Below are 144,179 nucleotides of genomic sequence, written 5' to 3'. Positions count from 1 at the left end.
TTCCTTTTTCGGAAAGGATAATAGGAAAATTTTTACCTTCTACACCAAAAAGACTTCAAAATCGTTCATTTTAAAGTTTACCGAGGAGGATACGAGTAACACCATTGCACCCACGTCCAATTTTTTGACCAAAACTATTTCAACGTCTTTTCATATAAATATTGGCCAACGTCATATCTAAATCCTATAGACCAACACTGACTCTAATTTCAAATTTCAGGATTCAAGCTCTATCCATTCACTAAACGGGAAATTTACTACAATTTGGTACTTTTCGAATAATCATAGTACGCATTCCCGAATCCACCTCCTTTTCTGTAAATTATATACAACAGTGTCCTCTATATTAAATTACAGAATTCTAGCCCAATTCTAAGACCAAATCCCACATTTATTACCATACTTGTCCAGTCCACCTTCTTCTCTCCACTCTAGACACCAATAGTGACCGCAATACCAAATTTCAGAATACCATCTCTGTCCCAACTCCTAACGGCACATTTTGCGGCATTTTCACTTTTCGTACGTTCATAGTACGTATTCCCAAAATCAACTCCTTCTATATTAAATTTCGTGATTTCATCTCCATCCTTTCACCCAGTATCCATTTAGTTATTTTCGTACAGTTAAATAACGAATTTTCAAAACAATCTCAGGATTTCAGCTATGTAAATTCTATCATGACCAAATTTAGTACTATATAGTAAAATTATGGTACACATATCCAATACCAGATCCTCCTCTCAGCCACTGACATCCATATTAAATTTCAAGGTTGCAGCTCTATCTCATCACCTAATGCCAAATATAGTACTCTTTTCATACAATTATGGTACACATATCCAAACCACCTTCTTACCGGAATTTCAGATACCAACAGAGACCTCAATATTAAATTTGAAAATTCCAGCCCTATCACTTCGGCCAATAATAAATTAAGTACCATTTGGTACTTTTGTCCAAATATAGGACGCATTTCCAAATCACCGCCAAATCTCAAACAAAGATAACATCAGTAATCTAAATATCAAATTTTAGAATTTTATCTCGATCTCTTCACCCAATACCAAATATAGTACCAATCAGCACTTTCCGTACAATTTTAGTACACATTTGCGAAACCATTTGCGAAATATCAAATTTCAGATTTCCAGCACTATCTGCTCATCTAATGCCAAATTGTATCAAATATGGTACTATTTAGTACCTTTCGTGCACTTTTAGTACACAGTTTTAAAACCATCTCGTTGTCACGAAACTACCTCCATTGGGGATCCTAATAAAAATTTGCCCTAAACCAAACTGTTCCAAAACCACCTTCATAACCTTGATTCTCCTACCAAACTTTTTAGTCTATATCTTTATTTGTCTATGATATTGCAATGACCGGGTAGCATAGCCGTGTGTAGATTTCCCAGAGCCAGGACTGTATTGGAATGGATTTGAGATGATTCAGTTATTTATATACTTTCCATAGTTTTAATTAATTTTGCCGCTTTCGTGATCGCAAAAAATCTGCCTTAAAAACATTGCACTTTTCATTCAACTTGTAGGATTACGCCATTCCTAGTTTCTCACAAAAGATTCCAGTTTCAGTGCCTTCTTCCATATTTGATCCGTATGTATGCATCAGCAGACCGATTGGAGGTAGATTGGCTCCGTTCCATTCATCCCTGCTTGGAATCAATATATCTACTCTATGAGAGTAAACTGTGGGCTTCTACTAAGTTCAACTGGGTTAGACTATTTTCCTATGACATAACAAATAAGTCAGTAAGGAAAAGTCAAAAGTTGGACGGGGTCGAGTATATACTCACCCACCACTATGCAGATCATAACACCTATCAACCTTTGGCTTTAGATTTGGTTTCAAACTAATATATTGGGCTGATATTAGCCATTATTTGCACAATAAACCTGAAATCGGATTAACGATATATATGGGAGCAATATACAAATCTGAGTCGATCTAGATAAAATTTGACAAAGGTATTTCCAAGCTCTATAAGATATCTGGTACCAAATATCATTCTTGTGGAGTGAATATTACTAATTTGATGGACTTCAATACCAAATCGGATGAAACATATATATGGGAGCTATAGCTATATCTGAACCGATTTTATGTACTTGCTTCTAGTCTGAATTCGGTCATATGTGCCAAAATTCAGCACATTTGGACTGATATTAACCATTTGGTGCACAATTCACCGAAATCGGACGGAGATATATATGGGAGCTATGTCTAAATTTAAACCGATTCTCATGAATTTCAATAGGGTTCGTCCTTGCGATAATAAATCGGATAATTAATGTGACCTGTTTACAAAAACAAATGGACAGACGGACTGACATGTATAAATCGACTCAGAAAGTGATTCTATGAAGATCCTCAAGAGTAACTATGGGTCTATCTCGCTTTCTTCTTCATGTTACAAACAAATACACAAAGACATAATTCCCTTACCACTATGTAGTGCAGGGTATAAAAAACAGTTATGGGAACACATGCTGCCAATTTTACAGCAAATTCGGGATAAAACCCCAAAAAAAAAAACCCTAAATCTGTCGGTAAAGTTATATTTTCAATATGAAAAGTCCTGCAAACCTATCACACATCTAAGATGAATTTTATCAACCTACTTCTTTTCGTTCGGAAGCTAGAGTGATTTCCACAGATGGACAGATAGACGGACGGACATCGCTAAATCTTAATATTATGGTGGAGGGTATAAAAAATGGACAAGTCGATAAGTTAAATTATAAAAGTACCTCTTTGGGTCCTACCATTTCAAGACATTTTCTTTGAGCTCACAATAGGCTAACTCTGGCATAACGGTACGTCCGCTATTAATTTTTAACACCGGTAGTATTGTAAAAATCCTTGTAACGCTATTTGCTGCTGTCTCCGGTACATTTTTCGGACTCTATGGAATTCCTACATTCTTTTCTATACATTTTCTTTTAGAAAAAATATTCTCTAACTTTTCCCTTTGATATCTTTGTTTTTGCAATTTGTTGGGCTTGTGCTCTAAGGAACTAGTAGCATCTCCACACATAAAATAATTGTATTGCGGAATATTAAATTAGAGCTGTATTTAGAGTAAAACTTCTTTCAAAGTCGAACCGTATATGGGTTCAATTGATGCGAAAGCAAGTTGGTGATGTTGGAGGCTATAATCATCATGTAATGGTCGAGGTGACTTGTACTGCAAGGAATTAGTAGCATGCCTTAATGGAACGATTGTTTTTTTTAAAAAAAAAAAAAAAAACAGCTCATGAAACTAAATAAATAACACAGCCATGAAAATGTGTTTAAAACAACATGCATTCCCTTAAGACATCACTCCCACTATATAACGGCACCCAACTGAACAGTCCTGGTGTGGGGATGCTACTAGTTCCTTAAGGTACAAGTCAATCTCGACCATTGCTTGCGGACTATAGCCCCCAACAACATCAACTTGGTTTCGCATCAGTCGAACACCTAAGCGGCTTTGCTTTGAAAGAAAGCATGGCTCACACTGGTATACCTCTAAATACCGATCTACCACAATATACCGCAATACAATTATTTTTCATTTGATTCAATTTTTTGGACATTCGATCTCTTTTAATATTCCAAATCGAATGTGTCACACCCATATCCAATGGAATTTCACACACAACGCAACCAAAATCCACCTGATATGCCGCTCTAAATGTTATATATTTTGCATTTATACGGATTGCGGGATGATTGATTTTTTGTTTGTATTTCTATTTTTTTTTTGTTATTACACCACAACACCGCGCACAGGTGAATAATGACAATTTGATCGGCAAAGATCCGCGTGGAATTGAAAATGATGCAGATCGCGTGCAACAAAAGTGAAGCGCCGGCATATAAAATGCATTCATTGTTCTGTGCTGGGCTGTCCGTCTGTCCAGCTATTGAACGAAACAAATGGAATGCGAAACAAAAGTTCATCTGTTTATTCGTTCACAACGAAATGAACGACATCATTATCTGACAAAACCCCAATATCGTTGTGAGCCTAGCGCGATGATGCTCCGAACACCATTAACGCTTACCAGATAATGTTATTAAACGACGATGATCTATTGTTGATTTTGACAAGAACAATCATAAATAACTATTTTGTCAGTGGAGTGAAGATGAAGACGATGGTGGCTGGTGAGGCATCGAAGAAGAAGATGATGATGATGTTGATGCTTGTGGTTGATGCTGATGTGAATTGTTTGTTGTTCAATTCGAAAGGTAGCCAAAAAAAAAAAAAACGAAAAGAAAGAAAAGAGAGAAAAAACAATACAAAACGATTAAAAAATCACAAAAACAAATGAAAAGGGCAATTTCGGTTGGAACAAAAGTCAAAGGGAAACCCACCAATGGACACACCAACGATCCAAGACATTATTAATAATAATGAGCCCAACAACAGGTTGTTTACCGATGATGTGAAAATAACAGATCTCTGTCCACAAAGGCCCAACAGCGAATGCCCGCTCACAGCCACATACGTGTAAAGACAAGTTAGGAAAACAAATTAATCTTCTGCCCTGTGTGTGCGCTCCATGCTGAGGCGCAATACTTTCTTTCATTCGTAGACTTGAAGGAGGCGGACTGAGTTTTTCTTTCCAATATATTCTTCCAGATGTTAGTTGGTTGGGGTAATGGTAAGCTCAGCTCGGTGAAATAAAATGAAGCAGAAACACTGACACTCAGAACTTATTTGAAGAGGAACCGCCACAAGTCGCGATGGCTGTTGTTGCTTGATGAAATACATTTCGCTTTGGGGTTTCCCCAACCCAAACATCTAATATTGACTTGCCTTCTGTTTAATGGCCAATTTGTTACATTCTCTGATCGTACCGCCGTAGGTTATATAATGTCCACACGTTTACTTAGTTGCATTGGCTGTTTGTTTACCTCGGTCTCTTATATCGGAACAGTGCTTAAAAATGAAAACTATTGGGGGAGTAATAAGTTACAAAGGCACCAATTTGGCAATCAATGTGCTTTTGAAGTTCAAATGGTAGCAAAATAGTTCGGACGTCCGGAACTTTAGTTGTTGTAAATTTGCATATACACTCAAGACCTGGAACTAGTTCCATTAGAGAAAAGGGAACTCACCAACAAGGGATATTTATGTAAACTGCTATACACGAGGTTTAACACCACATTGAGAGTACTTTACGGGAAGGATCTCTTCGCACTTGTTGTGACCATAGATATTGAAGGTACCTTTAATAACATCAGAGTCGATTCGCTTATCCAATCCTTAGATAACCTCAAAGTTAACCGATTCCTTCGGAACTGGATCAGGCACTTGGTAAGAAATAATTGGATAAGCTACGGGCTTCAAGAGGACGTAATTATTAGGGACAACGTTTTTCAGGGAACGTCGCAAGGGGGAATCTGCACACCATTCCAGTTTGCTACCATTATAAACAGTCTTTAGGTGAGATTTGAACCTGCCTGTTACACAGACGATCTTATGATACTTCTGAGGGGAAAGAATCCAAACCAACGGTGCAAAACGGCCAAATCGGTCCTGAATACAACTGGGCTAGGTCAAGTAGTCTAAATGTAAACTCGGATAAAAATTGATCTATGTTTTTCCACCAGGAAAACTAAAATGGGGCACCTAGACGAAACAATATTCCGGAAGAAGACATTTAGTATATCCACTAAAGTCAAATATCTAGAAGTACCTAAAATAGCTCAAGGGAAAGACCACATTTGCGAAAGAGCTCACAAATGCTGGTCAATCTGTAGATTTCCGAAAATGACTCACTGGCTGTACAGTAGTCTGGCGGAGAGCAATGGACAAAAAGTGCAAAATCAGAATCTTGCAGAATTTAGAGTCTAATATTTATATTAACCCCATATGAAAATAAGTAAAGAATTAGCTAAGTTCGATCAGACCGAACTTTTAAAACGCTCCACAATTTAAGAGGTACTTGACAAATTAAAAAAAATCGCCGAAAAATACCTCTATACGAAGACGTGGACCTGCATAAGTAATTTTCTGCCATTTTGTTGATATCATCAAAATTCTGAAAAATGGGAGATACAGATATAGGATCCAGAATATATATACTTTGTAGGGCCTTACATGAGTATTTCGAGAAGTTACAAACGGAATGACAAAGTTAAGATACCCTTCAAAAATGTGTGGGGTATAAAAAAGACTTGATATGGGTCTGCCGTCGCAGCCATGAATCTGAAATCGAAGGAAGAGTAGATCAATAATGGGCACACAACATATCATCAAAAAGTTTTACAGGTCAATATGAGAGACTCAATAGTGACTGTGTCATCCGGAAACTGCTACTTCACGAACAGCTCAAAGTTAGGGGAGAGAACGACGCCAGACCTCTATATACAGGGTGAGATGAAAAATTTGAAACCAACTTCAGACTGCTGTCATATCTGAGCCACTCGTCCGAAAGCTGTTAAAATTATTCCAGTGACAGCTCATTATCTTCTTTACAAGCGAACAAAAGCATTTTGGTGAGAAATTTTCCAGAAAAAAACGTTATTCGTGATGGAATTCAAGCGTGATAGTGTGATTTCTTTATATTTGGCTGGAAAGCCACAAGTGGCTATCGTTAGAGCACTCCATTTAAATGTGAATAAATCTTTTGTGTCTCGTACCATCGCTCGTTACCGTGATACTGGTAGCGTACCCCGACGTCAAGGAAGTGGACGGAAGAAAACAGCAACATCAGCAGAAATGGTTCGAAAAGAAAAATGGCTCTGAGCTGAACATATCGTTATATTCCATTTGACAAACATTGAAAAATGAGCTCGGGGTAAAGCTATTTAAATTTCCAAAAAGTGCAAGAACTTACACCGCAATAGAAAGAAAATAGACTCAAAAGAGCTAAAGAGTTGCTTCTCTTGGCTAACTGCCGAATTTGGGTTTCTCTCTCTCCGCTGAGAAAACATTCGTTGTCCAGCAGTTTGCAAACAAACAAAATGTTCGTGTTTACTTGCCAAAGAGGTCAGCTGAAAATGTGCACCTTCGGTTGGCCACCAGAACTCAAGCGCCGACCATGGTGATGGTGTGGGCCACCAAAATATTCTGGAGGGTGTATTCAAGCCTTGGGCACGCAAACATTTTGGCCGGAGGACTTGGACATTCCAACAGAAATCAGCACCATCGCACTCAGCACGCGCAACCCAAGAATGGTTACAAAATGAGGTTCCTCGTTTCATTTCCAGGACACAATGGCCACCAAAATCTCCGGATACCAATCCATTGGACTATTGTGTCTGGAGTATTTTGGAAAGCAAGGTCGGCACTAAAAAATACCAAAGTGTCAATGACCTTAAGCATGCGCTTCGCCGCGAATGGGCCAAAATACCGCAGAGCAACATTCGGGCAGCGAGTGACGGTTTCATTGGCCGTTTGAAGGCCATAATTCGTGCCAAAGGTGACCAATTCGAATAAATCTAAACTGATTCTAAAATTTGATGGTATTTCCGACATTTTTGCTTTCATTTATTTAAAAAAAATGTAAAAATGATGGCTTTTGACTTTGTTGCAGTTTTTTTATGTCACCGTGTATTTGTTACTGAAAGCTCTTTTAAATATGCATAGTTGTGTAGGATATCAAAAAGTCGGTCCCGGACGACTTTTGCTCTCTTCTCATTCATGCCGAAAAAAATTTTAAAACACTGTTCTCGACCCAAATTACTTTAAAAGTCCCAAAGTGCAAATGACGTCTCCGAAGAAACACAAATATTTGGGTGAACTTGTGCATCTAAAGAAGGACGAATCGTAATCTTTTTTTTTTTTTTGTTATTATGGACGAGTTAAATGTGAGGGAGTCAACTTGCACCGCAACAACGTTTACAACAACGAACGATTAAATGTGTTCTCATCTGGTGTAAAATAATTGATGATTGTTTTTTTTTTTTTTTTTTTTTTTTTTTTTGCAGACAGTTCGTCGTCTTGACTTGTTGGCTGAAGTAAGTTAGTGAGGCTAAAACTGTGGAGTCATTAAGTCTCGTGTATGGATGAAATGATTTTGTAATTTTGAAAATGGGAACACCCAGATTATCATAAGAATGGGGAGAAAAAGGAATATCGGGGGCAATATTAACGAGATGCTACTGAATGGCTGTTAACAAAAAATAAGAAAGAAAATAGGTTGCATTCTAAAAACTTGAAGTGTTTACAGCTCTCTGAAACATTCAGGTTGCCGAAAATCAGGAGGCACCGTTTCATGGTAGTTTTACATAAACGTGTATCCTGATTACAATACCCAGTCGATAGAAATTGTTTAGTCAAATTTCAAAACTCCATTTAAAACAAGTTGAATAGTATCAGTCGGTTTTGCCGACAGATTTATACTCCCAGCTTTGAGTTATGGTTATTCAAACTGCTGACCCTTCGGAAGTAATTGGTCAATTTTGACCAATTCGTATCTGATCTAAGACTGATATATATATATATATATATATTACAACGTGTCTGATTTGGACTATAACATACTTCCCCGTAATAATCGTATCCTCAATTTGATTGGGTGGGTCAATGCTTCTTAATAAAATCGTATCCCAGTCTGAACCGATTTCAATTTAATTCGACAAAATTTATATTTCATTGAAATTAGTGCGTCAATTACGTGAAATTGACCGAAAATATGTATTTGGATATATATATCCAAATCTTAACCGATTTCCAATTAATTTGTCAAATTTATTATTGTAACCAAATTCCGCCACACATTCTGAATTTCATTGGAATCGGTTATATATATCGTATTTGATGCATAACATATATGAAATCGGCCGAAGTATATATATGGTAGCTATTCTGAAACCTCAACCGATTTCAATATAATTTGGCACTTTTTTTTGGTACCAGATTTTGTCCTCCTGTCCGAATTTCTTTGGAATTGGACGTGCACATCGCGTTGGGTGCATCAAATATGTAAAATCGGCCGAAAATATATATGGGAGCTATATCCAAATCTGAATCGATTTTAATATAATTTGACAAATTTATTTTTGTACCAAATTTAGTCACTCATACCGAATTTCATAGGACTCGGACATACGTATCGTGTTTTGTGCATTAAATACATGAAATCGGCCGAAAATATATATGGGAGCTATATCCAAATCTGAATCGATCTCAATAAAATTTGACAAATTTATTTTTGTACCAAATTTAGTCACCCATACCGAATTTCATTGGAATCGGACATAGGTATTGTGTTTGGTGTATCAAATATATGAAATCGTCCGAAAATATGTATGGGAGCTATATCCAAATCTGAACCGATTTCAATATAATTTCAAAAATTCATTTGTGATCCAAATTTAGGCACTCAATCCGAATTTCATTGGACTCGGACATACGTATCGTGTTTTGTGCACCAAATACATGAAATCGGCAGAAAAAAATGGGAGCTATATCCAATTCTGAACCGATTTAAAAAAAAAAAATGGGAGCTATATCAAATTCTCAACCGATTTTAAAATAATTTGGCAAATTTAATTTTGTTTCAAATTCCGTTACGCATCCAAATTTGAAGACTGTATCTGTAACCTATCAATTGATATGTGCATATAAAATCTAAATTTTTGGGAGATACCTCCGATTCTGATGCTATATCTCCAGATGCAAGTGGAATTTCATAATTTTATATAGCCTATGTTACTTTCAGGCACTGTTGCAGTATACTTGGAAATTTTCAGGAAAATCTGTTCTGTTGTCGAGTCCATAAATTACAAACAAACATACAAACATTTTCCTCTTTTATAGATATAGATAGGAAGTACTTTATATGAGATATGTGCAAATTTCTAGAAAAATTGGAAATATGCGTGAAGTAACAGATATAGCGGACCCAAGTATTCCCCTTTCATATTTCATCTAATACAGATAAAACTATTGGTACGTGCAAAGTTTGAAGGAAATCGAACATTTATATCCAATTTTATGCGAAATCATAAATTTCGATGAATTATATATTCCTATCAGATTTCTGGCTAAGAGAAACATTTAGATATAGCTGAAACCCCTCAGAAAAATTAATAATAATTTTTCTGAGGGGTTTCAGTTTCACGATTTTGGCAATTTTCAAAAAAAACAAAAAATTAATAAATAAATAAATAAAATCCGTTAAAAAGTCTTAAAATCTTAAAAATACCGAAAGTAGCCGTTATATTAGGTCTACGCAACGACGTGAACCTGCATAGGCAACTTTTGTCATAAACCATTACAATTCTCAAATGCAAAACTTGAATAAAAAACCAGTAAAGAAAGTCTTAAAGTCGGGCGGGGCCGACTTTATGATACCCTACACCACTTTGCTAATTTAGTAGAGCTCCACATAACAATTAAAAGTTTTTATGGGAGAATTTAATCATACACGCTATGATTATTATTATAATTAAAAGTTCAAAGGACTAAATATGCCGAAGCATTTGTATATTTTAAATTCGGAATTGTATTGCCCATTTGGTGCACAATAAATTTGAAATCGGATAAAGATATATATGGGAGCTTTATGCAAATCTGAACCGATCTCGATAAAATTTGGCAAAGATATTTCTGAGCTGTAATTGATATATTTCCCTGAATATCGTTGTTACGGAGTGCATATTACGGTTGTGGGTAACAAATATAAAAAATCGGATGAAGTATATATATGGAAGCTATAGCTATATCTTAACCGATCTTCACCAAATTTGACATACTAGCTTCTGGACTCTATTCGGTCGTAAGCGCCAAATTTCATCCCATTTGAACAAATATTAGACGTTTGGTGCACAAGAAAAGGTAAATCGGACGAAGTTATATATGGGAGCTATATCCAAATCTGAACCGATCTCGAGAAAATTTAGCAAATGTATTTCTGAGCTGTATTTGATACATTTCCCCAAATATTGTTGTTGCAGAGTGCATATTACGGCGGCGGTGGACAAAAATAACAAATCGGATGAACAATATATATGGGAGCTATAGCTATATCTGAACCGATTTCGATCAAATGTGTCACACATATTTTCAGGCCTAATATGGGTGTATATGCAAAATTCCATACAATTCGGGCTGATATTACACGTTTGGTGCACAATAAAAGGCAAATCGGACGAAAATATATATGGGAGCTATATCTAAATTTTGACCGATTATCTCCAATTTCAATAGGGTTCGTCCTTGGGCCAAACAAATGATCTGTGCAAAATGGATCGGGCAATAAATGCGACCTGTACTTTGTTTACAAAAATACATGGACAGACGGACGGACAGACGGACGGACGGACAGACGGACGGACGGACAGACGGACGGACGGACATGCATAAATCGACTCAGAATGTGATTCTATGCAGATCATCAAAAGGAACTATGGGTCTATCTCGTTTCCTTCTGCCTGTTACAAACAAATGCACAAAGACATAATACCCTGACCACCTTGTGGTGTAGGGTATAATTAGGTGAATAAGGCAGCTAAAATCATTAAAATAACGAATATAGGGAGGTTCCGTTATATTGGGGCTATACGAAGACGTGGTCCTGCACAGACAATTTTCTGTCATAGGCTGTAGTATCCATTACGAACTTGAAACGCCGAATTTGAAACAATTCCGGTGAATAATGTCGTTTAAATCACCAAAATACCGAAAAAGGGAGGTACCATTATATGGGACTATACCAAAACGTGGACCTACAAGACCCATGCAGACATAATATACATTTGAGTAAAATTTTATCAACTCGCTTCATTTCGTTCGGAAGCTAGAGTGATTTCCACAGACGGACGGACAACGCTAAATCGACATAGAATTTAATCAAGAATATATATACTTTGTGGGGTCTAAAATGTATATTTCGAGGTGTTACAAACGAAATGACAAACCTCCATACTATGGTGGAGGGTATAAAAATTCGATGAATAATGTAGCTAAAATTATCAAAGTACCGAATATAGGGGGGTACCATTATTTTTTTAACATAAAGTCGGGCTAAAGGCTAATCCTTTGAAATCTTTACATATGTATATATATGTAAATATATCAGTTGAAAACGGCTGCACCGATTAAACTCAAATTCTCTGTCGTTTTTTTATATCGTCATTTTGTCATTTAAATTCATTTCCAAACATATTTTTTTAATATTCCAGGGAAATGGTGACTAACCGACTGTTTTAACGGTGAAGCTAGAATCTTGAAATTTTTCATTTTTCGGTGAATGTTGGAGTAAAAGGATGAGATAAGGCTGTGTTTTTGTGAAATTTTAATTAAATTAATTTAGTTCAGAAATTTTAAAAATGGTCGATTGTTGTCTTTTTTGAAATTCCATCTGTAGGTGGACTAAACGTATTATTATTTGAATGGATTGAGCCAAAATATTGGCATTTGGTATAAGAATTAAATTGGGAAACCAGGAAGGCATATGTACAAAGTGTAAGTATTTTACTAAATGGTACTAAATTTGATACAATTTGGTTTTAGTAGAATGTATGAACTGGAAATGTTGGTAATAGGGCGATTACGATTAAGATAAAGAGGTAAAGAGGTTTGGAAATGTGTATAGTATACTTAGTATAAGTAAGTATAGAAAAAGTATTAAATTATACTAAATTTGGTATCGGGTGAACAGATTGTGATGAAATCTAAATTTTGGCATTATAGTCACTTTTAGTGTTTAGGGTGGAGATTTGGCAGTGGTTTTGGGAATATGTACAAAAAAAGTCTACGAAATAAGAATCGCTGTATTACAATCATTTTTATATACCAGTTACCGCTATGTCAAAATCGTGGGGTTAATTTCAAAAGAGCATAATCGACATAGAATTTCACTCTGATAAAAAATATACTATTTGAGTAAGAATGTTTTAGGGTCTTACGAAATGAAAACCAAATTTTTTAAATTCCTATTGTATGGAGGGTATAGAAGAGCGTCAAGTTTGCACTACCACGGACAATGATCTTGTAATTAATACGTATAAGGAATTTAAAATTAGTTGGAAAACTTCGATCCATATAATTGAGATCCTAATAATTGAGTGGTGCCTTATTCATTAGAACTCTCCGGATCATGAACCTGGTTGACATTTCTATTCTATTAAATTACCTTGAATTGGAGACCGAAACCACTCAAAAACTCGAAAATAAAAATTTAAAAGCGAAAGATGGAGTGCTATCATTATACAGAAGCGTCTACCAATTGAAATCTCTAAATATATCAACACCTCGAAATATACATTTTAGACCCCACAAAGTATATATATTCTTGATCAGGATAAAACTCTATGTCGATTTAGCGATGTCCGTCCGTCTGTGGAAATAACTCTAGCTTCCGAACGAAATGAAGTAGGTTTATAAAATTTTACTCAAGTGTATATTATGTCTGCAGGGCTATTGAAAATGGGCCATGTAGGTCCACGTTTTGGTATAGCCCCCATATAATATAAGTGACATTATTTACTTGGTATTTGCAGTTCGTAACGGATACTACAGCCTATGACAGAAAATTGTCTGTGCAGGTCCACATCTAAGCATAGCCCCCACATAACGGTACCTCCCAATATTCGGTACTTTGATGATTTTAGCAACATTATTCACCAGAATTGTTTTAAATTTTATATTTACAGTTTGTAATGGATACTAAAGCCTATGACAGAAAATTGTCGGTGGAGTTCCACGTTTTGGTATAGTCCCCTTATAATAGTACCTCCCTATTTTGATAATTTTAGCTATATAACTCGCCGAATTTATTTCAAGTTTCACATTTGAATATTGTAATGGCTTATGATAAAAGTTGCCTATGCAGGTCCACGCCGTCGTATATAACGCTACATTCGGTATTTTTAAGCTTTTAATAGAATCTTTGACGGATTTTATTTATTTATTTTTTTTTTTTGAAAATTGCTAAATTACTTCCAAATGGTGGAGGGTATTCCAAGTTCGGTCCGGCCGAATTTACAGCTGTTTTACTTGTTGTTACAAAATATAGGTCTTTCAAACTGAAATGTTGCATTTTTTAAAATAAATTTAAGTAATCATTACAAACTAAAACGACGGGTCAGCGACGCGTAGTGGGTCAGTTAGTTTTATATGAAACTCAATATTAGCTATTCTATTCATTCTAAATAGGAACTTAATTGGAGTTGAGCGCGTCGTGTTCAGCTAGAAACATATAAAACCTGATTTTCTGGATATTTAAAGAAACTTGGAATGTTTGCTGAGCAAGGCTGTTTCTTTCTTATCCCCTCTGTTAAATATAGTTTTGCATTCCTATCACCTTTCGTACATACAAGAGTACATAAATTATGAATATGATATATTATTCTTCGCCCTCAACTCTAATCATGATGTAATCTACGACCACTTCTTTTCATTCATTCATTGTTTGATAGCGGTACGGTAAAAACGCGAAGGACATTAACAACAACTGCTAATTGGCATAATAATGGACACTTTTTTTGAGTAACAATAAACCAAAGAAAAAATTGCTAATACCAAAGAAAAGCCATAATAAAATACGATGATGAGGCGATGACGAACGACAACGCCAAAAAAACCAAAACTATGCAACAACAACAACATGGCAACGCACATAACAACAACACTAACAACTCGACTTGTTACAAAACTAACAATTCACGCCCTCAAGAAATCATTTGCATAAACTACCCGACGAACAGTTAATAACAAGTGAGAGCGAGATGGCATGAACAGAGTGGCTGTATGATTGGTGAATGGTGTAAAGAGAAACAAGCAATAACAACACAACTAGTTGTCTTCAGAGATGGCTGTGGTGTAGTTGTTGTAACTGAGTGTACCTGCAATATAGAATGGCCCACATCATTGTTGTTGGTGACTTCTCTTGTAATGCATTGTTGTTGTTTGTATTGTTATTTTCATTGTGTGCCGTTGAGTTCTCTCACAGAGCTGTTGCTTCTATTGCTGCTGCTGCGCTGCCTTCACAGAAAAGCAACGATCCTCTACCGAGATCAGCGAATACATCAGTTAGGTTTACAACACGAAACAAGCAACATCACAAGCCAACCAAACACACGAAAAGAAAAGTAAATTTAAGAAACACAATTTTACTTAAAGAAGAATTAAAAAACAAGAGAAAATATTTAAAGAAATTTAAAAAAAAAATAATATTTTAAATAAATTTCATTAACAACAAATTGTGAAAAACAAACATTATTTGGATTACAAAGTGAACAACAACATCAATTTATTGCCATTCGATTGGATTTTTAACAACAACAAAAAACATAAACCATGACCGTTACTGCCTTTGCCGCCGCCATGCACCGACCATTCTTTAACGGATATCCATCTATGCAAGGTAAGTTGAAATCCTTATCCAGGTTTCAAACCAACTCGCTCATTCTCTCTCCCTCTCTTCGAAGAGAAATATGACTCTCTTTAAGATCACTCTTAAAGTCAGAGCCACTAAAGTCAGAAATTTTTTCGAGTGTAATGTGTCATAAATCAAGTCATCTGCCAAAAAGCAAAATTGTTACAGGCAACTCACACCCCGGCGGGAAGCACGCGAACGTGCTAAACATTCGACGGCTTACCTGCCCCGGTGTCTGTCTGTCTTTTCGAGTGATGAGCGAGAGACACAGCATGATTGCGAAATTTCTAAGGAAATGACACGCGCATATGAAAAACATTTTGCTTGCATTTTTCCAAAAAAATCATTTTCCCATTTTCTGCTATTTCCAGACATGAATGCCGGCCAAGGTCGCGTAAATCAGCTGGGCGGTGTTTTCATCAACGGCCGTCCCTTGCCAAACAGCATTCGTCTAAAGATTGTCGAAATGGCTGCTGAGGGCATCCGTCCCTGTGTCATTTCGCGACAGCTCCGCGTCTCCCACGGCTGCGTTTCAAAGATCTTGAATCGTTACCAAGAGACTGGATCCATTCGTCCCGGTGTCATTGGAGGCTCCAAGCCACGCATTACCACTCCCGAAATTGAAAATCGCATTGAAGAATACAAACGTGCCAACCCTGGCATCTTCTCGTGGGAAATTCGCGATAAACTTATTCGTGATGGCATTTGCGATCGCACCACTGCTCCATCGGTCTCGGCCATATCGCGCTTGGTTCGTGGCCGTGATGCTGCCCCCGAACACTCCGATGATCAACAACATCAAAAGAGTTCATCCGGTTCCGATGCTGCCACCAATTCCCATGAAGACCTCTCGGATTGTGAAAGTGAACCTGGTATTGCCCTGAAACGCAAACAACGTCGCAGCCGCACCACATTTTCCGCCATGCAACTGGAAGAGTTGGAGAAGGCCTTTGAACGCACCCAATACCCTGACATCTATACCCGTGAGGAATTGGCTCAACGCACCAACCTGTCGGAAGCTCGCATCCAAGTTTGGTTCAGCAACCGTCGTGCCCGTTTGCGCAAGCAAAACACCTCGGGTGGTAACAGCGGTGTTGCCGGCGGTCAAGTCCCTCTAATGGCTGGCATGGGTTCCTCATACCCCACCATGTCTCATCATGTTCCATATGCTGCCATGATGCCCTCTGAAGCTTCGGTGGCTGCTGCTGCCTATCAACAACAAATGTACGATTTCTATGCTGGCCACCCCTCGACAGCTGCTGTCGCCGCTGCCGCCGCCGCACCAGTCGTCAACACCAATGCTTCGGCTGCCTTGACTCCACCCCATCATCAGCTATACAACAATGGCGCCCAATATGCTACCGCCTCCGCTACCACTGCCAGTACCAACATGAACATGAATGCCACTTCCACCGCCACCTATGTTCCAACACAACATGCCAGCTATGCTGCAGAAAATGAAACCACCGCTCCAATTGTTCCACGCAATGACAGTCCCAGTGAATCGATTAACTCAGCCTATGGTTCCTCCAACATTCAATTGCCACCCACTCCCAATAGCCTTTCTGCTGTTATGGGTGCTGGTCCTCATTCCGTCAATGGCAATAGCCATGAAGATTTGCAAGCTGCCTTGAAATCGGAAACTTCCAACAATGTTGTTCAACAACATCATTACAACAGCTGGCAGCAAACCCAAAATACCTCAGCCACAGCTGTTAGACCCTCGGCTCCATTATCCCCTGAGGATTCCCTGAATTCTTCAGGACTCGAATCGAATGTTCAGACCAATGCCACAACAACCAATTCGGCTCATCACATGTATCCTCATTCGGCCGCCGCCGCTGCTGCTGCCTCTCAATACTCTTCCTACTCTCATCACAATGCTCATCACTCGCAATACGCTCACCAATATTCCAGCCAACAATTGCCTTTCGCTCCTCATGCCAGCACAACAGCCGCCGCTGGAGCCACTGCTTCTGGCCACTTCATGCAACAAAACTTCCCCAGCTTCAGTTCACCATCGAAAATGAACTATGCCGGTGTTCCTCAACATTTCTACCCCACCTGGTATTGAAAAGTGTTTCCAGTTCAGTACACCATTAAGTGCGAGCTGGGCTTACACTTTTCACTTGGCGATACCAAAGATTTGGCGGATGTTTGTTAATCTATTTTTTGTACAAATTTTATACATTTTTTCGATTTTTTATTTTGTTTTATGAGGCTTTTATTAATAGTTTTTTTTTATTGTAAATATTTAGAAATTGTATATTTAGTTGTAGTTAAATATTTTTTTTTAGGTTTTAAGATTAATTTTAAGTTTTATTTTTATTCTCAAAATATATAATTCATTTGAAAAATTAAATTATATTCAAGTTTTTCATTTCTGTATGGGATTGTCAGCAAGGATTTTAGTATGATTAAGTGACCCAATTTGGGTTTTACAGAAAGCGAGGAAAAGTAAATGCAAACCAAGTTTTTAGAGAGCAGCGATAAATTTCGAAAAAAGTACAAATTACTACTAAGTTGTAGGTTGTGGATCATACACCATTTTATAATGACTACATTGTTGTCAGCAGAAGAAATTCACAAATAGGGCCTTTCGAAAAAGCAATGCATATTTTAAAAATATCAACAAAAATATGTTTGGAATGTTATACGAAGCAATTTTAACATCTAATTTTTCTTCTAATTTATACCAATTTTTGGCTGATTCTAAATTATACCTTATGTAATATGGGGTTGTACTTGAATACGATTTTGTTGTATGCGATAGTTTAAGACGATACTTTGGCAATGCTTTCAAACACTTTCCAACAAATTACCCCATACAAGTCAATAATGTTGTAACTAGTGTATCCAACATGTTGTATGCTGTATCGTGATTTCAACAGACAGACAGACGAACATCGTTAAATCGACTTAGAATTTTATGCCGCCTATGAAAATTTATATACGATGAATATTAAGGGATGTTACCAACAGAATGACAAGGTTAATATACTCTCCTCCTTTCCAAGGTGGAGGGTGTAAAAAGTGGTTTGGACAATATAACGAAAAAGCCAACTGGCACAGCCATGGAACATCTAACGATTATTTTTAATAATTGTTTATATAACTGTTATTTTTGTAATAAATGAAAAGTGTCTAAAATCCTACAAGTTGTAAAAACCGAATATTTTTGAAATTATTGATCTAAGACACCTTTCGCTGATTTCAAATTTAGGTAAACTACTCGAACGGCCATAGTTAAATGAATCATAGGATGATTGCTTTGTACATTCCTGACCTACAGTTTGACTTTAAAAAGAGAATTTTACCAAAGATGTCCTTCTAAAATTCCAAAATAATATTGTGTGTAATATTACATTATTATGATCACGGATCCGCCATCGGATAAATTCGCCAAATTATATTTAAATCGGTTCATGGTGATGGTGTGGGCCACCATAACAGCCGATGGTCGCTCTCCGCTCGTGTTAATCGACCGTGGCATCAGCATAAATGTCGAATATTATCTCGAAAATATTTTGGAGGGTGTATTAAAGGCTTGGACCTTGGACATTCCAACAGGACTCAGCACCATCGCACTCAGCACGCGCCACCAAAGAATGGCAACAAAATGAGGTTCCTCGCTTCATTTCCAGCGCACAATGGCCACAAAAATCTCAAGATACCAATCCGTTGGACTATTGTGTCTGGAGTATTTTGGAAAGCAAGGTTGGCACAAAAAAAAAAAAATACCAAAGTGTCGATCATCTCAAGCAAGCGATTCGACTGGAATGGATCAAAATACCGCAGATCAATATTCGGGCAGCGTATAACGGTTTCATTGGCCGTCTGAAGCCCGTAATTCATGCCAAAGGTGATAAATTCGAACAAATCTAAACTTATTCTAAAATTTGATGCTATTTCCGATATTTTTTGCTTTCATTCAATAAAATTTAAAAAAAGTGAAAATTATGGCGTTTGTCTTTGTTGCAGTTTTTTATCTCACCCTGTATATATCTTTAATCGATTTCATGCTTATTATTCACCAAGTGGTTAATATAAGCCCGAATTGAATTAGGTTTTGGCAAATGGACTGTATTCAGCCTGGAAGAACGTGTATCGAATTTGGTGAAAATATTACACCCGTAAAACAGGTACAGGGTAGAAATACCTCTGCTAAATTTTATAGAAATCGGTTGAAATACAGATATAGCTTCCATATATATATCTTCTTCCGACTTTACGTTTATTGTGCGTTAAAAATGGAATATCGGCTCAAATGGAATGGATTTTAATGATTATCGGTTCAGACACAAATGCCTTCGTCAAATTTAGTAGAAATCGATTCGGAGGAGCATATACCCCACAATATTACTTCCTTTCGGTTTTAAATAATAACTCCTTTAAAGGCATAATACACGTTCATAGACGATCATCGGTGGTATTATTTAATTCTCATAAATATGAACAAGTGGTGTAGGGCCCGTCCCAACTTTTTGTTTTTCTTTACTGGTCTTTTTATATGACATTTCTTTTCATTTTTGCCTAGGACAAGAATTCAGCCCCAGATCTTCCAAAGTATGATTAGACGCATATAAGAAAAATAATACAGGGATATTTCTATAATTATTTGGAAATTTATCATAATTTAGAGTTTATATCCTGTTAACACACCTCGGACGTAATATAATGATAGCTTACTTCAAAGAAAAGAACAGTTGTTGTAACTTTACTGTAATGAACATTTTCTATACATTACAACTGGAAAATTGTAACAAACAATAACCGAATGGAATTTCGAATGATAAATAAGACATTTGGGCTCGCGAAACAGTTTGATGTCTTTCGAATCATTTGAAAAATGTTCAGATGATTTCCAAGAATAGAACTTCAATATCCAAAATTTCAGCGAAATGACCTTCAAATTTATTACTTTCAGTAAAACGGCAGCGGCGTGTTCTCAAAGATGTTTCATTCAAAATATATGGACAAATGCGTTGTTGAGCCTCCCATGGATATATCTAATGGTCTATTAGTCCTTGACACGCTTCCGTAAACAGCAGGATCCATTCCACCCATTCCATCCCATCCATCCCACTATCGAACTGAAAAAATTGGCAACAACATTCCTATGCCCGTTCGAAGATTCTGAAAACAAAGACTCCAGACATCTCTATTAAGATGGCAATATTTATACCCAATAAATACCTTTAAGTAGCAATCTGTTGGATTCCCGACAGGGAATCTCAACAAACACCGCAGGATGTATGAGGAGAGACACGCGCATCTCTGGCACAAAAGACAAAAGCAAGGAGGATATTTAAAGCATACTGTGCGGGTTGTGTGCACAAAAGAAAAATTCGTACCGTACAAACTAAACGTCTAAACGTATCGTTGTCAAAGAGTACTACTCTCTTTTGCAATAAAAGAGAATGAATTCAACAGAAAAGAGAAGTTGTGAATTTTACAGAAGTTGGCGGCAAATGTTAGATCTCTTTTAATGACCTTTGATGGGGATGTGGAGGGGAGTTTTTCAATTGAAGTGATGCAAATTAATGGAAAAGGGGTTTAATGGATCTCTCTCTCTCTTGGTATGACAATTAACCACCTAATGAGGTGTTACATTAAATGAGAACAGAAGTAATAATGTGCATAATTTACATTGAAATTTGTAAAAATTTGAAGAAAAAATGGCAAGGACTAATTAACACATTCGAATTTCGAAAAAAGAATAAGAAACGAACTCATGATAATAATTTGACTGGTTTACCAGGATTTCACACCTCTTTTTCTCTTCTCCATCTCTTCCTCTGTCTCTCACCATTTCAGTAATTTTCAGTTGATGATTAAAATCTCAGAATTCTAATGGCATTTCAAGAAACAATTAAACGTCATCCTTCGTTCTTTCTTTTCTCTAAAAAATAACATTAACTTAGACAGGATAATCCTTTAAATCGTTGTCCTACACGATCCTGTCTATGGTCCACATTCTACTGCTTTGTTATTGTTTTTCTAATCTACTTCTGGTGTTAACTCAAACACAAAAAGCAGAGCAAAATAGATCCTAACAAGTGTAAGTGTGTGTCTGGGTGCACCATTTTGCTGCCTCATTCATGTCAAGTTGAGGGAGAGATCATCCCGGTCTTCGATGACACATTGGCACCTCATTAGGCCATTTATTTATCCAAGCAAATCCCCTTAATGCCCGGTTTTCAGTTCACACCTTAAATAAATATTGACTTTGAAGTCAACTTGCGATAATGTATTGCATTATTCCTAAACTGGCTGGCGCCATTCGCCTTGTCTGCATTCCAGATTATCCGATGACTAAGAGTTTGCAATTTTTCTATTTTCTTTTGCAAAAAATAGGGAATTGTTAAATAAATCCTACGAGCTGATTTTAAAAAGGATCGTCGATATAGAAATTCTGTGAAATATGAATTGAATTTTTATTTTGAGTAGGAACCCATTAGCTACTGTTGGTGTATTCCGAATCGAGTAAGTGTAACATACACACACAACCAGAAGCAGTCTGACATTAAAGAACCTAAATTTCCTCAAAAATGGATCTTGCTAATGTTAAAAACAAAAGGCAATTGCTAATATTTTGCGTAGTTTAATAACTTTAATGCTAAATGGATGGTATATGTCGTACTATGACAGAATTATGGTACGTTTACAGTTGACCCTATTTAGTTAGCCAAGTGGACTGCCAGTTCCATTGCATATACGTCAAATAAATCATCATCACATCACTCAATCAAGAAAATGTAGTCAATGTTTTTTACTTTTCGTTCACTTTTTCCAAAATTCCATAACTAATCCCTTTATTCCGGAGTTAGTTCAAATACGTATGATAAGACTTTGAAACATTTTAGTACTTGTAGAATATTCTCTTGTTAATCCCTCGAAAATTCAAAAACCACCTAAATTTTCCACTTACCACATATCAATGGTACCAAGTCTCAGAACCAGGTGGTACATTTTTAGAGACGTCGTTCCAAAAATGGCACAAAACTAGTTAAAAAGTATCAATCGGTTTAGCCGACAGATGTATATCCTCAGCCAATGTTCGATTATTCAAATATATTTTGACTTGTGTTATAATTATTCAAATTGTTGACCCTCTATGGAGTAGGTCCCAAAGGAATGGGCCCATATTATCCATTTTGTGTTGGACCGAAATCATAAATTCCATATCTTAGGTTTCTGGTTGAGAGAAATATTTAGACATAGCAAATTGCAAAGAATCGCTGAATTGTTTCACAAGTTATGACAGATTAAAGTATTGAAAATTGTGACCCTTTGTGGGTGAGGTACCAGAAGGGGTTCACAGATATATATTATATTCACAACAGATCTTTCGTTAACAAAAATATTTGGATGTGTGAAATTTGAAGAGAGGTAGATGCTTATTTAGCTTTCTTTGAGCGTTTTGTTTTTCAAATCTTGAATCCTATGTGGGGGAGGTACCAAAAGAAATGGTCCGATCTCCACCATTTTTATAAGAGATCTTATGGTCATAGAAATATTGAGATGTGCCAAGTCTGAATGGAATCGGATATTAATTTCGCGTTTTATGATCTTCATGAATATATACGATTTTGACCCTTTGTGGGGGAGATACCAGAAGAAGTGGAGTGATATATTCCATCTTCACGCCAGACATTGGGTTAATAAAAATATTGTGATGTGAGTAATTTGAAGACAATCCGACTCTTCCATCACATTTTACAAGAGTCATAATTTTGATCCTTTGTGGGGTAGGTACTTGATGGAGGGGATCTATATTGTCCATTTTCGCACTTAACCTAGCACTGATGCAAATATTAAGATTTGCAAGTTTGAGCAAATCTTTCTGTGCAGCAAATTATTTTCTTTGAAAATTTTGACATTTTGTAGGGGAGATACCAGAAGGAATGGACCGTTATTGCCCAACTCCGAACTCAATCTAAGTTTGACAACAATATTACGATGTACTAAGTTCGGATCAAATCGAGAGTTATCGCGCGCACCAGCCAGACAGACAGACGGACGGACGGACATCGCTAGATCGACTCTATATGTCCTGAAACGTTTTGGTGCGATTTATGATCTAGTGGCATCATTAGATCATACTACTTCAAATGTGCTCCGAATTGTAACGAAGCTGTGAATGGTGAGCGCTATTGTGAGATGAACTGGACTTGCATCACAACAAAATAGAGCCACATGCCACAAGTTCGGGAACGATCGATGGGCCACCTAGATCGTGCGATTCAACGCCTTTAGACGATTTTTTGTGGGGCTCTGTTAAAACTTATGTCCATACAGTCTAGGCCGTTTCAAATGAAGCATCGTGAGATACCAGCTGAAATATTGCAAAGAGTTTGCAAAAATTGGACTAAGCGGATATACCATTAGAGGCGCAGTCGCCGTCAATATTTGCATTAAATACTCTTCAAACACCTTTTACACAAAAACGACTTCAAAATCATTCAATTTGAAGATTACCGAGGAAGATATTAGTAAGACCATTGCGCAATGGTCCCACACCCAATTTGTCTGTCCAAAACTATTTCAAGGTCTCCATATGTAAACCCAAAGAACAAAGAGTGATCTTAATATCAAATTTGAGGATGCCAAACCTATCTCTTCAACCAATACCAAATTTATACCACATAGGTCACATTTTCCAAGAACCGCCAAATCTCACACAGATACCATCAGTAATCTAAATATCAAATTTATTGAATTTTATCTTGATTCCTTCGCCCAATTCCAAATATAGCACTTTTCGTACAAATATAGAACAAATTTCCAAACCAGCTCCATAAGTCCAGGCTATACATGAATGCAAAATTTCAAAATTCCAGTTTCATCCGTTCACCGTAAACAATTTTAGAACTTTTCATAACCAAAAACCCTTTGGCAAATTTATCTCACACTCCATCAGTGACTCTCATTCCAATTCTCATTGCGTTTTTTTTTTTCAAATATAAAGTATATTTTAGTCAAACGCTAAATAAAATACGAATTTTTACCAGAAAAATAACAAATATACGCCCCCATAGTTTGAGGAATGTTATGGCCTGGTTTTGTATGGCGATTCGATAGTGAAATCGAAGGAAAACACAAATTCTTTGTATGTCTCTCATATTATTAACTTTTATTCATTTTAAAATATACTCATTGAATTTGTGTTTTTCGAGTTCAGGTACAGTAACAGGTCCTTCATCTGTTGGAACAAGTTATTCCAAATTTAATATTTTATGTCTACAAAAAAAAAAACTGCCCTTCCAAATCGTCTTCATAGCTAGCCCTTTTCAACATGCTACAATTTCCATTTTTGTAACCTTGTTACTCAATTTCCTTATCAATCCCCAAACTCCGATTCATGGGAACAGTTAAATAAATTATCCTGCGAAATTTCTCACATATCAAACGCCGCAGGTGATTTCCTACAACTCACGCCAATGAAAGCCATACCAAATATTTGTAGAAACCCTCCACACAATAAATATTTATTGAGGCCGATTACCCAAAAAGACGGAGGAGCGAAGTGAGTGAGAAAAAGAAGAGGACGAAGAAGAGAAATTTCAACACATTATCACATATTTAAAGGAATTTGTGTTAAAAATGTATCATTATCCTTGACTTAAGGACTTAACAATGCCCGAATGTGAGCATTGATGTCCTCCTTGGCTTCTTCGTCTTCGTGCAGGACATTAAATGTGGATGGATTATGCAGATCTCGAGCTTACGGCGAAAAAATTCCAAAACCTTTCTCTATTGATCAACATTTGTAAACCAAAAACAAACAACTGACTACCTGCTTCAGTTACTCAGTTCCTCTTAAGCCTTTCTCAGCAACAACAACACTGCTGCACTTAACTCTCTCGTTTGGCAAACAAAGAGCAGCAACACTTTCCCAAAGGGGTTTGTTGTTTGTTCGCACTCGCTCGCGAAGAAAGTCAAACAATGACAGCAAATATGGGTTAAGTTGTCGTTCGGTCGCAGTCGAACAGAAACGAACGGTCGAGGCCAAAATCGTTTTATGATTGGCTCATAAACGTCTTAGCTGGGAAAGAGTAAATTTATGACTCTCTCTCTTCCTGATTGTCTGTCCGTCTGCTTGTCTCTATTATCCGTGCAAAAGAGTAAAGGATTATTGCGGAAATTCTCTAGTCCAGTCAACATGTTCTTTAATCCTTTTCAGAGTCCATCTATTTGTGTGTGTGTGTATTTATGTCTGTGTATGTGTGTTGTGGGATTTGTGTATGAACGAAAGGATTTGTGTGTTTGCACCAGAAACGCTATTGACCTGTACAACGGCGAATTGATTTGACTTTGGCTAATCTTTAGATTAACCGCGATGTTGTCGCGGTCATCAGGTATGGTCATTTATTTGCCATGGTGAAATTGGGAATTTTTCGTGGATTTCTTAATATTTCACGGCTTGGTTTTATGGTTTGACTTGCGAATAAATATTTTGAGGTTTATGCCGCTGATGCGGGGGTTACGCCTGATTTAAATGGATGTGGATATGGTTTTGGATCACAATATGGATCAGTCAATTCATTGATTGAGTGAAGGTTTGAATAAAAAGACATTTTGAGGACTTTTCACAAATGTTGATGTGATGTTGTTACTTTTGGTCATAATGCGGCCTTACGATGGGGATTTTGACTAGCTCGTTGGGGAGCGATATTCAAGGGGCTCCCAACACAGTCACAATCAACCCCAGGTAATACACACAGAAGACATTGTATCGAATCAGACACACAACTACGAGAATATACCCACATACGTTTTCAACATACATTTATTGCTTCTAAACTGTGCCAGCCCATACTTGACCCCTTAGTCCAAACAAAAAGAATTGATATTTTAAAGGCCCTCCAATACCACATACAATTACGCCATAAACACCTACTCCTAGTTCCTTCTCTTCTTTAGTTTTCCCACAATTTTTCAATTTTTTTTTGTTGTTTTTTTTTTTATTTTGATAAGAGACCCATAGTTTCTTTGATGATCTTCACAGGATCACATTCTGAGTCTACAGGGTGAGATAAAAAAACTGCAACAAAGTCAAACGCCATAATTTTTATATTATTTTTAAATTTTATTGAATGAAAGCAAAAAATGTCGGAAATAGCATAACATTTTAAAATAAGTCTAGATTTGTTCGAATTGGTCGCCTTTGGCATTATGGCCTTCAAACGGCCAATGGAACCGTCAAACGCTGCCCGAATGTTGCTCTGCCGTATTTTGGCCCATTCCCGGTGAAGCGCTTGCTTAAGGTCATTGACACTTTGGTATTTTTTAGTGCCAACCTTGCTTTCCAAAATACTCCAGACACAATAGTCCAACGGATTGGTATCCGGAGATTTTGGTGGCCATTGTGCACTGGAAATGAAGCGAGGAACCTCATTTAGAATGTCCAAGGTCTGCGGCCAAAATGATTGCGGGCCCAAGGCTTTAATACACCCTCCAGAGTATTTTCACTATAATATAGGGCATTTATTCTGATGCCACCGTCGATTAATAAGAGCGGAGGGCGACCATCGGCTGTTATGGCGGTCCAACCATCACCATGGTCGGCACTTGAGTTCTGGCGACCAACCGAAGGTGCACATTTTCAGCTGACGTCTTCGGCAAGTAAACACGATCATTTTGTTTGTTTACAAACTGTTGGACAACTGTGGTGGATGTTTTCTCATCGGAGAAAACCAAATTTGGAAGTTCACCACTTTGTCTATTTTTTCTGTTGCGGTGTAAGTTCTTGCACGTTTTTGGAATTTCAATGGCATTACCCCGAGCTCATTTTTCAATATTTGCCGGATGGAATATTGCGATATGTTCAGATCACGAGTCACTTTTCGGCCACTGCTACGCGGGTTTCGATCAAGTCACTTGTTTACTTTTCGAACCATTTCTGTTGATGTTGCTGTTTTCTTCCGTCCACATCCTTGACGTAGGGCCACGACGCTACCAGTATCACGGTAACGAGCGATGTTACGAGACACAAAAGATTTATTCACATTTAAATGCTGGAGTGTTCTATCGATAGCCACTTGCGGTTTTCAGCCAAATATAAGTAAATCACACTATCACGCTTGAATTCCATCACGAATAACGTTTGTTCTGGAAAATTCTCACCAAAATGCTTGTGTACCCTTGTAAATATAATAAATAATATATAAATAAATATTGTAAATATATAAATAAAAAAATAAATAAATATAATAAGCTGTCACTGGAATAATTTTAACGGCTGTCGGGCGAGTGGCTTAGAAATGACAGCAGTCTGAATTTGGTTGCAGTTTTTTCATCTCACCCTGTGTAGTTTTATTTTTATTTTTGGTTGAAAATTATTGGGAATTCACGATGAGCCAGATTGGGACTATATGGCTAATTTCACTACCTTATATGAGAGATGTGTGCGTATTTTTTTTTTAAATATTGGACTTTTGCTAGGGATGCAATTTTATGCGAATAAATTCTTATATTTTGAGGGGGAGGTATCAGATGGAGTGAGTCGAAAAATCCCATATTTACATCAGATCTCGGGTTGAGTGTTAAACAGCATTTAGAGTGTTGAGTGTTGTTGGATCTGTTCTTTTCATTGGATCGTGCAGTTGCCTTAGGTCGTGCGTGAACTACACACCACTAGATGAAACCCGTTAAAGGAACAGGGGGAAAATGAAGAAGCAGAGACTGGTGTCAGGATAAATTCCCAAATTGGAAGTATCCTTAGGCATATGTCTGGGCTTTATTATTTTTCCATATATTGGGCGCCATTTGTTATGCATCATATTTGAATTAGATTTAGTATCGATAAACTAGCTGACACTAAAATTTAAATACAGTCTTACGTCAAATAATCATGCACTGCTTAACATTTTTGAAACGTGTGTAAAAACTTGATTCAAACCCCTGGGAAAATCTAAATTTTTGCCATCATCAGAATGGATTACTCTACCGATTGTCACAACTCTTTTACTCTTGACATTATAAATTATTATTGGTAAGCGATTATTATTAGACGAACTACTAAATATAGCTGTCAATCAGTGTGTTGTAGAAACATGGTTTGCTATGTTTCTAGCCCCCGACTATCCTTCTCCACGAGATGTGATAATAAATTACATTCCCGAATAATTTCGGATGCCGAACTCATGGTGAGAAGTTATTTGATGATGAACAGCGGCTTTGAAGTGATGTGGGGCGTAACGCTGACGTTGTTGTCTGTGGACTTTATATAATTAATCAAATTGTTGCATTTTTTGTTGCTGTTGTTCCTTTGTCTTTTGTCTGTCTTTTTTCAGACACTTTGATTAACTTCTTTTTGGGTTTTAAGCTTTACTTTATTGCCATGGATTTGGTTTCGTTCAGCTTCCAGTTTAATTTTCTATTTAAATTTGAATTTTGTAGCGTAATTTTTTAACGCTACCGAAAATTAGCGGCAGTTGCTAGTGTTTTTTGCGCTGCCGAGGCAACAAAAAATAATAACTTTGAAATTCGTATGTCTTCTTTATTATATTCTTTATTTTTTGGGGAAAATCCTAAAGCTACTGTGCCCATACATACATTTCGGCTTTCGGGGAGGCACAGAAGGTGGTCACATGAAATTTCGATAAACAATTTTAATTTCCTATTTGAAGTCGCATCGGCTCGGACATTCCTCTACGACATTTAACCACATTGAAAGGAATTTTGGAAAAATACGATTTTAGAGACTCGGCTTAACGAAATTGGTGGAAGTCATTAACAAATCATCATCATCACCATCATCACAACACGGCCGAAAGCGAAGGTCGAAGTAATTTTGGTTATTGACGATTCAAAGTTCGAACGAAATAAAATAACGGATGTTTTGTTCGTATCTATAATTAAATTTGTTAATTATGACAGATGCAGGCTGAGAAATCATTTGTGTAAATAAAGACAACATCGTGATGGCAATGCAGCCACAGCTAATGAAAAATATTGTCAAGGGGAGTTGGATGTTGAAATGAATAATTTTTGGAAAGTAAAATAAATTTAACAAGTGAATGTCAGTTAGTGCATGAATGCATTCAAATTTTATGGTATATTTCGGAAAAAATTGATACGGAAAAATTTAAAATGGCTCATAATAAATGGGTTAGAAAAATGAAGTCTTTTTTTCATCAACGGGAAGTGTGTAAGGGTAAAATAACTGACTGACTGAGCGGCTGACTGAAAATTAAAGCCCAGAAACCAGAATCTTAAATTTTGTGCAAGGGTCAGTCTTGGTGCGTAGGCGTGTGATAAGGCTGGGTTTTTGAAAATTCGTATTAAGAGGATACGAAAAATACTAAAATATACTAACAATTTAATACTTTGCATTGGGTAAACGGAATGAGTTAGAATTCTGAAAAACGGAATGAGAGTCATTGATGGATTGCAGATGGATATATAGATGTACCAGAGTTGTTTTGAAAATTCGAACTTTAAGGTTAAAAAAAGTTCTAGAATAATCTTTTAATAAGGTACCATTTGTTATTATATGAACGGATGGAGCAAAGAACTTGAATTTTGGGTTAGGAGGTTGGAAAGAAGGCTTGATATATGAAGGTGGTTTCAGAAACGTGCACTATGTGAGTGGACTGTATTAAATGATACTAACTTTGGAAAAGTTTGGTTTAGGGTAAACGGATGAAGCTGGGATTTTGGAGTTTTGTATAGGGGTCCCAGTTGGTGATACGTTTGTGGGTTTGCAAATGTACACAACAAATACACGAAAAGTACTAAACAGTATTATATTTGGTACAATTTGGTATTGGGTGAACAGATAGTGCTTGAAATCTAAAATATGGCGGTAGTATCGCTGTTTATATGTAGCCTGGACATATGGAGGTGGTTTGTAAAATGTGTACCATATTTGTACGAAAGGCACTATTTGGTGTTGGGAGAAGGGATAGGGAAAAATATCTGAAATTTCATATTTATATTATTGATGGTATCTGGTTTAGAGATTAGGCGGTGGTTTGGAAATGCGTCCTATATTTGTACAAAAATTATACTGAATTTTTTATTGGGGTAAGGGAAGCGGCTGGAATCCTCAAATTTCATATTGTGGTTGTTTTGGAAATGTCTACTACAATTTTACAAAATGTACTAAATGGTACTACATTTGGTATTGGGTGAAGAATTAAGGTGAGGGTACATAGAAAGCTTGACATCATTGTTAGGCATATTAATGTTACGACGGCAAAATTCGAATGCGGCTCTGGCATCCCTTTATGGTATGTCACAAAATCTGCCATGCGAAGACTTCAAGACTTCATTTATGTACTTACAACTGAAATTTGTATGGATGTCACTGTTGGTGTCTGTGGTTGATTTAATTGTACTAAATGGTACTTAATATGGAAATGTAGGTAATTATAGAGCTGTTGGTGTCGGTGTATGAGCTTTGGCGTTGGTTTAGAAATACGTCCTATATTTTTACGAAAATTGTAAATGGTACTAATTTTGCTATTGGATAAAGGGATAGAGCTGAAACCTTGAAATTTAAAATTGAAGCTTTGCAAATGAATACTATAATTGTACAAAAAGTACTTAATAGTACTAATTTTGGATCACGGTTGGTGTCTGGGAAAGAGATATGTATATTCTTTTGGATATGCGTACTAAATGTTACTAATTTTGGTATGAAGTGAAGTGATGGAGCTGAAATATGAAATATTGAGGTCACTGTTGGTTTCTAACATTTAAATATTGAGATTTACATATAGTTTTGGACAGAAAAAATTGTTGTGGGCCCATTGTGCAATGGTTTTACTAATATCCTCCTCGGAAATTTGAAAATGAAATATTTTGAAGATTTTTGGTGCAAAAGGTAAACATTTTCCCATTATTCTTTCCAAAAGTTCTATTATTCTTTCCAGAAAAAAATTCCGAAAATGAAAATGAACACCTTTATATGGAAGCTATACGAAGATGTGGACCTGCATACGAAATATTTTGTCATAAGCTGTAGTGCCCATTACGAACTTCAAATATGAAATTTGTTACAATTACGCTGAATAATACGGAGCATCGGGGGGTACCGTCATATGGAGGCTATACGAAGATGTGGACCTGCATACGATTTTTTTGCCATAAGTTGTAGTACCCATTAAGATCTTTCAATCTTTCAATTTGAAACGTTTCCGGTGAATAATGTTGCTGAAATCGTCAAAATACCGACTATCGGGAGGTACCGTTACATGGGGGCTATACGAAGACGTGGACCTGCTGTAGTACCCATTACGAAGTTCAAATACGAAAAAATTCCTGTAAATAATGTCGCTAAAATCATAAAAACAATCAATAAAAATACGAAAATCTGAACCTGCATACAAACATTTTTGCCATAGGTTGTAGTACCCATTGGGATCTTCCAGTACCAAATTTGAAACGATGCCGGTGAATAGTGTTGCTGAAATCATCAAAATACCGAATATCGGGAGGTACCGTTATATTGGGGCTATATGAAGACTTGGATCTGCATACAAACATTTTTGTCATAGGCTGTAGTATCTATTTCGAACTTCAAATAATGAATATTTCGAGGAGTTACAAACGGAATGACAAAGTTAATATACCCTCCATAGAATGGTGGAGTGGCCTTTTCGTTGGCGATGTAGCGAGCGCTTTATTATTTTGACCTGCGTTGTGGTTATTCAAAATTTTGAACCTTAATGGGTCCATTTCGCATCTAGTATTGAGATTTACGATGTTGGAAATTTGAAGACAATGTGACTCTTGTTTCTCATTTTATAAGAGTTATGATTATTCAAAACTTAATTAATTACTTAATCACAACTTAATATTTCAGAACTTAATTATTTGAGGGGGAGATACCGGAAGGAGTGTGACGATATTGTTCATTTTCGCACCTGACCTAAGGCTGATACAAACATTAGGATTTGCAATGTTTGAAGAAAATCAAATGATCTTCCTCTTACTATGAGGTAAAATATTCCTAGAATTTTGATCTTTTGTTGTGGAGGTACCAGAAGGATGGAACCGATATTTCTCATACATCTTAGAACGAAATCGGAATTGAAGAGATTACATATTCGAGAGTTATCATGCGCAACAACTAGCCAGACAAATGTCTTGAAAGTGATTTCGTCCAAAGAAAGCTGGGTGAAAAATCTTTATTTCGATGAGGCATACTTTGGACGAATCAAATGACATATACCCTGATATTCCATAATTTTGAGGTAACGTACACAATTGACCCTCTAAGAAAGATTTTGATTTAAAATTAAAAAGACGATACTTTTTCTATTATAAGCTCCCCTTTTGCCATTCTGTCTTCAATCATTGAAAAGGTAAATATTCTGGAGTCTAAGAAGTCAATTATTTAGTTCTATTTTCTTAAAACTAAATATTTCTTTTCAGAATATGCTCTAAATTACCAATTTTTATTGAATTTAAAATCAGGACTATATATGTCAACACTTTTCGCCCCAAAACTTGTGTATTCTGAATTTTCTTATTATTTCGCATTCATTGGACATATCACTTCTCTTACATTCTTTGAGTTAGTAATTTAAGAGATTTTTCTCCTCCCCTCTCTTCATTTAATCACTCTTTCAATTATCGACTCTCTGTTCTCTTATTTCAGAAACAAAATCACACTCAAGGCTAAGTGATGATGACTCTATTGAAGATTTTGTCAAGCTGTGCCCTTAATGGCCAAATGAACGTGTAAACAGCGGGACACACAAGTTCATAAATTTTAGCTCCTTTTGTAGACGGGCGGGACTGGATTCTGTATATTTTCAAAACATTTCGGTTTGTGTACGCAACTCTTGACGAAAACCAAAAACAACAATAACAGAGGCTATGATTGCCGAAGCAAGCACCATCTTGGCGAAGACAAGAACAACTCGTGTTTACTTCGCGTTGGGACACTTGGCACATTGAGGACCTCGTATGTCAGTTGGCAATGATGTTTGTGCTGTGTGTCCGTTGTTGCGTTCTAAATTGACATGTCAAATGCTCGTGATCATAATTTTGAAAGCGACTTGCTGACTGATTGTCTTTTGAGCATTGATGATGACTGCCAAGGCCATCGCGATCATTAACAGATGATTGTTTCCGAGGATTGAAGGTCATCAGAGGGAGAAAAAAAGAAAAATAAAAGGATATGAAAATGAGATATGGAAAAATTTGAAAATACCTTCAAACAAACATGCATATGCATGTATCAACGTATATTCACGTACCCAGACACCACCCATTGAAAAAATATGACAGCCGTTACTCTATAAACGTCTTGTTGTTGCCACATATCCTTGCTCCTTGTTTTTATCCAGACCGTTATTGTTGCTGCCAGCCAAATCAGATGTTTTGTTATCTGTCATTGTTGATTTGGTGACATGACATTTCTTTCTTTTTGTCCATACACACATTCGATTGTAATCGATTTGAGATGCCTGGCAGGTCCTCTTAATTTGTTTCATTGACAGATTTTTACAGTAGTGGTCCCACTGTTTGGCAGCGATACAGCTTCCAAATGGATTCGCTTGCAATTAATTAAATCGGAGCGTATAAAGAAAGACAATACAATTGTGTTATTAGTTTTAAGCAGAACATTCAATAGCAATTAAGTCAAGGTTAATCAGCAAGCTGAAATGAAGATAAACAATGACAGTGGAAATGAGACGATTTTTCTTTATTTAAATTTAAATATATGATCAAGAAGTACAACAGGAGCAAAATTGCATTGCTGGTAGCCGAAAAATTAGGGAATTTCAAATGCAAAATTTTCATGTAAAAATCAAATAAATTTTGTCAACTTCGATAGAACTCACCTGTTACATTGATTTCGTCCCAAACTTAACTTCAAATTTCCGTTATTACCTAAAATGTAATCAATTGAAAAATCGACGTTCGTTGTACAAAATACACTATTGGTTGTAGTAGCATCTTTTCCGGACAATAGCAAGTAAGATCCTAGCGAAATCCTTGAATTTCAGATCCTAGGGAAATCCTTGAAATAACAACGTACACACCACTATTTATACTTGGGAAAAAATTAACAACATTTGAATTGATCAATATAAAATCTAAGCAAATTTTTAACAGAGATCTTATTATCAAATCTAAGAATTCCAGCCCTATCCCTCCACCCAATACGAAATGTAGTACCATTTTTTGTACTTATCCTTCAAAAATATTTGCGCATTTTCAAACACCATTTCCATTCCAAATCTCAAACACAGATACCAACAGTGACAAAATTCAGGATTTCAGCTGTGTAATTTCCCCCCTTTACCAAATTTAGTACATATTTATATATGCAAAAAGCAGCGCCTTATCTCAACCACAGACACCAATAGTGACATCCATAACAAATTTAAGGATTCTAATTGTATCCCTTCACTCAATACCAAAATTAGTACAATTAAGTACTTTTCGTACAATTATAATACCTATTTCCAGAAACACCTTCATATCCCAATTCCAGATACCAACAGAGACCTCAATTTCAATTTTGAGGATTCCAGCCCTGTTCCTCCAACCAATACGAAATTTAGTACTCTTAGGACGGTTTTCAAATCAACCGCCAAATCTTAAACGCAGTGACCTTATTATTATTCCCCCATTACCAAATTTAATACCATTCTTTTTTCAATCACAAACACCAACAGAGACATCCACATCAAATTTCAAGATTTCAACTCTATTCCTTCACCCAATACCAAATTTAGTACCTTTCGTACAATTACAGTACACATTTTCAAAAAGACCTCCATAGCTCAATTATAGATACCAACAAAACCTAAGTATTAAACTTAAGGATTCCAGCCCTATCCCTTCTCCTAATACGAAATTAAGTACAATTTAGTACTATTCGTCCATATACAGTACACATTTCCAAAAACGCCTCCATATTTCAATTCCAGATTTCAACAGAGACTTTAATATAAAATTTGAATATTCTAATACCAAATTTAGTACCATTTAGTACTTTTCATACAAATGTATATTTGCATTTCTAAACCACCGCATTTTAAACCACCATTAAACCCAGATACCGTCAGTAATTTAAATATCATATTTCAGTATTTTAATCCTGACCCTTCTCCAAATACCAAATATAGTACCATTTAATACATTTCGAACAATTATTATTATTATTTCCGAAACCACCTCTATATGCCCAGGCTACAAATGAACAGCTAGCCTAATAAAAATTTTTGAGTATGCTAACACTATCTGTTCTCCCAATACCAAATTTGCGTAAAATTGTAGTACACATTTCCAGAAACACCTCTTTATCACAAACCTATCACCAACATGGACTCCGACACAAACTTTCAAAATGCAGCATCATCCACTCAACCTAAAGTAAACTGTTCCAAATTTAGTAGCATTTAGTTCAGTTCGCACACTTAGTGTACATCTACGAAACCACCTTTATATATTAAACATACTTTCCGACATTGATTCGCATACAAATTTTCCAAAATTTTAGCTCTTTCCGTGCATGTAATACCAATTTGTACTATTTTAGAAGTTTAGTACCATTTTAGAACTTTTCATAACCTTAAAGTTCAAATTTCCAAAAAAATGCCCAAATAATTTCAAAATTGTTTTAGTACTTTTCGTACCCTTTTAGTACGAATTTCCAAAAGCCCAGCTTTATCACACGTCTACGCGCCAAAACTGACCATCGTGCAAAATTTCATGCTGTTTCGTCCGGGCGTTCATTATCGGTCACTTATTTCACTACTAGATTTTCAAATCCACCTCCTTATCTAACTAAACACTCGCAAGTAATACAAAAATTCATAATCCCGACTTTATTCTATATTTTAATCCGAATTTGGTACATTTCGTACATCATATAGCACGCATTTCCAAAAATAGTCCATTGTCTAACCCACAGTGGCCCTTGTGAGAAAAGTCATAAGTTCAACTCTGTTCCTACACTTTCTATCCATTTTAGTACTCTTTTATTCAGCCCTGCCCACCAGCTGTGCTCCAATAATACGATTTTAAATTTCCAGTCAAAAAAAAAAATTCTACCAAATATAGTTCCATTTAAAGAGTGATTTTTTAGTTATAACGTTTTTGGCAACACTGGTTTGAAAAGCTCACGCACGTTTCGTTTTTTGTTTGCATGCGAAACACATTTCTGGAATATTTTGACTTGTTTGCAATCCCATTTTAAAGGAGTTTATAACCATATTTTGAGAAACGAATTCAAACAAGTAAAAAACAACTAAGTTCGGCCGGTCCGGACTTTTTATACCTTCCACCATTCGGAAGGAGCTTGAAAAATTAAAAAAAAATGTGTCAATAATTCCGTTCAAATTAAAGCCTTCATATTGGTCCTTCGAGGGATAAACACACGTACAGTACGGCTTTAACCCTTAAAGGTGTTTTCATATTTGTGAATTCCTGGCATTTAGGAAATATCTAGGCTTTTGTTGTTCTCTGAGACCCATATTAGAATCTTATGAGGAGTTAAATGGAGTTTTTAATCATGTTTTGAAAAAAGAATCAAAAAGGTCCTTTTGGTGACTCATTTAAGGATTAAAGCTTTCTACCAAAAACAAATTCTCGTATTGTCTTCCGTAATATTGCAAAAGACACTACATAGCTATAATAAAAAGATTCATAGGAATTGTAATACGGATCCCATTTAAAAGTAGCTTTTAGTCATATTTTCCTAAAGGACCTAAAAGAGCCTGACCAAAATAATCCTCCTCCATTGTTATCAGTAATACGGCCAAAGACACTACATACCTAAAATCTTATGTTTGGTCTATGATCGAATCTTGAATCGTTTTGCGTGCTCTTTAAAAAAGTTCATCTACTTCCATTTTATGATGACAGCCTAGATTATGAGATTCAACGCCTTTAGGTTTTTTTGTGGGGCTATGTTAAAGTTTATGTCTCTACATGCGTACCCGCTGCAATGGACGTATTTGAAGACAACATTAAAGCATTTATTCATGAGATCGAAATGTTGGAAGGAGTATGTCAAAATTGGACTAAGCGAATGGACCATTTCAGGTGCAGCCTGTTGTATAAAATAATCTTCAAACATTAAATTATATGGATTGTACTATCATCATTAATCATTAATTTTTAGGCTTAAGTACAGTTTATCTATATCTATAAAAGAGGAAAATGTTTGTATGTTTGTAATTTATGGACTCGAAAACTGCGGCGCAGATTTTCCTGAAAATTTCCTAGTATACTACAACATTGCCTGAAAGTAACATAGCTATATAAATATTTGAAATTCCACTTGGAACTGGAGATATAGCATAAGAATCGGAAGTACCTCCCAAAAATTAGGAATTGATATGAACATATCTATTGATCGATTACACATACAGTCTCCAAATTGGGAATGAGTGAGGGGAATTGATCCGAAAATATATTTGCCAAATTATATGAAAATCGGTTCAGATTTTGATATAGTTCCGATATATATTTTCGACCGATTTCGTTTATTTGATGCACCAAACACGATATGTATGTACGATTCCAATGAAATTTGAAATGTGTGATGGATTTTATCTAAAAAAAATTGTTATTGAAATATTGAGATCGGTTCAGATTTGGATATAGCTCCCATATACAGTTTCGACTGATTTCATGTATTTTGTGCACCAAACACGATATGTAGCTCATATCTCCAACATTTCAATTAAATTTGAAACGTGTGATGGAATTTGTCTAAAACATGTGGTTGCTTAATTTTATTGAGATCGGTTCAGATTTGGATATAGCTCTCATATATATTTTCGGCCGATTTAACATCATATGTTTGATTCACCAAACACCATACATATGTCCGATTCCAATGAAATTCGGACACAGAGAAGAAATTTGGTACCACAAAAAATTGCCCAATTATATTGAAATCGGTTGAGGTTTGGGTATAGCTCGCATATATATATTTTGGCCGATTTCATATATGTTATACAACAAACGCGATATGTATGTCCGATTCCAATTTAATTTAGAATGTGTGGCAGCATTTGGTTACAATAATAAATTTGGTAAATTAATTATAAATCGGTTAAAATTTGGATATAGCTCCCATATATATTTTCTCGGCCGATTTCACATATTTGATGCACTAAACACGGTATGTACCTCCAATTTCAATGAAATATGGAAGGTGTGACTAAATTTGGTGTAACAGTAAATTTTGTCAAATTATATTGAAATTGGTTCAATTGGGATAAGATTTTATTAAGAACCATCGACCCACAACGTCTTTGCAATGGCATTAAGTTAACAGTAAAAAATTACACAAAAATTTAATTGAGGATACGATTATTACGGGGAAGTAGTTTGCTACCTCGAATTCACTAATTGCAACAGAAATGCCACTCAACTTCTAAAGATTGCAGTTTCCTGCACGCTTGGCATTTGCTATGAAAAAAAGAAGGACAAGCCCTATGCAGACTATATTTGGCATGTTCCTGCTTTTCTCATGGTCAGTTGTTCCTGGCATGTTCACGCGTTGGTAGACCGAGCTATTTTTGTGTTTACACATTAAAGTGTTGCAATAATTACGTTTTTTTTTTAATTTTTGAATTTGTTTTACTTATTTTTTCAACCAACAAATATTCATATATAAAATTGTGAATGCATATAAAAGCGAAAGGAGTAGCGAAGCGAGCCATGTTCAGCTAGTACTTAGTATACATTTCCAAAACTATCTCGTTATATCAACTTAGCTTTCCAAACTTAATTCTTATACCAATTCAAAGGTTTTAGCTTCATCCGTTCAAATAATATCGAATGGTACCAAATTTAGTACTTTTTAGTACACTTATAGATCGAATTTCCAACAATCCATATAAAACTTTGTTCGAGTTCGAAGATGGGAGATTGCCGTCCAATTTATCTAGAATATCCATAACCTCTTTAGTGTCTCCAGCTCATCTTCGAAGTAAGGCTATTTCGTCAGTGGACAAAACTACATACGCATTTACGAATACGAATTAATTAATAAGTGTTGTTCATTTGCTACTTAATTATATTTTTGATTAAATTTAATTTTGTTATCATTATTCTTTCTCCGCTTTGTAGGCAGGGAGTCCATCTGGCCCTTTCGCAGTATTTGAAATACTATTGGAATACTTCAGCTGAACTGTTTACAGCTCAGCATGAAGTCCACACTTTTTGGTAATAAATGAAGTTTTTCGGCTTGATGAGAAACTGCCGCAGATGCATTGCCGGCCGTTGAAACTAAAAAAAATCCATTAAATGAATGGACGGCCTCCACTTGGCTCAATGCAGGTTCATATCATTACTAAATATTTACCCCCTTACTTGGTGGAAAATGGCGGCCAACTACCTTATGGTAGGACGATACACATTCCTCTATTTGACCATTCATAGAAAAGCGTGACTGTTTCGAATTGGTTTTTACGATGGCGCTCCCCACACTATCGCCTCGTGTGTAATACTTGCCCACTAACCTGTTCGGTGTTCACAATGGTGTGATACCAGGGTTACCGTTGTGCGACTAAAGTTGCAATTTGCAACCTTTTTGATGATCTGTGACTATATGTGCAACTTTTTTATTATCTTCTAATTTTGCCACTTTTTAAACTTTGTGCGACCTTTTTGCGACTTTTTTATTGCTCAACAATATAAGTTCTATTCTTTTTTATTTGGTATAGTGCATTTATATTGTACTGGATTTAGTGTACAGTATTTCACATATATGTCAAATAAATCATCATAGATGAGGTAAACCCTGTAAAAGTTCAAATGTACATGCCGTTCAAATTCAAACTAATTTCACGTCGCTATTGCTAACGCCGTACGCTGCAATTATGCGACACAGTAGTTTGATCAGTTGTTTGTGTTACCTTTTGATCATTATTCTTTGAAAAACGAAAACAACGACATTGGCGAAAGAGGAGTGCAATTAAATATATAATTAAAAATAAAGAGTACAGCATTAAATTGAATTCAGTGAAGTAAATAATTAGTATTTTGTGTTATTTTGAAAACAATATTCAGTTTTTAGACGCTTGTGCTCATTTTATATTAAAAACAAGTGTTTGTAAAAATCTTCTATGGACAGGTAAATATTTGTTTTTTTTTTTTAATTTTTCAAATATTAATGTTTAAACTTAATAGATTTATTGTTAGATCAAAAAGAAAGGCTGACGATGAATCTCCCAACAAAGCAAGGCTGACCCTGGGCAAAGGAGCTGACACGATAATTGAAACAAGTTCAGAATCTGAAAAGAACACCGAGTCCGAATCGGAAAATGATGAAGAACCTTCATGTTCCTCCAAAAAACGCAATATTTCCCGGTATTATTCCAAGGAATGGGAGATGCAATACAGGTGGCTTAAGCAAGATGGTGAGACAAAGCGGCCCCTGTGCATTGTTTGTAAACAACTTTTGTCAAACCAAAAAAACCATCTTCGACGACATGCTGAAACAAAGAAACATCTTAGTAACATAACCAAAACATCTGAAAATGCGAAAATACAACTGACTGATTATTTGCCACATCGAAATACAGACTTACGAAAACATGTCGCTATTGCTGAAATTAAGTTGGTGTTACGTGCAATTACAAAAAACCAATCTTTCAATTCTATGGACGGACTTGGTAAATTCAATTCCATGATTTTTCCTGATTCAAATATAGCTAAATTGGTATGTAAACATATTTTGGTACCAAAAAGCAATAGGTATATATATTGTTTAATTATTAAGGTATCATGTGGTCGTACAAAATCAACTGCAATTGCACAGTTTCTCGGTAAAGAAGGTCAACTCGCTATAGTCTCTAAAATGCAAAAACAACAATTTAGCCTCATTATAGACGAGACAACCGACATTTCCATCAATAAATGTCTAGTAATGGTAGTGAGGCAATTCAACAAGGACCGAGGAAAGACTGAAGATAATTTTTTTCAATTAGTACAACCAGAAAATGGAAAAGGCGAAACAATTTGTAATGCCGTTATTGAATCACTAGAAAATAATAAGATTCCCTTAGAAAATTTTATCGGGTTTGCAACTGACAACGCTTCCAGTATGGTTGGGAAAAACATTGGGGTGTCTAGTTTATTAAAAAAGAAAATCCCCCACCTGTTCCATCTTGGTTGCGTTTGTCATTCTGTAAATCTTATGAATATTTCAGCTTTGAAATGTATACCAGAAGAAGTTGAAAAGTTACCCAAGAACATTTATAATTTTTTCAAAAGTTCAAACAGGCGAGTAGATTTTTCAGAATTGCAGGATATGTTCAATGTCCCAGAACACAAGCTTTTAAGTCTTTCGGATACTAGATGGCTTTCGTTCGAGTCGGTGGCAAAACGAATTGTAGAACAATGGACGATATTACAACATTATTTCCTTCGGGCTCAATGTGAAGAAAAATGTCCAAGGACAATGGATAAAATACGTGCAATTCAAGATGGATTGTCGTCTGAAAACCTCATTTATTTAAAATTCTTGGTATATATTTTGGGTCTTATGAATAAATTTAACAAATGCTTTCAAAGCGAGTCATCACAAATAGTATACCTGATTACATATACAAAGGAAATTTTACTCCAAATTTTACAAAATTTCCTTAAAAAGGAATATATATCGGTCACAAAGCTAGAAAGTATAAATTTTAAAGATACACATAATATAAAAGATGTTTTAAATATATATATAGGTCATGAAGCTGAAACAGAAATGCAAGCTAAAAATATACTTGATGTTGAATGCATAACTATAAAAAACAATATTTTAAAATTTTACCAAAAACTTTGTGACGAGATACTGTCAAGGATAAATATAAACGATAAACAATTAAATGTTTTAAGAGTTTTGCAACCAACATTTTTTACCTCAAACGAAGACTTTAATTATATTGATCTCATATATGAATTTAATTATATTATAAGTGAACCTGAAGCTTTTATTAGCGAATTCAAACTATTAGAAAGTAAAGTTAATGATAAGTCATACAAACACATTTTTAACATTAAAAATGTTGAGATTTTTTGGCATACTATAGGTAGTTTAAAAAATGCTTTAAACGAACCTTTATATTTACACCTATACGATTTTGCCGCACATGTATTAACCCTGCCCCATAGCAGCGCTTCTGCGGAAAGAATTTTTTCTAAATTAGGACTAATGAAAACAAAATTAACTAATAGATTAAATGTAACAACTTGTGGATCCATGCTATCAGCTCTAAATTTGCTAGATGCAGGAATAGAGGAATGGAATCCCAGTGATGATCTCGTACAAAAATACAGAAACGAAGTTTCAAAAAAATGAAATTATAATTTAATTTTGTATTATTTTTTATTGAATTGTTATTTAGTTTTATGTTTTTTATGTTTTATGTTCTTTGTTTGAATAAAAATCTTCAAAATTAATCTGTGCGACTTTTTATTGAAATTCTGACTTTTCTGTGCGACTTTTTTGTATGAAAATGACTTTTTGTGCAACTTTTTCAAAATTCCCAGCGGTAACACTGTGTGATACGACTGTACGACTCGTTGCAATGAAACTCTGAAACAATTAATTGTTCGGTGGGGGAAAATTATGATAATTAGATGTGTAGCTGGCGATGTGAAGTTTAATTTGAAATGAGTTTTGTGGTTCACTCGGTTCTACCGAGTGGTAGGGTTAACATAAAATAAATTATTTTAACACCGAAAGATCGTTTGAAGTGTTTTAATATCGGTTTGTAAGTAATATAGGTTTTATGATAAGCTCAGTAGTTATTTTCAACTTTTGACAATTATATGTTGAAATAAATTGTGCAATTATAATTATTTATTTCATACAATAATAAGGTTTGCATCACTTGAGCCAAATAGGTCGAATACATTTTTTTTGAACAGTGCACAAATCTTCTTTTCTTTTAAAGTTGTGGATACAACAGAAATGCCTGTATCCGTGCCTATATCAAACCATCCTCATTCGACAATTGAATATTCTATCTAAAAGTATTACCTTTTAGTTTTTTTCGCCCACTAAGGGTACAAATTTTGAAAACATTTCTCCCATTTCAACTCCAAGCTTATCGTGGAGTTCATTTTCAAAATTTTGATAAGCTTCATAATACCATTTCGTACACTTGGAATTATGTTTTTATCTTCGAAATTCTAGCTATACCCTACACCACAAGGTGGTCAGGTTATTATGTCTTTGTGCATTTGTTTGTAATAGGGGAAAAGGAAACGAGATAGACCCATAGTTCCTCTTGATGATCAGTATAGAATCACATTCTGAGTCGATTTATGCATGTCCGTCCGACCATCTGTCCGTGTAAGCAAAATACAGGTCGCATTTTTGTACGATCCACATCAAATTTAGCACAAGCCATTTGTTGGACCCAGGAACGGACCCCATTGAAATTGGAGATAATCGGTCAAAATTTAAATATAGCTTCCATATATATCTTCGTCCGATTTGCTTTGAATTATGCACCAAACGTGTAATATTAGCTCAAAAAACTGCAACAAAGTCAAACGCATCAAATTTTAGAATAAGTTTCGATTTGTTCGAATTGGTCACCTTTTGCACAAATTATGGCCTTCAAAAGGCCAATGAAACCGTCACACGCTGCCCGAATGTTGCTCTGCGGTATTTTGGCCCATTCCTGGCCAAGCGCTTGATCGACACTTTGGTATTTTTAAGTGTCAATCTTGCTTTCCAAAATGTTCCAGCCCCTTTATATACCCTACCGAATATTTTCGCGATAATATTCGACATTTATTCTGATGCCACGGTCTATTAATACGAGCAGAGAGCGACCATCGGCTGTTATGGCGGCCTACGCCATCACCATGGTGGCGCACATTTTCAGCTGACCTCTTTGGCAAGTAAACACGATCATTTTATCTGTTTACAAACTGCTGGACAACGAATGTTTTCTCTTCGAAGAAAACCAAATTCAGCTCACGAGCCATTTTTCGGCCACTGCGACGGGGGTTTCGATCAAGTCGCTTTTTTACTTTTAGAACCATTTCTGCTGATGTTGCTGTTTTCTTCCGTCCACTTCCTTGACGTCGGGCTACGCTACCAGTATCACGGTAACGAGCGATGGTACGAGACACAAACGTTTTATTCACATTTATTATTTTCTGGAAAATTCTCACTAAAAATGCTTTTGTACGCTTGTAAACAATATAATGAGCTGTCACTGGGATAATTTAAACAGCTGTCGGACGAGTGGCTTAGAAATGACAGCAGTCTGAAGTTGGTTGCGGTTTTTTCATCTCACCCTGTAGTGGTAAGGGTATTACGTCTTTGTGCATTTGTTTGTAACAGGGAGAAGGAAACGAGATAGATACATATTTACTTTTAAGAATCGTCGTAGAATCACTTTCGGAGTCGTTTTCTGCATGTCAGTCCATCTGGTCGTCTATGTAAACCCTAGAGACCAACAGTGACCTCAATATCAAATTACAGAATTTCAGATCTAAACCCTAGAAACCAACAGTGACCTCAATATCAAATTACAGAATTTCAGATCTAACCCCTAGAAACCAACAGTGACCTCAATATCAAATTACAGAATTTCAGCTCTATACATAAGCTCAATACCAAAAGTTATCTTAATATAAAATTACACGGTCTCAGCTCTATCCCTTCACTCAACACCAAATTTAGTTCAATGAAGTACTTTTCGAACAACAAAAGTAACCATTTTCCAACACGCCTCCAATTCTCAACTTCAAATAACAACAGTTTTATAAGTATCATATTTTAGAATTTAATCACCATCCCTTCATCTAATACCAAAATTTTTACCACTTAGTATTTTTCGTACAATTATACCACACATTTCCAAAAGCACCTCAATATCTCAATTCCAGAGACCTCAATATTAAATTTAAGGATTCTGCATTTATTACCCGATTGAGATGAAATTTCCCAAGTAATATTTGTTTGGCCCAAGGATGAACCCTATTGAAATTGGTGATAATCGGATTAGGTTTGCATGTAGCTTCCATATATATCTTGAACCGATTTCGGGTTAATTGTGCACCAAATGGCCAGTGTCCATTCAAATGACCTGAAGTTTGGCACATCCAATCGAATTCGGTCTACAAACAAGTACATCAAATTTGGTGAAAATCGATGTCTCACCCGATTTGGTGTTCAAGTCCCCCTCATTCGTAATATGAAATTGACAACAATGATATTTGGTACCAGATATCTTAAAGAGCTCGGAAATACATTTGCCAAATTTTATCGGGATCGGCTAAGCTTTGGATATAGCTTCCATATATATCCTTAATCCGATTTCAGGTTTATTGTGCAAATAATGGCTAATATCGGCCCAAATGGAGTGAGTTTTGTGGAACTCGGCTCCGATATATATATTTTCTAATAAAATCCTTCTCGAAGTGATAACATGCACTCTATAGCAATGTTATTTGGTATAATAGATTAAAATGTTTCTGTCAAATTTAATGAAAATCGATTCAGAATTGGATATGCCTCCCAAATAATTGTTCCCTCTGAAACCAAACTATAACTGTTCTAAAGCCAAATGTTGATAGGTGATCTACTTCAAATAAATTCTTTTATTGCGGGAGCTCTACTAAATATGCATAGTGGTATAAGGTATCATATAGTCGGCCCCGCCCGTCTTTGACTTTTCCTTATTGGATTTGTCTGTATTAGATGAAGTATGAAAATGACATACTTCGGTCGACTATATCTGGTAACTCACGCACATTTTAGCATTTTCTATCAATTATCTCTTATCCCATATAAAATGAAGGAAGTAGTCGATATAGACCAAACCTGTAGTCGATATAGTCCAAACCGGGCCAAACCTGTCGGCAAAACCAACTGATATTTTTCAACTTGTTTATATATATTTATACCCTCCACCTTGGAAGGGAGGGTCTTGATCAGCATAAAATTCTATGTCGATTTAACGATGTCCGTCTGTCCGAAATTAGGATACAGCCCACATTATTTGACGTAGACCTTCAAAATTTGGCAGAACAATTTGTATTGGATGGTTGGTATTGAAAATGAGATATATCGGTCCACGTTTTGGTATAGCCGCCATATAGCAGTACCTCCTAATAGTCAGTATTTTGATGATTTTCGCCACATTTTCTCCACGGATTTGTCTAAAATTGGTATATGTAGGTAATAATGAGTTCTAGTTTCACAGGCGGAAAGTTCTATGTATAGGTTCACGTTTTGGTGTAGTCCACATATAACGGTACCTCCCGATATTCGGTATTTTGATGATTTTTGTCACATTTTTTCCACGGACTTGTCTAAAATTGGTATATGTAGGTCATAATAGGTTCTAGCTCGTGTGGCGAGAAATTGTATGTATAGGTCCATGTTTTGGCATGCACCCCATACAACGGTGCCTCCCGATATCCGATATTTTGCCACATTTTTTGGCGGATTTCTTTAAAAAATTGGACTTTGTAGGTCATAATGGATTCTAGCTCCGATGGCGAAACATTGTATTATGTAACACCTCGAAATATTGGTTTTCAACATAGGAAAGTATATATGGAAATTCCTATCTCGCCGAGTTCAGTCGATCTATGTGTGTCCATGTTAATGTGTAATCAAAGAACAGGTCGCAATTATGGTCCGATCCTCGGGAAATTGAAAATGGAGGTGGGGTTAGGGTCAGAATAGAAACCTATTGTTTTTGGAGATGATTGCAAAAAAAATTCTAATTTTGTAGTCGCTCTACCACAATTGAAAACTAAACGACACGGAATTTCGAATCAGAAGATTGTTAAGGACATGGGCATTATTTTTGACATTATACCCAAAACGAAATCTTCCAAAATGGATTTGGACATAAGCGGACTTCGAATTAAGTGGCACATGCTTTGGCATAAAATTTTGGTCAAAATACCGAAAATCGGGAAGTAACGCTATATCGGGGGCCATACCGAAACGTGGGACGATATGTCTCATTTTTATTAATACATAAACATACTAGTGGTAATATGGCAAAATGTCAAAGCGATAGAATGCTTGCCAGAATTAATCTCCGTTTTTTGAGGATCTCAACACCACTGTGCGTCGGTGCCTTGCCGGTTATTCAAGTGTTAAATTTGATGGTGATTCCATTTGGAATGTAATTTTTAATTAATTTCAGTCTTTTTTATTTTGGTATCCATTCACAATGGTCGCTTTACACGACGATAAATCATCGACATAAACCAAAAATAAATTGCTTACGCATTGCCAACTCATTGTTGGTCGTTCTATTTACTACACTCCTCTAGATGGCGCCAATTCATTTGTATTCTAAACTAATAAACTCTACCCATATAATGTTTGGAATATCTACATTTTCGTAACAAATTGATATTTATGATTTCAGTAGATGGGAAATGTCTGTACAAAATTCTCAATAAAGTTTCAAATTTGGTGGTGGCCCCCATATTTTCCTACTTCACATATTTACACGTCTGGCAATACGCATGGTGGTGGAGGGTATGCTTCCCGCTTTTGCCTTCACTGGGTCTAGAATCCACAATGCGCACAATTCTATTTTGCGTAGAGTCTTAGTCACTGGAAGATATCAATTATTTGATTGATAAGCTATTGAATCTTTATACATACCAGTCATACCATATCTGTTAATTGAATATATTGCAAATTATTTGAGATTATTTCATTATTTGAAAGTTTATTATGAACTTGGCCAACAGCAAATGTTGGCATAGAAATACGCCGAGCGTCATTGCTAATAGATAGAATGATATTTATATTGATACGGTAGACATTGAAAGATAAAGAGCTTAAAAGCGTAAAAGCACATCTAATAGCGTAATAGCATATTTTAAATAAAGTCTGGAGATGCATTCTGCATAATATATTTTCCTTGATTGTGTGTTGTTGAGAATGTAAGAGAAAAATTAAAGTGACACATATTACGAATGTGAGGGACCTTGACACCAAATCGGATAAAACATATATATGGGAGCTATAGCTATATCTGAATCGGTTTTCCCCAAAATGTTTGTACTTGGTTCCATGCTGAATTCCGCCGGAAGTGCCAAAATTCAGGTCATTTGGACCGATTTTGGCCATTTGATGCACAATTAACCCGAAATATATATATGGGAGCTATGTCCAAATCTGAACCGATCTTGATACAGTTTGGCAGAGGTATTTCTGGGTTGTATCTGATATCTGGTACCAAATATCATTCTTGTGGAGTGCATATATACGAATGTGAGGGATTTAAAACACCAAATCGGATAAAACATGTATAAGGAAGTTATAGCTATATCTGAACCGATTTTCACTAAATTTGATGTTCTTGCTTCTATGCTGAATTCCGTCGGAAGTGCCAAAATTCAGGTCAGATGAACTGATATTGGCCATTTAGTGCACAATTAACCCGAAATCGGTTGAAGATATATATGGGAGCCATATCTAAGTTTGAACCGATTCTCACCAATTTCAATAGGGTTCGCCCTTAGGCCAAACAAAAATTGTTTGGAAAATTTCATCTCAATTGGATAATAAATGCGACCTGCAGTTTGTTCACAAGAATACATGGACAGACTGACTGACATGCATACATCGACTCAGAAAGTGATTCTATGAAGACCCTCAAAAGTAACTATGGATTTACCTCACTTCCTTCTTCCTGTTAAAAACAAATGCACAAAGACATAATACCCTTACCACTATGTGGTGTAGGGTATAAAACGGCTATATGGATGTTATTCTTGCTCATACATGACCCGCGGTAGAATCAAGAAGGTAAAGTCATGCAATCATATGTTTACATTTTTTTTCAAAATTATTCATTTGACAACATCTCATTGTCAAAATATATATATTTCTAAATTCATTGTACATACACAAATCGAAGATGGGAACCTGTTTTATATACAGTGAAATTTGACAGGGTAAATTGCAGAAAATGCAGAGATGGGTACGATTATTTGAAATGACATTACCTTCTTAATTTTACCATGACATGACGACAATTCGTTATATTGGCGGCTAAGTACAACAACTAATCATTTATTTCCCAATTAATTTTCAAATTCTTTTTTTTTTTTCAATTTTACAGCTAACTTCTTACATACACTATTAACCATGGTAGAAGAATACAGGTAGATGTATCAACGCTTGGTAAGATTGATATGTCAAAAAATTGTAAATGTTATTTCAAATATAAGTATACGTTTTTTTATACGATGTCATTCGGAGGTTAATATAATTCGAGTTTTTCAACAATTTTTACAAATTTAAATAATTTTTCATTCAACATATTCAATACAAAAATTGCTTTGACAGTTCATTGTCCCAGCAGCTGTGTTGATGCGCCTACTTATATTCTTCTACCATGCTATTAACACTAACTAAAACATCTATGTAATTCATTGTATACTTATATTACGTTGAAACAAAAATAACTGAATCTGATTCCAAAATAATAAAATTAATCGGACCCAGCTACAACAACACCTATATAACATACTGTAGAATCCTGATATTTTTGTTCAAACAATATGGAGTTTGTTTTTTAACCTTCATAAATGCGGGAAGTAATTTTACGATTAGTTAATACTGATTAACCTATTTAGATTGGATTGAGAGAAATGCAAGGTTACCCTTGAATTTAATCGAATTGTTTCATTTGTTTATGATCATATTACCGATAACTCTCATATGCGTTCTTCAATTTGTAAACAATATTCTTCCCATATAATTAATAAAAAAAAATATTTATTTTTCCGTAGAACAATAGGAAAGCCATACAGATTTATGAGTAATACATTTGTACTTAAGCTCCTGATTCCACAATGTCAACACTATCAACCTAAAAATCATTCAAACTATTGACAATAAAAGACACCTTCAGAGTGCTGACACCTCCATAAATTATTGAAACCTTGAATGAATTGAATGAAAATTGTACGAACAATGATATGCTTCAGCTACATAAACCTGAAAAAAACGATCCTATATATTTTCTGGTTGATGTTTCGGATTATGGTAAAAGCTTTTGAACCTATCATCAATCATTCACTCATCTAAATGCAGTTATATATTTTCCAGGGACTAAAAGTACGTTTACGTACAAAATCTCCACCAGTGTTTATCGTGATATTTGATCAATCACCAATAAATTTGATTATAGAAAACATACATTAAAATGATTGTGATTGGTCAATTATCAGAGTTGACCGGTGTAGGGATCTGATATGTAAACGTGCTATAATAGCGCAATTATACCATGGTAGAAGAATATAGGTAGATGCAACAACGCTTTGGAACATTAATATGTCAAAAATGTTAATTTTTCAACAGTTTTTACAAATTTCAATAATTTTTTTTTCAAGATTTTCAATTCCAAAATTTTCGGACAGTTCATTGTCATAGCAGCAGTGTCCAAGCTTATTCTACCATGAGTTTTAAAGACTAACCCACTCGGTTTGATAAATCAAGTGGATTACGATACATATACAACCAATAAAAATAAAATAAAAACAAGTAAGCAAAGGCTAAAGTCGTGCGGGCCGACCATGTGATACCCTACAACACTACAATGTGTTAGAAGCACCCTTATGTCCAAGTCCATTTTGGAAGATTTCGTTTTTGAAATTTTGTCATGGAACACTGCCCAGATATTGCCCTTTCCATTTTGACCAGGGACATTTGAGCCCCTATTGCGACCTTATAACGGCTGCAAAATCAGGAACATTTTTAGTGGTTGGTCCATTTCAACCCCTAAATATTATGCGATCATCTCCAAAAGAAATAGGGTTCTATTCTGGCCCAAACCCCACCTCCATTCTAAATTTCATGAAGATTGGACCATAATTGCGACCTATAGAGTGATTACAAATTAACATTGACAGACGGACAGACGGACGGACGGACATACATAGCTAGATCGACTCAGCTCGGCGAGATAGGAAGATCCATATATACTTTCCTATGTGGGAAACTAATATTTCGAGGTGTTACATAATTTTTGGCCCAATCAAACTTATAATACCCCAACACATAGTGTTGTAGGGTATAAATAATGTTGTTGTACTGCATTGTTGACCTCTTATATTTATTTTACTTATTTGGCTGATTGTTTGACTTAAGATCATTAACTTTACTATACTCGCGAACGGTCTGTGAAACCGACTAATAGTGTTTTAAGTTTTTTTCATATGGCCGAAGAGCGAAATGATATATTACTCAAAACATACGTTCCTAATAATACATGGGGTTTTAATATTTTTTTTAAACAAATATAAGTTTAGAAGGCTCTGAAAATATCGGTCTGGCAGACCGGGGGGTAGTATATGTACGTGTTAAATTTTTTGACGCGCATATAGGAAGGTTAAAAACTATTTTTTAATTTTTGACTTTTTCCTTTTTTATTTATTCAATATTTCGATTGTCTCCGGAAATCATCTGGGTTGTGTTTTACAAAAAACACAAATTACAAACTGATTTTAACCAAATGTAACACAATAAATAACATACATTTTAAAGTAAAAGCTCGTCTATTCAGGTTTAATGGCACTATCAAACTAATGCCATGTTTACGTTAGAACTTTTTGTAGGGTTAACCTTCTTTGAGAGGATTTATTTGAAGTAAAAGTAATGGATGTGACAATTTAAATCAAAATCCAGTGGGTTAACCCTCATATATATAAACGTACTATAAGTTTTCTTTCGTCGATGTTTATGAACTAGGCTCCTGTGAATGTGAGCACAGTGGTCTGTATCGGTTTTTTATAATTAATTCGTTTGTCATTTGATAAACTTATGATATGTAACATTTCTAATGTAAATCGTCTTTTGTAATTATTTTCTTGTGCTAATATGTTGATGCAATGGGCAGCTAGAGCTTGCCACTTTTTTGATCTGACTTATGTCCGGAAAGTTTAGTTCTTAATTTTGCCTTTGTCGTGCCCACATATGTCTTTTGGTATACGTCAGGGTCGTCCCCATTACATGTTATCCTATAAAAGACATTGCACTTATCCTCTTTCTTAATTTAAGATGTTATTTTACTTAAAATACTGTGTGCATTATTACATGATTTGACGCGTTCTTTCATGATATTAATTTGAAGAGGTCCAGGTTGGAAAAGACTTTCTCTGAATTCGAAATGATCTCTCTGGTAAAGAATTATTTAAGAAAGAATCTCTTAATTTCTTCTTTACGAGGGAGATCATTTCGAATTCAGAGACAGAGGTGTGTGTGTGGAATGAGGGGCCCTTGAAACAAATGAGAAAGGGTGCAAAGGGTCAAAGTTGGGTAGGCAAAGTGGAGGAGTCATAACCACCAAGCTCCTTTGCCATGAGTGCGTGTCGTGTTTTTTTCCTTACATTTTGATTGTTAGTCCCCTAGGCCTGAAGGTGGAAGAGTTGAGAACCCCCTGAGAGTTGCATTCCTCAGCTAGATGGAACCCCACCTGAAGCACCTCTGCAGGTGTCCTTATTATAGATAGGTGTTTGATCTACAAAGTCTTTTTGAGAATCCCGGGATGTAGGTATAAGCTTTATACATCTTTTCGTGTCTTGCCTCATTTCTATGGTCAGTTCTTTCGCATATAATTAGGTCATCAATGGTGCTTTTTTAGAGAATCATTTAGGCTTAATATGTAGGGTATTTTTCTTTCGTTCTCTGAGTGGGATTGTTCGTCACTTATGTATATTGAAAATTTTAATTGATAAGATTAGTCGCTGTATTTATCCTTTTTCGTCGGTGGTGTTCAGAATAAAAGTATATCAAACGTCCTGACGCCGTTGGTTTTTGATACCAATCTAATTTAAGTTTGCTTCCTTGTCTGATTATTATTGATTAAGCCAAACAATCAACCAAATAAGTAAAATAAATATATCAGGTTAACAATACACAACAACAACAACATTAAATCTTATATATTAAAATAAATGCATGTTTTCGGAGATATGGCAATAAATTGTAACTGATCGTCACTGCATTTTTTCACAGAGACATCTTCATTTAATTAAGAAAATAGACAAAACGAATTTGTAATTAATTCCTGAAATAAATCTTCAATTCAGTTTTTCAATATAAACTTAACAATTTGCGTCATCAATTTTTTATAAACTTTGTTGTTATTGCCATATTATCTGAACTCAAGTTGCGTTCAGTAAACTTTACGTTAAAAAACAAGTAAGCAAAGGCTACAGTCGAGCGGGGCCGACCGTTGAATACCCTACAACACTATAATAAACGATACAGTTTATATAGACGAGATACTCGATAGAATTCCACAAGATATTGTGACAAATAATAAACGAAAACCATCAGGTTTCGTTCTCTAATTTTCGAATAATAGCAACTTAAACTAATTTGCTCATTTCTAATTTATTGGTAGATGTTGCACTTAAATGGTCTTCCTAGATCTGGAACCAATATTTCCCAAGCACCTATAATCTCTCAGAAGTGGCAAAAGATTAACATTTATTATTGGTTTTTGACTTAAACGCCTCTATATGGGATACAGACATATGACTATATTCTTCAAAGAAATCAGCGTTGACGACATAGTCAGAAGTGCGTCTTTCCTATATTTGTGAATTCCCCAAAAAGTCACTGGAATGGACATTTTCGTATTTTGTCTACAAAAGTTGGCAAACTCCTTCACACATTGAATATTTCTGGATGGCCATCCAAAACTGCTTGGCTTTTGCAATGTCCGGTAACCCCCACTCAAATATGCGTGAGGATCGGGCGATAATTACGACCTGCTGACAATTTTGCAGTTTTTGGTCCATTTCAACCCCTAAAAATATATTGCGATCATCTCCAAAAAGAGTAGGCTTCTTTTCTGACCCTCATCTTATCCCCATGCAAAATTTCGTAAGGATCGGGCCATAAATGCGATCTGTATATGATATCCTGATATCCTAACTACTTAGTTTTGTTAGCTGTAGAAATATTACCAAATGTTTAATTCAAAATGAAAATATGCCAAAAATATGACAAAATTGAAAAAATATGAGAAAATTTTACAAAATCAATGTTTTCCTCTTTAGAGAGATATTTTTATGCGATTTTTTAGACGTTTTTTCTTTCCTGCCAAGAGGCCATTCTGAATTAATGAGAACTGTCGAAATCAGTTCAGCCGTTCTCGACATATAAGAGATCTTTCAAGCATATCTTCTTTGATAAACATATATATCGCACATATTTTGCTATATATCCGATTTGATGGATGTTAACATCAATGTAAAGGTCAGAAGTAACCTTGTGATGGCTTTATGATTTCGCCGGAATTTAAAATATTCGAGGTTTAATGAAAAATTTTGAATTTTTTTCAACACAAAAGATATGGTCTATTTTACCCGCTAAATATTATCCGATGACCACCCAAATTAGTAGGCTTCTTCCCCGCCCTAAACTCTATCTACATGCGGAATTTCGCGTCGATTGGTCTATAATTGCGACCTGTATAGCTGCTGCAAAATCCGACATTTTTTCAGTTTTTGGTCCATTTCGACCCCTAAATATTATGCGATCATCTCCAAAAGAAATAGGGTTCTATTCTGACCCTAGCCCCACCTCCATTCTAAATTTCGTGGAGATCGGGCCATAATTGCGACCTGTAGAGTGATTACAAATTAACATGGACAGACGGACAGACGGACAGACGGACAGACGGACGGACGGACATACATAGCTAGATCGACTCAACTCGGCGAGCTAGGAAGATCCATATATACTTTCCTATGTGGGAAATCAATATTTCGAGGTGTTACATAATTTTTGGCCCAATCAAACTTATAATACCCCCAACACATAGTGTTGTAGGGTATAATAAAAGGAAGATGGTTTAACCTTTGGCTTATCGGACAGTTCATATTAAAAAACGATTTACTTGTCGGACAACATCAATTTTTTATCTATCGGAGAGGTGTAATAAACGGCCTAAGTGGTTTTGTTTTGTTATTGTTCGAGTGCATAGTATAAGCAACGCCTTTGCGACTTTGGAGTATATACTGTACCAATGTAGGCCACCAGTGATGCCTTCTGTTAGTATGTAGATTCAGCACCGGATTTAAAATAAATCCAGTCTTCAGAATATTTTTTTCATGTATGGTAAATCTGGTTGATTAAGAATGAAATTACGATAATGGGTGCTAATCCGGAGAAAAAGTTTGTATCTAAACGAGCTGTAAGATGCAAAACAAAAGATTTACCGGATGTCGGAGCGGTGTTTCGTTCTATGTGATGAAAGATGTTGAATGTTGTACCACGGAATCAAACAGTTATTATAAACTTTTAATGCCTTTCTACATTTTGAAAGTCACAGGTCTTTAAGTGCCGATGTCCAATATCCGAGCGATGTCTTGAATTTTGGTTATGGAGAACTTGGGATACCAACTTTCAAAAACTTCCGTTGAAATATGTGGTTTAGATCATTAAAATGCCAAATATCGGGAGTTTCCGTTTTATATAGCGTCTTGAGTAGACATTACCAAGTATCGGGAAAACGTGGACGTATATACAAATTGTTCTGCCATGGAACATAGAACCGATTACCAACTCTAATTTAGCAAATGAATCCTTTGAATGAAACATTAGTATGACATACGGCAAATATTTTCTTAGCTCTTACTATAGTTTATGTTGGAGCTTTCTAAGATGCCACTTCTGCGACGCTTCTAATCCTAATAAATGCGATTGTATGTGAATTTACAATAACAACATTACTGTTGTCAACTTTCTATCGCCACGGAGTTACTACTTATTGACGCCAATGAAGATAAAAAGGAGTCGCGTGTGCAGACACTATTTCGTGACCTCCATCGGATAAAACATCGATAGTTTACAATTATTTACGAATAAGTAAAATAAGACATTATTCTATTTGAGGATAATGTGACTCTGTGGTGCGGTAGTAAGCATGCTCGCTTTGCTCTCTGAACACCCAAGCCGTAAATCACAATTGAAAAACGAAAATTTGCGTGTGCGTTCTACAGGTAATAAGTATAAGTTCTGAGCCAGCGTACCTTGGAAAAAGTACCGATAACAATACAAAAAAATATTTTTTTCACTCCCATTAACTGTTGAAGAAATGACTTCGCGGTTATTAGAAAAAACTCCGTATACGCTATTTAGTTACGCTTGAAACTATCGCGAGCGTGGCTCATTTCTTTCCGAAGAATGTAACTTCCGCGATGATTTCCATCGCTTAGGTGCGACTTCTAAGTCACTTCTGGGAAACGTTTTGCTACTTAAAGAGGACTTATTTGAATTATAAGTAATGGATATTACTATTTCTATCCAAATCCAGTGGGTTAACCTCTTAATATGTAAACGTACTGTTAATGTCGTTTGAATTTTTTTTCTATCTAGACAACAATATCAAGACCAATCAATATCGTTGTTCCCACAATTTTTGGCATTCAATCAAAGGTTCCAATAATTTGCAAAGGTATTGAGCACTCTGAAGTTGTTTTTTGTTGTCAATAGGTGAAATTATATTTTGACTGATACGGCAACCATGAGGAATTAAGAGCCTAAATACAGACGCGTGTATGTTTCATAAATGTTTATGACCTTTAATTTGTTCTGCGAAAAAATGAAGTAGTTATTATATTTTTTTTATCAATTTCATAGGAACTTTGTATAGTATTTTCAAATAAGGCGTATGAAAGTTAACGTAAAATGACCATAAACAAATTAAATAATTCGATTAAATTCATTTGAAAATCTTGTATTTCTGGCCACCCAATCTAAATAGGTTAATAAGTCATAACTAAACATAAAAAAATTGTTATTAATGCAATAGCTGAGCTGATACCCTTCTAACGGATTTAAGAGCTAAAAGCTGAAGGGTTTTCTATATGAGCAACAGATGGCTCGGTAATAGATAATAGCACAGGATGCGTTGTCTGTAACGTATCCTCAATTCATTACTTGTTATTTAAAATCCAAGAAGCTGAAGAACTACAAGCTATATGTATAGCATGGCAGCGATCTTCACAGACAGTAAAAATGTGTGTCTTCTTTTACAAGACAAGTCCTTCAACCTAGACTATAAACTATTTCCTTGTCACATATCATAAAACAATGTGTGTTTATTACCTCACCTCATTATTTATGCCGGTGTGTTGCATAAGTATATATACTTTCGACATCTCTCTCTTTTACGCTTAATGCTAAGATGACGTTGTATGTATATAAAACACACCCCAGTTTAACACTGGTCCTTCGAGTCGGATAGGAGACCGTAAGCAAAATTTACGGAAGATGTTAAAGTCATGTTGAAGAAGAACAAATGTAGGGACCAAAATGTAGGGATTAAAAAGAAAGTCCGTGGTTTGATGAAACAAGTGGTTAATATAACTTCCGAATTAGGAAACGAGTGGACAGAGCGCGAATCAGTGGTAGCGGACATGAGAAAAAAGGCAATTGAAGTTGCTTTGACATCAAACAAAAAAGGAAAAGAAGAAGCCTTTCAACTTATTACGAATCTAAAGGAGAAACTCAAGAATGCTCTGCTTGTAGCCGAGAAAACTAAAAACAAATTACCGGCGACTAAGCAGAACGCAGGGGCAAGGCTTTGAAGGCAGTAGGAAGACAATTTATTAATGATTTGTCTAGCTCGGAAAGGTCACAACTTGCGGCTGAAACTGAAGAAAAATACCAGCAAAGACGAATAAGTTGGAGTAGAAGACCCCATTATGAAGTGATTGGGAAAGAATTAGAATTAAGTCCTAAAGACTTGAAAGGAGAGCTAAAGAAGCTATGAAGATATGTATTAAGGTAATGCTTGAAGTCGCTCAAAATGTAGATTTAAAAAAAAAATAAGTTCGTGGTTTGAAGAAACAACTGGTCGACATAATTACCGAATTGGGTTCGCTAGAAAAATACCAACAAAGACGAAAGAGTTGCAGTAGAAGACCCCATTATTGAAGTTGAAGTACTTGGGGAAGAAACATAATCAAGACCTGAAGACAGGGCTGCTCTAAAGCCCTGAAGTATCGAAAAGGTAAAGATATGTCTATGGACATCGACAGAATTGTCAGGAATACGACAGAATTAAGGGATGATACACCAAAGAGACAAGAAAAAGGATGGCCATCTACGGTTATCAAGGAAGCACAATTTGTCAAGAAGATAAAGATAATGTATGTAAATAAATCAGGAGTTTTATAACTCCAAATTCTCTTAAGCTTAATCGGATCAGATTGACTTAACATGTGCCACTGATTACTATCGGATTACATTTTTGTTCTCAAACACTTGGTTTGATTCGTTCGTAAATGAGAAAAGCAAATGCAAAACAACTTAGTGGTTGTCCACTCTCTTTGCGCCTCTCGGCATCCTATTGTCGTTTAAGTCAATGTGCTTTTCGTTTTTCGTTGTGTCCGTTTCCGTTTCTGTTCTCTTTTGAAAACAATTTAAATAAATCATAGAATGCAAATAATAACAGAATATTATCTTATATGTTCTCTTTTGCGGACTCAGGTGCTAGCACACGGTTTTGAGCAACTACTATTTGTGGCACTACTATTTGTTCTCCACAAAAATTGTGCTCTCAATTAAGTGCTGATTACATATGGTAAAGTCAGTGATAGAAATGCCTACTGGAAGTGGTGCAGCTAGAAAAAAACAGGCTGGACTGATAGGAAATTATGAGCGCTTGCAATGCTGGAACGATAGGCTGTTCATGGTCTGTAAGATGACAGTGCTGGAGAAATAGAAGGTGTAAAATGTTTGGCCTGGCCGATCTTAACTGCTTTTTCGCTCGTTGATATTTTGATTGATCATTTATTAAGCCTTTGAATAAATACGGCACATAAGTCAATTGAATGCATTGTAAATTATTTTAGAATTTTTAATATTTTGAATGTTTATTTTTAAATTTATAAAACACAATACAGTTCGTTACGCCGCATTTGTTGACGTTAAAATAATTTGTGGAGAAATTTCGGCTGTGGTTTTGTTTCCAATATTTTGAACGATATTTAGATTGATATCTTTGGCGTTGTGCGATAAATGGCTTAAAAACATATTGGAAAGAAACCCATTAAGGAAATAAAAACAGCAGGTCGGAGTTGAATATATTATTTTTAGTTAGCAAAGCTCTCAGTAAAACGGATGGAAGTGATATGTGGGAGCTATACAAGGTGAGATGAAAAAAACTGCAACAATCTTCAGACTGCTGTCTTTTCTAAGCCACTCGTCCGACAGCTGTTAAAATTATTCCAGTGACAGTTCATTATATTGTTTACAAGCGTACAAAGGCCTTTTGGTGAGAATTTTCCACAAAAAAAGTTATTCGTGATGGAATTCAAAAGTAATAGTGTGATTTCTTTATATTTGGCTGGAAAACCAAAAGTGGCTATCGTTAGAGCACTCCAGCATTTAAATGTGAATAAATCTTTTGTGTCTCGTATCATCGCTCGTTACCGTGAGACTGGTAGCCTAGCCGACGTCAAGGAAGTGGACGGAATAAAATAGCAACATCAGCAGAAATGGTTCGAAAAGTAAAGAAGCTACTTGATCGAAACCCACGTCGCAGTGGCCGAAAAATGACTCGTGAGCTGAATATATCGCAATATTCCATTCGGCAAATATTGAAATTCGGGTAAAGCCATTGAAATTCCAAAAAGTGCAAGAACTTACACCGCAACTGAAAGAAAATAGACTGAAAAGAGCTAAAGAGTTACTTCGCTTGACTGAAAGTGGTGAACTGCCGAATTTTGTTTTCTCCGATGAGAAATCATTCGTTGTCCGTTTTCATTCTATAAAATTTAAAAAAAATATATAAAAACAAGTAAGCAAAGGCTACAGTCGAGCGGGGCCGACCGTTGAATACCCTACAACACTAAAATAAATGATACAGTTTATATAGGCGAGATAGTCGAAAGAATTCCACAAGATATTGTGACAGATAATAAAAGAAAACCATCAGGTTTCGTTCTCTAATTTTCGAATAATAGCAACTTAAACTAATTTGCTCATTTCCAATTTATTGGTAGATGTTGCACTTAAATGGTCTTCCTAGATCTGGAACCAATATTTCCCAAAGACCTATAATATCTCAGAAGTGGCAAAAGATTAACATTTATTATTGATTTTTGACTAAAACGCATCTATATGAGATACATACATTTGACTATATTCTTCAACGAAATCAGCGTTAACGAAATAGTCAGAGGTGCGTCTTTCCTGTATTTGTGAATTCTCCAAAAAGTCGCTGGAATGGACATTTTCGTATTTTGTCTACAAATTTGGCAAACTATTTCGCACATTGAATATTTTTGGATGGCCATCCAAAACTGCTTGGCTTATGCAATGTCCGGTAACCCCCATTCAAATGTGCGTGAGGATCGGGCGATAATTACGACCTGCTGACAATTTTGCAGTTTTTTGGTCCATTTCAACCCCTAAATATATTGCGATCATCTCCAAAAAGAGTAGGCTTCTATTCTGACCCTCATCTAATACCCATGCAAAATTTCGTAAGGATCGGGCCATAAATGCGATCTGTATATGATATCCTGATATCCTAACTACTTAGTTTTGTTAGCTGTAGAAATATTGCCAAATGTTTAATTCAAAATGAAAATATGCCAAAAATATGACAAAATTGAAAAAATATGAGAAAATTTTACAAAATCAATATTTTCATCTTTAGAGAGATATTTTTATGCGATTTTTTTAGACGTTTTTTCTTTCCTGCCAAGAGGCCATTCTTAATTAATGAGAACTGTCGAAATCAGTTCAGCCGTTCTCGACATATAAGAGATTTTTCAAGCATATCTTCTTTGATAAACATATATATCGCACATATTTTGCTATATATCCGTTTTGTTGGATGTTAACATCAATGTAAAGATCAGAAGTAACCTTGTCATGGCTTTGTGTTTTCGCCGGGATTAAAAATATTCGCGGTTTAATGAAAAATTTTGAATTTTTTCAACAAAAAAGATATGGTCTATTTTAGCCGCTAAATATTATCCGATGACCACCCAAATTGGTAGGCTTCTTCCCCGCCCTAAACTCTAGCTACATGCGAAATTCCGCGTCGATTGGTCTATAATTGCGACCTGTATAGCTACTGCAAAATCCGACATTTTTTCAGTATTTGGTCCATTTTAACCCCTAAACATTTGGCGATCATCTCCAAAAGAAATAGGGTTCTATTCTGACCCTAGCCCCACCTCCATTCTAAATTTCGTGAAGATTGGGCCATAATTGCGACCTGTAGAGTGATTACAAATTAACATGGACAGACGGACAGACGGACAGACGGACAGACGGACGGACGGACATACATAGCTAGATCGACTCAGCTCGGCGAGCTAGGAAGATCCATATATACTTTCCTATATGGGAAACCAATATTTCGAGGTGTTACATAATTTTTGGCCCAATCAAACTTATAATACCCCCAACACATAGTGTTGTAGGGTATAATTATGGCGTTTGACTTTGTTGCAGTTTTTTTTTTATCTCACCCTGTATGGCTTTAACTGTGAGAAATTTGTAGTGTTCCTTTGTCATGTAGTGATCAAATAACGCTTTGACCTAATTTTGACCGATGGGTAACTGTGGATAAATATTGTTGTTTTTTTTTTTCGCAACAAATTAGTATTGTCTAAAAATGGGGTTTACCAAAAACTGAACATTTAGATCGGAAACTTTTTTCAAGGCAATTACATTTCACGGAAATCTGTTATAAAATTTTTACGACAGTGACAAATGTTTTCGAAAATAATTAAAAAGTGCTACGTTTGAACGGCAAACAATGATATACACATTGACCATATTGCCTTGGGAGATTTCTGGAGGATTTGAAAAAAAACAACAAAAACTACTGAATGTCAACGTTGTAATGCTCGTTGTTATCTTTGCTCTTATCTAATGTCTGAATTTCACTTGGGGATTTTTTTCCATTGCAATTTTCTGCAATTTATGAATTTAGCCTAAAAAACGAAGAAAAGCTAACGAAATAACTTATTTGGATTTAGTTGCAATTGACAATTCAACGTTGTATAGTGTGGGAAAAGAAAAAAATACAATAATCGAAGGAGTGGATAATAAGATGCAGTTTCGAATTTTGTTTTTGGTAATTTGTGTCGCATTAATGACAAACCAAGGTGAATATGTCAACTTTAATTAGGATTGTGACATCCTCGGATACGTAGCTTTTAAGAAACCCCTACGAAAATGGTTATAGATTGGAGTTTTAATTTAACAATAACAATTATATTATATATAAAAAAAGATATAACAAAAGTGTTCTAATATAATTTAAAGTAACTCAAGCAGGACACATCGGTAAGAGAAAATTAAAAACAGTTTAAAACAATTAAAAACGTTAAGTTCGGCCGGGCCGATACTTCATCTTGAGGTGACGAAAACCTAGCTTTAAACAAGTAGAAAAGCAGCGGCCAGGCCAAATGTTTAATACTTTCCACCATTTTGGATGAACTTGAATAATGTCCAAATACTGACCCATTACGAAATTTTAAACAATTCCTCTGAATATCATCAAACTACCGAATATCGGGAGGTATCGTTATATGGGGGCAATATGAAGACGTGGGCTTGCAATGCAATTTTTGTTATAGGCTGTAGTACTCATTACAAATTTTAACTATCAATTCAATTCCGGTTAACAATGTTACTACAATCATGAAATACCGAATATTGGTATTTGAAATTTGAAACAATTCCGGTTAATAATGTCGCTAATATCATTAAAATACCGAATATCGAAAGGTATCGTTATATGGAAGCTATCCAAAGACGTGGATCTGCGTATGCGATTTTCTGTTTTAGACCGTAGTACTCATAACAAATTTCAACTATCAATTCAATTCCGGTTTATAATATCGCTATAATCATGAACTACCGAATTTCGTGAGATACCATTATATGGGGGCTACACGAAAACGTGGACCGATATGATCCATTTACGAACTTAATCTCCCTACAAAATACACATGTGTTTAAAATTTTAGCCTTCTTTCTTAATTTGTTCGAAGGATAAAGTGATTACAACAAAGAGACATACGGACATTGCTAAATCAACTTAGAATTTCAGCTGATCCAGTATATATATATGTTATAGGGTAGTATTTCCTCCATAGAATGGTGGAGAGAATAAAAAAGAAATCTCGGGGAAAATTCTAAAGTCGGAGTTCTCGGAAAAATTTGTTAGCTAGGTGCACCTGAGTGGGATGGCGACCTCAGTCATAGACAAAATATTTGCCTTCTTTTAATTTATCCATAAGAGACAAATTGTTGGGTTTTCTTTCGACTGGCATGACCTTTCGTTTTACCTGTCGTCTATTACAAACATACATATTTAAATAAGCGTTTGACTGACATATGTATCAGACTGATAAGCAGTTGACTGACATTCAACATCCAGAGCGAACGGCTGAAAGCACAATCTTGAAATTTTATGTGAGGGTCACCATTTATGTGTGGGTGGTTGATAAGGCGATTTTCTTTTTTTTTTTTTGAAAGTTATTGTAAAATTGTTATCGGATAGCAAATATCATAGATATCGGCTGCCTTTTGTGTCACATAAACCTTAAATGGAATTAATCAGAAGCTATGGGGGATTTAAAACAAACTTCACAGCCGTTCACTAAATCAGGTTGTGTTAATGATTTAATAAAACAGATTTAAATAAATTTATCAATTTAAATAAAATAGAAGTTAAATCGATTTTGCCGTTTGTAATTTTTATGAAAATTAAATTAATGTTATTATTCAAACGAAACGGACAGTAAAATGATATGATTATCCACCCTCCACCATACATAGTTTGGAGGGTATATTAAGTTCGTCATTCCGTTTGTAACTCATCGAAATAATAATTTAAGACCCAACAAAGTATATATATTCTTGATCAGCGTCAACTTGATCAGAGTCAAAACGAGAAAATATAGGAAGCTAAAATTTTGCACCGATCTGTATTTTGTCTGCAGACAGGTAAACTTCGAAGATGGGCTATATCGGTTCATGATATCGTATAGCCCCCATATAAGTGTACCTCTCGTTATTTGGTATTTTGATGAATTTAGCCACATTTTTAATGGAATTGTCTGAAATTCTACACAAGGAGTTCTCTGTGAGTACTTTACCCCCAGAAAGAGAATTGTCTATATAGGACCACGATATGGTATAGCCCCCATACAATAGTGCCCCGCGATATTGGGTATTTTGATGATTTTAGCCACATTTTTCAATCGAATAGTCCACGCAAGGAGTTCCCTCTGAGCACTTTACCCCCTGAAAGATAATTTTCTACATAGTTCTACGTTTTAGTATAGTACCCATATAACACTACCCCGAGATATTCGGTATTTCCAGGATTTTCGCAACATTATTCAGAGAAAATTTTAAGTTCGGAATCGTTACTATAGCCTATCACAAAAATTACTTATCCAGCACCACGTCTTCGTATAACCACCATATAAAAGTTTTTCATTTGAACGTATTTTTCGACGGAATTTTTTTTTGGCATTTTTCAAGTTCCTTCCGAATGGTGGAGGGTATAAATAGTTCGGCTCGGTCGAACTTAGCTTCATCTTTACTTGTTTATACTATAATCATATTTTTTAATAGCAAGTAATATTGTGAGTTGACAACAATTAACAATAATATAATAAAAGCAAATTTGGAGAATATTAAAGAGCAACAGGTTTAGTGATATATGAGAGTGAGGAAGAGAAAATGAGTGAGAGAGAGTTTAATTTGATGAGAGATATTAAAATAAGATAGTGAGATTAAAGAAGTAAAAAGATGTTGGATGTGATGTGTAAATGGAGAAAAGAGTTCGATAACGTGTATTGGGTTAACAAATGTGACTATATGACCACAATTTGAAGGACCAGAAGGAATTATAAAATAAATAAATACCTTATTTTCATTTGCAAATTTATCTCGATTTTTCTTAGATGTGATGAGAAAACATCTACTTGTCATCAACAAATTAATTTGCACCCATTGTCAAATGATTTATTTTACTATACCTTAAATAAGTGCACGATGAAGTTCCCCGGGTCCAATAGTATTTAATAAAATTTTCGAAATTCCAGGAAATATATAAACAATCTTTATGATTGCACTCTTGTTCGATGGAGGGAGGTTCGTCTTATCAGAACTGAAAAATATTTCTATTGAAAATAATTATCAGATATCAAAAGAATTGCCTAACTCTGGCCAAAATTATTAGGAAGCATTGCCTTGCAACAGCCAACAAGTGCGTATATACCTTCGATTGGTCTTGGGGATTTATGGGTGACTTGGGTTCGTTCGAATATGCCTTTGTTTTTGTGCTCGCGGTTATCTTTGCCCCTTATCGTCGATATTTTCCCCAATATTTTACATTGGGGTTTTAATTGCAGTTCTCTAAATGTATCAACGGCATTCAATGATTGTGGCCCAAATGCTTTGGAATCGAAATATTTGAATTTAGTTGCAATCGAAAATTCATTGTCGAAATATCGTCGAAGAAAAGACGAATAACACTGATTATAATAATAAAAGTTAATAAATAATACAAATCGGTGGAAATAAAATGCTGTTTCGAGTTGTGTGGTTAATTTCTGTCATTCTAATGGCAAATCAAGGTGCATTTCATTTTTAAATGCCGTTATTGGTGAACAGTAAATTAGATTGAAAGATTTAAAAAAATAGAAATTGAACTGAGAATATAATAAATTGAATTCAATAAAATAATCATAAAGAGAAAACACGTTTTAGTCGTATTTAAAGCACATAATTAACCCGATATATCAAACGGTTTAGCCGTCGTAGTTTAATCTCCGTTAATTTCAACAAAATTGCTTTAATTCGATATTGCTTGTTGTCAATAAAAAGCAATCGAAAAAGTAGCTATGTTCGGCCGGGCCGAACTTTAAATAACTTCCACCACTTGAACTTGGAAATTAAAAAAAAAAAAAACAATCCGAAAACTACCACTTAATTGAAAATCTTTATATGGGGACTATACGGAGACGTGAACCTGCTTACGAAAATTTTTGTCATACGTTGTAGTACCCATTACGAACTGCAAATACGAAATTTGAAGCAGTTTCAGTGTATAATATCGCTCAAGTCATTAAAATATCGAATATCGCGGTGTACCGTTATGTGGGGCATATACGAAAATGTAAACCTGCATACGAATTTTTTGGGCATTGGCTGTAGTATCCAATGCAAACTTTAAATACGTAGTTTGTTACAATTCCGGTTAATAATGTCGCAAAAATCATGAAAATACCGTGTATCTGGAGGTACCGTCATATGGGGGCTGTACGAAGACGTGGACCTGCATACGAAATAGTTTGCCATAGGTTGAAGTACCCATTAAGATACGATTTAAGGGTTTAAGTCACAATTTTAAACCTCATCTACTGTAAGCGGACAACTTGTGTTCCCAGTATGTAGGAAACATTCTTGAAGAGAACTGTCCATATAGATCCAAGTTTTGGTACAGTCCCCATTTAACTGTTTCTTAAAATATTCGGTATTTTTATGATTTGAGCTACAAATTCGGTACTTGGGATTGTTTCCATTTTCATACTTCATCTAATACAGATACCAATATTGGTATGGGTAAAATTAAAAGACAAGCGAGAATTTATAACCAATTTTATGCGAAATCATATATTACATATACATCTCAGGTCTCTGGTTGAGAGAAATACTTAGATATAGCAAGTTGTAAAGAATCGTCGACTTGTGTCGAGAGTTATGATAGATATAAGTATTGGAAATTTTGACACTTTGTGAGTAAAGTACCAAAATGGGTTCGCAGATATATACCGTCTTCAGAACAGATTTTGTGTCAGCAAAAATGTTTTTATTTGTGAAATTTGAAGAGACTTGGATGCTTATTTCGCTTTTTTGAGCGTTTTGTTTTTCAAAACCTTGAACCCTATGTGGGGGTGGTACCAGAAGAAATAGTCCGATCTCTATCATCTTTATAACAGACCTTATGTCGATGAAAATATTGTGTCTGAATGGAATCGAATGTTAATTTCGCATTTTAGGAGCTTCGTGGATATTCAAAATTTTGACTCTCTGTGAGGGGTTACCAGAAGGAGTGGACCGATATATCCCATCTTTTCATCAGACCTTGGGTTTATAAAAATAATGTGATGTGGGTAATTTGAAGAGAACCGGATTTTTATTTCGGATTTTATGATCGTTTTGGTTATTCAAAATTTTGACTCTTTGTGGGCAGGTACCAAAAGGAGTGGACCGATACTTTCCATCTATATAACAAATCTTGTGTTTATGGAAATATGGAGATGTGCCAAGTAAGAATGAAATCGGAAGTTAATTTCGCGTCTTATGAGTTTCATATAAATTCAAAAGTTTGACCCTTTAACACCAAATCTTGAGTTTATAAAAATATTGGGATGTGTGAAATTTTAAGACAATCGGTCTCTTACATCACATTTTATAAGAGTTGTAATTATTCAAAATTTTGATCCTTTGTGGGTGAGGTACTTGATGGAGTCGACCAATATTGTCCATTTTCGCACCTGACCGAGAACTGGGCCAAATATTAGGATTTGCAAAGTTGGAGCAAAATCGGATTATTGACTCTCTTTCTGTGCAGTAAAATATTTCTTTTTAATTTCGGCCTATTATGGGGAGGTACAGAAGGAGGGGACCGATATTGCACATCTCCGAACTCGATCTAAGCTTGGTAATAATATTATGATATGCCAAGTTTGGACCAAATCGGATACTCCCTTCGAGAGTTATCGTGCACACCCACCAACCATCAGACAGACGAGACGGACATCGGACATATGGTTGAGGGTATAAAAAATTGTTGTTACTACCTCGTATGATTTTCACCTTCTATGACAGAAAATTGATTATAAAAGGTCCACGGTTCCGTATAACCCCTATATAAAGGTACCTCCCTGTATTCGGTATATAATTGATGACTTAAGCCACGTTTCTGAGAAGGCAATGATGTGATATTCGAGACCAAATAGTTTTGTAGTTAGTCTCCGCACGATAACAGGTTAGCAAGAAGTTATTATTATTTTTTTAATAATCAGCATAAAACTAAGTCGATTTAACTATGTACGTCTGCCTGTCTGTCTGTCCATCTGTCTGTTGAAATTACGATACAGCCCACATTATTTGACGTTGAGCATCAAAATTTAGCAGAACAATTTGTATGTGTCTAGGATGGTTGGTATTGAAAATGAGATATATCGGTCCACGTTTTGGTATAGTCCCCATATAACGGTGCCTCCCGATATTCGGTATTTTGAAGATTTTTGCCACATTTTCCCACGAATATGTCTAAAAATAGGTATTGGTTGGTCATAATGGGTTCTAATGTTTTCTTTACCCTAAGATGGAGGATATTAAAAGATCGACCCGGCCGAATTTAATGTTTTTTACTTGTTTTTCCAACACCAATATATTTATGTGTATTATATGAAATATGAAAATGGAATACTTCGGTCGACTATACCTGGTACCTCACGCACATGTTAACATTTTCTAAAAATGTTCACATGTACCATGTAAAGTGAAGGAAGTTACCAACCTGTTACCAAGTTACCATCCATTCCCTCTGAAACCACTCCATAGAGGGTCAACAGTTTGAATAATCATAACTGGAGTCAAAATATATTTAAATAATCGAACAATGGCTGAGGGTATTAGTCTGTCGGCAGAACCGATTGATACTTTTTAACTTGTTTTCAATGCCAATCATCCTAGATACAATACAAATATATTTTGGGATGTTACAAACGGAATGACAAAGTTGATATAACCTCCTTTTCAAGTTGGAGGGTATAAAAATATACTTCATGTTAGACAAAATAATATTTAAGGCAGGACTATTTTGTTGTTGCAGAATAGTTAGGCTTAATCCCATTATTGTTATTTTTATAAAAACAACGTCTGTTTATTGTTAATGTTGATAATGTTTACCAGGGGGTAAGGCAGGGAGAATATCCCAGACAAAAGACAAGGGAACTAATGAGGATTGTTGGCTCTTTCCGAAACCTAGGTGTTTCCCGCATTACCCCTTGGTAAACATTACCATCGTTCTCCACTAATAAACAAACGTTGTTTTTATGAAAACAACAATAGTCGGATTAAGCCTACTTTCAACAACAAAATACTACGGTACACCGAACAAACATGCCAACACTGTTCCAGGACTACTTTTGCATATAACACAAACATATACACATCAATAAATACTTTCGGGATATGTATAGTTATCAAAAGGATAATTCATATTTTCACCACAATTATTTCAACATAAACACAAATTAAAATATTTTTTTAATTTTATATAATCTATATATATAAATGTAAGTTGTGTTAGTTACTACGCTTATAACTTAAGAACCGCTGGATTAATTTTAACGATTCACACGAATTCGGAGTTGTCTACTCTCCGAAAAGGATAATATCCAAAAAAATCGCGTAAAAATGTGATATATTAACATTTTCATTTTGACTTTTCAAATGTACAATAGTAATGTTTTATTTTGCATGATTTTTTTCCATTTTGACTTACTTTTTTCTAATGTACATTTGTAGTGTTTTTTATATTTTATTTTTGAATTCGAATATTTATACCAATTTATTTAATTGACTTGATTTCTTGAGAACTGAAATTGATGGCGGGTTACATGGAAGTGTAGTAGCGAATTATGTGGTGGCGAAACGGAATAGATGATATCGAAATAATTTAACGCGGTCACACCAAAGTTAAAAGATAATCACTTTTTCTAAATCGCTGAAAAATCACGAAAAAGAGATCTCATTGCAAAAATCAAAAAAACATTTTCAATGGAATCGAATTTTAAAGTAATAGTACATTCTATTGACAAACTTTGTAAGGAAGGATCTTAAAACATTTGCTGTAAAAAATCAGCGAAAAAGTTGAAGACTTTTTCAATTTGTTATTCTTTTTTTTTGTCAATTTTTTTTGTGAACAAAATAAAGAATAATTTTTCACTAAAAAAATTGAATAAGTGCGAAATAGGATGTTAACTGACATCTACCTTTCAACCGAAAAAGCTTAATGGGGCTCATTTCAAAGCGTGACAATGATCCGTCCAATGAGAGCTCAAAATGCAAAATTCTTTGGGAGAATAATAAGTAATATACCAATATTGAAATAAAAGGTGCAAAATAGTAGAGCGAATGGGACTTTTAGTAAGAAAAGGTTTTATATCCTTCCAGAAATTCTTCCCAAACATTCAAAATACCTAAAATCACTTTTGCAGGTCTTTATATCGATCATAACTCATGGATAAGGGAACAACCCGATTTCATATTTATATAACCATCTATGATTTAAGTTATTTTTGGGGTCTTGGCCGGCCACTTTTTTCATTTTTTGGCCCTTATTTGACATTTTTGTTGCTAAGGGGGTAGATAACCTCTTCGCATAAAATTTGAAATTTTCAGAGTAGGGCCCATATTGGTATTGATCACATTCATCAATTGATTTGGCTAAAAAATTTTATTTATGCCACCCTGGGGTAGGGAACCATCATACAGATAATTGCCACATAGCAATTTATTTAAGTAAAGTCCCCACATTGGAGTATCCCCAAGTCCACTTTCACATCTAATGTGTGGTCAGAAAAGAAAATTTTGTATTCTATTGAATTTTTAACCCCCAAGAGAATATTGGTTGGGAACGTAGATTTGGGATGTGCATCCATATGAAATAAATTGTGGAAACATGAACAAATTACAAATATAAGAAAGTAGCACGGGACAGAATATTTGTTTAATCATCATTGAATTATCCTATGATGAAAATATGGACTTTAAGGGGTCTCCAACTTACAATTTAAATGGCAAATAAAATTAATTCCCATCTTATCATTCTGCCCTCAATTATGAGGTGGATAAAACTATTTTTACTTATTTAAATCTCGCGAAATGCTATGACATGCTATATTGTTCTGCTATATTTTTGATTTGGCCTCTATTTGTCATCTTGGATTATAAGGGGTAGAAGAAAGTTTTCAATGTAGGTCGATGTTTCGGAGTAGTTCCCATATAAAGAAGGTACCTCCTAATTTAACCACATTTCAAAGAATTTGGCTAATAATGCGTATTAGGGGGGTGAAAATCTTACACTAAAATTTCAACATATCTACAAATTTTAGAATTTTTATCCATGTTATAATACCCTCTCAAGTCCACCTTTTGGCGGACAAACAGACTGACATGGTTAGGGGGACTTATGAGGACTCTAATGCACAATCTAAGTTGCTAATGGGTTTAAAAAAGTAACTAACTTTGGCTATTCTTAAATCATTCAGCCCTCAATTATGTAGTATACAAAATACAGCAAATTCCAAATTACTGCTCATTTGACTGGAAGATTTTGCTACGATTTTTACCATATTAAAAATTAATTTGATCCCTTATATGGCGATAAGATTGATATATACTTTTTAATAGATTTGTATAGCACATCCACACAGTTGAAGCCCACGGTTTAAATATTGAAGCCCACTGGTTAAAAATGGGTACAGGTATTTTAAAACACTTTAAATCGACCTGTACGTGAACACTTATATCAGTCATATCTGTGAATAATTATGCTTGGGAATATATGCATAATAGACAAAAACTACGGGCCGGCAACGCGGACCGGGCCAGCTAGTAATCTATATATATAAAAATCAATTGTTGTTTGTTGGTAACGGAATCAGTTGAAAACGGCTGGACCGATTTGCATAATTTTTTGTACAAACGTTCGTCATACCCCGAGTTAGGTTTTTAAAGAAAAAATATTGGCCACGCCTCCTTTTACGCCCACTATTACGATTTATCTAAAATCTTTATATTTGCCAAAATAGTGAAGATATCGGTTTGAGAATTATTACACGAGATGCTGTTGGCTTTCCATTCAACCCTAAGTACTTATTTAGGGGCTGAGGAACGCGCCTACTTTTAAATCTATCTCTCTATATGTAAAAGAAAGTTGTGTTAGTTACTACTCTTATAACATAAAGACCGCCGGTCTGATTTTAACGATTTAGACAAATTCGGAATTGCCTCTTGGCAGAAAAGAATAAAATCCAAAAAAATCGCGTAAAAATGTGAAATTTGAACATTTTCATTTTGACTTTTAAAATGTACAATAGTAATGTTTTATATTGCATATTTTTTCCATTTTGACTTACTATTTTCGAATGTACATTTGTAGTGTTTTTTTTTAATTCTAATATGATGTGTAGGTTTTTTTTGGGTAGTATAAAGCCACAACGGATAAAACTGTTATTTATAGATTTTATGTATTTATTCGTAATACCCAATAAATACACAAAATCTATAAATAACAATTTTATCCGTTGTCGCTTTATATGCAAATTCTAAGATCGGGAAAAATCGGCAATTTTTCAATGGAATCGAATTTCAAAATAATAGTACATTCTACCGACAAACTTCGTAAGGACCTTTAAAAATTTGCCGCAAAAAAATCAGCGAACCAGTTGAAGATTCTTTTTATTTTTTCTATATTGAAGTGTACATATTTTTATTGGTTTGAATTCTGAATGAATAATATTAAAAATGAAATGAGGGCGCAATGCGATGTTAAATGCTTTCTACTCCAGGACCTACATCGTGCTTCAGCTGGAAGATGCGAACACATTTAAACAAACAAAAATGACCGAAGAAGCGTTATTGGGTTAATTTCAAAAAGTGGGCCTGCTTCTTTCATATGACAATAAATTGTCAAATGAGAACACAAAATGCAAAATTCATTGGGACTGCAATCAGTCAAATACCGACTATAAAGAACGTAAAATAGAAATTCTACCTAAACATTAAAGATACCTTTAATCGCTTTGGCAGATCATGATATGGATCATAACCCCTGATAGTGGAACAACCCGATTTCAAGTATATTCTACATTTTAACCATATTTTTCGTACTAATTTTAGCTTATGTTGATAATTTAAGAAGAAACCATCTTTGCAAAAAATTATCACGTTTTGGTATCACCATTATATGATTTAAGTTATTTTCGGGGTCTTGGCCACTTTTTTCATTTTTTGGCCCTTATTTGACATCTTTGTTTCTAAGGGGGAAGAAAACCTCTTTAAATAAAGTTTTATTTTTCGGAAAAGTGCTCATCTTAGTCTTGAGGCTACCTGGGGTAAAAAACCCTGGGGTAGAAAATCATCTTACAGATAATTGTCCTCATAGGAATTTATTTAAGTATAGTCCTCACATTAGTATATCCCCAAGTCCACTTTCCCAACCAATGTGTGGTCAGAAAAGAAAATTTGATATTCTATTGAATTTGTAACCCCCAAGAGAATATTGGTTGGGAACGTAGATTTTGGACTCATTCAGTCGGATATTGTGGCAGAAACATGAAAAAAAATACGAAATTATAAAGTAACTTTATTGGATCTCCACCGCACAATTTAAATGACAAACAATTAATGCCCATCCTACGGTAATCGGAGCAAAAGAGTATTTTTTTGGCTATTCTGACAACATTCTGCCTTCAAGTATGATTTGGACAAAACTGAATACCACGCAGTACGAGATTTAAAACGTTGGAAATACAAATTTAAAATTATAGCTCATTTGAATGCTTTTTACAATATCAAAAATTGAGCTGAATTTTCACATGGGGCTATTATAGCTGTTCTTTATCATATAGGTATTTAACACTCAAATTAAAGCCTATAGCTGAAAAATAAGATCAGGCTATTCAAAATATCTAAAACCGACGGTATTTATAATTTTTCCCATGAATATTAATTTATATTTAGTAATGTCTTATAATTTATAATTTTATAATTTTAGTAATGACTTGATTATGAGTAATGACTCCATACTCATAATCAAGTCATTACTTATAATCAAAATTGTGCCGCCTACATAAGTCAGATCTGTGATTTATTATGCTTTAAAGACTAAAAGTACGGGCCGGCAACGCGGACCGGGTCAGCTAGTAATATTAATAATTTTCACACAACAGAGTTGCCAAATGGATTGCTTAACGAAATTGGTATTTGGTGTTGACAAATAGTGCTATATAAAATAAATCCTATATAAGTGTATCTAACGGCATTCGATATTTTGATGAATTATACAAAATTATTCGATGGAATTTTAAAAAATTGTAAAAAAATAGGGTCCACATCTGTGTATATCCCATATAAAATGGTACCTTCCGAAATTCGTGGTTTTACCAATTTTCTTCACATTTTTCAATTAGCCATATATCATCCAAAAGGTAAAAGATAATGATATGAAGACAAAAAAACGCAATCTCAAATTGCTATATTCTACAACACGGCTGAATTCGGACACCCATTTTGCAGCATATTCTTATAATGTATATTGACTTGACCATTAAGAGATGTACTCGTATCTTGCCGTCGTTTTCCCTTATGGTTTGACATTAATATGCCTAGCCATGATGCCAAGCTGCTTATGTACCCTCTCCTTTATTTTTATATTTTCTTTTATGATTATTCTTCTTCGCTACATCTGCGTTTAGTTCCCTTTTAATGCCATAAATTTTACACTTCGTTTCGGTATAATTTACAGTTTTTGGCGATGACTTCCAATGTTATCAGTGTCATGGCGACAATTGTGGTACCAAGGATACCATGGAATTGATTACATGTTCGGTGACTGACGATGCTTTAAAACCAACAGCTGGTCCCACTCCGACAACGCCGTCGACGCCAGAAAGTAGGAATTACAGATCGCACGTAATACGGGCAAGGGCTCTTTCGGATGAGAATAAAGAAACAACGGTTCCTACAGCACCACCTACTTCAGAATCAGCGACAGAAACAACGTCAGCAACAACGGTTCCTACAGCACCACCTACTTCAGAATCAGCGACAGAAACAACGTCAGCAACAACGGTTCCTACAGCACCACCTACTTCAGAATCAGCGACAGAAACAATGACAACAACAACGGTTCCTACAACACCATCTAATTCAGACTCAACAACATCTTCTGAATCAACGCCAACAGGCGGATCTACAACATCACCCCCAGAATCAACTAAAACACAAACAACAACGGTTCCTACTGAACCATCTACTTCTGAATCAACGACAACAAAAACTTCAGAAACAACGCCAACAACAACGGTTACTACAACACCACCTACTTTGGAATCAACGACAACAACGCCTTCAGAATCTACAACAACAACAACGTCAGAATCAACGCCAACACCAGCAACAGATTCTACAACAACTACTACAGAATCAGAAACAACGCCTTCAGAACCAACAACAACACCACCTACTTTGGAATCAACGACAACAACGCCTTCAGAATCTACAACAACAACAACGTCAGAATCAACGCCAACACCAGCAACAGATTCTACAACAACTACTACAGAATCAGAAACAACGCCTTCAGAACCAACAACAACACCACCTTCGGACTCAACAACAACAACATCTTCTGAATCAACGCCAGCAGCCGGATCTACAACATCACCCCCAGAATCAACGCCAACACAAACAACAACGGTTACTACAACACCACCTACTTCGGAATCAACGACAACAACGCCTTCAGAATCTACAACAACAACACCATCAGAATCAACGCCAACACCAGCAACAGATTCTACAACAATTACTACAGAATCAGAAACAACGCCTTCAGAACCAACAACAACACCACCTTCGGACTCAACAACAAGAGCATCTTCTGAATCTACGCCAACAGCCGGATCTACAACGCCACCCCCAGAATCAACGCCAACACCAACAACAGATTCTACTACAGAGTCAACCACCGCTAGTTCATCCACTAGGCCACCTTCAACCATAGCTACCACAAAAAATCCTCTTAGCCCACCAGGAACAGACGATCGATTTGCCTGTTACACTGTCCAATATCAAGGTATGTTGTATTTCCACACATGTGATTCTTAAACTTATCCCTTTCTTTCTCTCTCTCTCTCTCTCTCTTTCATTCTTTCAAATAGAGGGTGGCCAATCCATCACTAAAAAGGGTTGCGTGGCTACACTGCCTTCGCAGGCTGCGTGCGACATTGTTGAGACCAATGTAGGCGTGAATCTGGAAAAATGTGATATTTGCCTGTATACCGAGTGCAATTCGGGCGCTATTTTCAAATTGTCCTTGCTCACACTGTTGGGTGTAGTGCTTGTAAGGCTTTTAATATAAGCCACAATCAAATGTATTCTGAAATTAGTTTAAGAAATCAATATCGTGAGGGTTGGGTTTGAGTGGGCTTGGTTTTTCGAAGTATAATTTTAATGCAACTGTGTCGATGCGACTATCTGTATTCTTATACCATGATACAATGTCATCCTATAAGGCATGGTACAATTAATTAAAGAATACCTGATTTCAAATAGACGTACCAAACTCTGAATTTTTTGTCATTTATCTTGTTAACATTTACCTAATTGTAAATATATAATAGTATAATATAGAAAAAAAAATGAAAAATAATAACCACAAAGTTACCCGAAAATGTGCGAAAGAAATTCCCAACGTTTCATTCATGTTATGTGTCATATGTAAAGTCTATTGATATAGTAAAACTCTAGTACAGAGTTGCATTTTTAGGGCACAGGTTATTGCTTGGTTGAAGAACATGCCAGCATCTACCAGATTTGCCATGGTAGAAGAATACAGGTAGTCGCTTCGACACAGCTGCTGGGACAATGAACTGTCATTGAAAATGTTGAATGAAAAATTATTAAAACTTGTAAAGATTGCTGAGAAATGCATATTGTAACCTTTTTTGACAAAACAATTTTAAAATTTGCATCTACAAGCTTTGATGCATCTACCTATATTCTTCTACCATGACATTTGCATAATATCATAAAACAAAAATTCCGGTTATCGTATTCCGAAGGCAGTTCGGAAACTTCTTAGCCTAGCACAAAATGCGCGGTATAAACAGAATAAGTGGTTGTGGCTTTGAAATGACAGCAGTCTGAAGTTGGTTGCAGTTTTTTCATCTAACCCAGTATGAAACTTCCACCTCTGTTATCATGGTAGAATAATACAGGTAACAGCAAGTGTTGTTTTACACCAATCGTAACAACAACCACATACAAATTTGTTTTTGTACGAAATACAAGTTTCAGGGTTATATGTCCAAAAATGTAAACAAAATAATTAATTTCCAATAAATTAATTTAATTTCAAAAATATACATTTTTTGAATTTGGATTATTAAATTGAAAATGCAGAAGAATACTTCTTAAAATATTTATTGTTAATGAATGTATAGTTCTTAGCTGTAGGTCCAATTCTCTCAACACATCAAGCAATCGCTAGAAAATCGCGGAAAAGGCAACATCCCTTTCAAGTTGGAACCAAACAGCATACATATATAAAGTATTCTACATTTTGCAATTTTAGGAAACATGAAATATACGAAAATATTATTTAACGTGGTGTCGTTGTTCCTTAACCGCAAAAAAGTTGCCGAACCATCGCCTTTGGCGTTTCGTTAAGTACAACGGCAATTTTTTCTATTATTAGGCAAAAAATATTCTCACATGCCCTGCAGTGAAATTTTTTTATCAATAAAGAGTATACCTTATGTATATCAAGAAATGAAATTAAATCACAAAACGTCATATCGAGTTTGACACTAGTATTACCATAGAGTCAAATCAGCTGGGACTTGTTGTTGCCTGTAATAATTATACCATGCTCTGTTATGCTCCTTCATACTGGGTTAGATGAAAAAACTGCAACCAACTTCAGACTGCTGTCATTTCAAAGTGTTAAAATTATTCCAGTGACAGCTCATTGTATTGTTTACAAGCGTACAAAAGCATTTTGGTGAGAATTTTCCAGACAAAAAAGTTATTCGTGATAGAATTCAAGCCTGATAGTGTGACTTCTTTGTGTTTGGCTGGCTCGCTCGTTACCGTGATACTGGTAGCGTAGCCCGACGTCAAGGAAGTGGACGAAGAAAAAAACAGCAACATCAGCAGAAATGGTTTGAAATGGCTCCTGAGCTGAACATATCGCAATATTCCATTCGGCAAATATTGAAAAATGAACTTGGGGTAAAGCCATTGAAATTCCAAAAAATGCAAGATCTTACACCGCAACTGAAAGAAAATAGACTCAAAGAGCTGCTTCGGTTGGGCGAGAGTGGTGAACTGCCGGATTTGGTTTTCTCCGATGAGAAAACATTCGTTGTCCAGCAGTTTGTGAACAACCAAAAGAGGTCAGCTGAAAATATTCACCTTAGGTCGGTCAACAGAACTCAAGAGCGGGCCATGGTGATGATGTGGGCCGCCATAACAGCCGATGGTCGCTCTCCGCTCGTATTAATCGACCGTGACATCAGAATAAATGCCGAATATTATCGCGAAAATATTATGGAGGGTGTATTAAAGCCTTGGGCATGCAAACATTTTGGCCGCAGACCTTGGACATTCCAACAGGCCTCAACACGCGCTACCCAAGAATTGTGTCCGGAGTATTTTTGAAAGCAAGGTTGGCACTAAAAAAAATACCAAAGTGTCGATCACCTTAAGCAAGTGCTTCGACGGGAATGGACCAAAATACCGCAGAGCAATATTCGAGCAGCGTGTGTAATTCGTGCCAAAGGTGACCAATTCGAAAAAATCTAAACTTATTCTAAAATTTGATGCAATTTCCCACATTTTTTGCTTTCATTCAATAAAATTAAAAAAAAAAATCTAAAAATTATGGCACTTGACTTAGTTGCATTTTTATCTCACCCTGTAGTTATTCTCTATTGACATTTTATACAGGGTAGTTATTTACTATGCCAATTTCCTACAGCGTTCTTAGGAGTACATTTTTGACCATAAGATGCTCTCTAAAAAGTGCTACAATGTTTTCTTATATTAGACCAATATATCAATTTAGTAACAATTTTTTGTTTAAGAAAGAATTGGTGTTTAAAGTAGTTAAACACCCTGTCCGTAATTTGAACGGACATAGCCGCTGAAATCTGTCTACTCCCAATTGCTATACAGTATTTTTTGCTTACCTGCACAATCAAAAATTACACGACATCTTGTGCAGCAATGCCCAAAATGCAGGTAGCTTCATTGCATTTATATGCACAATGAAGCAGGTATCTTTAATTTTACTTACGTGCACAAAAAGTGCAGGTATCTTTAATTTTCTCTTCGTGCACAACAAAGCAGCAATCTTTATTTTACTTACGTACGTGTAATAGCCAGCCAAAATCAATGGGGAATCTTTTAAAGTTTATAATACATTTATTAAGTGGTTTAATTATATTAAACACAATAATTTAACATAAAATAAATAATTCATAATTCTCATGAATTGTCTAGGCAAGCAATGCTCTCCATTAATTTGAACGGACATAGCCGCTGAAATCTGTCTACTCCCAATTGCTATACAGTATTTTTTGCTTACCTGCACAATCAAAAATTACACGACATCTTGTGCAGCAATGCCCAAAATGCAGGTAGCTTCATTGCATTTATATGCACAATGAAGCAGGTATCTTTAATTTTACTTACGTGCACAAAAAGTGCAGGTATCTTTAATTTTCTCTTCGTGCACAACAAAGCAGCAATCTTTATTTTACTTACGTACGTGTAATAGCCAGCCAAAATCAATGGGGAATCTTTTAAAGTTTATAATACATTTATTAAGTGGTTTAATTATATTAAACACAATAATTTAACATAAAATAAATAATTCATAATTCTCATGAATTGTCTAGGCAAGCAATGCTCTCCATTAGCGTGATCGAAACTTCAAACAAAAGAGTGTTCTCTTTTAGCTCATCAAAAGTAGTTACCCAGCAGTCCGCTCGCCATTACAATTTAATACCCATCCAAATGTATGCTACTTTGTCAATAGGAAAAAATGAAATAAAAGTGGTTTATAGCATACAACTAGCATCCGATTTGGATGAGTCGCATTGCTATTACATTGTGGAACAAAATCCATATTAGAATTAAAGAACAAAACAAAATATAATAAAATGTGTCCATCGCACTTGCATCTGAATCGGATGCCTTTGTATTGTTTTGTATTTTTTTTGTGTGTGTTGTTGCAGCCGGTGTTGTACCGTTATTCGTTTTTGATGCTTCTTTCTTTTTTAAAGCAAAATTTTATTCTGTGAAGTGATTTTGAAAGTGCAAGTTGTGTATATTGAAAAAAAGTGAATAAAGTAAATTAATAAAATAATAATATAGTAAGTGTTGTGTGTTAAATAAGTTAAATAAAATGGTATGATTCAGAAGTAGAAATTTAAGAGATTAAAGAAAGTGGAAGCATACAATTTAAAAAGAAATGCACAGTTGAGGACGGACTGTTTGGAAAACAATGATATTGTACTAAATGATAATTCCATGCATTCCAAAATTGTAGAAGATTTTGGAAAATATGTAAGAATATTAAAATCTCTCCGTTATAATCCTATAATAATTTAATTTTTTTCAGGTTAGTATAATAAAAATTATAATTTCGCCAGATGGACTTATTAAAAACTTCTGCAATATTATAGACATTTCTATAATAATATCTTACAACTATGATGGTACCCAAAATAAAAAGTCGTTTAAGGAATTTAAACTTATAAACATCCTACAATAAAAAAACTGGAAAATTTTAATTTTTTTCCTTTAGTTTAAGCTTTGTTTCTTCCCACGTCTTTTGAATAAGTTATATGAATTTTTTTTTTATGCATTATTTCTCATTATAATAAGAATATTTTATGGTTGAAAACGCTGTTCTATAATACGAATATTTTAATAAAAAACATCTGAAATTTAAGTTCCACAATCTAAAATGTTGATGAAATTTGACCCATCCAACCTTCGCTTACAATGTTGATAGATTTCGGACCCATCCAATATTCGCTTACGTTGTCGGCCGATTTCGGACCCATCCAACATTCGCTTACATTGTCGGTAGATTTCGGACTCGTCTGACGGCCTAGGCCATCGCTGTGTAAATGTAAGTAAAAATTGTATACAGGCTTTCGATGGGTCGCACCTACATTGTCATTGGTCTCAGATGAAAGATGTATGTGCTAAAAAATCCGCTGGGTAAGCAATGGATAGACAAACTCAGAGAGACAAAATCACAACATATGTATTTGAGCATCAGTGGTGTTTTATCCAGCATAACCATAGACAAATTAAGGTATAGACTAAAAAGTTTTAAAATTTACCCCTTCCGCCAGATGTCACTATGGTTGATCTTGGGCCAGTAAAGTCACTCAGGGCTAGTGAAGTCACTCGACTTCGAAAACAATTTATTCATTTTTCTGCTATTTAAGTCCTATATTTTTATATTTCACGATATAGTTGGGTAATGTCAATGTAAACAAAGTCACTGTTTCGTTTTTAGTTGATAAATATTAAAGTATCATAAAAATATTCAATATTTTGTATAGTGAGAGAATTGAGTGAGTCTACTGAACCTCTCTTACAGCATGAACGACATCTATTGAAACACTTTTTTCGAAGATAACAGATGAGACAACTTTTTAGTCTATACCTTAATTTGTCTATGGTTTTAGTGTCTTCTTTGAGTTTGCAAAAAATTTTCTTGTGCAGATAAATACAACTTTTGTAACCAAATTAAAAAAAAATTACCAAATTTTCGAGGCAGGAATGTCCAATGTGCAGCCATCGATTGGGCACTTAAATACAATTCAAATAAAGGGATTCAGAAAAAAATGGCATAAAAAAGTTTTTTTGGTCTGCAAAGGCCAATGCGCAGCTAATGTTGATGCAGGTAAATAGAAACCACTGTATCATTGTTGTTATTGATTTGGCATGCCACCGAGCTTTAGGCATCTAAATGTCAATACAATACAAAAAAATAGAACTGATTATCGATCGATAGAGACTCTAAATTCGCAAGCAATTAATTCGCACTTAAATTGTAAGCTGAAGTACATATCGAACTATTTAAAAGTCACCGCAGCAAGAATGCCGACTTAACAATTGTTTTGTCGTTCAAAGATTTGTTTAACACCAACCTTAAAAACTTTTGCTCGGTGTTGCCAAATTCATTTAACTAGACTATCAACAATTTATGGCCAAATTTCGATAAGAATGGACGCTCTATGAGTCCATGAGCATGGGGTGGTTGGCGGACATTATCAAATGAAATGAATCAAATATTCTTGGCAATAAAACGTTATTTGTGGCACACCTGGAGCCTCTTTTAATATTTGTTTATTTAGTTTCAAAATAAGTTTGTGTATTTAGTTAGAAGTTAACAAATATGTAAATATGTGCGTATGTAATGTTGGTGTTATTGTATTAACTTTTTGGCTCCCGTATTTAACTAAACAGTTAAGCCTGTTACGCTTGGCCAAGAAAACATTTGATATACACATGTGGACAGAATAATATGTGCGCAATTTTTGTTTTAAAAATGTTATTTGTTTTTTTTTTTTTTTGTTAGTTTATTTAATACTTCTGAAATGTTTATAGAATAGATGAAATCAAAAATACTTTAGACTTGTAATTGTAATGGAAAAACAACATAAAATATCGCCAATTCGAGAAATTCATTATTTTCAAGTGGACAGTGGAAAATAAGTAGGTGTAAGCAATAATTCGTTCGTGTTTGTTTTTTTCAGTAACTATCGACCAGAACTACCATATGATTTCAATTTTTTTCTGGCTTATTATGTCAACTTCATTTATTTATGTGTGCGTATTCTTTTCAATAATAAAAAAAAAATTCAGAAAATATTCAAATTCGGGTGTTTTCAAAATGCTTATTGCAACATATGCATCGACAAAGTCTACAGTTTTTGTCGCGAAATAAACCATAAGAGATATATAGAACATGATTTTGAAAAGAAATTTGACCTTTCATTCAGTTTTCCCGGTTTTAAATTATTTATTCAAAATCAATGCAACAAGTTTTTTGCTTTTTTATTGTTTTGATAGTGATTCTGACATTACAAGCCAAACAGGTAGACCTATATACTTGCAATTTTTTCAAAGTTAGCCTACCCTGCATTCCTTGTACCATGCTATCGACTAATACTGTTCAGCTTCGGCTCTTTTAGGCATAGATGTAAAATGTCGGTAGGGCTATAACGGGATATTATTTTTTATTTTTGCATGGAAGCTTCGAAACTTGTCTCTTCAGTTCTCCCCTAAAGGTTTTCAATGGGATTAATATCAATATACTGGCTTGGCAACCCAACAACTTTCAAATTAATATCCCGGAACCATGCGTTCACCAAATTCGATGAGTGTTTTGGGTCATATTCCTGCTGAACCTTTCATATTACTGGCAAAATTTTCCTCCGCATATGGCAGCATTACAGTTTCCAATACTTCCTTGTACACAAATCGATTCATCATGTTTTCGATTAGATGTATCGGACATCCACCTTCCCACTAAAAACCACCCCTCATATTGATATTTCCTACCCGTGCTAAGCAGTTTTTATACCCTCCACCTTGGAAAGGAGGGTATATTAATTTTGTCATTCCGTTTGTAACATCCTTAAATATTCGTCTTAGACCCCATAATGTATATATATATATTCATAATCAGCATAAAATTCTTAGTAGATTTAACGATGTCCGTCTGTCTGTTGAAATCACGATACAGCCCACATTATTTGACGTAGAGCGCCAAAATTTAGCAGAGCAATTTGCATTGTGTCTAGGATGGTTGGTATTGAAAATGAGATATATCGGTCCACGTTCTTTTATAGTCCCCATATAACGGTACCTCCCGATATTAGATATTTTGATGATTTATGCCACATTTTTCAGGGATTCGTCTGAAAATTGGTATTTGTAGGTCATAACGGGCCCCTGAGCGTGTGGCAAAACATTGCGTGTATGGGTCCATGATTTGGTATAGCCCCCATATAACGGTACCTCCCGATGTTCGGTAATTTGATGATTTTTGCCACATTTTTTTCAGGGATTTATCTGAAATTTGGTATTTGTTGGTCATAAATGGTTCCAGCTCCGGTGGCGAAACATTGCATGTATGGGTCCATGATTTGGTATATCCCCCATTTAACGGTACCTCCCGATATTCGGTAATTTGATGATTTTTGCAACATTTCTTCTAATGTGTATTTTACCCTAAGGTGGAGGGTATTAAAAGTTTGGGCCGGCCGAACTTAATGTTTTTTTACTTGTTTAATCTAACATGGAATTTCTTTCTTTCGATCGATGAATATTCCTTTCTGTGTCGTTACCAAATAAATTGGCCTTCGTGTCATCACTCCATAGAATATTTCGCCACTTTGTTTTTATTCACCGGAATTGTTTCAAATTTGGTATTTAAAGTTCGTTATGGGTACTACAGCCTAAGACAGAACATTGTCTGTGCAGGTCCACGTCTTCGTATAGCCCCCATATAACCGTACTTCCGATATTCGGCATTTTGATGATTTTAGCGACATTATTCACCGGAATTATTTCAAATTTTGTATTTGAAGTTCGTAATGGTTACTACAGCCTATGCTAGAAAATTGTGTGTGCAGGTCTACGTTTTATAACCCCCATGGTACCTCCCTATATTCGGTATTTTGATGATTTTGGCTACATTATAAACAGATTTTTTCAAGTTTCGCATTTGAATATTGTAATAGCTTATGACAAAAGTTGCCTATGCAGGTCCACATCGTCGGTATTTTAAGATTTTAACAGAATATTTAACGTATTTTATTATTATTATTATTTTTTTTTTTTTTTTTGAAAATTGCCAAGTTTGTAGCAAATGGTGGAGGGTATTAATAAAAAATCTTTAAATTTTACAATTTTTTTATATCTATGGTTGTTAGGTACTTCAAATAAATTCGAATCATCTCTTAAATGCCTCCGTGGTACATTTTGAAGCTCCTCCACACATCCATAAAGTATAGGGCTACAGAAATATTCGTTTTTTTATTTTTTAAGAACACAAAATAATCAAATAATTTAAAAACAATCACTTTTGTTTGTTTATTAATAATTTGTTTGTTTACAAGCGAACTGTCAGTTCAGGCAGATCCCGCTTACGGATGGTTGCATTTTTTATTGCTTTTTCGCGTTTAAATCAGTCATTATGGTACTCTTTCTGCTTAAATTCGCGATTAATTTTTAAAAGGTATATTTAGCTACACTGCGTCACGTAAGGCTCTGCGAAAGAAGGAACCAATGTTAGTGGAACGCATTCTGATACGAAACTGAGTAGCTAGCTTTTTCTTTTTAAATCGTGGAACAGGCTGTTAAAGTAATAAAATATGTATTTTTCTAAGTTTGTGGCCAATTTTCGTATGTCAAAGGAAGTTTTTCGCGCTCCATTGGATATGCAGAAAAACCCAAATTATTGTGCTGGAATTGAGGGAATAAATATATTTTTGTTTTTCACATTTTATAATTGTACTTCTACAATTCTGGGCCCGTCACAGGCTACAAAATATCCTGCTGCAAAATTTTTAAAACACATATTTTTGTTGCTTCGCTTTGTGAACTTAAAGAGGAAATTTTGTTCTTTATTTTCCTTTTTATTAGTGATCTACCTACAACTATAAAGTACTCAAATATAAAAGGTATAACGGTGCAAATAGCTTAGTTATCTAATTCAATAAATTATACAATTTAATTGATCTATCTGAAAATAAATGTATTCTAAAAAGGAAATTAATATTTCAATTAAATATTTAATATACTCTGTATACATTTCTATTACAATTGATGTGTATATATGTTAATTAAATTAGTCTGTAAGGATATACATATGTATTATCTATAGATTTAAAAAATAAATAAAAATTAATCATAGGTTGCTACAAAATTCTTGTAGATTCTTCTGATCTTAATTGTTCTCGTAAACTATAAACGTAAACCTCTATAAGTGCCATCCTTTTCTTCAATTTGTCAAAATAATCTCGCTCTATTGCAAGTAATTTACAACAGCTTTGAAGTGGATTGACTCCCCCAAGCTGCAACAATGTACTTTGAACGGATGTTTTCCGGTTTTGAAGTTCTAATTTTTATTACTAATGTTCCTTAAAAAATACGGCAAATATTGGTAAACAAAGACGTCTCTTTATAACACGTAGTTATGTGTCATATAAAGATAACAATTAATGGATCGACAGATAAGTACAAGAATGTGTGGCTGGGTAATCTACACCCACTCAATGGGTCGATAATAAAATGCGTTATTTCGGCACACCTGTCACCTCTGTCTAGTTGTAGGCCAATAACTTGTTGACATTTTTCATGAAAATGTAAAATGATCGAGTCTTTTGAATTTTTTGAGCGATAACACAATAAATATAAGTCATTTCAATGCCGAAATCAGATAATCTAGCATACGATAATTTGTCTAAATGCTCTCTGGGAATACATTTACATTTTTATTTGCAATGTTCCAGAACCTGCAAGAATCTACTAGTTTTGCAATTGTTTCGATATCATGAAGGAAAAATCGATTATCGTAGTAAAAAATTTATAATCTTGTAGTTGGTCTGGCCATGCATGTGAGCAGCGTCTCCCTTGAGCTGTTAGAGTTACAAACTTGAAATTTGGAAAAGAAATCTTGGTTGAGGAGTAAAGTCGATGTAAGGAGGTAGTATTTGGCGACCGCTTGCCAAAGAAAAATATCATTATAGTTTATAGTGTCCGTATGTATCCAATATCCAACAAGTGCTCACATGATGGGGTTATTTAAAGCGGTTCGGAAGTTATAGTCAAATTATCGATTTTTGGACCCGGATTTTTTATAAAACCCCCAAAAAGTCGAAAATGGGTCTATTATGTGGGTCAACTAAATTGATGCCAAATTATAGATGAAAACTTCAACAATAGCGGACGGTACCTTTATGACAAAAAACATTTTTTACCCAAGTGACGAGATCGTAAGCTCAATAGAAGAGGAACCAAAGAATTAAATAAAACTAAAATTATTTTGGAAAGTCTTCTAAATCTTACAACCGCACTTATAAACATTTACATCTTTCTCCACTTGTTATGCTTTCGTTCAACCTGAACGAAGTAGCATAACCATGTAAGTTGGTTTTGTCTGTTACAACAAAAACCCATTCGTCGACCGTGCCTTGTCTATAAATAGAACAGTGTGGCTTGTTTGTTCGGGATACCGTAGTATTTTGTTGTTGCAAAATGGCCAGGCTTATCAAAATACTACGGTATCCCGAACAAACAAACCACACTGTTCTATTTATAGACAAGGCACGGTGCCGCTTTGTGCCCCAGGAAAACCCGTTGAAATATACGAGAGTAAAATCGGAAGGAGAAAATTTAAAAGGGGACAGTGGGTTTTTGGAGGAGTGGAGAGAGGCTCTATAAGTGGTTTATTGTCCCGGTGGAAGAAAGGATAAAGGAAGCCTTTGCCTCTTATTAAAAAATATATTCTCCCGGGGACTATAATAGTCTCGGATTGCTGAAAGAAATGCTTTTTATAATATTACTAGCTGGCCCGGTCCGCGTTGCCGGCCCGTACTTTTTGTCTATTATGCACATTTTCCCAAGCATAATTATCCACAGATATGACTGATATAAGTGTTCACGTACAGGTCGATTTAAAGTGTTTTAAAATACCTGTACCCATTTTTAAGCTGTGGGCTTCAATATTTAAACCGTGGGCTTCAACTATGTGGATGTGCTATACAAATCTATTAAAAAGTATATATCAATCTTATCGCCATATAAGGGATCAAATTTATTTTTAATATGGTAAAAATCGTAGCAAAATCTTTCAGTCAAATGAGCAGTAAGATTTTCAACCTCTCCCCCCACTAATAAACATTATTAGCCAAATTCTTTGAAATATGGTTAAATTAGGAGGTACTTTCTTTATACTCCGAAACATCGACCTACATTGAAAACTTTCTTCAACCCCTTATAATCCAAGATGACAAATAGAGGCCAAATCAAAAATATAGCACAACAATATAGCATGTCATAGCTTTTCGCGTGATTTAAATAAGTAAAAATAGTTTTATCCACCTCATAATTGAGGGCAGAATGATAAGATGGGATTTAATTTTATTTGTCATTTAAATTGTAAGTTGGAGACCCCTTAAAGTCCATATTTTCATCATAGGATAATTCAATGATGATTCAACAAATATTCGGTCCCGTGCTACTTTGTTATATTTGTAATTTGTTCATGTTTCCACAATTTATTTCATATAGATGCACATCCCAAATCTACGTTCCCAACCAATATTCTTTTGGGGGTTACAAATTCAATAGAATACAAAATTTTCTTTTCTGACCACACATTAGATGTGAAAGTGGACTTGGGGATACTCCAATGTGGGGACTTTACTTAAATTAATTCCTATGTGGCAATTATCTGTATGATGGTTCCCTACCCTAGGGTGGCATATATAAAATTTTTTAGCCAAATCAATTGATGAATGTGGTCAATACCAATATGGGCCCTACTCTGAAAATTTCAAATTTTATGCGAAGAGGTTCTCTACCCCCTTGGAAACAAAAATGTCAAATAAGGGTCAAAAAATGAAAAAAGTGGCCAAGACCCCAAAAATAGCTTAAATCATAGATGGTTATATAAATATGAAATCGGGTTGTTTCCTTATCCGTGAGTTATGCAAAACGATTTTAGGTATTTTGAATATTTGGGAAGAATTTCTGGAAGGATATAAAACCTTTTCTTACTAAAAGTCCCATTCGCTCTACTATCTTGCACCTTTTATATTTGGTATTTTACTAATTATTCTCCCAAAGAATTTTGCATTTTGAGCTCTCATTGGACGGATCATTGTCACGCTTTGAAATGAGTTTAAATGTGTTCGCATCTTCCAGCTGAACCACGATGTAGGCCCTGGAGTTGAAAGGTAGATGTCAGTCAACATCCTATTTCGCACTTATTTCATTTTTTTAGTGAAAAATTATTCTTTATTTGGTTCACAAAAAATCCACTGAATTCAATATGATAATACAAATTAAAAAAAAATTGACAAAAAAAAGAATAACAAATTGAAAAAATCTTCAACTTGTTCGCTGATTTTTACAGCAAATGTTTAAAGATCCTTACAAAGTTTGTCAATAGAGTGTACTATTACTTTAAAATTCGATTCCATTGAAATTTTTTTTTTTAATTTTTTCCAGATTTGAGAATTTTTGCAATGAGATCTTTTTTTCATGATTTTTTAGCGATTTTGAAAAAGTATCTTTTAACGTTGGTGTGACCGCGTTAAATTATTTCGATATCATCTATTCCGTTTCGCCACCACATAATTCGGTACTACACTTCCATGTAACCCGCCATCAATTTCAGTTCTCAAGAAATCAAGTCAATTAAATAAATTGGTATTAATATTCGAATTCAAAAATAAAAAATATAAAGAAACACTACAAATGTACATTAGAAAAAATAAGTCAAAATGGAAAAAAATCATGCAAAATAAAACATTACTGTTGTACATTTGAAAAGTCAAAATGAAAATGTTAATATATCACGTTTTTACGCGATTTTTTTGGATATTATCCTTTTCGGAGAGGAGACAACTCCGAATTTGTGTGAATCGTTAAAATCAGTCCAGCGGTTCTTAAGTTATAAGCGTAGTAACTAACACAACTTACATTTATATATATAGATATTAAAATACAAGTAATAATATTTGGGGGAGGAGGGCTTTACCCACCATAAGGGTTATGGAGGCATTTTAACGCTTTGCTGCCGGAATATTGCCGTCGAAAAATCTTTTTTAACGGGTATATACAAAAATTCAAATTTTGCAATAGGTTTATATAACTTGGGATCTTCTGCCCAGCAAACATATTTAGCGTTGGAAAGATACAGTTTGTAAAATACTTTTGCAGTTTTGTAATGAAGTATGGAGAATTCTTACTCCAATTTATTTAAAAAATGTTCCCTTAACAAGAGAAAAGATAGAAGTACTATGTCATGAATTTGAAATACTGGGGTTTCCGCATGTATAGATGCTCTGGGTGAGAATTTAAATTAACATTATGTAAACGTTTGCAGACCATTACCACATTGAGGTTTACCCATCCAATGAAAACGCTACCGATTACTACAACTACAAAGGATGGTACTCGTACAATGATGGTACACAGTCGCATTGGTTCATGCGAGGTAAGTACTTACACTTATATTTTCTTTTCTTTTTATTCCCTACACCACACTACGGTGCAGGGTATTTTGTCTTTGTGTATTTATTTATAACAGGTACAAATACGTGAGATAGACCCCTACTTCTCTTGGGCTTCATCCGATTATAGGTTTAGTGTGCACCAAATAGGATGAAGTTTGACACAAATAGACAAATTCATGATATTTGTTGCACACAACAACAGTAATGTAACGTTTCATAAAGTCGGCCCGTCCGTTTTTTTGTGCTTTCCTTACTGGTTTCTACATACTTTTATTATTTTAGACGTCGTTTCATTTATGTTAATTGTGGAAGTCCAGGATGTTGCACGATTCTCAAATCTTTGAATGTTCTTTCCTCAAACAGCAGTCATTTAATAGAATGTAGTCATTTAAAGGAATCAAAACGAAATATTTTAGGCGTTGATGTTCCTGCACTTATAATCCATATTATTGTTCTCGCTAAAATGCTATTTTTAAACAAGAGGTGACATAAGCACAATGAATATATGTGTGCTTCGGTGGGCATTGATGTTTTAAATATTGATGCAAAAAAATGCTAGAACCAAGAGGATAACTTCTGGAGAAACCATCAGAAATTTTCCAAATATAAATCTATATATATAAAAATTAATTGTTGTTCGTTGAAAACGGCTGGATCGATTTGCATAATTTTTTGTACAAACGTTCATCATACCCCGAGTTAGGTTTTTAAAGAAAGAAATATTGACCACGTCTACTTTTACGCCCACTATCTTGATTTATCTAAAATTTTTATATTTGCCAGATAATGAAGATATCGGTTTGAAAATTATTACAGGAGATACTGTTGCCGTCCCTCCAATCCTAGAGATTTATTTGGGTGCTGAGGAATTGACCACGCAAACTTCTAATCTATCTATACATATAAAAGAAAGTTATGTTAGTTACTACGCTTATAACTCAAGAACCACTGTCTTGAATTGTCTCTTGGCAGAAATAGATAAAATCAAAAAAAAAAAAAATTGCGTAAAAATGTGAAATTCGAAAATTTTCATTTTGACTTTGTACAATGGTAATGTTTTATTTTGCAAATTTTTTGACTTACTATTTTTGAATGTACATTTGTAGTGTTTTTTTTTTTTTTTTTTGAATTCTAATATGATGTGAAGTCTTTTTTGGTAGTATAAAGGGACGACAATTATGGAGTGGCGGACCTAAATAGATGATGTCAAAATAATTTAACGTTTTCAAACCAAAGTTAAAAGATAATTACTTTTTTCAAAATTGCTAAAAAAATCAAAAAAGAGCCTATTGCATTGCAAAAACTCTAAAATCGGAAAGAGAACATTTTTTTTCAATGGAATCAAATTTTAAAATTATAGTAAGTACCAAACTTAGTAAGGACCTTCAAACATTCACTGTAAAAAACCAGCGAAAAAGTGGAAGGTTTTTTTTTCAATTTGTTTATTAGTTACTATGCTTATAACTTAAGAACGTTTTGACGGATTTTCACAAATCATACATCTTCGGAATGGAATCTTGGCAAAAAAATGCGTAAAATATGCCAAAAAAAAATATAAAAGAAAAAATCCTTTTGGCGTGAAATTTTTTCAATTTAAAAACTATATAGAAGTGTACATTTTTTATTGCTTTTAATTCTGAATGAATTACTTCAAAAATGAAATAGTACGCAATACGATGTTAAATACCGTCTGAAATTGGCGTTTAGCTTTCAACTCCAGGATCTACATCGTGTTTCAGCTGGAAGATGCGAACACATTTAAACAGACAAAAAAAATGGCAAAACGTTATGGAGTTCATTACAAAACGTGGACCTACCTACTTCTTTCACATGACAATAATCCGTCCAATGAGAACTCAATATGCAAAATTCATTGGAACTGCAATCAGTGAAATACCGAATATAAAGGGCGCAAAAAAGAAAAGGGGAAAAGAATTTCTATTCTTCCAGAAATTCTTCCTTAACACTCACGACACCTTAAATCACTTTTGCAGTTCATGATATGGGTCATAACCCCCGGGTTATGATAAAATCCGATTTCAAGTATATCTTACATTTTAACCATATTTTCATACTAATTTTGGCAAATGTTGGTAATTTGGGAAGAAACCATCCTTGCAAAAACTGATCACGTTTTGTGTAACCATCATATGATTTAAGGAACTGGACATTAGTTTAATCGTCTTTGAATTATATTTATATTTATATTATTATATATATATTTTATTATATTTATATTCGGTACTATGATTCTAAAGTACCAAATTTGAAACAATTGTGTGACTAGAATTATCAACATACCCAATATCGGTAGGTATCGTTATATGTGTTAGACAAATCCGAGGAGAAATGTGGCAAAAATCATCAAAATACAGAATTTCGAGAGATACCGTTATATGGACCGATAGATCTCATTTTCAATAACAACCGTCCTATACACAATATAAATTGTTCTGCTTAATTTTGATGATCTACGTCAAATAATGTAGGCTGTATCGTAATTTAAAAAACCAGACAAACATACGGACAAATCGACTTAGAATTTTATGCTGATTACGAATATATATACTTTATGGGGTCTATGACGAACATTTCTGGATGCTACAAATGGAATGAAAACGTTAATATACCATCCTTTCCAAGGTGGAGGATATAATAAGCTTTAAAGACTAAAATTACAGGCCGGCAACGCGGACCTGGCCAGCTAGTTAGTTTATAATTATGAACAATTATTTATTTCTTTGGTAAGGACAAATCAGAATTTGATCATATTTTTATACCCTACAACACTATGTGTTGGGGGTATTATAAGTTTGATTGGGCCAGAATTTATGTAACACCTCGAAATATTGGTTTCCCATATAGGAAAGTATATATGGATCTTCCTAGCTCGCCGAGCTGAGACGATCTAGCTATGTATGTCCGTCCGTCCGTCTGTCCGTCTGTCCATGTTAATTTGTAATCACTCTACAGGTCGCAATTATGGCCTGATCTTCACGAAATTCAGAATGTAGGTGGAGTTAAGGTCAGAATAGAACCCTATTTCTTTTGGAGATGATCACATAACATTTAGGGGTTGAAATGGACCAAAAACTGAAAAAATTCCTGATTTTGCAGTTGCTCTACTGGTCGCAATTATAGACCAATCGACGCGGAATTGCGCATGTAGCTAGAGTTTAGGGCGGGGAAGAAGCCTACCAATTTGGGTGGTCATCGGATAATATTTAGCGGGTAAAATAGACCATATCTTTTGTGTTGAAAAAATTCAAAATTTTTCATTAAACCGCGAATATTTTAAACCCCGGCGAAATCATAAAGCCATGATAAGGTTACTTCTGATCTTTACATTGATGTTAACATCCATCAAATCGGATATATAGCAAAATATGTGCGATATATATGTCTATCAAAGAGGATATGCTTGAAAGATCTCTTATATGTCGAGAACGGCTGAACTGATTTCGACAGTTCTCATTAATTCAGAATGGCCTCTTGGCAGGAAAGGAAAAACGTCTTAAAAAATCGCATAAAAATATCTCTATAAAGATGAAAATATTGATTTTGTAACATTTTCTCATATTTTTTCAATTTTGTCATATTTTTGGCATATTTTCATTTTGAATTAAATATTTGGTATATTTCTACAGCTAACAAAACTAAGTAGTTAGGATATCAGGATATCATATACAGATCGCATTTATGGCCCGATCCTTATGAAATTTTGCAAGGGGATAAGATGAGGGTCAGAATAGATGCCTACTCTTTTTGGAGATAATCGCCATATATTTAGGGGTTGAAATGGACAAAAAAACTGCAAAATTGTCAGCAAGTCGTAATTATCGCCCGATCCTCACGCGCATTTGAATGGAGGTTACCGGACATTGCAAAATAGTTTTGTATGGCCATTCAAAAATATTCAATGTGTGAAATAGTTTGCAAATTTTTAGACAAAATAGGAAAATGTCCATTCCAGTGACTTTTTGGAGAATTCACAAATACAGGAAAGACGCACTTCTGACTATTTCGTTAAGGCTGATTTCGTTGAAGAATATAGTCAAATGTCTGTATCTCATATAGATGCGTTTAAGTCAAAAACCAATAATTAATGTTAATCTTTTGCCACTTCTGAGAGATTGTAGGTCTTTGGGAAATATTGGTTCCAGATCTAGGAAGACTATTTACGTGCAACATCTACCTATAAATTTGAAATTAGCAAATTAGTTCAAGTTTCTACTATTCGAAAATTAGAACGAAACCTGATGGTTTTCTTTTATTATTTGTCACAATATCTTGTGGAATTCTTTCGAGTATCTGGCCTATATAAACTGTATAATTTATTTTAGTGTTGTAGGGTATTCAACGGTCGGCCCCGCTCGACTGTAGCCTTTGCTTACTTGTTTATTAATTTATTTGTTAATTTATTTGTTCTTTTTAGATAACTATGTAGATATTTCTGCATTTTGAAGTCTGAATATATATATATATATATATATATATATATATATATATATATATATATATATATATAATTATCCCATTATTGTTGTTTTTATAAAAACAACGTTTGTTTAATAATTATTACAGGTAACAGCAAGTCCCAGCGGACTTAACTCTATATTAATACTTGTGTCAAACTCGATATGACATTTTGTGATTTAATTCCATTTCTTGATATACAATAGGTATACCCTTTTTATACCCTCCACCATATATAGTATGGATGGTATATTAAGTTCGTCATTTCGTTTGTAAATCATCGAAATAATCCTTTAGACCCAACAAAGTATATATATTCTTGAGCAGCGTAAAATGCAACGACGATTCAGCCCTGTCCGTCCGTCTATTGTAATCAAGCTACAATCAAAACGAATTAAGATAGGAAACTAAAATTTTGCACAGATCTGTCTTTTGTCTGCAGGCAGGTCAAGTTCGATGATGGGCTATATCGGTCCACTACATCGTACAGCCCCCATATAACGGTTCCCCCGATATTCGGTGTTTTGATGATTTTAGCAACATTTTTCAACGGAATTGTCTGAAATTTTACACAAGGATTTTTTTGTGAGTACTTTACCCCCAGATATAGATTTGTCTATGTAGGTCCACAATATCGTTTATCCCCCCACACCTTCCGATATTAAGTATTTTAAAGATTTTAACAGAATTTTTAATGGATTTTATTTTTTTTTTTTGAAAATTTTCAACTTGAAAGGGATGTTGCCTTTTCCACGATTTTCTAGCGATTGCTTGAAGTGTTGAGAGATTAGGACCAACAGCTAACAAATATACATTCTGGGAAATTTTGTGAAAGCATTAAAATTAAGTATTTTAAGAACTATTCTTCTGCATTTTCAATTTAATAATCCAAATTCCAAAAATGTATATTTTTGAAATAAAAATATTTTATTGAAAATTAATTATTTTGTTTACATTTTTGGACACATAACTCTGACACTTGTATTACGCACAAAAACAAATTTGTATGTGGTTGTTGTTACGATTGTTGTACAACAACACTTGCTGTTAGCTGTATTTTTCTACCATGGATTAAGGTATGGACTAAATGGTACCAAATTTAGACCAATTATGTTTGTCACAACCGACAGATTTGGAATCCTGAAATTAAGCAACAAGATTTCCATTGAATTGTATGATGTAGGTAGTTATGGAAATTAGAAGTCATTTGTTCCAAATGGTACAATTTGAATTTGGCTAAACCAAAAGAGCTGGAAACCTGAAATTTGGAAATAAGATTACTGTCGGAGTGTAGGATGTAGGAAACTTGTACTTATGCGTACTAAGTGGTCCTAAATTTGGTACAACTTGTTATTGGGTGAACAGATAGTGCTTGAAATCTTAAATTTAATATAAGGGTCACTGCTCATGTGTAGCCTCAGTGAAGGAAGAGGAAGGCAACTTGAATTTAGATAACTGTTGTTATCTGAGGTTGAGATTTATAGGTTGGCTTGGAAACGTGTACTATAATTGTTCGAAAAGTACTGAATTGAAAATGAATTGAAATTGAATTGAAAATTTGGTATTGATTGAAAAGATAGAACTGAAGCCGTGTCTAGGATTTAGATATGGAACGGTTTTACAAATGAGAACTAAATCATACGAAAAGTACTAAATGTGACATTGATTGTAGGGATAGAGCTGAAATCCGGAAATTTGAGTACAAAAAAGACCCAACATGAACTGTTGAAACGAATCTGAAGTTTAAGGTGGCCTTTATGGGTTCTCGTTTTGCTACAGCCCGCTATGTTGCGTTACTTCCCGATATTCGGCATTCTGTTGATTCTAGGGGAATTGTTTAAAATTCGAAATAAAGAGACTGTAATGGGTTCTGTCTTCTGTGACTGGATTAGACTCATTATTTCGTTTATCATTCAAAAGGCTGTACTTTCAAATATTTGGTATTTTGGTGATTTAAAAAACACATCCCATCTAAATCGAACTATAACTAATTCCGTTACCAAACGTAGTCAAACCTATCAAAGTACCCTTAATTGATGAACATTTTGAAAAAAAAAAACAAAAACCTATCATATCTCATCTTATGGTATCTGCCCCAAAAAGGGTCAATAGATTAATCTCTTCTGGGAATATGTAGTGGTCCGAAAATTATAAATTTCAATTCTCTTGCCAATATTATGTTCAGTTTGTGGAAGGGCTGCATCCACTCACTTCGTTCCGTGATCCAAATGTTAGGTCGACCAGGAGGCGAATTTTTAAGAATACAACTCTACGCCTACAATGTTTGCACGGAACACATTCACCAAAAATGTCATAGAGTTTGCTTTACGCCCTGCTTCCTGTAAAGACGCAATATTTCTGAAAAGGATTTTTGCTAATATATATCAATTGTTCTATATAAGCAGAAGATCCCATTACGGAATCCATATGATAAATTTTTAGTAATTATGTTAGAAAATGTGAGGGCTATAATATGGGGGCTATACGAACAAGTGGATCCATATAGATAAAGTTCTGCCACCGCAAGCAAAAGTCATTATGAACTCTAAATACCGAATTTAAAACTATTCCGTTAGAAAGTGTGTCTGAAATCGCCAAAAAATCGAAAATGGGAAGGTACAATTATATGGGGGCTATAAGAACACGTTGACCGATATGGCACATCGTCGAACTCGACCTGACTGCAGAAAAAAGACTCTATGTAAAATTGTAGTCTCCTATCACATGCCGTTTCGACTGTAGCGTGATTGCAAGAGACGGATGGAGTTAGCTAATTCGACTTAGAATTTTACTTTGATTAAGAATATATACACTTTGTTTGGTCTTAAATGATCATTTCGATAAGTTATGTATGTGGAGGGTATACAAATTTGAAATTGATTTTCAAATTTGACAAAACGAGCAAGCATCGTTGACGTCTAGTGTACTTGTCCGGCGAATTCAAATTGTGTTAACAGTAAGTTTAGCTATCTGCTGGTCTTACTTGACGACCACTTGTCGATTGGGCCATTCTCCTATAAATTCCTATAAATTCTACAATAATGAGTCACACCTACAGAAGATATACTGCAAAACATATAATCCATAGAAAAAAAAAGAATGTGTTGAGTTGGACACAAAGACTACAAAATCACAAGTTTCCTTTGTGCAGAAAGAATGGATTTTAGTGTCAGCAAATACCTTATATCCAAATGTGTATTTTACGACATTGAATCACGTTCATTCTTCGTTATCATTTGTTTACAAATACTTAGCAGCCAATAAATGGAATTTAATAATCTAAATTGGTTTGAAATAAAAGCGAGCTCTTTTGGGAGTGCCCCGTAAATCAACCATATTTTATTATACCCTCAGGCATATGGCTAGAAAGGGTTTACATCATTTGATACGGCCAAAACGTGTCTCATCGAAACAACGGTCTTAGACGCTAGGTCTATTTGGACCAAATCAGTTTCAGGACATTAGGAGTCGATCTGGTGATGTCCATCTGTCCGTCCGTCTGGCTGGCTTGTGCGCACGATCAAATTTAGATCGAGTTCGGAAATAAGCAATATCGATTGACCCCTTTCTTGTACCTCCCCCACAAAAAGTCGAAACTTTCCAAAAATACATGTATTTTACTGCATAGAAAAAGGAAGGATAATCTGATTTTTTTCCAACTTTGCAAATCCCCATATAGCATAAGGTGCGAAAATGGACAATATCGTTCCACTCCATCAAGTACCTCCCCCACAAAGGGTCAATTGAATAATTATAACTCTTATTAGATGTGATGTAAGAGATTCATTTTCTTCAAATTACACACATCACAATATTTTAATTAACCCAAAGTCTGATGTGAAGTACCTCCCCCACAATCGTCTTACAGCTTTTAAAATTATTCCAGTGACAGCTCATTATATTGTTTACAAGCGTACAAAAGCATTTTAGTGAGAATTTTCCAGAAAAAAAGTTAGAGCACTCCAGCATTTTAATGTGAATAAATCTTTTGTGTCTCGTACCATCGCTCGTTACCGTGATACTGGTAGCGTAGCCCGGCGTCAAGGAAGTGGACGGAAGAAAACAGCAACATCAGCAGAAATGGTTCGAAAAGTGAAGAAGCAACTTGATCGAAACCCGCGAAAAATGAGCTCAGGGTAAAGCCATTGACATTCCAAAAAGTGCAAGAACTTACACCGTAACAGAAAGCAAATAAACTCAAAGGAGCTAAAGAGTTGCTTCGCTTGGCCGAAAGTGGTGAACTGCCGAATTTGGTTTTCTCCGATGAGAAAATATTCGTTGTCCAGCAGTTTGTAAACAAACAAAATTATCGTGTATGCACCTTCGGTTGGCCACAAGAACTCAAGCGCCGGCCATTGTGATGGTATGGGCCGCCATAACAGCCGATGGTCGCTCTCCGCTCGTATTAATCGACCGTGGGATCAGAATAAATGCCGAATATTATCGCGAAAATATTCTGGTGGGTGTATTAAAGCCATGGGCACGCAAACATTTTGGTCGTAGACCTTGGAATTTTTCCAATAGGACTCAGAACTATCGCATTCAGAACGAGGTTCCTCGCTTCATTTCCACCGCACAAGGACCACCAAAATCGCCGAATACCAATCCGTTGGACTATTGTGTCTGGAGTATTTTGGAAAGCAAGGTTGGCACTAAAAAATACCAAAGTGTCGATCACCCCAAGCAAGCGCTTCGCCGGGAATGGGCCAAAATACCGCAGAGCAACGTTCGGGCAGAGTGTGATGGTTTCATTGACCGTTTGAAGGCCATAATTCATGCCAAAGGTGACTAATTCGAACAAATCTAAACTTATTCTAAAATTTGATGCTATTTCCGACATTTTTTTTTCTCATAAAATTAAAAAAATGTAAAAACTATGGCGTTAGACTTTGTTGTAGTTTTTATACCCTCCACCATATTATGGAGGGTATATTAACTTGGTCATTCCGTTTGTAACTCCTCGAAATACTCATGTCAGACCCAACAAAGTATATATATTCTTGATCAGCGTAAAATTCTACGTCGATTTAGCGATGTCCGTCCGTCTGTCCTTGTGTTCGTCTGTCTGTTGTAATCACGCTATCATTCGAACGAATTGAGATATAAGGCTAAAATTTTGCACACATATTTATTTTTCCAGTAGGCGGCTTAGTTCGTAAATGGGCCATGTAGGTCCACGTCTTCGTATAGCCGCCACATAACGGTACCTCCCGATATTCCGTATTTTAATGATTTTAGCGACATTATACACCGGAATTGTTCCAAATTTGGTCTTTGAAGTTCGAAAGGGATACTACGGGCTAAGACAGAAAATTTACTGTGCAGGTCCACGTCTTCGTATAGCCCCCCATATAACGGTGCCTGCCTATATTCGGTATTTAGATTATTTTAGCGACATTATTAGCCTGAATTGTTTCAAATTTGGTATTTGAATTTCGTAATGGATGCTACAGCCTATGACAGAAAATTGTCTATGCTTGTCCAGTTCTTCACACAGCTCCGATATAACGGTGCCTCCCTATGGTTGAATTGGAATTGAATTGGATACTCCCTTCGAGAGTTATTGTGCGCACCAGCCAGACATGGATTTGGCTCAAATATACTTAGGGTGTAAAACCGTTATTTCGAGGAAGCATGTTTTTACCGTTTCAAAAAACGGCCTCTTTTGTGAGTAACCTGTAAATCAACTATATTTTGTTTTCAATCTACCTTTATTGCACCTTGGTATTGTGTGATGACTAAGGGCCTGTTTATGAATGTCAAAAGAAAAATGTCAATTCTTTGTATTTTCAATATTTTGAAATATTTAACTTGTTTTCCTATGTTCCAGGACTATAGGAATGTACAAGTTTTTACTACAATAAACGATTTCCTCTTCATGATATTAAAGAAAAAAATAAAAAACTAGTGGATTCTAACAGGTTCTGAAATAGACAAAGAGTTGAGATGTTTTTCGTTTGCTTTCACTTTCTCTCGACATACATAAACAGGCCTTAAAATCAAAAAAAAAAAAAGAAAAGAAGATAAACCTGCCTATAAACTGAATACTCTTAATACAAATGTCAAGGTGAGTTCTCTATTTACGGAACTGTTTCCATGCAATTAATAAAAAAAAAACAAACATTAAAAAGAAAGAAAATCGCGAGTTTTCTCGCAATAAACATAAATATTTATACTTGACATATTAAGACATAGAAGAGAAAAATGACAGTTCTGCCGAAATAATAAACTTTATTGTGGCCAATAAATATACGAATGTGACGAGACAAAGAGAATACTGATTTATCGAACATCAATTGTTATCGTTTTATGACATTGAATTACGTCCATAAAGTGTTGCCTTTGATAGAAAATATTTTACGACCATTTAAAGAGAATTTTATTATCTAAATTGATATAAATTAAAGGAGTTCCCGGAAAAATGTCTTAAGACCTGTAGATTGTTTAAACTCATGGGGTTCCCCTTGAAGTAACCAACACTTTCATATTTTATAGTTCATTTGAACCCCGGACGAAGATATACAGAGGAGTTTTATCCAAAACTGCATCGACCTTGGGCCATGAATGCAACCAGTTATTAAATTATATAGACATGCAAATATACATGAACATGCATAATTCTAATCAAAATGTGATTCTATATTGCTCTGTTCCAGAACCTGCAAAGACCTACAAGTTTTGCCTTTTTTATACCCTCCACCATAGTATGGAGGATATATTAAGTTTGTCATTCCGTTTGTAACACCTCGAAATATACATTTAAGACCCCACAAAGTGTATATATTCTTGATCAGCATAAAATTCTATGTCGATTTAGTAATGTCCGTCCGTCTGTGGAAATCACTCTAGCTTCCGAACGAAATGAAGTAAGTTTATAAAAATTTACTCAAATGTGTATTATATCTGCTGGACTTTTGGTATTGAAAATGGGTCATGTAGGTCCACGTCTTCGTATAGCCCCCATAAACGGTACCTCCCGATTTTCGGTATTTTGATGATTTTAGCGACATTGTTTACCAGAATTGTTTCAAATTTGTCATTTGATGTTCGAAATGGATACTACAGCCTATGACCCCCATCGTACCTCCCTATATTCGGTGTTTTTATGATTTTAGCTACATTACATATCATTTTTCAAGTTTCGCATTTGAATATTGCAATAGCTTATGACAAAAGTTACCCTAATATACGGCTACGTTCGGTATTTTTAGGATTTTAACAGAATTTTTAACGGAATTTATTTTTTTGAAAATTGCCAAATTTGTACCAAATGGTGGAGGGTATTCAAAATTCATCCCGGCCGAACTTACAGCTTATTTACTTGTTTCAATATCATAAAGGAAAACATCGGTTATTTTAGTAAAAAATTTTACATTCTTGCAGTTCTGGAGCAGACCATACATCTCTACTTAAAAAGAAAAATGAGATACATGACTAAATGCACGGATCTTGAAATATTACGCGAGAGCCCTTCTTGTTGCGTAGGCGTATGATTAGTCTGGGTTTTTGTAAATTCGTACCAAAAAAGTACCAAAAGTACTAAAACGTACTAAAAATTTTGGCAAATGAGCTAGAATTAGGAATTAGAGTCACTGCAGGATAGATGTATCGAAGGGTTTTGGAAATTCGAACTTTAAGGTTACGAAAAGTTCTAACATGTTACTAAACTTCTAAAATGGCACCATTTGGTGTTATGGAAGGGATTGAGCAGAAAACTTGAAATTTGGTATAAGAAGGTTGCATCCATGAAGGTGGTTTTGGACAAAGTGTGCGAACTGTACTAAATGACACTAAATTTGGAACAGTTTAGATTAAGGAGAACGGACGAAGTTGGAATTTTGAAATTTTGTATTAGAGTCCTTGTTGGTTGTTGGTTTGTGATAAAGAGATGGCTTTGGGAATGTGTGCTACAAGTGCTCGAAAACTACTAATTAGTATTATATTTGGTACAATTTGGTATTGGGTAGAAAGATAGTGCTTGAAATCTGAAATTTCATATTACGGTCGTTGTTCGTGTGTAGCCTAGACATATGGAGGTGGTTTCGGAAATGTGTATTATAGTTGTTTGAAAAGTACCGAATGATACTATATTTGGTATTTGGTGAAAACATGGGGCTGGAATCATCAAATTTTAAATTGAGGACTCTATTGGTATCTGGAATTGAGATATGCAGGTGGTTTTGGAAATGTGTACTATAATTGTTCGAAAAGTACTAAGAGTGGTATTGGATGAAGGAATAGATATTTTGAAATTTGATACTGAGGTTTCTGTTGGTATCTGAGGTTGAGATTTGGAGGTGGTTTTGCAAACACGTTCTATAATTGTTCGAAGAGCAGTAAATGCTACAAGATTTGCTATTGGGTAAGGGATTGAGCTGAAATCCTGAAATTTGATATGAATGCCACTGTTGGTGTCTGTGGTTGAGAGAAGGAACACCAGCTTGGATATGCGTACCATAACTGTGCTTAATAGTACTAGATTTGGTAAAGGGGGAAATGGCAGAGCTGAAATCCTGAAATTTGGAGTTAAGATCACTGTTAGTATCTGAGATATGGATATTGTTTTGAAAAAATGCGTAGTTAAGAGGAGGTGGTTTGAGAACTGCGAAAAGTTCAAAATACCACAAAATGTGCCGTTGGGTGAAGGGATTGAGACGAAGTTCTGAAATTTGATATTGAGGTAACTGTTGGTTTTTAGGTTATACACATGGTATAATTAAGAAGGTAAATTCATGCAATTCGTATGTTTACAATTTTATCAAAATAATTCATTTGACAACATTTCTGCTTTGTTCCAGAACCTTCGATATCATAAAGGGCAAATCGGATATCGTAGTAAATAATTTCACATTCTTGCATTTCTGGAGCAGATCATTCATTGTCAAATTTGTAAATACCAGTGTATACTCACAATTCAGAGATGGGAACATGTTTACTACACAATGTCATTTGACAAGGTAAGTTACAGAAAATGCAGAGATGGATATGCTTATTTGAAATGACTTTATCTTGTTTATTCTACCATTCTTATCTTCAAAAAAATATTTTGAAGACTCTTTGGTATAAAAGGTTAACATGTTCCTATTATTCTTTCCAAAAAACGAAAAACGTGAATAATATATAAAGCCTTGAAAGTCTAAAAGCTTAGTACGATACATGGTACAATAAAGAGGTAGAACAGCTTCAAAAAACTACAAAAATACAGCCCTGAGACTATGCCCGCTTCCTGTCAGACTCATTCAAAATTATTCTTTTATTATATTTTTCCTCTTTTTTTAAATGAGTTAAATAGCGCGAAAAATGAATAAAATGTCTGGATTTATCTCTCAAAAATATAATCCTAAATGTTCAATCTTTCAATTTCATTTCTATACTGGTTAATAGCTTTAATGCGCGAGCAGCAATTCACGTGTCTTCCAATCATTGGTTTTGAAAATATTTTTTTTTCATTTTTCAAAACAATTAATACATACACAAAATTGGCAGAAGTCGGGCACACTTAGAAAAAAAAATTGATCAGCTGTTAGCTCTACTTTACCTTTTTATTGTACCATGAGTGCGATATAGGAAGTATTGATTAAAAAAATGTCAAACTGAAGAAATTGTGTATTTTGAGTACTAACAAGTAAAAAAGCAGTAAGTTCGGCCGGGCCGAACTTTGAATACCCTCCACCATTTGGGAAATTTTCAAAAAAAATAAAATCCATTTGATCCATCCATATTGTGGTCCTACATAGACAATTCCATTTCAGGGGGTTAAGTATTCACAAAAAACCCCTTGTGTAGAATTTCAGACAATTCCATTGAAAAATGTGGTTAAAATCATAAAAACACCGAATATCGGGGCGTACCGTTATATGGATGCTATACCAAAACGTGGATCCATACGTACAATGTTTCGCCACACGAGCTAGAACCTTTTGTCATCTACAAATACTAATTTTTAGACAAATTCGGAAAAAATGTGTGGAAAAATCATCAAAGTACCGAATATTGGCATATGGAGGCTATACAATATCGTCCAGACAAAAAACTGATATATGCAAAATGTTAGCTTCCTATCTTTATTCGTTTTGACTGTTGCGTGATTTCAACAGACGACCAGGGCTAAATCGTCTTAGAATTTTACGTTCTAGCTAGTTCGTCTGCTTATTCCCTGGCAACAAAACCATTACGACCTAAATTCAAGTAAGAACCATAGCTAGGAACGCCGCCGTTATTCCATTCCTTTTTGCTTGGGATTTTAATTTTAAACGGCTGATCAAAATGTATTCTCTCAGTAGTTTGAGAAGCACACGTGCACGTCCGTAACCTCTATCTCTCTACATTCATAGAGCTTATAGGCTTGCTGCATTGGAAGTCGCAGTTGCTTTGATGTGTATATCTATTGACGGAATATTCACTATTGTATTAAGGGAATGAGCTGGACAAGTTTTCATTCCCATATTTTGAAAACAAAGTATGTATGCTACTTGTTATCATATATCACAAGCCCAATCAATTAAAATAAAAAAAGTTTTTTACTTCCTACTCCATATGAGTAGCATTTCATTAGAACTCTTTATTCCAAACCTATCCCCAACAGGGTCACTAATACCAACATTTTAAATTACCAACTTCTTCCGTGCACCCAAAACTGAATTGTACCAAGTTTAGTACCACTTAGTAAAGTTCTTACAATTAGTAAAAATTTCACAAACCACCTCCTTAAATCAACACCATTCCCAAGAATTGATTCTCATACCAAATTTAAAAATGTTATCACTGCCCATTCACATATTTCCAAATCCTTCACAACATCAAAGACATTCACTACAAATGTAAGATTTGAAGCTCTATTCCTTCCCCAAATGTCAAATTTAATACCACTCAGTATTTTTGGTATGTATTTCAAAAACCACTTCCAAATCTCAAAACGACAAACTAAATGTGATCCAAATTTCAGATTTCATGTAGTATCTGTTAACGCAATACCAAATTTAGTATCATTTAGTACATTTTGTACATTTCAGAATACAGATTACAGAATTAATGCCGAATATTATCTCGAAAATATTCTGGAGGATGTAATAAAGCCTTGGACACACAAACATTTTAGCCGCAGTCCTTGGACATTCCAACAGGACTCAGCACCATCGCACTCAGCACGCGCCACCCAAGAATGATTACAAAATGAGGTTCCTCGCTTCATTTCCAGCACCAAAATCTCCGGATACCAATCCGTTGGACTATTGTGTCTGGAGTTTTTTGGAAAGTAAGGTTGGCACTAAAAAATACCAAAATGTCGATCACCCCAAGCAAGAGCTTCGCCGAGAATGGTCCAAAATACCGCAGAGCAATATTCGGGCAGCGTGTGACGGTTTCATTGGCCATTTGAAGGCCATAATTCGTGCCAAAGTTGCTCAATTCGAACAAATCTAAACTTATTCTAAAATTTGATGCTATTTCCGACATTTTTATACCCTCCACCTTGGAAAGGAGGGTATATTAACTTTGTCATTGAGTTTGTAACATCCCTAAATATTCGTCGTAGACCATAATGTATATATATTCATAATCAGCATAAAATTCTAAGTCGATTTTACGATATCCGTCTGTCAAAATTTTAGCAGAATAATTTGTATTGTGTCTAGGATGGTTGGTATTGAAAATGAGATATATCGGTCCACGTTTTGGTATAGTCCCCATATAACGGTAATTCCCGATATTCGGTATTTTGATGATTTTTGCCACACTTTTTCACGAATTTGTCTGAAAATTGGTATTTTTAGGTCATAATGGGTCCTAGTTAGTGTGGCGAAACATTGTAATTATAGGTCCACGTTTTGGTATAGCACCCATATAACGGTACCTCCCGATATTCAGTATTTTGATGATTTATGCCACATTTTTTCACGGATTTATCTGAAAATTGGTATTTGGTGGTCATAATGGGTCCCTGTGCGTGTGGCAAAACATTGAATGTATAGGTTTACGTTTTGGTATAGCCCCCATATAACGGTACCTCCCGATATTCGGCATTTTAATGGTTTTTGCCACATTTCTTCTAATGTTTCCTTTACCCTAAGGTGGAGGGTATTAATAGTTTGGCTTGTCCGAACTTAATGTTTTTTTACTTGTTTGCTTTCATTCAGTAAAATTTAAAAAAAAATATCTAACCCTGTATATCCTTTAAATACAACATTTTGTTGAGAACGTCTGAAATTAAGATGTAACTCTTATATGTTAGGGCCTTCCCAAGTCAAAATATGTACACAATAGCAGTGCAATTAAAGAGAACACACACAGTTTGTAAACATTTTTGCCAAATTCGATATTTATCAATTCATATTAAAAAAAAAGCTCTTATTCCATTTTATTTAGGACTTCCTTTAGAGTCAAAATTGTGATCTTTATATTCATTTATGCCTTGGAGATATCCTGAAGTTGCAGTTTAGCTTATTACAACAAAAATCGAAAAGGTCGAACAAATCCGCTACAACCAAATTTAAAGTCCATAACACTCCCCAAAAAGTTCACTAAATAAAATGAAATTTGAACTTATCAAAACACTCAATCACTGGTTAGTAATCGTTCCACACAAACAATAGTTTTCAAAATATTAAAAAAATATATATTTTTAAATTACAAAAATCTACATGTCCTTAATGTGGCAGTTAACTACCTACTGATTTCTGTCTTAAAAAAATATTTGCATATCACTTGTTGTTATAATTTTAGGTCATTGTAAAAAAAGTAAAAAATAATAAAACCAAATGAAATTAAAGTTAATGTCAAGGAATTTATCCACCTCCTAAGACATGTGTGATATCTTAATACTTTTCTCAACGATATTGATAACATCATTCTTTTCCCCCAACAAAGGCTGTTTTGCCGATGTTAACCCCCCCCCCCCCCCCTAAAATATATTCACAGTATTAATTGAATAAAATACCTTTAAGCCATTTAAGTTTTTCCAAGATAACTAAAAAAACAAATGATAAGAAGTAAACGAAACAAAAAAATATGCACACCCAGAAATGCTGTAGTCTTGTGTAATAGATATTCGAATGATAACCATCCATTTATGCAAACAATCTATCATTCTTAAACAATAACAAATATTTTAGCCATCTATGAATCAGCCAGCTGCATGCAGGTAGGAAGGTAGGTAGGTCGGTAGATAGGTGTAGTATAGTATGTATTTACGGCCCCGGTTCAGGGCGATGGCGGTTGCGGCGTATTTTGAGTTGATAAAAGTTTCTTTTTGGCGGATACGATTTTATCAGACACCAAGTTAGGCCAAGAAGTTAAAGTGATTTGGTATCATTAACCGAACTGAACTTTAGTATCAATTTTAACGTCGTCAAGAACACACACCGATTTCGTAGACCCAAAAAGGAACACCAGTTAACAGGATCAGTATTTAATCATGAAATTCCCAAGTGTAGTAGTATTTGTGATTGTGGGTGTATTTTGTTGGAGTGCACAAGGTGAATATTAAATTGAAATTGTGAATATATATAATTTGAAATGGTAATTTTTCGATCAAATTGCAACTCACATTTCGAAGGTATTCATGGATTTTGGTCCTCAAGGAAGAACAATTATGTAAACTAAAAACTATTTGACAAATTATCTTATATTATGAAAGGATATAGAGGACCTCTGTATTAAAGAATTTTTACGAGAGTTTAGTGTTTTTTATTTAATTTTACATTACAACGTTAACTGATGATGTTCCTGTTTTGAGGATCTGTGACTATTTTGAAAAATTCTTTATTAAAAAAACATTAATTTTAACTCACCTTTTATGTGAAATATTGTATAAGAATTTAATTATCATACCTAATTGCGGATATCGTATTTCCTTGAGCGCCTGTTTTTAATACCCTCAGCCATATGACTACAGATGCAATATATCATTCGATATGGCCAAAACGAGCCTAATCGAAATAAAGGTTTTGAACCCTAGGTCTCTTCGGACCAAATCCGTTTCAGGAAATTTAGAGTCGATCTAAGGGTGACCTTTACTAAAATTTTCATAAAAAACAACTTACTTCATATAGTAAGAAATCACCTAATTTTGTGCAAATTTTGGAGATCCTAATATTTTTATCAGGTTGATTGCCAAGGTTGGTTGCGAAAATGGTTGACCCACAAAGGATCAACTTTTTGAATAAACATAACTCGGATCCTACTCTTTCTGGTACCTTCCACAAAAATTCACGGTTTGCAATACTTATATCTTCATAATGAGAATAAACGCAATGTTATTCCCAAAAAATTGGTCATAGATATCTGATTTTGTTTCAAACTTAGCACATCCACATCTTTTTATCAATATTAGATGAAGTGGAACACTTCGATCCTCTATATTTGGTAACTCACTCATGCTTCAACATTTTTCAAAAATGATCACAAATCCCCTATAAAGTGAAGAAAGTAGTCGATATGTCCAGATCTGGAATGTTGTAATATTTATATCAGCTTTAGATCAGATACGAAATGGACAATGTTGACAATATTCGGAACCACCCCATAAAGGGTCAACATTTTGAACAATCATAACGCGAGTCACCGACTGATACTTTTTAAGTTGTTTTAATTGTCACTGTAACCATAACAACCCTATACTTTATAATTCTCCTTATGATTAGTTTCCACTGCTACCAAAATAATATCCCGACTCATAAATTCCACTATCTAGTGCATCTTTCTTCGGTATCTGGTACCATCATATCGTACCGAATCTGACTTGTAATGGGTGTCACTTTAGCAAATTGAAGAGAATCGATGTCCGGTTTTTATTTGAACCAAAAGAGTCCATGTAATGCATTCCGGGATAAATTGATGTCAAATTAAATAATAAATAATTATTCTGTATTACAGAGTTGAATTATCGTTCCCTCGTTTTGCATTCAACGGACTCTTGAAAAACAAGAATAATTCAAAGGTTTTTATTTTGTTTCGGAAGAGCAGTTTCTTATCCTCCCTCACCGCTTGTACTCTTCTACGCACATCAGGCACAAAAACGATCTTAAAGATAAAGAACCACCCTTAGCCGCCGCTATTGTTTGCAAAACATTTCAATCCTCCATTCACGCCATTTTATTTGGCTCTTAGCGGAATAAATATATCACGCATATGAAAAGAATTCTCATTCACTCAACACAAAATATCCTTAAATACATCTTTTCACATCTATTATGATCACTCTGGCTTCTCTTCAGTTTGTCGAATAAATCTTTCGCCTTTTACTAAAGATTTCCGTGGAGAGGGGCACTCTAATGAGTCTAAACTAGTTTTTTGACACGAGCCTAAATGTAAATTTTGGGCTCATATATAATACACTAGCTGGCCCGGTCCGCGTTGCCGGCCTGTAGTTTTTGTCTATTAGGCATATTTGTCAAAGTATAATTATTCACAGATATGACTGATATAAGTGTTCCCGTACTGGTCGATTAAAAGTGTTTTAAAATACCTGTACCCATATTTAAGCCGTGGGCTTCAAAGGTGTGGATGTGCTATACAAATCTATTAAAAAGTATATATCAATCTTATCCCCATGTAAGGGATCAAATTAATTTTTAGTATGGTAAAAATCGTAGCAAAATCTTCCAGTGAAATGAGCAGTAATTTGGAATTTGCTGTATTTTGTACACCTCATAATTGAGCGCTGAATGAATTAAGAATAGCCAAAGTTAATTACTTTTTTAAGCCATTAGCACCTCAGATTGTCCATTAGCGTTCTTATAAGTCCCCCTAACCATGTCGGTCTGTTTGTCCGCCAAAAAGTGGACTTGAGGGGGTACTATTATATGGAAAAAATTCTAAAATTTGTAGATATGTTCATATTTTTGTGTAAGTTTTCACCCCCCAAATACACATTTTTAGCCAAATCCTTTGAAATATGGTAAAATCAGGAGATACTTTTACATGGGCACTACTCCGAGACATCGACCTACATTGAAAACATTCTTCTAGCCCTTATAATCCAATATGACAAATAGAGACCAAATCAAAAATTTAACAGAACAACATATCATATCAAACTGAAAAACATTCCGCGTGATTTAAATGAGTAAAAATAGTTTTATCATAATATTCTCTTGAGAGTTACAAATTCAATAGAATACAAAATTTTCTTTTCTGACCACACATTATATGTGAAAGTGGACTTGGGGATACTCCAATGTGGGGACTTTACTTAAATAAATTCCTATGTGGCAATTATCTGTATGATGGTTCCCTAACCCCTTAGAGTCAAAGATGCCAAATAAGGGCCAAAATATGAAAAAAGTGGCCAAGACCCCAAAAATAGCTTAAATCATATGATGGTTATATAAATATAAAATCGGGTTGTACCCTTATCCGTGAGTTATGATCGATATCATGACCTGCAAAAGTGATTTATGGTATCTTGAATGTTTGGGAAGAATTCCTGGAAGGATAGAAATCTTTTTCTTACTAAAAGTCCCATTCGCTCTATTATTTTGCACCCTTTAAATTTGGTATTTTACTGATTGTACTTCCAAAGAATTTTGCATTTTGAGCTCTCATTGGACGGATTATTGTCACATGAAAGAAGTAGGTCCACGCTTTGAAATGAGCTCCATTAGGCTTTTTCTGTCATTTTTGGTTGTTTAAATGTGTTCGCAAATACAAATTAAAAAAAAAATGACAAAAGAAGAATAGCAAATTGAAAAAATCTTCAACTTGTTCGCTGATTTATTACAGCAAATGTTTAAAGACCCTTACTATTATTTTAAAATTCGATTCCACAGAAAATCTTTTCGATTTTTTTCCCGATTTGAGAATTTTTGCAATGAGATCTCTTTTTCGTGATTTTTTAGCGAATTTGAAAAAGTAATTATCTTTTAATTAATAATTATCTTTCTTTTGGTGTGACCGCGTTAAATTATTTCGATATCATCTATTCCGTTTCGCCACCATATAATTCGGTACTACACTTCCATGTAACCCGCCATCAATTTCAGTTCTCAAGAAATCAAGTCAATTAAATAAATTGGTTTTAATATTCGAATTCAAAAATAAAAAATAAAAAACACTACAAATGTACATTAGAAAAAAGCCAGTCAAAATAGAAAAAAATCATGCAAAATAAAACATTACTATTGTACATTTGAAAAGTCAAAATGAAAATGTTAATATATCACATTTTTACGCGATTTTTTTGGATATTATCCTTTTCGGAGAGGAGACAAATCCGAATTTGTGTGGATCTTTAAAATCAGTCCAGCGGTTCTTAAGTTATAAGCGTAGTAACTAACACAACTTACATTTATATATATAGATTAAAACACTACATGGGACCATAGTTCGTATACAAAGGACTTTAAGTATTCGTTTAAGCTTATAATTTAAAGATGCAGTGTCCTATCCAATTCGGATGTTATATTACATATTTTAACTTAATATTTAACTTTATTTTAACTTAAACTTTAACTTATAGGTTTTCGAATTCAACGAAAAATGATGAAGATTGATATTAAAGGTAGAAGCCTGTGCGTATAATTTTTATCGAGTTTTTCAATCTGCGAAAATGTAGAACTATTTTTATTCAATACCTTGATATATTGAATAGTATTGAACAACGTTGTTCATTTGGCATATTGCTAGAGTGGGTATAAATCATTTGATACGTCCAAAACGTGCCTCATAGAAACAAAGGTTTTGGATCCTAGGTCTCTCTGGACCAAATCCGTTTCAGGACATTTGGAGTCGATCTAAGTATGTCCGTCCGTCTGTTTGTCTGTCTTGTTAGTGCGCACTATAACTTTCGAAGGGACGATCCGATTCGATCCAAACTTTGTGCATCGTAATATTATCGTCAAACTTAGATCTAGTTCGAAGTTCGGCAACATGGGTCCACTCCTTACCTGTTTATAATTCTCGTTAAAACTAGATTACATCTGATACCAAAATATTATCCCGACTCATAAATGGCTTTCCTTTTAATCTGTGCCAAATGAATTGAAATTCTAGCACAATGAAATAATTTTACCATCATATGGTACCGAATCTTAGCAAATTGAAGAGATTCGATGTGTGGTTTTTATTCGTACCAAAAGAGTCCATGTTAAGTATTCCGGGATAAATTGATGACAAATTAAATAATAAATAATTATTCTGTATTACAGAGTTCAATTATTGTTCCCTCGTTTTGCATTCAACGGACTCTTGAAAAAAAAAACAAGAATAATTTAAAGATTTCTATTTTATTTCCCAAGGGAAGTTTCTTTTTCTCCCTCTCCGCTTGTTCTCTTGTACACACATCGGATACAAAAAGGATCTTAAAGATAAAGAACCACCCTTAGACAACACTTCTTTGTCATCACAATATTGTTCGCTAAACATTTCAACCCTCAATTCAGTTCAACGAATATATTGGATCTTAACTGAATAAATATATCAAACATATGAAAAGAATTCTCATTCACTCAACACAAAATGTCCTTAAATACATCTTTTCACATCTGTTATAATCACTCTGGCTTCTCTTCAGTTTGTCGAATAAATCTTTCGCCTTTTACTAAAGATTTCCGTGGAGAGAAGCACTCTAATGAGTCTTAAGTAGTTTTTTGGCCCGAGCCTTTGGGCTCATATATAATACATTGAAAGCACTGTAATTATACATCTTTTGTATAAAAAGGACTTTTGTCAACTCCCGATTTATACTGGCAGCCAGAATTGCATTGAAGTATGCGTTTTTAAAGCTTATAATTTAAAGTTGTAATGGCAAGAGCTAAGTCTACTTTTTAGTTAAGACTTTATAAAAGAGTACCCTCAACTTGAAGTATGTTTGTTGTATTTCATATCCAATTCCGAATTAAAAAATATTAAAGATTGAGATTAAAGGGAGGAGCCTGTTCATGTAAATTTTATTGTATTTGTCAATTTTTTGGCGCAAACTTATAATAATTTTTATTTTATACTTTCTTATCTTAAAAAATATTGAATAGCGTTGTTCATTTGACAGTTTTTAAAAGGGATTACACCTCATTCCTTTTTTAAAAAAAATTAAATGATATTTGTCATTGTTTCCCTAAAAAAGTCCGGCGTTCTTAACTCTCACAATAATTTTGATTTTTTTCGGCACTGCTCAAAGATTTATTAACTCTGTTGCAAGCATGGTACAATGAATTCAAGGTAGGGCAGAACTACAATATGATTTAATTTTTTTTATTTTTCTGGCTTAATATGTCAACTTCATTTGCTTATGTGTGTGTCTTCTTTTCAATAATAAAAAAATGTTCAGAAAATATTCAAATTCGGGTGTTTTCAAAATGCTTATTGCAACGAATGCAACGACAAAATCTACAGTTTTTGTCGCGAAATAAACCATAAGAGATATATAGAACATGATATTGAAAAGAAATTTTGACCATTCAATCAGTTTTCGCGGTTTTAAATTATTTATTCAAAATCGATGCAACAAGTTGTTTGCTTGTTTATTGTTTTGATAGTAATTCTGACATTACAAGCCAAACAGGTAGACCTCTATACTTGCAATTGTTTCAAAGTTGACCTACCTTCTCTTCATTGTACCATGGTTACAAGTATTTATTGTTGGGTTACAATGTCGAGGACCACATGCTGGGAAAATCGTTTCACTTTTCGTATAGCGGTACCTCTTGATCTTCTATCAATCAATTCCCACTGTAAGACTTATTTTGTACTCTTTTTGTGTTATTTCTCTCAAATGTATTGTTCATGAGCCCAAAATATTAAATTTAGGCTCAATTCAAAAACTAGTTTAGACTCATTAGAGTGCTCTTCTCCACGGAAATCTTTAGTAAAAGGCGAAAGATTTATTCGACAAATTGAAGAGAAGCCAGAGTGATTAAAACTGATGATTCAAGATATACTTAAAGAAATTGTGTGCGGAGTAAATGAGAATTATAAACATATACAAGAAAACACGTCAAGTTAAACAATTTTTAATATGCAATAAAGATGAGTATCGTAAAAGATATTTAAATGCCAATACCTAAGTCGTTAAGGGTTGTTCCTTCACTCTAATATCAATTTTTCATCTTTGCGGAAATTTGTTGTCAACACAACAAATGAAGCGTAACACCTATATGTTTTGTAATTTCAAACAAATAACCCTTAGAATACGAGAAGTTTTGTCGAATAAATCTTTCGCCTTTTACTAAAGATTTCCGTGGAGAAGAGCACTCTAATGAGTCTCAACATATTTTTGAAGAGCCTGAAATTCATTTTCGGCTCATAAAGAATAAATTTTAAGTATAGTACGAACCTGATTAGACACATGCTTAAAAGGGTGTGGTGTTAACTATTTTCTTTGAGAACTAAACGAAATTAGGGTACATAGAGCGATTTCTGAAGGCATAAATACACGCACTTGCATTATTCCAAAATGAAAATAGTTTATCTCGAAATTAATTCAATTAGCGAGTCTATAAATATTAATTCTGGCAAAATTACCAAACCGGCATTATATTTGTGAATTCAACTTTCAAAGACTCGTTGATATAAAAAAAAATTATCAAATTATCATAGGTATTAGGCGGGCACTCTTCGGAAGTGAGCTATATATTATTCTATGCTATGCAGTTTCCCAACATTTCCCTTTCTGTGGGAATCCTAGCTAGATATTGTCAATAATGATTCTCTATATTAACATGGCGCCCAATTGTCAATATTTCTTTTGGAAACATTTAACATATATAACAATAATAAGACAATTGTTTGTAATATATAATTATGGAATTTCCAATTTTATTGGCATTTGCAACTTTTTGCATTCTATGTCCTCAATAAAAATATTCCTTGAAAAGCCAATCTTGGCACTGTTGCACATATTTTAAAACAATTGGTGGATTCAAAAGGACTTTAAGTCGTATTCATGATTTCTTGCTCATTTAATTCTGTCCGTTCAAAGCTCAACAGACAACACAAATTCCGTACCATCATCCTTATGGCTACCATGGAAACTACGGCCAAAACTAGAAGTACGGAAATCGACTTTTGGTGTTGAAAAGCCAAAAAGTGAAAATGACAACTCCACTGTGTTATAACCGATTGTCGATAACCGATTTTTCTTGAAGTCCACTTTCCTTTGTGTCCCTATCCGAAAAGCCGCACTTTAGGTAGACCCTATGTATATTTCATGGTAGAAAATAACGGGTAGCCGCATCGACACAGCTGCTCGAACAATGAACTGCCAAACCGATTTTGGATTTGACAATGTCGAATGAAAAATTATTGAAATTTGTAAAAAATTTTGACCTCCGATTTGCGTCGTATAAGAACATATGAAAATCTACTTATTTTCGACAAAATATTTTAAAAATGTTGACATATCAATATTCCCAGGCGTTGATGCACCTACCTGTATTATTCTACCTTGGTATCTTTTGGAGAAATGCGTTTCAAGTCGCTCTGGTTATCTCAGTCTGATTGCCTGGCTGTTGTGACCTTCAGCTGTGAAGAAACTGTCCTATTTTATCCAATCTTCCATGCAGTTCAGAGGTAAGAAATATCGTTTCACTCCTTCAAATACCTCCACACAACAGTACAAAAATTACAAACGAATGTCATATATATTGCAAAGGGAGTAGATGATATTATCTAATCTAACCACACCTAGGTCAGGTGTGAAAATGGATAATATTGTTCCACCCATTTTCGTATCTCGGTCACAAAAGTTTCACATTTGCAAAATGCCTTAGCCAAATATTTCAATCGATTTAATTGGTTTTTGGTTGGGTATAAAGACGTAAGGCTGTTTTACTTGTTTAGTGTATCATTTAGAGTGCTCTCCACGGAAATCTTTAGTAAAAGGCGAAAGATTCATTCGACAAACTGAAGAGAAGCCAGAGTGATTGCAAATGAAAATTGAAAATGTATTTAAAGAAACTATGTACCGAGTAAATGTGAATTATTTCTTAAAAAGAAAATGAATAGAATTTTAAATAAGCAAATGGAGTATAGGTATTTCCTTACAATATTCTTCGAAATTTTTCCCAATAGGGTAGAATAACATTGTACATGACCGAATAAAAATAATCCCCTTAAGTCCGGTATTTCGCACGAACAACCATTGAAGTTTGCCTTTCGTTGGTTTTTTTTATTCTAAGGGTTATTTCGAATAAATAATGCATTTCATATAGACTGCTGGCACTTCATATTTTTTGGGTGAAAAAAAATACAGCAAAGCTGAGTAAATGATCTTAAAGTGAAAGAGCAACCCTTAACTACCTTAGTTATTTTCCTTTAAATGTCATCTAAACTACTTATTTTCTAAGAATTTGAACCACCGTCTAAATGATTCCAAATTGATGTTCTTATTTGTAAATGCATATAATTCTCATTTACTCCACACACAGTTTCTTTAAGTACATCTTGGATTATCTGCTTCAATCACTCTGGCTTCTCTTCAGTTTGTCGAATAAATCTTTCGCCTTTTACTAAAGATTTCCGTGGAGAGGAGCAATCTAATGAGTCTAAACTAGTTTTTTGACAGAACCTGAGACTAATGTTTTGGGCTCATAAATTATACATTTAAAACCCAAAAAGATGAAGTAAAAATGCGGCTAAATTCTGTCAGGCTTATTAAAACATGCGGCAAAATATAAAATATAGAAGAGGACTGCTGTTGACAACAGTTTGACAAGAAACTTAGAAACTTAGAAACTATTGCCTTTTGACAGCAAATTTAGTTGTCAGAAAGACTTACGGGAGACCTATCTGTTATAAACTCCAAATTACAAATTTGAAATAACTCCATCAAAAATGTGTCTTAAATCTAAATACCGAATATCGGGAGTCAGCATCTATACCAATTTGGATCTATATTAAGAGCTCTTAGAAGATATTTTAAATAACATGACTAAAGTTCCAAAAATACCTTAAATCGGGTGGTGCTATTTTATTTGCGAGCTATTAGAAATCGTGGATCTATATTTTCCGTTTTCAATGCCAATTTTTTTGGGACCTAAAATAACAACGGAGACAAATTTTGGCTACCTACCTCATTCCGTTCGAAAACTATAGATATTTACACATACGTTAGACGCGGCTAAATCGACAAAGTATCTTATGCTGATCAACTTCAGACTGCTGTCATTTCTAAGCCACTCGTCAGAAGCTGTTAAAATTATTCCAGTGACAGCTCATTTAATTGTTTTCAAGCGTACAAAAGCATTTTGGTGAGAATTTTTTACAAGAGGTCAGCTGAAAATGACACCTTCGGTGATGGTATGGGCCGCCATAACAGCCGATGGTGGCTCTCCGCTCATATTAATCGATCGTGGCATCAGAATAAATGCCGAATATTATGGCGAAAATATTCTGGAGGGTATATTAAAGCCTTGAGCACGCAAACATTTTTGCCGCAGACCTTGGACATTCCATCACACTCAGGCGGTTGGACTATTGTGTCTGGAGTATTTTGGAAAGCAAGGTTGGCACAAAAAAAAATTACCAAAGTGTCGATCACCTCAAGCAAGCGCTTCGCCGGGAATGGGCCAAAATACCGCAAAGCAGCGTGTGACGGTTTCATTAGCCGTTTGAAGGCCATAATTCGTGTCAAAGGTGATCAATTCAAACATATCTATACTTATTCTAAAATTTGATGCTACTTCCGACATCTTTGCTTTCATTTAATAAAATTTAAAAAAAAAATCTAAAAATTATGGCGTTTGACTTTGCTGCACTTTTTTTATCTCACCCTGTATATGGTTTGTTCTAGCACCTGCAAAACTCTACTTGTTTTGCAACTTTCTTCCACATCATAAAAGGAAATAGGTTATGGTAGTAAGACCAACAATTTCAAAACTGGCAAGGCCTACACAAGTTCGGACAGAAAGCCCATCTGACATCCAAGTTTGCTGTGAAAAACTACAATTTTGACTTGAAATTCAAAGAGAGTCAAACCACAATAGTTCAAAAACTACTAAGTTTATTGTCAAATCGTTGTCAAAAATAGTCTTCCTGGCCGACCTCATGTAGACCTTTGTCCCAATAAAATAACTTTCATACAAAATTTAAATTAAATACAATGTTTCTAATGTATTACTTATGAGCCCAAAATATTACATTTAGGCTCGTGTCAAAAAACTTGTTTAGACTCATTAAAGTGCTCCTCCCCACGGAAATCTTTAGTAAAAGGCGAAAGATTTATTCGACAAACTGAAGAGAAGCCAGAGTAGCTACAGTGAAGAACCTTAGATGTATTTAAGAAAACATTATATTAAGTGAATGAGAATTATTGCAATAAGCAATGGAGATTAATAATATTCCTCTTATTGGGCAAGAATATCAAAATAAAACAAACGTAAAAACGAGGGTTGCAATTTCTTAAAAAGTGAACATTTAAATGGATATTTTGTGTGTCGATAAAAGGAAGATGTTAAGGGATGTTAATTTCCTTAAGGATAATATTCTTCGACTTTAGACTAACCTTGCTCACAATGTGCAATAGTAGTGGTGAGAGACTCTCTCGCCCTGCCAAATCAATGACAAGATAGAGAGAGAAATTAAATTAGAGACCTGGGTCTAAATTCCTGTTCTCTGAAAATAGAAGAACAAGAAACCTCTCCCTGTAGTGGAAATCTCTAACTCATATTTTGAGTACCCGACAAAAGTCGTTGAAATTAAATGCTTATAATGTCGGTAATTAACAATTTTAAAAATTTTATTGCCCTCCCTCTTCTAAAATTGGGGTATTAATTATATTTAATGATGTATTGATTGATTGATATTAATACTTTTCAAAATCTCTTCTTTCAGTTCATGCCAATAATTTTATGTGTTACGAATGTAATGATGACAATTGCAACACCATGGAATTGATAACCTGTGAAGTTGAGTCTACAACAACACCGATGGCCACGCCGACAACACTTCCTTCAACAACCACAGATACATCGACGACAGTGACTTCGTCATCTACAACGCCTTCTTCAACAGAACCGCCGAATTCCTCATCTTCAACTGCTTCACCAACATCTTCGTCGTCGTCAACTTCAACAACAACAACCGGTTCCTCGTCGTCATCGTCATCCTCTACGGTAACTCCTTCATCTTCGTCCTCTTCATCTTCAACATCAAGCACTGTAACATCTTCGTCAACCACAAGTCCAACAACATTGCCATCATCTTCGTCTTCTGAGTCATCGTCGTCCTCTTCGTCAACGACATCAGCTCCTTCTAGCTCCGAAACCGTTTCATCATCAACAACGTCTTCTACAACACCAGCATCAACTTCTTTGTCGACATCAGCTTTACGAGCCGATGTCACCTTTGCATGTTACACGATTCTCTATAAAGGTTAGTATATTCACAATCTTCTTAGGAGATAAAAAAGTCAATTTTTATAGGGACTAGGGATATATAAAAAGCTTGGCATCGTCGTATTGCACTTTAAGTGACAAATTACTAAGAAATGACAGTGTCGCACTCGAATTCTACCGTAATTGTCCCTCATGATTTATCAATCATATGGTATGCAACAATGAGTCGCAATGCCTATCGGCCATTGTAATCCCACAAAAGTTGACTTTTGTATTTTTGCCTCGAATGAAAAAGTTGTCTTCGACTTCGATTTTGTATTTTAAGATGTGTATTTAAACCAAATACATGATAACACCGATTGTTTGACTTTTTGCTGGGAATTGGAAAAAACTTGAAAATTTTCAAAAAACTTCCGGAAACTACCAATTAAATGAAAATTGTTATATGTAGACTATACGAAGACGTGGACCTGCTTACGAAATTTTTGTCATAGGCTGTAGTACCCATTATAAACTTCAAATACCAAATTCTAAACAATTCCGGTGAATAATGTCGCTAAAATTATCAAAATATCGAATATCGGGATGTACCGTTATATAGGGGATATACGAAAAAGTGAACCTACATACATTTTCTGTCATACCCATGACGAACATTAAATACGAAATTTGGTACAATTACGATGAATAATATCGCAAAAAAGAATTCCGGTAAATAATGTCGCTAAAATCATGAAAATACCGAATATCGGGAGGTACCGTTATATAGGGGCATACGAAGACGTGGACCGACATAGCCCATTTACAAACTTAACCTGCCTACTGGTAAACTATCCATGCAAAGAAGAATAGAGTCCAATCTCCCTCTTCGATTGTCAACTCTATTCCTTATTCGGATCCTGTTCGGGGGATCAATGATTAAATGAGAAAAGAAAACCAACCGAATGGTTTGGCTGTTGATTCAATTCTAATTTTATTTAAAAAATATGTTCCTTAAGTGCTGCAAAAACTAATCTAACTTAACCTAATCGCAGCCACGCAATTATTCTTATCTGTTTTAATACTCAATGGCGAACATTGCAAGGCTGCTTGTTATTTCATTCAAGTGGTCTTGTGCATCTACTGAGCGCATCGATATCTCTTCGTGTGGGCCATAACCTTTATTATCTCACACATTATCGTATGCGTCAGCGCACAACCTCACTGAATTGTTCACATGTGGTATTTTATGGCGGCTGGGAAATATGAAATTTCCGAATATTTATTGTTTATTGCTAGATTTTTCCCAGCGCCTTAACCGCACTCAAAAATATCTAGAAAGTATTATGTACACTCGATGCATGCAAAAATTTAGTCTTCTATCTCAATTCGTTCGAAAGATAGCGTGATTACAACAAACAGACAGACGGACATCGCTAGATCGTCTTAGAATTTTAAGCTGATCCAATATATATATACATTGTTGGGTCTATCATAAATATTTCGAGGAGTTACAAACGGAATGACAAACTTAATATACCCTCCATAGAATGGTGGCGGCTAAAAAATTGTTGAAAAATGTGCATCATAACAACCTCCGATTTGCGTCTATAGGAAAACATATAACAACACGGACAAAACTATGGCAGAAGAATACAGGTAGTGGCATCGACTGCTGTGACAATGAACTGTCAAACCAATTTTGGATTTGAAATTTGTAAATGAAAAAGTAATTTAAATTTGTTTAATTTTTTAATTTTTTAAAAATGCATATTAACATCCTCCGATTGGCATCGTATAGGAAAAAATGTACATTTTTGAAGAAACATTTAATAATTGTTGACATATCAATGTTCCCAAGTGTTGATGCATTTACCTGTATTTATCTACCATTGTAACAGTAGAGTATAAATAACGTATAAGTATAGTAATAATTAATATAGTGTTAATTGAAAAATATAAAATATGGATTGTTGGTTTCTATAATTAGCGATTATCTTACGTTTACTCAAAAAAATGAAAACACTTAATTAATTCTTGTTTTCTTAAATTTTAGAGGGCGACAAGACAAACACCAAAAAGGGATGTGTAGTTAAAAATCAATCGCAAACAGCCTGTGCCGTCGCAGAAGCTGGTATCCCTGGCCCAGTTGAAAAGTGTGACATATGCTTGGAATCGGAGTGTAATTCCAGTGCCACAATTAAACTATCCATCATGGCTGTATTGCTCCTCTCCATGGTGCGCTTCTTTATGTGAGAGGAAATAAGTCATATCTAATGTCACAACGCGTATAAAAAGTACATACATGTATGCCGACATTTCAATGGATCTGTATTATTTTTACTTCATTAAAATTATTATTAAAATAAATTGTAATTAAAATATGATTAAATAAATATTCCAGACAATTGATAAAAAAAAAACAAATTAAACCAAACCTAGTAAGTCCCGGTACGCAATATCTAAAGGTGACGGTACAAGGGCTATATGTCGTAAACATATGGGACATAGTTAGCCAGAAACGCCACTGGGAGGGATTTTATCGCCTCTTCTGCGGTTTACTACCATAAACAGTATTTTAAGGACATTAGCCAACGAAGAATTTGAACCAGTCCCCCTTGCAGATGACGTTATAATACTTTTGAGGGGAAGGAACTCACACTTCTTGTGCAGAAGGGCAGAGTTGGCTCCCAAACTTGCATACAACTGGGCAAGAGGAAGAGATCTTATCGTAAGCCCGAAAAAAACTGAGATACATGTACAGGGTGAGATAAAAAAACTGCAACAAAGTCAAACGCCATAATGTTTACATTTTTTTTTTAATTTTATTGAATGAAAGCAAAAAATGTCGGAAATAGCATCAAATTTTAGAATAAGTTTATATTTGTTCGAAACGGCCAATGAAACCGTATCGACACTTTGGTATTTTTTAGTGCCAACCTTGCTTTCCAAAATACTCCAGACGCAATAGTCAACGGATTAGTATCCGGAGATTTTGGTGGCCATTGTGCGCTGGAAATGAAGCGAGGAACCTCATTTTTTTTATTTTTTATTATTTTTGGATGGCGTGTGCTGAGTGCGATGGTGCGGAGTCCTGTTAGAATGTCCAAGGTCTGCGGCCAAACTGTTTGCGTGCCTAATGCTAGGAACACAATTGGAGCGAACGACGAATTTTTTCGCGGCGTATGTTCGTCGTCAAAAATAAAACACATATGTGTATATGGAAGTGCACACAATCACGGCACCGGCGAAAATTTCGTCGGTCGCCGCGAACTCAATTAGCTTTATTTCTATTTCATACGCCGGCGACCGGCGAACAAAACAGTACAAGGTGGCCATACTTGTACGAATTTTATGTGTTTTAGTAAATAAAGTTACTTTTTACTTTAAAATTTGTTATGGTCACTCTACTATCTGTTACTCGTATAAAAAAGACATAATTAATTTGTTTATTTATTTGTGTACTTGCGCCTGAGTGAAGATGGATATCAGTGAATTTATAATAGAGAAGATGGACATAAGTGAAATTATAATAGAGAACGTAAAGAATTATGTGTTCTTGTATAATTCATTGTAGTCAACAAATGAGCAAAAAGTAAACAACTTCATCAGCTGTTTTATAATTTCGTCGGTATTGTGTTCCATACGACGAATTTTCGCGGCTCATTTTGTCGCCGCGTAGGGCGAAATTCGTCGTTCGCTCCAATTGTGTTCCTAGCATAAGGCTTTAATATACCCTTCAGAATATTTTCGCGATAATATTCGGCATTTATTCTGATGCCACGGTCGACTAATACGAGTGGAGAGCGACCATCGGCTGTTATGGCGGCCCACACCATCACCATGGCCGGCGCTTGAGTTCTGGTGGCCAACCGAAAGTGCACATTTTCAGCTGACCTCTTTGGCAAGTAAACACAATAATTTTGTTTGTTTACAAACTGCTAGACAACGAATGTTTTCTCATCGGAGAAAACCAAATTCGGCAGTTCAGTACTTTCGATAGCCACTTGTGGTTTTCCAGCCAAATATAAAGAAATCACACTATTACGCTTGAATAACATCCCCACAAATGGTCAAAATGTTAAATAATTACAACTCTTATAAAATGTGATTTAAGGGTCCGATTGTCTTCAAATTTCACACATCCCAATATTTTTGTCAACCCAAGGGCTGGTGCCAAAATAAAATACATCAGTCCACTTCTTCTGGTACCACCCCATAAAAGGTCGAAATTTTCAAAAAAAAATTGCACAGAATAAGAAGCAATAATCCGATTTTGATCCAACTTTGCAAATCCTAATATTTGGGTCAGTTCTAAGTCAGGTGCAAAAATATTTTTGTCAACCCAAGGTCTGGTGTTAAGATGGAATATATCGGTCCACTCCTTCTGGTATCTACCCCACAAAAAGTCGAATTCTTCAAAAAAATATTTTTTGCACAGAAAGAGAAACGATAGTCAGATTTTGATCCAACTTAGCAAATGCTAATATTTACGTCAGTGCTAGGTTAGGTGCGAAAATTGACAATATCGGTCCACTACATCAAGTGCCTCCCACACAAAGGGTCAAAATTTTGAATATTTACAACTCTTATAAAATGTGATGTAAGAGTCCGATTATCTTAAAATTTCGCACATCCCAATATTATTATAAACCCAAGATCTTGTGCTAAGATGGAATATACCGGTCCACTCCTTCTGGTACCTCCATGTTACCATTTTCTAAAAATGTCACATGTGCCATGTAAAGTGAAGGAAGTTACCAACCAAGTCATGGTAGAATTACAAGGTAACCCTTTCAGGCCAGCTGGTATCAATTTGATATGTCAAAAAATTGTTGTAATTTGAATTCGCCTTCATTTACACATAAGAAAATTGTTGCATGATTTCAAACTGCTATTGATAGAAAATCTAGATTTTACGTTTTTATAGAGTATGAGGGAAAAAGTATATATTCAACATATGGTAGGCATAGGTAATATGGAGATCTAAAATTCGTGGATAATTGAAATAAGTGAAACAGGGAATCAATTTCATATAGGAGATAAACCGATACATAGAATTTCATCATCTTATTTGTACGGATTTTCAACTATGTTATACACTACAGGGTTTCAACAGTGAAAGGTGAATGATTCCAAAGCATATTGGATTGGTTTGGGGAACAAAACATCGGCAATTTTTGGGGTGTGATTAAATATTGAGATAATTTTTTTTATTTCAATGTATTAAAGTTATCTATACATAAAAGACTTCCTGTCTGCTATACATTTCATAGCTGAGCAAATAATATGCGTGGACTCACAGTAGACTCAGCCCCCTGTATCTTCTGCAATCTTTGATCCAAATCTTAAGTAAGCCTGAGGAGTAAATATACCCTAAAGTACCTTTTAGGTAGCATGTCACTACAGCGAGAAAGCTGACGATGTAGCAAAAGAAGAAAGGGTACACCCCAGAACCACCACAAAACCAAATTTTAAAGCATCAAAACTAATTTTCCGTATATTTTCTTGTAAATAACATTATCGCTATTGAATATGAAATCAGCGTTGCCAACGTTACCAAGACTGCATGCTGTGTAAGGATGATGAAGAGATAACAACGATTGGACATCTATTATCGCCAATGTCCTTCGTTGGCGCGCTGGAGACTACGCATTATGGGCGATCACTCCATTTCCAGTCTCTGTGATTTTCAAAAATGTTGTATTGAACGTGCTATAATCAAACCAAGATGCAGCGGCTTCAGCATTACTTTCAATCGATGTTGGAAGTTTTGAATATTTGCTTCGGTAATAGAAAAAACAACAATTTTAGAATTTTTAATTCAATATTTTGTTGGAAAAATAATTTGCCCCAAATTTTGCACTTCAAAACAATTCGCCCTGACTACAACTTTGACATATCAAATTTCCAAAAAAGTTGCTTTGTTGTAATTTCGCCTTATGTTGCTACCTGGTATTTCTACCATGAACCAAGTTATCCCACATTTATATCGTATTTATGTAGGTCCGATACGAAATGGACATCGGAACCTACTCCATAGAGGGTCAATAATTTTAATAATCATGACAGAAGTCAAACTATATTAAAATAATCGAACAATGGCTGAGGCTGTCGGCAAAGCCGACTGATACTTTTTGACTTGTTACTAATCACGTTTTGTTCATTTATTCATTTCAATTTTTGAAGTATTAAAATTGTGAAAAAATAGAAATATAAAAAAAAATTACGTCACATTTTATAAATATTTAATAAAACCAAATGCAATTCCATTGAGCAGTATCAGCATGGATATATCCAACTGGATCCTGAATCCGGCATTGGGCGATGGTTTGTTGTTGCAGCCATTCGAATAGCACAAAAGACAATTTTTATCCTTGGTCAGGCAATCACGGAGACCCTCTTCGGCCAATTCATCGATGCATCCGCGCATTGTCATATTGGTGTCGGCTGAAAAGAAAGCATTTGATTGGTAATTGGAAATATATATGTATGTGTACATGTGTGGAATTTATTTTTATTATACATTTAATAAAAATAGTGCTATATTGTCATATAGATTCATATTCAGGAATTAAGTACTGGAAAGTGCTACCACACGGTTAATAAAACATTACCCAACGTAACCGGACTGTTTTAAAGTCGCACATTGCCTTTGGAAAGAAGCTCTTTGGCAATTACCTTTTGTACGACCTATGATTTGTAAGTAGTTTCGATTGCCAAAAATTATTTTTTGTTTGGTAATGGACATTTTTGCCCGGTTGTCCAAGGGTTTCCCAAAGCGAAGTGTACGTGAGAAAGATATTGGTTTGTAGACTAGGAAGCAACATTCTATTGTAGACTCGGTATAAGTCAATAGAATAAGTCAGCTTCCTAGGTATGTGTATATTAAGAGTGAAACAGTTTAAACCTTAAATCGTGACTACGGCAAGCCTCTAATATCGACACTCAAGTGGCGGCGAAACGTATAAGACAGCATGCACCGACTCTCCAGTATCAACATGTATTAAGAGAACTTTTTGATAAAAGTTCATATACCTTTAAACGGGGTTATCCAAATTATAATATTTTGCAAAAATTTGGGAATAAACTTCATGAGCAAGCCTTTAGAAAAGCCCAATGATCCCAAACTGGAGTAAACTTAAGCATACATTATGTTCCGTATAGACATAAATACATACATCATAATGTATTCTATGTACTAAATAAAATATCAACATACCTTTGAAAATAGTATAACATCCCCTGTGACCGCCATTTTTATCCGCATCACCTATTTTGCAGTTCATCTGTGTCGTCGGTTTATCTTTGCAGGTGATCTCTTCCAGGCTATTACAGCTATAGCAAGTCTTTGTATTATTATCTTTGTTATCTAATACATCAGTGGCCACAAGTGTGGCTTGTGTCGCCTCAGGTGCGGTCTCATCAGCTGCTGGTGCATCATTTTGCATTTCCTCCTCAGGTTGGGTTTCTGGTTTTGCCTCAGGTTCTGGTTCTGCTTCAGGTTTGACTTCTGCCTCAGTTTCTGGGGTTTCATCTGGTTCGGGTGCGGCAGGCTCTGATTCGGGTGCCTCTTCGGGCTCCGGTTCGGGATTTTCCTCGGGTTCCGGTTCTGGGGCAGGTTCAGCTTCTGGTTCTGCAGCCGGTTCTGGTTCAGCTTCGGCTGCCTCAGGTTCTGCTTCCGCTGCCTCAGGTTCTGCTTCTGCTGCTTCAGGTTCAGCTTCCGCTGCTTCAGGTACAGCTTCTACTGCTTCAGGTTCTGCTTCTGGTACCGCTTCCGGCTCCGGCTCTGCAGCTTCCGCTTCTTCTTCTTGATTTTGTTTTATCGGTCCAGGTTTCTGTTCGAAAACTTCCACATCATTGGGTGTTTTGTGTGGTTCATTTTTGTTTACTTCTTTATCCGGATGTTTTTCAGCATTCAACTGATTCGATTCGCCATCCAACTGACCGCTGTTACTCACTTCAGTTGGCAGTTTATTTGCTGAAGAGTTTTCCGTTGACTGAGGTTCCACCGTCTGTTGTGTGGTCATTTGCAAAACAATCGGCAAAGGTGTTGTCGATAACATTGGGGCGGCGGTTGGTGCATTCGGTGTGATTTCTAGAAGAAAAAAATTCAATTTGTTAAAATTGGCGTCAAAAAGTGTCTGGATATTTTTAAATATTTACACCTCAAAATTAGTAACAAGAAAAAAAGCTGTAAGTTCGCCGGGCCGAATTTGGAACGAATTTGGCAATTCTCAAAAACAATAAAATCCGTTAAAAGTGCTGTTAAAATCTTAAAAATACCGAATGTAGCTGTTACATAAGGGCCTATACGACGACATGGACCTGCATAGGTAACTTTTGTCATAAGCCATTACAATATTTAAATGCGAAACTTAACAAAAACAATCGGTGAATAATGTAGCTATAATCATCAAAATACAGAATATCGGGAGGTACCGCTATATGGGGGCTATACGAAGACGTGGACCTGCACAGACAATTTTCTGTCATAGGCTGTAGCATCCATTACGAACTTCAAATACGAAATTTGAAACAATTCCGATGGAAAATATCGCTAAAATCGTCATAATACCGAATATGGGGGGTGGGGGGTTACCATTATATGAGGGCTACACGAAGACAGACAATTTTCGGTCATAGGCTGTAGTATTCATTTCAAACTTCAAATACTAAATTTGAAACAATCATCAAAATATCGAATATCGGGAGGTACCGTTATATGGGGGCAAACCACCAAAACGTGGACCTACATGACCCATTTTCAATGCCAAATAAATGAATGGAATAACAAACTTAATATTCCTTCCATACTATGGTGGAGGTTATAAAAAGTAAACATTTTTTAAGCATTTTATATCATACTTTTAGGCGCAAATTTTAAAGTAATCGAAACGCTATACAGTTACAGTAGAATCATGCTTCCAAAATATGAGTTTCACTCAACAAATTCGAGAGGAATCACTCATGGTCATAGAAAACCAGTAAAGAAATTTCAAAAGTCGGGCGGGCCCGACTATATCATACACCACTATGCATATTTAGTAGAGCTACCCGTAACATATATAACAGTCAGATTTCGACTTCTTCCAGTATTTTATATGAGATACTGAGCCAATATGTATATCCCATCTTCCCATACCAGATCTTGTGTTAGTGATAATATTGGAGTGTGTGAAGCTTAGAATGAATCTGATGCCTATTTCGAATTTTATAAGAGTTTGGGTTATTCCAATTTGTGGCCCATTGTTGGGAGGAATCAGAAGGAGTGGTCCTATGTACTCCATCTTCACAGAAATATTGGGAAGTGTGAATTTTGAAGAGAATCAAATACTCAATTCGCATATTATAATCGTCTTGGTCATTCAAAATATTGACCCTTTGTGAGAAGGAGTTGACCGATGTTAGACATCTCCGAACTCGAACAAAGTTTGGCAATAATTTTGACGATGTACCAAGTTTGGACCAAATCGGGCGCTCCCTTCGACAGATTGTAGCCATCTGGCTGGGGATATAAAAAAATATCAGGAGTTACTTCAAACTAAATTTTCAGAAGACTACAAAAAAAAATCGGGTTGGCCCAGTCACTCCAGTCCTGTTTAGACATTGGGTTTCTTTTGGCGAAACCCGTTTGTGGACATTTGGATACAATCTAGGATTTCCGTCCGTCTGTCTGTCGTCTGATGCGCACTTCTACTCTCGAAGGGAGTATTCGATTTGATCCAAACTTGGTACATCGTACTATTATTTTGAAACGTACTCGTAGATCGAGTTGGGAGATGGGCAATGCCAGTCCACTCCTTCTGCTACCTCCCCCACAAAATGTAAAATTTTTCACCGCTAAGCTTCACAAACCAAAATATTTTAATCAACCGAAGACCTTGTGAGAAGATGGGATATGGGGCACCACCCTCTTTAGTACCTCCTACACAAAGGGTCATAATTTTAAATAATTATAACGCTCATAAAATGCAAAGCTATTATCCCATTCTTTTCAAACATCCTACATTCAAATGCTTTTATAAACGTAAAATCTGGTGGGAATATGGAAAATGGCTGACCACTCCATCAAGAACCTTCCTTAACAAAGGGTCATAATTTTGAGTACAAGTCAGCGATTCTCATTAAACTGAGTATGTATATCGCAATGTTGCACTAAACCCTAGATCTGATGTGAATAAGGGACTTCTCAGCCACTCCTGCTGAACACGCCACAAGGGGACAACATTTTAAATGGTTACAAGTCTCATAAAATTCAAAATATTTATTCGTTGTTTTTTCTTACTTCGCATAATGCAATAACTTTACCTATATTAGATCTCGTGTGAATATGGAACTCAAAATGTTGAATAATTAAAACTCTCATAACATTTGAAAAAAATCCTGCGATACACTAGGTATCTCAAGATTTCTATCAATCACAAATGTAAGTATGTCGGTTCACTTCTTCTGGTACCTCCCCATAAAAATAAAAAATTATTAACAATGTTAATATTTTAAATCTGCATTCAAAAAAGTGTGGAAATTGACCACATCAATCCAACAACATTTTCCAAGAAATATATACAACTATCTTAAATAAAATGGAAGAAAATTCGATATAGTCCAAACCTGGCAGGAGGCTATATTTATACAATCTTAGGTCAGATGCGAAAAGGAAAGTATTGTCCCACTCCTTCGGTGCCATCCCAATAGAGGTTAAAAAAATTTGAATAATCATAACGCAAGACAAAAAAAATATTTTAATATACGGACATAGGCTGAGGGTAGACATCTGCCGGCAAAAGCAACTGATACTTTTTAAATTGTTTTTATTAATTTTAATTAATTACATATCCTAGCTTAAATTTTTCATAAAACAAATAAATAAGTACTAATGTATCATGTTACTGCGAATGACGAATGGTGCCGTGAGAACGTGTTATTTTGTGTTCATAATTATAAGAGCGAAAAACCTTGTTCGAATATCAATGGCAACATGCTATTAATGAAAAACATGAAAAAGGGGTTTATCGGTCCGATATTTTCCCACATTTAACTATTGAAAGCTTATAATTATTGTTCTTTATATAAAACCCTCTATCGCTCCCCCTACCTACTTTTCAACAACACTTATATTCGAATGAAATGCACTATAACAAATGTGTCCTCTGGGCTTTATGCTGGAGTTAAAAACACAACTTTAAAACAATGGAAAAACTGCATTGAATTTAATATTCATAATAAATGAATCGGTGAAATTATCGAGTTAATATCCATATTAAGCAAAGTTGTTGAAAAAAAGTCTGTAGATAGGCACAAAATGTAATTAATATTTTATTTGCTATTAGCACGAATTATACACATTGTTAAATCGACGTGGTCAGTGAGTCATGAGTCATTAAAAATATAATAGATATTAAAGATATATTATAAGAAATGCATTTGTAAATAGTAGAATGACTATAATCTTGTTTCCTAAAGTAGTTCGAAGATTTATTCAAAACCAAGATAATAATCTTTTTTATTTAGATAGCCGTTTCCAATTTTCTGTATTTCAATGTTGGCAATTAAAAAAAATTAAAAATTAAAAAAATTCGGCCAGGCCTCACTTTTAATACTCTTCGCCATTGGGTAAAGAAAACATTTTTATATAAAAGTATCTGGATTCATACGCGTTCCACTTTAAACTACAAATACCAGTAAGACCGTTTGAATAATGCTGTTAAACTTTTCAAAAACCCAAAAAGTGAGTGATGCCGTCATATGGGGCCATACAAATCGGGAATCTCTTCAAGGATTGTCATCTACCAAATCTTTTAAAATACCAAATTTGAAACAATTTCGTGGGTAAATGTAACTAGGAGTATCGAAATACCGAATATCGATAGGTATCGTTATATGTGCGCTATAGGAAAACGTCGTCCTATACACACTATGTTCTGCCACCGGAGCTATAACCCATTATAAACTACAAATACCAGTTGCTGGACAAATCCGTGGGAATATGTGGCAAAAATCATTAAAATAAATACCGTATATCGGGAGGAGCCGTTATATGGGGGCTATACAAAAACGGGGAGCTTGAACCCATTATTAACATTTTTTAGACAAATCCGTGCAAAAATGTGGCGAAAAACAACGAATATCGGGAGGTACCGTTATATGGGGGCTATACCAAAACGTTGAACAATATAATCATTTTCAATACCAACCATCCTAGACACAATACAAATTGCTCTGCCAAGTTTTGAAGCTCTACGTCAAATAATGTGGGCTGTATCATGATCTCAACAGACAGGCGGACATCGTTCAACCGACGTAGAATTGAATGCTGATCGTAAATATATATACTTTATGGGGTCTACGACGAATATTTATGAATGTTACAAACGAATTAAAAAAGTTTATATACCCTCCTTTTCAAGGTGGAGGGTAAAGAATGATTTTAAAAATGCATACTATATAAGTACGAGAAGTACTAAATGGTACTAAATGTGGCATAAGGCGAAAGGATTAATACTACAATCTTGAACATGACACAAGGAGCGCTTCATTGAAATTGGACCTATACACCTTCTGTTGAGGTTGAGGAAGATACCACAAGTAGTGCCCGATAAGTCCCATATTCACACTAGATCTAATGTTACTGGAGTTATAACTTTATGCGAAGTTAAAAAAATCATCGGTGGATTACTTAACATTTTTAAGAGTTATAATTTTTTAAAAATTTTGACATTTGAGGGGGAGCTACCAGGAAAAGTCGACCGATATAACACATATACAAATTTTATCTCTACGATACACGTAGCTTGAAGCAAATCGCTAAGTGTGTTCTTCAGACCGAGGTTCTTGCAATCAAAAAGGCTGTCGAAATGTAAAGAGAACTTTGATATAGTATAACAGGACTAGTGACTATACAGGCTAAGATGAAAAAACCGCAACCAATTTCAAACTGCTGTCATTTCTAAGGCACTTGTCGAATAGCTGTTAAAATTATTCCAGTGACAGCTCATTATATTTTTTAAAAGCGTACAAAAGCATTTTGGTGAGAACTTTCCAGAAGAAAAGTTATTCGTGATTGAATTCAAGCGTGATATTGTGATTTTTTATACTTGGCTGGAAAACCACAAGTGGCTATCGTTAGATCACTCCCGCATTTAAATGTGAATAAATCTTTTATGTATCATACCATCGCTAGATACTGGTAAGAAACAGAAGAAAACAGCAACATCACCAGAAATGGTTCGAAAATAAAAAAAGCGACTTGATCGAAACGCCTTGCAGTGGCCAAAAAATGGCTCGTGAGCTGAACATATCGCAATATTCCATTCGGCAAATATTGAAAAACGAGCTCGGGGTAAAGCCATTGAAATTCCAAAAAGTGCAACAGAAAAAAAATAGACTCAAAAGTGCTAAAGAGTTGTTTCGCTTGGCCGAAGGTGGTGAACTGCCGAATTTGGTTTTCTCCGATGCGAAAACATTCGTTGTCTAGCAGTTTTGTAATCGAACAAAAGGATCGTGTTTACTTGCCAAAGAGGTCAGCTGAAAATGTGCACCTTCGGTTGGCAAACAGAACTCAAGCACCGGACATGGTGATGGTGTGGACAGCCATAATAGCCGACGGTCGTTCTCCGCTCGTATTAATCGACCGTGGCATCAGAATAAATGCCGAATATTACCACCAAAATCTCCGGATACCAATCCGTTGGACTATTGTGTCTGGAGTATTTTGAAAAGCATGGTTGGTACTAAAAAATACCAAAGTGTCGATCGCCACAACCAAGCGCTTCGCACGGAATGGGCCAAAATACCGCAGATCAACATTCGGGCAGCGTGTGACGGTTTCATTGGTTGTTGGAATACCAACAAATCTAAACTTACTCTAAAATTTGATGCTATTTCCAACATTTTTTGCTTTCATTCAATCAAATTAAAAAAGTAAAATTTATGGCTTTTGACTTTGTTGCAGTTTTTTTATCTCACCCTGTATATATTGTTGATCAGCGAAAAAGTCTAAGACGATTTTGCCCTGTCCGTCCGTTCGTCTGTTGTAATCACGCTTGAGTCAAAACGAATGAAGATAAGAAGGAAAATTTTGCACAGATCAGTCTTTTGTTTACAGGGAAGTCAAGTTCGAAGATGGGCTGCATTGGCCTAGGATGTCGTATAGCCCCTATATAACGGTACCCCCGATGTTCGGTATTTTGATGATTTTAGCCACATTTTTCGATTCAAACTCCTACACAAGGAGTTATTTGTGAGTACTTTACCCCTTGGAAGAGAATTTTCTATAAAGGTCTACGATATCGTATATCCTACATTACCGTTCCACCCGATATTCGGTATTTTGATGATTGTAGAGACATTTCAAATGGAATTGTCTGAAAATCCACACAAGGAGTTCCTTCTGAATGCATTACCCTGTAAAAGGGAATTGTCTCTATGTGGGTCCACGATATCGTGTAGCCACAATGCAATACCATCCCCCCCTCCCCTATATTCGGTATTTAGATGATTTCAGCGACATTTTTATCGGAATATTTAAAATTTCTATTTAAAGTTCGTAACGGGTACTACAGCCTATGACAAAAAATTGAATGCGCAGGATCAAGTTTTCATATAGCACCCTTGACTTTTCTTTCTTCAAAATGGTGGTCTGTCTGCCTATCAGTCTGTCCGTTCATCTGTTGTAATCACGATATCTTTCGAACGCCCACATAACGACACCACCCAATATTCGACATTAATTGTGCTTATTTCAAATTTCGTATTGAGAGATCGTAATGGGTATAACAGAAAATAGTTCATGCAGGTCTACGTCTTTGTATAGCCCATATATAACGATACCTCCCAATATTTTTTAATATCTGAAGGAAGAAAGTGATAAGACTAGAATTTTTAAATTTGTCGTGTACGTAGCTGTTGGTAGGTAAGTGGGCGATAAAGTGGAGATCTACGAAAAGGTACCACTAACAGTTTTCATACCCTCCACCATAGTATGGAGGGTATATTAAGTTTGTCATTCCGTTTGTAACACCTCGAAAGATACATTTTAGACCCCACAAAGTATACATATTCTTGATCAGCATAAAATTCTATGTCGATTTAACAATGTCCGTCCGCCTGTTCGTCTGTGGAAATCACTCTAGATTCCGAAATGAAGTAAGTTAATTAAAATTTACTCAAATGTGTATTATGTAGGTCCACATCTTCGTATAGCCCCCATATAACGGTACCTCCCTATATTCGGTATTTTGATGATATTAGCGACATTATTTACCGGAATTGTTTCAAATTTGGTATTTGAGATTCTTAATGGATGCTACATCCTATGACAGAAGATTGTCTGTGCAGGTCCACGTCTTCGTATAGCCCACGTATAACGGCACCCCCCGATATTCGGTATTTTGAAGATTTTAGCGACATTATTTCAAATTTAGTATTTGAAGTTCGTAATGGATATTACAGCCTGTGACAGAAAATTGTCCGTGCAGGTCCACGTCTTCGTATAGCCGCCATATAACGGAACCCCATTTTTAAGATTTTAACAGAACTTTTAATAGATTTTTTTTTGTTTTTTTTTTTTTTTTTTTTTTTTGTAAATTGCCAAATTTGTACCAAATGGTGGACGGTATTCAAAGTTCGGCCCGGCCGAACTTACAGCTTTTTTACTTGTTTTGGACTAAAAGTCTAAACTTTTAAAACAAGAATCTTCGAGTTTTCCATTTAGGTCACAATTGAGACAGCAAAAAAAGATACTAAAAGTTTTAGTGCTGCAATTATATTTTTTAGGAAGAGTAATTTAGATTAAACCCCATTAAAATCGATGAATAAAAAAGTACCAGTCTGTAGTGCTGACAGATGTATAACTTCAGCCTATGTCCTTTCATTAAAATATATTGTATAATATTTAAAGAAAATCATACACAAACTTTCAGTTAATGCGATTAATTTTAATTTTTTAAAGTTTACAGAGAGAGATATTAGTTAAACAATTGTACAATGGACTCACATCCAATTTTTCAGTCCAAAGTTATTAAAATCTCTATATGTTAACTCTAGAAACCAGCAGTGCCCTCAACGTCAAATTTCTGAATTTCAGCGTTATCCCTTTACCCAATGCCAAATTTAGTAACATTTAGTACGCACATCCATGACAATCTACAACTCTCCATGCTAGACACCAGTAGTGATACAAAATTAGTACGATTTAGTACTTTTCGAAAAATTATAGTACACATTCCCAAAACCACTTCCATATCTCAATCCTAGATACCAACAGAGACATCAATATCAAATTTTGTTACTCCAGCTCTATTCCATCATTTAATACCCAATTTGGTACCACCTAATATTTTTGAAACAATTACAGTACACATTTCCCAAACTACCTCCATATCTTAACTGCATAGACCAGCAGTGACATCTATATCGATTTTCAGGATTGCAGCACTGTTTCCTTGCCCCACACCAAATTTAGTGCTATTTAGTACTTTTCGTACAATTATAGTACACATTTCCAAAATCACGCCCTTATCTTAATTCCAAATACCAATAGAGACCTCAATTTAAAATTTGAGGATTCCAGCCTTATCCCTTCAACCAATACCAAATTAAATACCATTTAATAATTTTCGTACAACTATAGTATGCATTTCCAACTCCATCAGTGATCCTCATTTAAAAGTTCAGAATTCTAGCTCGTTCCGTTTGTCCAATGCAAAATCAATTTTTGGTATATTTTAGTACATTTCGTTCCCTTTTAGTATGAATTTCCAAAAACCCAGCCCTATTATACACCAAGACTGACCCTCGTGTAAGATATCAAGATACTAGCTTCAGCCGTTTCGTCTGGTCGTTGATTTTCAGTAAGTCAATCAGTCAGCCAGTTATTTCACTACCCTTTTATATACATATCCGGTATTATATTTACCATTTGCTTGAAAATCCATTTCCTCAGCCTTCACGATCACAACCATTAAGGCACACCAAAACACGCATTTAACTAAATATATATTTTTCATTCTTGATTTTTCACAACTTTGGGACGCTCTTAACTGTTTTACAATCCGATACTAAATGTCAACTGTAGATCAGTGAAGATTTTGTTTAACTTCCAGTCATAAATTTTTTTATCGTTTGTTGATGATAAACTCTACTTTCCCTTTTTTTATAAATCAAAGATAATGAAAAGGCATCCCCTCGCTTATCTTTTGCAAAGCTTCGCCGTTTTGATAAAATTGAACTAAAATCTATCACAGTGTTCAGTCTCCAAATGGAGTTTCAATATTGACATAACTCGCTTGGGCGAATCGAGTTCAATAACAATTGCGGCAAATATTTGTCCGTGCACTTGAAGCCTTCTGACTCAACTGAAAAATTCCAATGTTGCGATGCAACTCGGTGCGGGTAAAAACAGAGCAACAACAACAATAGCAAGACTTTCATGTCGCCAGTAACACCTTCGAGCATTCCACTGACCCATTGTGGGCAACTCGTAAATCAATACTTGGACAAAAAAAATGTCCCTTTCTTTCTGAGTAGAAATAGAAGCAAACGGCAAACGTTCCAACAACATGTGTTCGCTGTTGTAGAGCCAATAAAAAAGCTAACACACTAAACCCATGTAGCGTTGTATGTTTAGCGCGGACAGGGGACACTTGTTTTCCGACCAACAAAAGCAATTATAAGGCTAAAATAAATTCAATGTTCTCATGAATTGTTGGGCACGATAACATTATCCAATTGAGGGATAACCCAGATAACATTTGAAGGACTTGCACATTTAAATACTTAAATATCTGAAATAGATAACAAAATATTCACTGAAGATATGCGTATATACGAATATATATAGTGGTAAAGATATCAGAGAGCCAACAAGAAGTATAGGAATCAAAATAGCCGTTCTCCCCTTGTTTGAATATAAAAATTGCCGAAAAACTTGGCCCAATAAGCAGGGTTGCTCAACTTCAAGGTAAGTAAGAAAATGCAACTCTGTACTTAAGTCATCGGCTGGCTTCTTCGTAGATGAACAAAGGAGTTTTAGGTTGACTTAGTTCGATTTTGGCCCTAGGCTCCTTTGTTCATTTCCGAAGAAGCCAGCTGATGACTTAAGCCAGCCAAATAAGCGCTTTATGTATTCCCAGCTTTATTATGTCAAATAGGCTTTATTAATTGGTTTTATTTATTTAACATTTTTTTCATAAAATGATTATGTTGGGGAAAACACACAAAACTTGAATGTAATTTTGGGGTTTCTCCACAAAATTGAATCCAAGATAGTACGCCAATATTATTTTATACCAATATTGTCTTACGTGGAAAATCGCATTTCTGTTGTCTCTAAATTTGAAGTAATTTCAAATTATTTTCATTTTTATTCAAAACAATACACACACACATTTATACAAACTGTGTACATGTTTTGACAGAATAGGGGCACCAAATGAAAAAATTGTATTTAGGGGGTAGCTTTGTTCTACCTTTTGTAATTATGCCATGGCTGTACCTATTGGAGTATGAAATATCTCCCCAACCCAAGGGCTAATGTAAGTTAGCGACTTGAGAGCCTTTTTTTCCTTTCTACCGACGAATCTAATCCATGAGCTTCTGCGGTTGTTGGTGATCGCGAGCAATACTATTGAAGTACTTTACTGTTGATCGACATCTGGATAGTTATAACCTAATCCATACTGTGGTCCAGGGTATTCTGTATTTGTTCATTTGTTTGTAACACGCAGAGGGAAACGCTTCATTTTGACGATCTTCATTCATCCGATTTGTTATATTTGTTACCCACAGCCGTAATATGCACTCCGTAACAAAGGTATTCAGGGAAATATATGAAATGCAGCTCAGAAATATCTTTGCCAAATTTTATCAAGATCGGTTCAGATTTGGATATAGCTCCCATATATATCAAATGGGCAACATAAATGCTTCGGCATATTTAGTCTTCTGAACTTTAAATTATAATTATAATCATAGCGTGTATGATTAAATTCTCCCATAAAAATTTTTAATTGTTATGTGGAGCTCTACTAAATTAGCAAAGTGGTGTAGGGTATCATAAAACTCTTTGCATTCTATATACTCCGACAAAAATAGCAGCTTGAAGTCCTAGTATGGCATATTTTGTGACATATCATAAAGAGATGCCAGAGCCGCACTCGAATACTGTCGTCGTTTTTTCTTATAATTTGACATTAATATGCCTAGCCATGATGACAAGCTGCTTATGTACCCACACATTTACACATATTTTAAAACAATTGTTGTATAAAAGATTGTCGATGACCGAATTTTCTTAAAGTCGGTTTTTATTGTTGCCAACAATCCAAAAGTCGACTTTTGTGTCCATATGTTGCGCATCAAGAATTGATGTAGACCCAACGTATCTTTGAACGAAATCTGTTTTAAAACATTTAAAGTCGATCTAATTATGTCAGTATGTTGGTCTGGCTGTTTCGGCCGTTAACTTTTGAAGGAATTGTCCTATTTAATCCAACCTTCCATGGTTGGATTAAAGTATTGAATTTAGGTTCTATTAAAAAACTAATTTAGACTCATTAGAGTGCTCCTCTCCACGGAAATCTTTAGTAAAAGCATAGACAAATAAAGGTATAGACTAAAAAGTTTTAAAATTTACCCCTTCCGGCAGATGTCACTATGGTTGATCTTGGGACAGTTAAGTCACTCAGGGCTAGTGAAGTCACTCGACTTCGAAAACAGTTTATTCACTTTTCTGCTATTTAAGTTCTATATTTTTATATTTCACGACATATTTGGGTTGTGTAAATGTAAACAAAGTCAATGTTCCGTTTTTAATTGATAAATAATCTATATATATAAATGTAAGTTGTGTTAGTTACTGCGCTTATAACTTAAGAACCGCTGGATTAATTTTAACGATTCACACAAATTCGGAGTTGTCTACTCTCCGAAAAGGATAATATCCAAAAAAAATCGCGTAAAAATGTGATATATTAACATTTTCATTTTGACTTTTCAAATGTACAATAGTAATGTTTTATTTTGCATGATTTTTTTCCATTTTGACTTACTTTTTTCTAATGTACATTTGTAGTGTTTTTTATATTTTATTTTTGAATTCGAATATTTATACCAATTTATTTAATTGACTTGATTTCTTGAGAACTGAAATTGATGGCGGGTTACATGGAAGTGTAGTAGCGAATTATGTGGTGGCGAAACGGAATAGATGATATCGAAATAATTTAACGCGGTCACACCAAAGTTAAAAGATAATTACTTTTTCTAAATCGCTGAAAAATCATGAAAAAGAGATCTCATTGCAAAAATCAAAAAAAAAAAAAAAACATTTTCAATGGAATCGAATTTTAAAGTAATAGTACATTCTATTGACAAACTTTGTAAGGAAGGATCTTAAAACATTTGCTGTAAAAAATCAGCGAAAAAGTTGAAGACTTTTTCAATTTATTATTCTTTTTTTTGTCAATTTTTTTTGTGAACAAAATAAAGAATAATTTTTCACTAAAAAAATTGAATAAGTGCGAAATAGGATGTTAACTGACATCTACCTTTCAACTCCAGGGCCTACATCGTGGGTTAGCTGGAAGATGCGAACACGTTTAAACAAACAAAAATGACCGAAAAAGCTTAATGGGGCTCATTTCAAAGCGTGACAATGATCCGTCCAATGAGAGCTAAAAATGCAAAATTCTTTGGGAGAATAATAAGTAATATACCAATATTGAAATAAAAGGTGCAAAATAGTAGAGCGAATGGGACTTTTAGTAAGAAAAGGTTTTATATCCTTCCAGAAATTCTTCCCAAACATTCAAAATACCTAAAATCATTTTTGCAGGTCTTTATATCGATCATAACTCATGGATAAGGGAACAACCCGATTTCATATTTATATAACCATCTATGATTTAAGTTATTTTTGGGGTCTTGGCCGGTCACTTTTTTCATTTTTTGGCCCTTATTTGACATTTTTGTTTCTAAGGGGGTAGATAACCTCTTCGCATAAAATTTGAAATTTTCAGAGTAGGGCCCATATTGGTATTGACCACATTCATCAATTGATTTGGCTAAAAAATTTTATTTATGCCACCCTGGGGTAGGGAACCATCATACAGATAATTGCCACATAGGAATTTATTTAAGTAAAGTCCCCACATTGGAGTATCCCCAAGTCCACTTTCACATCTAATGTGTGGTCAGAAAAGAAAATTTTGTATTCTATTGAATTTTTAACCCCCAAGAGAATATTGGTTGGGAACGTAGATTTGGGATGTGCATCCATTTGAAATAAATTGTGGAAACATGAACAAATTACAAATATAAGAAAGTAGCACGGGACCGAATATTTGTTTAATCATCATTGAATTATCCTATGATGAAAATATGGACTTTAAGGGGTCTCCAACTTACAATTTAAATGGCAAATAAAATTAATTCCCATCTTATCATTCTGCCCTCAATTATGAGGTGGATAAAACTATTTTTACTTATTTAAATCTCGCGAAATGCTATGACATGCTATATTGTTCTGCTATATTTTTGATTTGGCCTCTATTTGTCATCTTGGATTATAAGGGGTAGAAGAAAGTTTTCAATGTAGGTCGATGTTTCGGAGTAGTGCCCATATAAAGAAGGTACCTCCTAATTTAACCACATTTCAAAGAATTTGGCTAATAATGCGTATTAGGGGGGTGAAAATCTTACACTAAAATTTCAACATATCTACAAATTTTAGAATTTTTATCCATGTTATAATACCCTCTCAAGTCCACCTTTTGGCGGACAAACAGACTGACATGGTTAGGGGGACTTATGAGGACTCTAATGCACAATCTAAGTTGCTAATGGGTTTAAAAAAGTAACTAACTTTGGCTATTCTTAAATCATTCAGCCCTCAATTATGTAGTATACAAAATACAGCAAATTCCAAATTACTGCTCATTTGACTGGAAGATTTTGCTACGATTTTTACCATATTAAAAATTAATTTGATCCCTTATATGGCGATAAGATTGATATATACTTTTTAATAGATTTGTATAGCACATCCACACAGTTGAAGCCCACGGTTTAAATATTGAAGCCCACTGGTTAAAAATGGGTACAGGTATTTTAAAACACTTTAAATCGACCTGTACGTGAACACTTATATCAGTCATATCCGTGAATAATTATGCTTGGGAATATATGCATAATAGACAAAAACTACGGGCCGGCAACGCGGACCGGGCCAGCTAGTAAATTATAAAAATATTCAATATTTTGTATTTTGAGAGAATTGAGTGAATAGACTTTTGCTCTCTCTGAAATGAATAGAATTTTAAATAAGAAAATAAAAGATTGGTATTTCCTTACAATATTCGTCGTAATTTCTCCCATTGTACGTAACTCGATTTAAATCATCCCCTTAATGCTGGTATTTCGTACGAACTGCTATTAAGATTTTCTCTTCGTTTTATTTATTTTTTTTTTTTTTTTGTATTCTAAGGGTTATTTTGAATAAATAATGCATTGCATACCAACTTCTCTCGCTTCATATTTCCTGTTGGGTACAAATTTCGGCAAAGGTGAGAAAATGATCTTAAAGTGAAAGATGCAACCCTTAACTACTTTAGTAATTGTTCTTTAAATGTCATTTAAATTACTTATTTTCTAAGAATTGTAACCACCGTCTGGTTCTGAATTCTTGTGTCCTGCTTTGTACGTGGTTATAATTCTCATTTAATCCGCGCACAGTTTCTTTAAGTATATCTTACATCATCTGATGCATTCACTCTGGCTTCTCTTCAGTTTGTCGAATAAATCTTTCGCCTTTTACTAAAGATTTCCGTGGAGAGGAGCACTCTAATGAGTCTAAACTAGTTTTTTTGATAGAGCCTAAATTGAATATTTTGGGCTCATGAATAATACATTTAATAAAACTAAAACAAAAAGTTTACAAACTACGTCTCACAGGGGCCAAAACTTGTCAAAACCAAGTAACGCGAAGTACAAATTTATTGCTAGAATCTAATTGAGACTAATTGACATTGAAATATGATATAGTTCTTTCTATATGAGGATTTTAATCCAACAATTGTATTTTTGGCCGTTTTTTTTTTTTTTTTTTTTCTAAAAAAAAAATAATAAATCATATTACACTCAAATAGATAACGCTGTTCAATACTATTCAATATACCCAATTACATCCAATTTGAAGGAGACATTTTAGTCTCTTATTCCAAATAACATTGCTATAGAGTGCATGAGGATTATATTAAACAAGTTCAAAAGCAGTAGGTTCGGCCGGGCCGAAATTTGAATACCCTCCAGCATTTGAAACGAATTTGGAAATAAAATCCTTAAAAATACTGTTTAAATTTTAAAAATACCGAATATAGCCGTTTCATTGGGATCTATACGACGTGGACCTACATAGGCATTGTTTGTCATAAGCCATTGCCATATTCAAATTCGAAAACTTTAAATAAACGGTGAATAATGTAGCTAAAATCATCAAAATATAGGGAGGCACCGTTACATTGGGAGGCACCGTTACATTGGAGCTGTGCGAAGACCTGGACCAGCATAGACAATTTTCTGTCATAGACTGTGATTGATTACAACAGACGGAGAGACGGACATCGCTAAATCGACGTAGAATTTTACGCTGATCAAGAATATATATACTTTGTTGGGTCTGACATGAGCATTTCGAGGAGTTGCAAACGAAATGACAAAGTTAATATACCCTCCATAGTTTGGCGGAGGTTGTAAAAATATATATCGGAGTTCCACAAAATGGAAACATACGTTCCGAAATTCATTTGCGCTGATATTAGTTATTATTTGCACAATAAACCTGAAATCAGATTAAGGATATTTAGGAGCTATATTTAAATCTTAGCCGATCTCGATAATATTTGGCAAAGGTATTTCCGAGCTCTATGAGATACCTGGTACCAAATATCATTGTTGTCGAATGGATATTACGAATACAAGGGATTTGAACACCATATCGGATGAAACATATATATGGAAGCT

At 35.0% G+C, this 144,179-nt stretch overlaps 5 protein-coding genes, 1 long non-coding RNA gene, 6 other non-coding genes and 2 pseudogenes across 14 annotated transcripts; 9 read left to right on the top strand and 5 right to left on the bottom strand.

Annotated features, from left to right (window-relative positions):
* Positions 1-15,138: 15,138 nt before the first annotated feature.
* Positions 15,139-17,710, top strand: LOC101901780 (segmentation protein paired). Its single transcript, XM_005175850.4, has 2 exons — positions 15,139-15,336; positions 15,720-17,710. Exons 1-2 carry the CDS (start codon positions 15,270-15,272, stop codon positions 17,420-17,422), a joined length of 1,770 nt encoding a protein of 589 aa, XP_005175907.1. The 5' UTR covers positions 15,139-15,269; the 3' UTR covers positions 17,423-17,710.
* A 15,030-nt stretch (positions 17,711-32,740) lies between these two features.
* LOC109613446 (uncharacterized) lies at positions 32,741-34,066 on the bottom strand. The gene is made up of 2 exons (XR_002194983.2): positions 33,521-34,066; positions 32,741-33,400 (listed from the first exon to the last, which is right to left on the bottom strand). It is a non-coding gene; the product is annotated as an uncharacterized LOC109613446 (long non-coding RNA).
* A 5,789-nt stretch (positions 34,067-39,855) lies between these two features.
* Positions 39,856-42,732, top strand: LOC131806685 (protein FAM200C-like). Of its 2 annotated transcripts, XM_059131236.1 has the most exons (3): positions 39,857-40,414; positions 40,471-41,002; positions 41,063-42,732. In XM_059131236.1, exons 1-3 carry the CDS (start codon positions 40,407-40,409, stop codon positions 42,629-42,631), a joined length of 2,109 nt encoding a protein of 702 aa, XP_058987219.1. In that variant the 5' UTR covers positions 39,857-40,406; the 3' UTR covers positions 42,632-42,732. The 2 variants fall into 2 exon arrangements, with proteins under 2 accessions (XP_058987212.1, XP_058987219.1); XM_059131229.1 differs by having other exon boundaries at positions 39,856-40,414; positions 40,471-42,732.
* Positions 42,733-62,333: 19,601 nt separating this feature from the next.
* Positions 62,334-77,552, top strand: LOC101901613 (mucin-2). Of its 2 annotated transcripts, none has more exons than XM_059131217.1 (3): positions 62,334-62,433; positions 74,898-76,229; positions 76,315-77,552. In XM_059131217.1, the coding sequence occupies exons 1-3, from the start codon at positions 62,379-62,381 to the stop codon at positions 76,512-76,514; spliced, it is 1,587 nt and encodes a 528-aa protein (XP_058987200.1). In that variant the 5' UTR covers positions 62,334-62,378; the 3' UTR covers positions 76,515-77,552. The 2 variants fall into 2 exon arrangements, with proteins under 2 accessions (XP_058987200.1, XP_058987203.1); XM_059131220.1 differs by lacking the exon at positions 62,334-62,433 and adding an exon at positions 65,756-65,925.
* Positions 77,553-108,226: 30,674 nt separating this feature from the next.
* Positions 108,227-122,579, top strand: LOC101898866 (uncharacterized). The gene is made up of 3 exons (XM_005175833.4): positions 108,227-108,386; positions 119,677-120,216; positions 122,215-122,579. The coding sequence occupies exons 1-3, from the start codon at positions 108,326-108,328 to the stop codon at positions 122,412-122,414; spliced, it is 801 nt and encodes a 266-aa protein (XP_005175890.1). The 5' UTR covers positions 108,227-108,325; the 3' UTR covers positions 122,415-122,579.
* Positions 110,107-110,233, top strand: LOC131807112 (U5 spliceosomal RNA). Its single transcript, XR_009344293.1, has one exon. It is a non-coding gene; the product is annotated as a U5 spliceosomal RNA (small nuclear RNA).
* On the top strand, positions 113,403-113,521 carry LOC131807106 (U5 spliceosomal RNA). The gene has a single exon (XR_009344289.1). It is a non-coding gene; the product is annotated as a U5 spliceosomal RNA (small nuclear RNA).
* Positions 114,634-114,760, bottom strand: LOC131807107 (U5 spliceosomal RNA). The gene has a single exon (XR_009344290.1). It is a non-coding gene; the product is annotated as a U5 spliceosomal RNA (small nuclear RNA).
* On the top strand, positions 115,002-115,148 carry LOC131807108 (U5 spliceosomal RNA; annotated as a pseudogene).
* Positions 116,656-116,768, bottom strand: LOC131807109 (U5 spliceosomal RNA; annotated as a pseudogene).
* LOC131807111 (U5 spliceosomal RNA) lies at positions 117,307-117,428 on the top strand. Its single transcript, XR_009344292.1, has one exon. It is a non-coding gene; the product is annotated as a U5 spliceosomal RNA (small nuclear RNA).
* LOC131807114 (U5 spliceosomal RNA) lies at positions 118,969-119,096 on the bottom strand. Its single transcript, XR_009344295.1, has one exon. It is a non-coding gene; the product is annotated as a U5 spliceosomal RNA (small nuclear RNA).
* A 3,710-nt stretch (positions 122,580-126,289) lies between the features above and the next one.
* On the bottom strand, positions 126,290-137,544 carry LOC101901449 (magnetosome-associated protein MamJ). Its single transcript, XM_005175848.3, has 3 exons — positions 137,077-137,544; positions 127,381-128,256; positions 126,290-126,608 (listed from the first exon to the last, which is right to left on the bottom strand). Exons 1-3 carry the CDS (start codon positions 137,165-137,167, stop codon positions 126,397-126,399), a joined length of 1,179 nt encoding a protein of 392 aa, XP_005175905.1. The 5' UTR covers positions 137,168-137,544; the 3' UTR covers positions 126,290-126,396.
* A 5,382-nt stretch (positions 137,545-142,926) lies between these two features.
* Positions 142,927-143,047, top strand: LOC131807113 (U5 spliceosomal RNA). Its single transcript, XR_009344294.1, has one exon. It is a non-coding gene; the product is annotated as a U5 spliceosomal RNA (small nuclear RNA).
* Positions 143,048-144,179: the final 1,132 nt, after the last annotated feature.

This window comes from Musca domestica, unplaced genomic scaffold, assembly GCF_030504385.1.
Source record: "Musca domestica strain aabys unplaced genomic scaffold, Musca_domestica.polishedcontigs.V.1.1 11, whole genome shotgun sequence".
In the NCBI taxonomy this organism is placed as follows: Eukaryota; Metazoa; Arthropoda; class Insecta; order Diptera; family Muscidae; genus Musca; species Musca domestica.
The sequence above is the reverse complement of the archived record's forward strand: the minus strand, read 5'-3'. Positions and strand labels throughout refer to the sequence as shown.

Coding starts and splice junctions, on each gene's coding strand:
- LOC101901780 (XM_005175850.4), top strand. CDS start 15,270: ATGACCGTTACTGCCTTTGCCGCCGCCATGCACCGACCATTCTTTAAC. Junction 15,337..15,719: donor CGGATATCCATCTATGCAAG/GTAAGTTGAAAT, acceptor TGCTATTTCCAG/ACATGAATGCCGGCCAAGGT.
- LOC101901613 (XM_059131217.1), top strand. CDS start 62,379: ATGCAGTTTCGAATTTTGTTTTTGGTAATTTGTGTCGCATTAATGACA. Junction 62,434..74,897: donor CGCATTAATGACAAACCAAG/GTGAATATGTCA, acceptor TATAATTTACAG/TTTTTGGCGATGACTTCCAA. Junction 76,230..76,314: donor TTACACTGTCCAATATCAAG/GTATGTTGTATT, acceptor TCTTTCAAATAG/AGGGTGGCCAATCCATCACT.
- LOC101898866 (XM_005175833.4), top strand. CDS start 108,326: ATGAAATTCCCAAGTGTAGTAGTATTTGTGATTGTGGGTGTATTTTGT. Junction 108,387..119,676: donor ATTTTGTTGGAGTGCACAAG/GTGAATATTAAA, acceptor CTCTTCTTTCAG/TTCATGCCAATAATTTTATG. Junction 120,217..122,214: donor TTACACGATTCTCTATAAAG/GTTAGTATATTC, acceptor CTTAAATTTTAG/AGGGCGACAAGACAAACACC.
- LOC101901449 (XM_005175848.3), bottom strand. CDS start 137,167: ATGAAAAATATATATTTAGTTAAATGCGTGTTTTGGTGTGCCTTAATG. Junction 128,257..137,076: donor AATGGATTTTCAAGCAAATG/GTAAATATAATA, acceptor TTTTTCTTCTAG/AAATCACACCGAATGCACCA. Junction 126,609..127,380: donor ATGTTATACTATTTTCAAAG/GTATGTTGATAT, acceptor CTTTCTTTTCAG/CCGACACCAATATGACAATG.